This window comes from Mercenaria mercenaria, chromosome 13 (genome assembly GCF_021730395.1).
Source record: "Mercenaria mercenaria strain notata chromosome 13, MADL_Memer_1, whole genome shotgun sequence".
Taxonomy (NCBI): domain Eukaryota; kingdom Metazoa; phylum Mollusca; class Bivalvia; order Venerida; family Veneridae; genus Mercenaria; species Mercenaria mercenaria.
The window spans coordinates 31,080,716-31,203,813 of record NC_069373.1 but is presented as its reverse complement, the minus strand read 5'-3'; the positions used below and the strand labels follow the sequence as shown (position 1 = coordinate 31,203,813).

General features: G+C 35.0%; 3 protein-coding genes across 4 annotated transcripts; 1 reads left to right on the top strand and 2 right to left on the bottom strand.

Moving 5' to 3' along the window:
- Window positions 1-6,328: 6,328 nt before the first annotated feature.
- Window positions 6,329-33,199, top strand: LOC128547862 (U3 small nucleolar RNA-interacting protein 2-like). Of its 2 annotated transcripts, none has more exons than XM_053521425.1 (14): window positions 6,329-6,463; window positions 11,428-11,549; window positions 12,174-12,292; window positions 13,401-13,468; window positions 14,072-14,113; window positions 15,039-15,165; window positions 15,431-15,555; window positions 16,389-16,481; window positions 17,726-17,826; window positions 19,461-19,598; window positions 22,698-22,760; window positions 23,897-24,054; window positions 31,682-31,761; window positions 33,024-33,199. In XM_053521425.1, exons 1-14 carry the CDS (start codon window positions 6,425-6,427, stop codon window positions 33,171-33,173), a joined length of 1,425 nt encoding a protein of 474 aa, XP_053377400.1. In that variant the 5' UTR covers window positions 6,329-6,424; the 3' UTR covers window positions 33,174-33,199. The 2 variants fall into 2 exon arrangements, with proteins under 2 accessions (XP_053377400.1, XP_053377399.1); XM_053521424.1 differs by having other exon boundaries at window positions 31,679-31,761.
- Window positions 33,200-35,184: 1,985 nt separating this feature from the next.
- On the bottom strand, window positions 35,185-52,064 carry LOC128547863 (EKC/KEOPS complex subunit TPRKB-like). Its single transcript, XM_053521426.1, has 4 exons — window positions 51,877-52,064; window positions 42,041-42,163; window positions 40,563-40,736; window positions 35,185-36,835 (listed from the first exon to the last, which is right to left on the bottom strand). Exons 1-4 carry the CDS (start codon window positions 52,015-52,017, stop codon window positions 36,743-36,745), a joined length of 531 nt encoding a protein of 176 aa, XP_053377401.1. The 5' UTR covers window positions 52,018-52,064; the 3' UTR covers window positions 35,185-36,742.
- Window positions 52,065-60,136: 8,072 nt separating this feature from the next.
- LOC128547861 (protein Wnt-16-like) lies at window positions 60,137-114,599 on the bottom strand. The gene is made up of 4 exons (XM_053521423.1): window positions 113,920-114,599; window positions 99,061-99,296; window positions 80,837-81,120; window positions 60,137-63,042 (listed from the first exon to the last, which is right to left on the bottom strand). The coding sequence occupies exons 1-4, from the start codon at window positions 114,009-114,011 to the stop codon at window positions 62,578-62,580; spliced, it is 1,077 nt and encodes a 358-aa protein (XP_053377398.1). The 5' UTR covers window positions 114,012-114,599; the 3' UTR covers window positions 60,137-62,577.
- Window positions 114,600-123,098: the final 8,499 nt, after the last annotated feature.

The window sequence follows — 123,098 nt, the reverse complement described above, 5'->3', positions numbered from 1 at the left end:
GTGACTGGGTGGGGTATCATGTCATGTTTCTATGGTGTGATATTCCAGTGAGGCAGCACTATAAAGTTGGGCATTGTGCTCACTGCTACAAGTAGACACCGTCGTTTATATGACTGAAAAAAATTGTTGAAAAAGACGTTAAAACTGAACACAAAACAAAAGACTTACTTATTTAGGTTACACACTACTTAATTCATATGGTTATCGACAAGTAATTTCATAAGGTTTCAGATTACTAATCTTTTAAGGTTACACATAACTAAATTCTTACGCTTACAGACTACTAAGTTAATAAGGTACAGACTACTAATTTTGCAAGGTAACAGATTATTAGTTTATTCAGGATACAGACTACTAATTTTGTAAGGTAACATACTACTTTTTTTCTAGAGTACACACTACTGAATTCTTAAGGTTACAGACTTACTAAATTCTTAAGGTGAAACACTACTAAATTCTTTAGGTTATACACTACTAATTCTTTAAGGTTACAGACTGCTTAAATCTAAGGTAACACACTTCTATTCATACGTAACACAGAGCTAAATTCATAAGATTACAGACTACTAAATTCCTACGGTTACAAACTGCTATTTTTTAGGTTACACACTACTACTTAATTCTTAAGGTTACAGACTACTAATTTTGTAAGATTACAAACTACTATTTTTATAGTTTACACACTTCCAAATTCTAAGGTTACAAACTGCTAAATTTATATGGTTACAGACTACTAATTCATAAGGTTACATACTAATTTTGCAAGGTTACACACTACTAAATTCTTAAGGTTACACACTACAAAATTCTTAAGGTTACATACTGCTAAATGTTAAGGTTACACACTACTTATTATTCGGGTTACATTAAGGTTATTATTTGGGCTTAAATGATAATATTTATCAGGAAGGTAATATCTCTAAAAACCCTGATATCGATATCTTTTCTATTTTAAATATTAGGAAACGTAAATCCAAGTCTCATGAAATTAGACGAAATGGTAATGTTAAACGCAAATCTAAAGTCAATATAACTGTTGCTGACCTCGATTTAATTCTTTCAAACTCTGGTAGACATTCAATGCTTTCTCGTCTTACATCTTTATCTGTCAGTCTCTTAAAAAGCTAGACGAAGAAGCAGACCAGTATGTTATTCAAACAGATCCGTTTTACACTGTATCATATCTTATTCAAAGTTACACACAACATGTTCTCCATCCACATATTGACACCCAATCTGACCATGAGAGACATTTTCTTAAAATTTATTTTATGAACAAAGGTATTGACTTCATCGATGTACCTAGTATATTTCATGATAAACGTGTCATTGATTCTGTGCCTAAATATTTCAGAAACTCCGAACTTCCTATTATCTGTTATAAATATAAAACACCTGTAAGAAATGTTATTTTCAATTACAATAAAATTGTTTCCGACTTAGATGTTCAAACAAATACTCCTTCTTACTGCGAATGTAAAAACTCAGAATTTTGCTATTCAGATGTAGGTTATGTCATCACTGGTAATTTTGATATTGTAAATGACAAGCGTATTCGTAATTTATTCTTTAAAGGACCTAAATATAGAATTTCTTCAACTATTGATTTTAATGCTTGTCGTGGTCAGATTGCAGAATCCATCGAAACCTTCTGTGTTAAATGGTGTCGTCGTGAGAACGCTGATCCCAATGCATTAACGTCTTGGAAACGAAATATTTTTAACATTGTTGATTCTCGAATAAAATTTTATCAAACTAATGAACACCTACTTCCACCAAAACCCAAGTTTACTTTAAGAAAAAGGAAATCCAAGAATTTCATTCTAAGTATGTCTTAGTTCCAGCAGACAAGGCGGCCAACAATATTATCATCATTTGACGCCTACATTATATTAATGTTTTACAAAACGAACTAAATAGCACTAACACTTATACATTTAGTCCTTCTGTTGAAAATAAGTTGATTACTAATCACATCACTGAAGTTTCTAATTTAAAAGTTCGTATAGACGATCACCAAATTAAAGTACCGGCCATGTATTGGATTCCTAAATTGCATAAACAGCTATATAAAGCTCGCTTCATCACTAATTCAAGCTCTTGTACAACTACAAATATTTCAAAACTATTAACATCATGTCTAACTGCTGTGAAAGCCCACGTGGAAAGATACTGCGATAAAGTATACGAGAACTCTGGTAAACACTTATTTTGGTCGATTAAAAATTCTGGTGAAATCCTGGATAAGTTGAAAATTAATGATTACAAGGTATCTACAGTCAGTACATACGATTTTTCTACTTTGTATACCACTTTACCACATAACTTAATAAATGACAAATTAACTGCCCTAATTCAAAAGACTTTTGCCAGAGAGAATGCTACATTTATTGCTTGCAATTTTGATAAAGCTTTTTTTACTAACAATATTATTAAACATTATACAATGTGGACCTGTGACGAAGTTTGTAAAGCCATTTCCTTTTTATTGAACAACATTTACATCAGGTTTGGGAATGCAGTTTTTAGACAAGTTGTTGGTACTCCCATGGGAACAAATTGTGCACCCCTTGTCGCAGATTTGTTTTTATATTGTTATGAAAGAGACTTTATGTTGAGCCTCTCTCCAGATACGCAGGCAGATATTATAACGGCATTTAATAATACATCACGCTATCTAGATGATATTCTTAATATGGATAATCCGTTTTTTGGTCAATTGGTGGGTACTATTTATCCTAGGGAGCTTCAGTTAATTAAAACTAACAATTCGGATACTGATGCTTCATTTTTAGATTTACATCTCTCTATTTATGACAATTTTACACATACTAAAATTTATGACAAGAGGGATGATTTTAATTTTAGTATTGTAAATTTTCCCCCATTTGGATGGGGATGTACCTCAGGCTACATCTTATGGGGTATATATTTCTCAATTAATTCGGTTTGCCAGAGCGTGTAGTCATGTCAAGCATTTCAATGAACGTAATCAATTATTACAGGTAAACTTCTTCAGCAAGGCTACCGTTATTACAAATTGCGTAAATATTTTGCTAAATTTTATTATCGTAATTCTGATTTAGTTTTAAAATTCAATAGTAATTTAAAGACACTTCTGCGAGAAGGTATTTCTAAACCCGTTTTTTATGGGGATGTGGTTTACAAACTTCGTAAGATCTTGGGTCACGGTAATTTTCCAAATGTATTTGGAAAGATTATAAAACGTTTTATTAAAAGAGGTTACGACCCAACTGTTTTGAGACATACCGCATGTTTAGTGTTCAACCCGTTTACAGTTGGACACTACACTTCCCTCTTTGATTGCGTCTGACGGAAGAGGGGGAGGACTCTATGATAAGCAGTTTTTAAATCCTACCAGGACTGAACTGTTTTGATATTTGTCTTCTGGCCTGTTTCGTCGGGCCCTTAAGGGTGTTTCTCTTGTTGCTCTGTCTTCTGAAAAGGCATTGAGTACATACGTTTTTGGTTCTTAAAGTTTGTTTTTTATATATTTATACACGAGCATTTTTGTGTTTTACATGCAATGCCTTTTTGTTTCCATTACGTGTGTAAGAGATTCACCTGGAGGGGATTACTTTTATTTACACTGTCCCATGTCTTTGGAACATGGTGGGGGTAAGAGTGAGGTTAGGTGCACCATAAACCGGTTTAAGCTCCCCAGTGGTGTTTTTGCCACTGACCGTTCCAAGGCGGTGCCCCACTGTGTTCCTTTGTTTGTTTGTTTCGTCTTATGTGTTGGCTTTGTGTGCGTGTGTGTTGTTCGTTTTGTCCTTATGTGTTGGCTTTGGGTGTGTGTGTGTATGTGTGTGTGGTGCACGCGTCTGCGTGCTGGGGGTTTCGTTTTGAGGAGGCTACGTTTTTGGTGCGTGGCATTCCCTGTTTGATATTTTTCTTTGTTTTTTACACACTACTCAATCCTTCAGGTTACATAATACTAATTGTTCGATACTACTAAATTCTAAGGTTACAAACTTCTAAATTCTAAAGGTCACAGACAACTAAATTATCAAAGTTAAAGACAACTGAATTCTTAAGTTTAAAAACTACTAAATTCGTAAGGTTACTGACTACTAAATTCTAAGGTTAAAAACAACTACTAATTTTTAAGGTTACAGCATACTATTTTTAAAGTTACAGACTACTAAATTCTTAAGGTTACTAGCTACTAAATTCTTATGGTGACAGACTACTAAATTCTAAGTTAAAGACTACTAAATTGCATATTACTAAAAGTACATTGACTCATTTAACGAGTATTATCAAATAAAACTCTGTTTCCAATAAAAAAAGAATTGTTTATTCTGTATTTGGTAAAAAAAGTGTAAAACTCAGATGGAAAATGATCAATAATTATCATGGAAAATGACAGGTTTACCAAGATTGTACTTTCATAATGTGTTAGTACCTTCATGCACCATAAAAAGAATATATAGATTTAATCAAACTGTCTCTATCTATTACACTTAAACATGATAAATTCTATCGAAATATTTATCTTTGAAATACACCATATATAATTATGGTGATTTAAAATTATGTTTTGAAAGCAAACTAAATCAAAACATATAAAAAATTGCTGAACTTGTAAATACTTTTCAACAAATGGCACGAGTTTATGAAATTGAGTAACTTGCATTAATACACATCTAGACTCTGTCACCTCAGTAAAAATACCTTAATGTAGATATCTCAAACAATCTCAAACCGTCTCGATAGCCTAGTGATAGAGCGTCCGCTTCGAGAGCAGGGGGTTGTGGGTTCGATTCCCGGTTGTGTCATACCAAAAAAACTGAAAAATTGTACCAGTAGTTCCCTTGTTTTGCGCTCAGAATTAAAAGGCTTCTCTTTTCTCGTACCCTCGTTGTGATGGATTCCACCAGGAATGAGGTATCGAGTGATTAATTTAAGTTGTAGAACTTGCTTCAAAATCGACCTAAAATGAATTAGTATAGACTATCTCTTTTTCCCACATAAATAGGACAATCAAAAAGGAAAATCAAACTCTAGATATTAAGTTCCAATTCAAACCTCTGAAGACCTAGGCTTATTAGACCATTGTCTGGAATATAGCTCGGAAGTCTGGTCTCCATACACATAATCCCAGACAACATGATAGAAGTGGTCCTAAGACGGGCAGTGCGACTTCAGCCAGGCCTTCAGTGCCACTGGCATGCTATAGAGCCTAAAACAGCGCAGGATTTATCTTCTGCACGTTGACCCCCGGCTCTCTCTTATTACAAGATCTCAATTCAACTGGTTGCTATCCCCATGGATGATTATCTTATCCCTTAACATGGAATCATGCCATTGTCAACCGCTACCTTACAGGCTAATTTCTGCAACAACTGACTAGTACAAATAATCTTTTCCCCCCAGTACTATAGTCCTATGGAATAATCTCCCAACTGGCATTTCCTTCCTTCCTTCCAACCCTTGAGCTGTTCAATCATTGAACATACTTCACCATAACCTTGCTCTACACTCCTTTCTTTCTTCTTCTTCTTTTATAATAATGGCAAACGTTCAATACTGATATATTGTATGGGGTTAGATAAAGTAAAAGACTGTCAGGTTTCCAGGAGAGCTACTCAATCCACCTAGTGCTTCCTTACAGTTGTGACGAAAAGGTGCAAAAACCTAACATCCTTAACTGCGAAATATATATGCACATAAATTGTTGTGCAGAAATGAAGAAGTTAGTAGGGTTAAAAACAAGATAAAAGCAAAAAGATTTGTACCGGAATTATGGTGTAAACATCAATGTAGTCACCGGAGACTGTTTCAACACTGACTACATGAGATGGTAATGTGTTCACTGAACAACTCCTCTATGGAAGAATATTTTTTTGTAATAATCAGCTGTAGTAGATGTAATCTGAAATGACAGCTGATTGTAGAGTCTGTACTGTCTTGTGTAAGGTGTACAACATATTGCTTTGGATCAACATCGACATAATAACAATTCATTTTATGAAATAAAATTAGTCTACTATATTATCTTCTAATTTGTATTGTATTCCAATGTAAGTCTTTTATGATATTTGAGACTGTGCCCGGGGTCTTAGTACAATTATTTGTTACAAATCTTGCAGCTTATCTTTGAATGTTTTCTAGTTCCTCTATACCCTTCTGGTGGTAAGGATCCTACACACTAGAACAGTATTCCTGCTTTTATCTTTTAAATAATTAAAAAATCTTTTTCCTTTTATTTAGCCCGATTTTATTTTATTTCTACTAACATTCTTTGTGGCTTGACGCGCACGAAAATGTCTATGTGCCTGTAAATTAAAAAGGTTTCCTTATGGCTGATGCATGATCATGATGGCCCCGATTTGTTTCGTTTATTAATTAGTCTAGCACGTGTTTTTGCACACTTCCGGGTAGAAAACCTCGAAAGAAAATGTCATTTTTCATCAAAAGTAAAGGCAAACAGACTCAGGTATGTTGCGTACCTAAACAAAATTATTGTAAAGAAAATTATGCTGCCTTGGGTTAACCCAGTTCTTCTGAAATACTGAAGTTTACCGCTTTCGTATGTAGTAGTGTGTTCGGACAGTAAGTTTTAGACGGTATGATTAAATCGCAAAGGCTGCGCCCTCTTACTGAAAGTACAACAGGGCTACTCAAATCAAGTCTACAGTCAGATATAATTACCAAACTTTAATAAGTTCAAGTTACATTAGCCTTATCTACTCACTCCGCATATGGATGATTTGGAATCTGATATTTTATAGTTGCTATAGGTCTGGTTGTACAGTAAAGGTAAGGCCAAATTTTTTTTTAAAAATAGGTCCGTTTCCAGTGTCCTGTCAAAAAATTCCGTGTGTACGAATGCGTGTAAATGGATCGAAATTTATTCGTTATTGTGACACACAATGCTTGACAAAATGAACATCGTTTAAGGCATGGATTAAAGTTGTGTGTTTTCATGAGAGGCAATGCATAGCCCTGTAATTCACAGAGAGAAACAATAGATGCAACGAAGTGTGTTAAAATTTTTGGGGGTTTTGTAGAGTGAGGTGGTTGAAAGGCCCATAGAGAGCAATTTCCCTGGTCACAGTTATATATCTATTGACCAATGTTTTTGCCCCCAGTGCCTTAGGACTATTTGTTATGCCATATTAAGGTGACCCACACGTGTCGGACCCCTTTGGTCGTTACAGCCACTTTTTAACAGAAATGATAGGCATTGAACTAAAATTAGATTTTTTTTTATAGTTCTAGTGGTACGGATCCGTACCTCTAGAATTTGATTTTAGGGATCCGTACCTCTAGACAAGCCAGTTAGGGGTTTTCTAGGGGTACGGACCTCCTTTTTCTAGAGATTTACATCTTAATTCTACATCTGATTCTGAAATTTTGTTGAAAATCAAATATCAAATAAGTCTTGACAAGTGTTCACTCAGATCTAAATGGTTAACAGATACCAGCGTCCACCCGCTTGTTTAACTTTTCTTTCACAGTGTTCCAGATAAGCTGCGTATCGGCGTATTTTACGCATAAAAATCAACTAAAAACGCACATGATTTCATTTTGATGCGTACATTATACGTACATGACTTTGAACTTACGCACAACATTAAAACTTGAAGCGTACCTTATTTATATTTAAATGAAAACATGTTGAAAACAGCTGATCACTACTTCCGTATAAACAATGCGACGGGTAACAACTATTAACTTCGCTAAAACGTTCTACCTGTCTTAGAAACCGTAAACTAGTCTACTTGAACATCTGCGTCGTCTAGGCGCTCTAGAAATTTTATGTATTTACTTATCAAAATCAAGCGTTTGATCGTTGTATTAAAACGAAAGTAGACACATTATTTTTTATCATGGCTTCCGAAGCAAAACAGAGAAAAATTGATAAGTTTTTTGTGGTTAAAACACCTCTACCGACTAAGAGCTTGGTGCAACCAATAATCGAAGACATTATTTCTGCCGTTTTAAAAAATAAAAAGTCGCATGTGGCTGTCACAGAATCTACCATTGAAAGTTGGAAAAAATCGTATCCTTGGATAAAACTTACTGAAAAGGACAGTTTATGGTGTTGTTATAATGTCTGTCTTTGTCTCTATAGTAACGGTAAGTATTGTTAAAATTACCCTTTATCCGAGTTTGGAATTTTGAATTTACCCCCATCTTCTGAAAAGTGGGGGTAATTACTCATGGGGTCAAAAAATTATCTGGAACACTGCTTTCAAAACCTACAACACCGAGGAACTCCAAATGAATACACTGTTCCGTGTCGAGTACCCATTTGCAAACTAAACTGTTAATAACAGATCTATTAATGAATGAATCTAACCCTGCACACTGGCCTTCCAATCCTGAGGTCGGGGGTTCAATCCCTGGCAGCTACTCAGGAATTTTCAGAAACGCTTTTCAGTGTTTCCCACCCAACTAGAGGTGTACTGGTCAGGAACCCAGGCAATCCTTGCGTGTATCAGTGCTATATACACTGGGCACGTTAAAGAACGAGGCTGTCTATTCGCAACGAGCTAGGCTAAGTTAGCCGGACAAGCCTGTATCTAATTTCTGATCTCTCTGTCGTAGGGGCTTTGTCTCACTCTGTCCCTCTGGTCAGATGGCTCTGTGTCTGTACTAGTAGAGGATGAATTATACGCCCTGTGTGGCTGCATTTGAACTATGTAAAGCACCTTTGAACGTGAAATTTGTCATGAAAACCTTGGGCGCTATATAAATCTGGTATAATAATAAATGAATTATATTTGAAATTCAGCAGAAAAAAAATAAATTAGCCATAATAATATGCACCTATTTATTTTGTTATTTAACAAGATATAATGATAATTGGCACGGAACTGATTGTTTAATAATCAATTAACCGACATTATTGATTAAGTAAAAGAACTGGTTTGTGAAAACGTCCCTTGTATCTCTTAACGGCTACCGAATATGTGGAAAACATAAATACCCTTAGGGTTAATAATTAGAAATAGTTGTGTTTTTTTTTCACAACATAATTTAACATTATTTTGTTTAATCTTTAATGTTTTTTTTCTGCCAGTTCGAATTCTCGGGATTTATTTGATGTTCCTCGGTTATTTACGTTTCGAAAGAAAATGTAACCAATCGGGCGAATGTTGGTATCTGTAAACCATTTAGATTCAAATTTAAGGTGAATACTGATGAAGTCTTATTTGTTATTTCATTTTCATCAAATTTGATACGTAAATGCCCCTTAATCTGTAGAAAAACGGAGGTCCATACCCCTAGAAAATGCCTTACACACTTGTCTAGAGGTACGGATCCATACCCCTAGCCACTGCCTTTTTAGCTCATCTGATTTTTTGAAAAAAAAATGATGAGTTATTGTCATCATTTGAGCGGTTGTCGGCGTCGGCGTTGCCTGGTTAAGTTTTATGTTTAGGTCAGCTTTTCTCCTAAACTATCAAAGCTATTGCTTTGAAACTTGGAATACTTGTTCACCATCATAAGCTGACCCTGTATAGCAAGAAACATAACTCCTCTTGCTTTTTGCAAGATTTATGGCCCCTTTTGTACTTAGAAAATATCAGATTTCTTGGTTAAGTTTTATGTTTAGGTCAACTTTTCTCCTAAACTATCAAAGCTATTGCTTTGAAACTTGGAATACTTGTTCACCATCATAAGCAGACCCTGTACATCAAGAAACATAACTCCATCTTGCTTTTTGCAAGATTTATTGCCCCTTTTGGACTTAGAAAATCAGTTTTCTTGGTTAAGTTTTATGTTTAGGTCAGCTTTTATCCTAAACTATCAAAGCTATTGCTTTAAAACTTGCAACACTTGTTCACCATCATAAGTTGACCCTGTATAGCAAGAAACATAACTCCGTCCTGCTTTTTGCAAGATTTATGGCCCCTTTTGGACTTAGAAAATATCAGATTTCTTGGTTAAGTTTTATGTTTAGGTCAACTTTTTCTCTTAAACTATCAAAGCTATTGCTTTGAAACTTGCAACACTTGTTCACCATCATAAGCTGACCCTGTACAGCAAGCAACATAATTCCATCCTGCTTTTTGCAATAATTATTGCCCCTTTTGGACTTAGAAAATCATTTTCTTGGTTGAGTATTATGTTTAAGTCAACTTTTCTCATAAACTATCAAAGCTATTGCTTTAAAACTTGCAACAGTTTTTCACCATCATAAGTGTACACTGTACATCAAGAAACATAACTCTATCCTGCTTTTTGCAAGAATGATGGCCCTTTTTAGACTTAGAAAATCATGGGTAGGACAATATTTCTATTACACAAAAAAAATCAGATGAGCGTCAGCACCCGCAAGGCAGTGCTCTTGTTTATATTAGAAATAGAATAATATTGCATACATGTAGAATCTACATCAAATTATATAAACAGAATACTAGTCAAACTTAGTATAAAATGTCAAATACTTCTTAGTACATGTACTTGTATACCTATAATATTTTGAAATAAAGGCAGATTTATATCTCTATATGATTTTGAAAGAAGTTTGTCTCTTTGTTGTCAAATTTTCGTATATGAATGTTTGTGATATTCTGAAATAAAAAGGCTTTACAAGAACCTTAAACTTAGAATTAAAGTCTCCAGAGATGTGTGTAGCAGTTCAAATTTAATGAATCTATTATCCAGAAATGCAATAATAATTATTTGAAGCTAGTTTTCTCCCCAAACATTGATCCTGCTTCTTAAAATTTAGCCATTGAAAATGCCTGTCAGACACTGTGGCTCTGCCATTTTAATATCAAAACATGCAAAATATGATATGAAACAAATTATTTTTATACGCCCGAAGGGACGTAGTATGTTATGGTCCCGGTGTCCATCTGTTCGTCCGTTAGCAATTTCGTGTCTGCTCTGTAACTCTTGAACCCCTTGAAGGATTTCAAAGAAACTTTACACAAATGTTCACCATACCGAGACGACGTGCAGAGCACATGTTTTGGATGTCTCATTTCAAGGTCAAGGTCACACTTAGGGGTCAAAGGTCATATGAGTGTGTTTCGTGTCCGCTCTGTAACTCTGTAGGGAAAAACCGAGACCACTTTTCTGTGATGCAACATGCATGGTGCATCCAATTTTTAAATGTATTTTGACATAACTTTACCTGGTAAGAATTTTTTTGAGGACTTGGAATTTTTTTATTTTTTTTTTTGGAATTTCTTCTTTTTGTTGTTCCTGTCCTTTGGGCTTCAACAGTCAAGTTCTTTAAATTTTGCTCCAATCCTCTGATGTAATCCTTTGGGCATATATTGCCCCACTTGGCGGCGCTCTTGTTGACACTAATAACCCACTGGTCGCAAATGCACTGTGTTGGTTTTCTCATGGTGCGGCTCATTTCATTAATCTCTTCAGTTTATCAACTGTCACTAAATGGCAATCAGTCAACAAATGCTTGTATTCTACTTGTAGAACAAGAAAAAACAGGGAGGTAAGAAGAGGACAGCAGAAATACCAAGGAAGGGCACTCCAAAACAGAAGAAGTTTCATGGATTAAATGAGGAAATTGAAAGTGATTCAGACATCGAGGAAGAGTAAGTAATGGACAGGAAGATAAAAAATCAAACCTGTATAAAGTAAAAGAGACTGTTTGGCTCTAACAGCAATTGTTTTCCTTCTTTATAAAGTACCCCTAAAAAGACCTTTTCCCAATTGAAAAATGCAATCTTTTTTCCCAATTATCATCCAAAAATTCCCCAAATGACCAAATTAAGTTTGCATTTTGATGATTGCAGAAGGAAAACTTAGTTACATTGACATTCACCATGATTTAACCATTTAAACAGTTTGTTTGATGCTATTTACATGCAATTAAAGGAAGAAGCATTCTAAATGATGTTATTAATTAACTATAAAAATTCCCAATCTGAGTAAAAAAACTCGCTATTTCTCCCAATTTATCCGGTACTGGACCTTTTCCCAAAAGGACAAAAAAAATCACTGTCTAAATACCGCTTGTTGCATTTGGAAGTGTTCTTAATCTGTAAATGAAGATCATATTCACATAGGCATGATTTTATGACTAGTACAGTGACTAAGTTTTCTCTAAAACGTACACTTAATTCGCTTAGTTATATGTTTCAGTGATTCGGAAAATCTGAGTTTTAAAAAATACATTTACAGATTTCATGTATAATAAATTTTGTGCAATATTTCAGTGATCATGTGACAAAGTCACGTGACCAAGGTTACTCTTCATCAGAATCTGAGGAAGAGACAGTGCAAGAGAAAAAGCTGAGACTTGCTAAACAGTACTTGAAACATATAGAAGCTGAAGGTAAAATGATTATCAATACTTCAATATAACTTAAGAAAAGAGGAACTGTCATAATTTAGTTGCCTTTTTCTTTACTCTTTATAAGGTATGGATAACTTTTGTTATATTTTACCGTTGTTTGCTATTGCATAAATGTGTGACAACAGGGGGAGTCTAGTGGTTGTGGTGTCTGCTGCTCAACCTTGGAGTCATGAGTTTGAGCCCTACTAGAGTCATGGCCATGCCTTATATGACACCAGTAATGGATTTTCAAGGAAGCTGACTCGAGAGTGGTTAAAATAAGCTTGAAGCTTTAATCACAATCAAGCTAAAATAAATTAGCATTAAATAGAGATAGACCCTAAAATTTTCAATGATAGTATTACATTAAATAATGTCTAGAAATTAATTTCCAAGTCCTTGAAATAACCAAAAATGATTTCACAAATGTGAAGTTTATGATAGTTTTGTTAATATCAATAACTGAAGTTTTAATTTTTGATTTAAAGCTGTGATCCACAAAGAATGACAACTCTTGCCTTGGGCTAGTACTTATAAGTAGAGATCTATAAGTTTACTTCCCTTTCAATTACACAATTGAGTGGAAAATGAAAACTGTTTTAGACACAATATCATACTTTTTTGCACAACAAAATCATTAAGGATTTATTAATTTGTGTTTGATTTACCCCTCCAGACATGGTTCCTATGATTTTGTCAACTTACATATGGTAAAAAATTAACTTTTAACAAGCCAGTAATAAAATGAAGTACCAGTAGGTAAATAATAGTGCAGATAATACAGTTTTGCTTGTATCAAAATGTCACAATAGATCCACTTTTGTAATACAGAACACCTGGTAGGATTAGTAAAGGTGCAATTATATTGATCTCTATTTCCTATGCCTACATTAAACTAAGAACAAATGAATGCTTTGTAAGTGGACAGAAATGATGCGTTTCATACATTAAGTTGTCATTGTATTTTGTGGTAAGAGTTATGATCCCTGGTTGCAGACATGCTGTGAGTTTGTTAGGTACAAATAATGTTGTCAAATGAAGTAAATGAAATTTTAAGCAAATCTTGACATTATATAACTAGTGCAGCAAATACCGTTTCACATTGCAGAGAGGGACAATAACATTGACGATGAGGTTAACAGAGATGCTGTATCACATAGACTCAAACAAGACCTGGTACGTTTAGTGCTTTTATAAATAATAGAAAGTGCTGATCAATTGTATTTAATTTATTAGTGCAGAAGAAAATTTTATAAATGAGTTTTTTTTTAAAAATACAATGAAACACTGCTCGAGCATCGATGACTTGGGCACCCGAGTTCGCTCAAGAAATTCACATGGTGCTGGCTGATTTCCTATTTTCTATGTGAAATTACCATAGCTGGGTTGTGCAATGATAACTCAATCACTCGAGCATGACACCTGGTTCTTTTGTATTAATTTACTCCTTGTTTCTTTTAGCAAACTCGAGATGTCAAAATTTTTCGCACCTTCAGCGGTCAGAATGTATCGGTTGATCTAAAAATTTTGCACGAGAATTGCATTATGTTATCTAAGGAATGTGCGCCCTAACTATACGTCAGCGGTTTTTATCACTAAGCAGTGTTGTTATAATTTTGGTGCCTTTCCTTTTGCTATTCATACAAGATTAACATCGAAGTTTTCAATGGAAAAGAATGAGCAAATGTAAATATGTAGTATTACCGATTTATTTTATTAATGTATTACTTAGTCTAGTATTACTGTCAGTATAATGTGAATTATTTTGTAATGTTACAGTTGGAACAGGCTGGCAAATTGCAGAGAAAATTGGCAGAAAATGTAAGTTTTTTACGGTCTTTTCAACACATCACCCCTGAAAGAAGCTGATCATATATGTAAGAAACATCAGTGTCTCTTGTAAAGACTTCTGATACCATTTGCAAGTAAAACTGTGACTGAAGATTTAGTTTCAGTAATGTGAACAAGTGATTACCTTTAACTTTATTAAGAACTCTGCATATACAGATACAATTAAGGGTTAAATACTCCTTCAATGGAAAAAAAAATATGGGTTTAACCTTTAGCCTGCTGGCGGCAACTCGTTCTGCCTTTGCAACCAGTGCAGACCAAGATCAGCCTGCACATTCATGCAGTCTGATCATGGTCTGCACTGTTCGCTATTCAGTCAGTAATTTTCAGTGAACACCCCTTCGAATAATAAATGGTATTGCCCAAAATGAATGATGGACCAGTCCATTTTAGAAATGTAGCCGGGTAAAGGTTAAAAAGTCTTTACCCTAAAATCTTAACATGGAATTGCTGCATGATGGATCTGCTAACAAATAGATCTGTGGTATCCTTGTATGGACCTCTCTCAACTATATTCAAATGGTGCCAGTTGACCTCTTGCAGGGGCTGCTATAGCTAAAATAGAAAAAAAAGGTTTAAATGCCATTTCCCCCCCGAACTGTTTAATAGATCTACACCAAACTCTTGTGTGTAGCATTTGTATGGACATGTCTCAGCTGTGTTCAAAATTGTTCAACTTGGCCCTTATCCTCAGGAACCACTTGATTAATCTGTCTTAGTTATAAATAGGAAAACCAAAAGTAAGCTCAATAGGTTTGGTCAGGTAAGTGACTAAGGGCTTCATCAACCTTTTGTTGAAGATATGCTTTGAAACTTACTTTGTCTTGATGAATAAATGCATAAATACAGCAGTAATAGTAGTTATATTTCATATTATATAACATCTTCTTTACAGATTGTTCCCCCTTCACAAGAAGATCTTATCTTGTTCCGTGGTCATCAGTTGTCTGTTACCTGTGTAGTTATCTCCCCTGATTGTCAGTTTGTCTACAGTGGATCTAAAGATTGTTCTATTATCAAGTGTAAGTAGTCACATAAAAATCTATAACTCTTTCCTTGTGTCACAGTGCGTTATCAAGCACCTATAGAAGATGATCATTTGCTCCCTTAGACAGTGCTCTTGTTTGATAAATATGTAGATGATCCAAGTCACAACAATACTTGCTAGTTTGCATCCCAAACAAAAAAAGATAGATGAATGCAACTTTAATAGTACATTCATTTTTGTTTTGTTTTGTGACTTATGGTCTTGTAAGTAATCAGAACTTGATATAATACATTATAAAGGGTCATTGAAGGAAAGGAGAAAAGTTCATGTGATCCATGGAGGACGTAAAGGTACGGAGAAGAAACATGTAGGACATACAGGACATGTACTTGCCATGGCTTTATCATCTGATGGAAAATACCTGGTACGTCTTGAAAAATATACATGTATGAGCCACACCGTGAGAAAATCAAGTGCATTTGCGACCAGCATGGATCCAGACCAGCCTGCGCATCTGGTCAGGATCCATGCTGTTTGCTAACGGTTTCTCTGTTTGCAGTAGGCTTTGAAATCGAACAGCATGGATCCTGACTAGACTGTGCAGATGCGCAGGCTGTTCTGGATCCATGCTGGTCGCAAATGCACTATGTTGTTAAAGGCTTTTCTTGCGTTTGTTACTGTGCAGCCTGTTGCACAGCAGCTGGTCCATTCTTCTAGATTCTGTTTTTTGTTAAATAGAAAGTTGAATTATTTTCGGACTGTATGGTTGTGAACTAATTTTAGTTGATAAAAAGGGAATTGGTTGATTTCTATTTAATGGAAAAGCAAAAGAATCCGAGAAATTTCCACAAACAGAAATTAAAGAAAACATGTCAGGTCAGGTCATGTACCTAACTATAAATGGTATCAAATTTATGATTAAATTTCTTAAATACCAGTTGACTTGTTCAGCTGATACTGGCACACTGTGTCAAATGATTCGTTATTTGCGCTCCTCCAGTCCCTGGCAGAATGTCTGCACATTCTGACATCAGCTTCATACAGTAATATATGTGAAAAAGGTCAGTAAACAGCCAATGGCATACATAGTTTCACAATTGCCCACTGGTCATTAGTATACTAGAAATGCCATTATGGTATATAAACCTAATTTTATTCAAGATTTCTTACTGAAGACTCATATTTTACTATTTTTTGCTGGAAGTCATAAATGTCCTACATGTACTTGTATAATTCTAAAACCTCTCGATTTTACAGGCAACAGGAGATGCTAACAAGCTGATACACATCTGGGATGCTGGCCCCATGACACTCTTACATACATTTAAAGGTCACAGAGATGCTATATCTGTAAGTTCAAATGCAGTGACCTACACAAATCTGGAGTCAATTGAGAAATAAACATTTTTTTATCAGAACATAGGGCCCTATAATTTAAAAGTTTCTGCACAAAAGTAGAATTGTAACTGCATAGATAGATCAAATTTTATAGGAAAAATATGTCTTTTACAAGAATTTCAATGAGCAGGGTTTCAGAAATCCCATGTCCGGAGCCCGGGGGCTACCAGAAAATTGTGTCGGGCTACTAAATTTTTTCAGAGCGTGCCCGGCGGGCTACCGTGGAACTCCGTATCGAGTAGCCCTGAAATCAATAATTTCGTCTTCAAATATAATTTTGATAGTTGTCTATAATCCCCTTGTTTATCAAGAAATACACGCCCGAGGCTTTAATTATCTTAACACCTACTGTCACAATCGGCAAACAATTAACTATTTAATCGTACCCACAGGCAAATGTTTTCAAAAACATGTGCAAGATTGATTTTAGACTGATCCAATAACATCAAAGTCGTTGACAGGTTTTGTTTAAAACAATATGCAAACCAGTCTGAAAATTACGCCATTTTAGTGCCACCTGACAAAGTGTACTTTCAGTTTCGCTGACCTCAATATTTATCGAGCGATCAGAATCGAAAGACAGATATTTGATATTGAGGCAGTTTATTGCTTACACTGATTGATTATGCTTTTCAATTTAAACACTTGCCTGACCTGCAAAAAAAATCGACCATGATTTAGCAAAATATCAGAAAGTATACAGAATTATTTGTCAAATCGGGTACCAGATTAAAATTTTGGTAGCCCAATGGGCTACAAATAAATTTGCAGATTTCTGAAACCCTGCAATGAGCCTGGCAAACATTTATGAAAAAAAATTGCTGTTAATTCCACCTTGTCTCCAGACTGTTGTAGGGCTCTGTAGATACATGTTGCTTGACCAAAACATTGAATTTCTATAGATTGAACTGTAACTGAATGTGTTTTTCTTTAAGTCAGTCCAATTGGAATTTCTAGAAATAGATCACACCAGTACAAATGTACCTTCTTTTAGGAGGACAATAATTATTTTGCTTATGAAGCACTAATTGTCAAAGTGTTCCCTTTATTGTGATGTCTAATCTTAATAGATTTAGTTAGAGATAGGAATTATTTATTTTAGTATACAAGGAAAGGACTTTAAGAATCTCTGTTAGTGTACATAGGATTCCAGATTGTATATACAATGTATAACATACCATTATAATGTATTACAGGGCCTGACATTTAGAAAAGATACACATCAACTATACAGCTGTTCACATGATAGATCTGTGAAAATTTGGAATGTAGATGAGAGAGCTTATGTGGAAACATTGTAAGTGTTTTCATATATACATTTTGGAAAATTAGTTAAATATATTGTTATTCATTTACTTAAATGATACTTGCCCACTTAGCTCAATAGGGAGATCGCAGATCTACGGATCACAGTGCATTCCCTAGGCATGGCATATGTTCTCTGTGACGATTTGATAAAAGACATTGTGTCTGAAGTCATTCATCCTCCACCTCTGATTCATGTAGGGAAGTTGGCATTTACTTGCGGAGAACAGGTTTGTTTTGGTACAAAATCCAGTAACACTGGTAGGTTAACTGCCATCGTTAATAACTGAAATACTGTTGAAAAGTGATGTTAAATCCAAAACAAAAAACAAAAACAAACTTACTTATACGGTCCATTATTATGCACCCTGTATAAAATATAGGAGGACTATTTTGGAGTCCTGGTGTCCGCCTGTCAGTTGGTCCACCTGTAATATGTGTCAGCTCCATATCATGTAAACTGTTCGGAAAATTTTCACAAAGGTAGCATCAGTTGTTACCCTCACCAAGAGCATATGAGCAGCACATGGAATGAGTCATTTAGTCCAAGGTCAAGGTCTCTCTTGAAGGTCAAAGATCAGATAGTTTAAATTCTTGTCTTATTCATATCTTCTAAACCACTGGAACCATTTTCATAAAAATAGTATCATTTGGTAACCTTATCCAGACGACGTGCTGAGTGCATAACCCAGATGATTAGTTCCAAAGTCAAGATCACACTTGGGACGCCAAATATCAAATTCTCTTCCATGTCTTCTTAATTGCTGGAAGGAATTTCATAAAGAAGCATCAAGATAACATACATAGTGTACAACCTAGGTCACCAGATCCAAAGTCAAGGTCACATTTGAAAGTGAAAGGTCTTTATTACAACAGTGTTATTATCCTGTATCAAAATGGCATCTGGTATTGGTAACTCTAGCTTGTAAAGTTTTGCTGAAGTCCATAATTTTAAGGTGGACATCCACTGCAGAGTGGTAAAGGTGGCAGACTTGAATTGCTTGCTCCTTACTGCTTTGGATATGAAACATTACTTAACAGTTCACCAACAGCTCAGATGTCAAATGTTAAAATTTACCATGCACAAAATACAAATGAGTTGCCATGTGTGTTCATACCCAAGAAAAATTGTCACATGAAAAAATTTTTGTTGGTACAAAACATCTCTCAGTTATAGATTCAGTGATATAATACATCAAATGATGACTTATTCAAGTAAGTTTTACTGTTTACAGGTAGATTTATTATTTTTTCTGACTATTTTATGAACATGTATGTATTTTATGTAAATTATCAAAAGGTGAAATAATGATATAAAAACGGCCCTAATACACTGATTGAGCCATCAATACTGGAGGCAGGAGCAAATAAATACAAGAAATGAACACTTAAATCTTAAAAATGAGCAATTTAAAAATTGAAATAAGTGTATGCATGCAGGATGGATCATTTAACTCTTACATTTTGGAAGTACTTTTATGACAAATATATTTGTCCAGCATCAGTCATTGGATCAACAGAGTATGAAATATAGAATAAGATGGATAAATTTCTTGAAAAATATGACAAGAATTCTACAGTGGCTTCTTGCCCATATGGAAAAAAGGATGTTCTTTGTGTTTACAGGTTTGGTCATCAGGACAAAATTACTGGGATAGACAGTCTATCAAGAGAGCGGGCAATTACATCAGGCGGCAGGGACAGTAGTATTAGAATATGGAAGATTATAGAAGAATCACAACTTGTCTTCAATGCTCATTCTATGTATGTATAGGTTCATTCTAGCGATGCATGTTTAATTTTGTTGACATTGATGATAGAAGACATTCTTTCTTCAGGAAATTTTATAATATTATCAAAAGGTATCTAAATTTGGGTTATACATGTACTCTGAAGTCTGTACATACATGTTTATGCTTTACTTAGAACAACAAGAGGACCATGATGGTCCTGAATCGCTCACCTCTTCCCACATGATCCAGTTTTGAGTATGACGTCGTTTTTTCTATTATTTGACATAGTGACCTAGTTTTTGAGCTCATGTGACCCAGTTTTGAACTTGACCTAGATATTATCGAGATAAAAATTCTGACCAATTTTCATGAAGATCCATTGAAAAATATGGTCTCTAGAGAGGTCACAAGGTTTTTCTATTATTTGACCTATTGACCTAGTTTTTTAAGGCACGTGACCCAGTTTCAAACTTGACCTAGATATCATCAAGGTGAACATTCTGACCAATTTTCATGAAGATCCATTCAAGGGAATGGCCTCTAGAGAGGTCACAAGGTTTTTCTATTTCAAGACCTACTGACCTAGTTTTTGATCGCAGTTGACCCAGTTTCAAACTTGACCTAGATATCATCAAGATAAACATTCAGACCAACCTTCATACAGATCCCATGAAAAATATGGCCTCTAGAGAGGTCACAATGTTTTTTCATTATTGGACCTACTGACCTACTTTTTGACGGCATGTGACCCACTTTCGAACTTTACCTGGATATCACCAAGGTGAACATTCTGACCAATTTTTATGGAGATCCATTTACAAGTATGGCCTCTAGAGAGGTCACAAGGTTTTTCTATTTTTAGACCTACTGACCTAGTTTTTGACCGCACATGACCCTTTTTCGAACTTGACCTAGATATCATCAAGATGAACATTCAGACCAACTTTCATGAAGATCCATTGAAAAATATGGCCTTAAGTGAGGTCACAAGGTTTTTCTATTATTTGATCTACTGACCTAGTTTTTGAAGGCACGTGACCCACTTTCGAACTTGACCTAGATATCATCAAGATAAACATTCAGACCAACTTTCATACAGATCCCATGGAAAATATGGCCTCTAGAGAGGTCACAAGGTTTTTCTATTATTTGACCTACTGACCTAGTTTTTGACGGCACGTGACCCACTTTCGAACTTGACCTAGATATCATCAAGGTGAACATTCTGACCAATTTTCATGAAGATTTCATGAAATATATGGCCTCTAGAGAGGTCACAAGGTTTTTCTATTTTTAGACCTACTGACCTAGTTTTTGACCGAACATGACCCAGTTTCGAACTAGACCTAGATATCATCAAAATGAACATTCAGACCAATTTTCATACAGATCCCATGAAAAATATGGCCTTCAGAGAGGTCACAAGGTTTTTCTATTATTTGACCTACTGACCTAGTTTTTGAAGGCACGTGACCCAGTTTCGAACTTGACCTAGATATCATCAAGGTGAACGTTCTGACCAATTTTCATGAAGATCTTGTGTAATATGTGGCCTCTAGAAAGGTCACAAGGTTTTTCTATTTTTAGACCTACTGACCTAGTTTTTGATCGCACGTGACCCAGTTTCGAACTTGACCTAGATATCATCAAGGTGAACATTCTGACCAACTTTCATGAAGATCTTGTGAAATATATGGCCTCTAGAGAGGTCACAAGGTTTTTCTATTTTTAGACCTCCTGACCTAGTTTTTGAAGGCACATGACCCAGTTTCGAACTTGACCTAGATATCATCAAGGTGAACATTCTGACCAATTTTCATGAAGATTTCTTGAAATATATGGCCTCTAGAGAGGTCACAAGGTTTTTCTATTTTTAGACCTACTGACCTAGTTTTTGACCGCACGTGACCCGTTTCGAACTTGACCTAGATATCATCAAGGTGAACATTCTGACCAATTTCATGAGATCTTGTGAAATATATGGCCTCTAGAGAGGTCACAAGGTTTTTTCTATTTTTAGACCTACTGACCTAGTTTTTTGAAGGCACGTGACCCAGTTTCGAACTTGACCTAGATATCATCAAGATGAACATTCTGACCGACTTTCATAAAGATCCCACAAAAAATGTGACCTCTAGAGTGGTCACAAGCAAAAGTTTACGGACGGACGGACGGACGCACGGACGAACGCACGGACGACGGACGCTGCGTGATCACAAAAGCTCACCTTGTCACTATGTGACAGGTGAGCTAAAAAAAATCATTTAAAAAATTTCTTTTTTCAAATATCACATATACTAAATGGTATATGACAACCAGAAGCATTAGTCAAGGACTGCAGGTTTGAAACATCAGAAGTAATGGCATAAGGTCATATAACTATAAAACATAAAGCCTGATTAGAGATACTGAAACCTAAATCAAACCATATAAAAATAGCAGTATTTGTATAAAGTGATAAAATCGGCAAAGCTTCTATCTGTTTTAGGATTAAATATATGACCAAAACTTACACATTGAAAAAATCCAAATTTATTTATAATCAGTTTGAAATTAGCAGTCTCTTTAATCATTGACAAATATCTTGAGACAAGTGCACTGATCTATACATTTAATTATCCAAAAGAAAGAGAATATTTCTATGGACACACATCTAGTTCCTAAAGAGATCCTCTCATGGACTAACTTGGTCTGTAGTATATGTATATGGACCATGAACAGTTTTACAAACAGCACTGCTCTTGTGAACATAGGGGCCACCAGTATTATTTAAAAATTGAGAAACAAATTGTTCAAATGGTTACTTTCCATTGGACACTGGTGTTGCTAGAGCTGATTTTTACAAGGCTTTTCCTATGGTGCGCTCTGGATATTCACCAGAATTATTTGTAACGTTCTTGTAAGGACCACTTTTAGATCTTGTAGAATAATTTCTTCCCATTGTATAACTGTGTCTACTTACATAGACAAGTTACTTATGGCCAGGTGTCTCTGGAATTATAAAAGAAGCATATAGTGACATTAACTCTTAACTTGAATGTGATTTTGTCTGATACGGACACTTAAAACAGATTAACACATATATTTAGTGTGTACTGAAAGCATGTAACTAACAAGTTGTCTGTTTCAGGTGTTCTGTGGACTGTGTTGCTTTAATAAGTGAATCAAACTTTATCTCCGGAGCAGACGATAAGTAAGTTAACAACCAATCAACACTTGTAGAACAAAATAATGTGACAAAGTTGTAGTACATCTCTGTTTAGACGTAGCAGTATAAAAAGAAATGTTGTAAGATTTGTAATCAATGACATACGGTCTGAATGCTGTCAACGATTATTCAAGAACATAAGATATCCAGTAGGTGGCCTTCATGACGGAGAGGTGTTGGTTGTTCTCTTTAAATATCTTACCCTTGTGGGTTTGAAACTTCACTTTGGGTGAAGAATTCTTCATGTGAGGAAGCCATCCAGCTGACTGAAGGAAGGTTGTAGGTTTTACACAGGTGTCCACCCATGCCTGAAATAATGAGTGGTCTTCTTCTGCAGTCAAAAGCTCAGTAGTCACTACAGTACAACTTCCATTGAGAGACCACTTTAGGAACACAACTGGTCTCTTAATACGACAGAATTTGTTCTTTGACAGCAGCAAATAAAAAAGTGGTCTGTGAATGCAAAAAGTCGCTTAATAGATGTCTCTCGTACAAGTTTGACTGTATATGATGTATATGTATGAGTCATGTTGGTATGACATTAAACCAAACAAAATACTGAAAAATATCCAGTATAAATTTCATTGCTACATAGGGACTGTTTTGCTAATATTGTATTGGTTTTGAGGTGGAATCTTGTAAAATATACAGAATATTTTGAAAAATAAACCTTTACATGTAACACATGCCATCCTTGCAAAAGTGGATAAGGGCTTCTTAATTACTTTCTGCACTGTGACAAGAATGTATTGATTTACAGAACATGTTTTACATAATAAACAAGGTACCATTTGTTGAAAGATTCATCGTAACAAGTTTGTGTACTATATTAACCCTTACCCTGCTAAATTTCTACAATGAACTTGTCCGTCTTCCAAATTGGACAGTGCCATTAACTGTTAAAAGGGGTGCTTACCAAAAAGATACTGGCTGAATAGCGAACTGTGTAGATCATGATCAGACTGCACAGATGTGCAGGCTGATCATGATCTACACTGGTTACAAAGGCAAAAACAATTTTGTCCAGAGTGATAAGGGTTAAGTCACTATTTCTATGTTTAATGTCCGAGTTGTATATAAGCAGCCTACCATGCAATTTCATTACTCTGTCTCTGTTTTAGTTCTCTGTCTCTGTGGGGAACAATGAAAAAGAAGCCATTGTTTACCCTGAGAAATGCTCATGGTTGCCAGGCAACGGAGGGTTCATTGGTTCAAGGTCAGGAAGAAAACTGGATCACGTCTGTGGCTGCACTACACAACTCAGATGTTGTTGCTTCAGGTAAACAAAATGTCTCTGCAACTTGTAGGATGCTCAGTTTAAGATGAATTGATGTAGCATATCTTCATACTTCAGTATCAGTTAAATGCAAACACTCCTTTCCAACCACAATAGGCTCTCTTTGATCTGCAACAGGTTTTTTTATGCACCCGAAGGGAGGCAAATTAGTTTTCAACTGTCCATCCGTTCGTTCGTTGGTCACAACGTTAACTTTTTGCATGAATGCATTTTACTCGCGAACCACTGCACCCAGGACCTTCAAACTTCACTTGCTGATAGTACTTATTGAGTATAACACCCCTACTGACTTTGGGGTCACCAGGTTAAAGGTCAAGGTCACAGGGGCCAATGTTAACTTTTTGCATGAAGACACTTGACTCACGAACCACTGCACCCAGGACCTTCAAACTTCACTTGCTGATAGTACTTATTGAGTACACCACCCCTACTGACTTTGGGTTCACCAGGTCAAAGGTCAAGGTCACAGGGGCCAATGTTAACTTTTTGCATGAAGGCACTTTACTTGCAAACCACTGCACCCAGGACCTTCAAACTTCACATGCTGATAGTACTTATTGAGTACACCACCCCTACTGACTTTGGGGTCACCAGGTCAAAGGTCAAGGTTACAGGGGCCAACGTTAACTTTTTGCATGAAGGCTCTTTACTCGCAAACCACTGCACCCAGGAACTTCAAACTTCACATGCTGATAGTACTTATTGAGTACACCACCCCTACTGACTTCGGGGTCACCAGGTCAAAGGTCAAGGTCACAGGGGCCAAGGTTAACTTTTTGCATGAAGGCACTTTACTCGTGAACCACTGCACCCAGGACCTTCAAACTTCACTTGCTGATAGTACTTAATTGAGTACACCACTTATACTGACTTTGGGGTCACCAGGTCAAAGGTCAAGGTCACAACGTTAATTTTTTGTATGAAGGCACTTTACTCGCGAACCACTTCACCCAGGACCTTCAAACTTTACATGCTGATAGTACTTTATGAGTACACCAACCATACTGACTTTGGGGTCACCAGTTCAAAGGTCAAGGTCACAGGGGCCAACGTTAACTTTTTGCATGAAGGCACTTTACATGCGAACCACTTCACCCAGGACCTTCAAACTTCACATGCTGATAGTCGCCTCAGTCACAATCAAATGCATACTTTTTAGGTGCTCCATGTTATACACCCAAATTTAAAAGTGCATGTTTATATATTCTGTCTCCAGCACTTCAGGAGTTACATATCACTACCCAGTTGCAGGTAAAACTACTATCAGGTAGCTGATGTACATATAAAACGAACGCCATGCTGTCCAATAACAGAAAAAAGGCCAAAATTCAGCATTATATTGTTTCACCTTAAAAAATGTGCTTTTTGTCTTTTCATTTTAATTAAAACCTGAACCAGCAAGACCTTTTTGTGCTGTTTGGTTTACAGGAAAATTCGTCTTCTTTCAGCCGCAAGTTATTTCAACTGTCTATGTCACCCACAACAGAAGTTATGTACTGAAGACTGACATGACCGTTTTGTTATATATTTTGCCTTTTTGCTCTTCCTCATATCAGATATGTGATTTCATTATGAAATAATTCTTTTTTTTACTGTCTTATTTGTCTCTGTGTGAACTTCAGTCTACCTTCTTCTGAAAATAATAGCATTCTTTCAGATGGAAGTTTCTTATCTCCTCAAATTTGACTCTGAACAGACAATGATAAATGCGCCATTTTTTTGTCCTGTCCGTAGACACCTATTTTCTTTGTGAAGGGTACAATATTAGAGATTAATCACTGTTGGTATGAAAGCTGCTAGGATAGTGTCTAAGTTGATAAACATTAGATGGAATTAAACTGGGTTATATAGATATAAATAGTTGTTGAATTGCAAAATGTCTTGTCCGTAGGCACATGTCTTGTCCTTAGACACTAAAGAAATAAAAGGTTTTTTGACAAATATCATTTATAAAACCATCTGGAGCTATTTATCAAGTTTCAATGATACACCACACTTAATGTTTATACAAAATATAGAATAAATATATTTCTAATGAAACTTACTTCTTCCAAATGCAAAATGTTACCCATTTATTCTTGTGTGTACAATCTGAATCTGAGAAGTACAATGGATATAGAATATGTTTTAATCTTATACATGACTTATATAAATGTTAAAAGCTATCAAAAAAGGAATAATACATTTCTTTCTAACCCTCCCTTTGTTATGGCTAAAACAAGGCATGCAATGAGGGTGTCTACGGACAAGACATTATGCAAATACTATTCAATATATTTTCTGTTTTCAATAAAAACCAGCACTGGACCTTAGAAATATATCAAGAGTTCTTTGAAATAAATCAAGAGACTCTGAAATGCAAAAAAAAACAACAATCTTTTACAAGTTAGTAGTAAAACAGAAAGAATGAGAAGATAGAAGCAAAATCATTTGACATTTGGTCATATTCTAGTTTAGTATGGATCTATTGTTAGACATGGTGTGGGCTGTCCACTTTCAACTTAAACATTTTGCTATAATCCACTCAAGATGGCATATTTCTGTGCTCTTCAGGGCCAAGATATAATGGTGATTGGTTTTCAAGATTTCATTCTATTCATTCGCCTATCAACTTTTATTCTGTAACTGACTGAAATCACATAAAATTGAAGCAGTTTAAATCATCTTAAAAAAGAAATTACAAGCAATTTACTACGTGATTACGTAGTCTCCTTGCAGCTTTCTCCCTTTCAGAAATGAGAGCTATTTAGATTTGTTTTGTTTTTGGGGGTTTAATGCCCTTTTTCAACAGAATTTCAGTTATGTAACTTAACAATTGTTAATTGATTCTGTACTGTACAAACATGTTCTCTGCAAGTAACTGCCAACTTCCCCACATGCATCAGAGCAGAGGTCTAGAATTTGAAATCATAGTTTGATTTACGATTGGAGTTACTAACATTTGTTCCAGTATTTTTTCCAAGAAAATAATATTAATATAGGTGATAACATGAAAAAAAGAAGTAAATGTGATAAAAAGATAGTTAAAAAACTTTGTCTCGGTCATACTATCTTATATAATGGAAAAGGTCAATATTAATAAAAAATATTACTGGCTAGAAAAAGAGAATGTATCTTGGGAATTTTAAGAAAAAAGCATAATATGTAAGTCATTAGCTGACTCAAAACTAAGTGATAAAATCTTATCACAGTGAACATTTAATTATTCTGTAAACAGGTTAAAATTCACAGGAATTTTATTTTGCAGGACTACTTAAAATATTAGTGTGAGTTATGGGTCTCACAGAATAAATGTCATATGAGTATTTTACAACATACAGCTATTTAAGCAGTCAGCAAGGGAGTTTGTTTCATTAGTTTTCCATTTAAGACACAGTTGTAATCTTTTTAAGATGTTGTTCTCAGCTATAAGTTTAACAAGTTCTTCCTACTTTTTAGCTCACCTGAGCAATGCTCAGGTGAGTTTTTCTGATCGCTCGATGTCCGGCGTCCGTCGTCCGTCGTCTGTCGTCTGTCGTCTGTCGTCCGTCGTCTGTCAACATTTAGCTTGTGTATGCGATAGAGGCTGTATTTTTCAATTAATCTTCATGAATAATGGTCAGAATGATACCTTGATGAAATCTAGGCCGAGTTCGAAAATGGTCATCTCGGTCAAAAACTAGGTCACTAGGTCAAATCAAAGAAAAACCTGTGTATGCGATAGAGGCTGTATTTTTCATTTAATCTTCATGAATATTGGTCAGAATGATAACATTTGATGAAATCTAGGCCGAGTTCAAAAATGGGTCATCTCGGGTGAAAAACTAGGTCACTAGGTCAAATCAAAGAAAAACCTTGTGTATGCGATAGAGTCGGTATTTTTCAATTAATCTTCATGAATATTGGTCAGAATGATAACCTTGATGAAATCTAAGTCGAGTTCGAAAATGGGTCATCTCGGGTCAAAAACTAGGTCACTAGGTCAAATCAAAGAAAAACCTTGTGTATGCGATAGAGGCTGTATTTTTCAATTCTTCTTCATGAATATTGGTCAGAATGATAACCTTGATGAAATCTAGGCCGAGTTCGAAAATGGGTCATCTCGGATCAAAAACTAGGTCACTAGGTCAAATCAAAGAAAAACCTTGTGTATGCGATAGAGGCTGAATTTTTCAATTGATCTTCATGAATTTTGGTCAGAATGATTGCCTTGATGAAATCTAGGCCGAGTTCGAAAATGGGTCATCTGGGGTCAAAAACTAGGTCACTAGGTCAAATCAAAGAAAAACCTTGTGTATGCGATAGAGGCGGTATTTTTCAATTGATCTTCATGAATTTTGGTCAGAATGATTACCTTGATGAAATCTAGGCCGAGTTCGAAAATGGGTCATCTGGGATCAAAAACTAGGTCACTAGGTCATATCACGTAAAAACCTTGTGTATGCGATAGAGGCTGTATTTTTCAATTGATCTTCATGAATTTTGGTCAGAATGATTACCTTGATGAAATTTAGACCAGTTTCAAAAATAGGTCATCTGGGGTCAAAAACTAGGTCACTAGGTCAAATCAAAGAAAACCTTGTGTATGCAGTAGAGGCTGTATTTTTCAACTGATCTTCATGAAATTTAGCCAGAATGATTACCTTGATAAAATCTAGGCCGTGTTCGAAAATGGGTCATCTCGGGTCAAAAACTAGGTCACTAGGTCAAATCGAAGAAAAACATTGTGTATGCAATAGAGGATGTATTTTTCAATTGATCTGTATGAAATTTGGTCAGAATGATTGTCTTGATGAAATCTAGGTCGATTTTGAATATGGGTTATCTGAGGTCAAAAACTAGGTCACTAGGTCAAATTAAAGAAAAATCTTGTGTATGCGATAGAGACTGTTTTTTTCAATTGATTTTTATGAAATTTGGTCAGGTTGATTGCCTTAATGAAATCTAGGTCGAATTTGAATATGGGTCATCTGAGATCAAAAACTAGGTCACTTGGTCAATCAAAGAAAAACTTCTGTATGTGATAGAGGCTGTATTTTTCAGTTGATCTTCATGAATTTTGGTCAGAATGATTGCCTTGATAAAATCTAGGTCGAGTTTGAACATGGGACATCTAGGGTCAAAAACTAGGTCATATCTAAGAAAATGCTTGTTTTATCGCAAGAGACCAATTTTTTGGTCCAATCTTAATGAAAATTGGTCAGAATATTTGTTTCCTTGAAATCACTAGGTCAAACATGTTTTACACTGTTATGGAGTGTTTCTTAGGTGAGCGACCTAGGGCCATCTTGGCCCTCTTGTTTAATGTTTCTACTTTAATGAACATGTTTAGATGAACTCATAGAGTTCTTCATGTTAAACTTTGTGTTTATACTTTTTTACCATTTCTTGATTGATATGGTTGATAACAGCATGTAAATAACTTGCCTCAACAAAGTCTAGTCAGGTGGTTTCTTCCACCATCCAATTTCAGGAAGATTGTGGTTTATTTTGTTTCGTTGAGTTTAAAAGTTATTACAGATAAATAAACATAGTCTAAATGGTGTACATAACAGACTGCAAGGTCAGTTCTTAAGCCCATTAAATGCATGAGCATTGATCAGAAACATTATTACTCTATCTGTCTTTTAGACAGAAATTATGGTCAAATGTCTTGTCCGTAGACACCAAGCTGAAGGAGATTCTTAACAGCCTATTTCAGTGAGGATCCTTCCAAGTATCATTATTTTAGTATATAGTGAAATATGAAAACAATTAGTCCTAATTTATGTAAGCAGTAGCACAGAACTTGTCACATAATGACATTTTGATTTAGTTACAGTTGTTCAAATCCTTCAATTATTCGAAGACACATTCCGAAGACCGTCAATTATACTTCTTTTCTTAAATTTGTTTGTTATTTACTTGTTCTTGATCATTTTAAACATAAAAAGTTCAACAGAATAAAAGACTGTCTTCTAAAACCTATGTAGAAAGCACTTGGCGATGATGTCTTGTCCGTAGACTTTTTGGATAAATTTCGACTTTCATTTTAAAATTGCGATATCTCTGCCAAACATAGTCGTAATCACAAAAATGAGACCATTATTTAAAGAGAAATGACTGAATTTTTAGAAAATAACGTATTTGAGTTGAATAAATGCATTTCAAAAGGTATGCAAAAACTGAAAGCAAGTAGAAAAGAAAAATTTCTAGAATTTTGAACTTCAAAAGAAGATAATAACTACAAATCTTTGTGTAATTTATTAGTTTTTTGGGTTTTCTACATTACTTTTATGTACCTTATCATGTGGTAACAATTTTGTTGGGTCTCAAAGAGTTACTTGAATAAAACAGTCCTTTAAAAATGGTCATGTCTGTTTTATGTTTTCCCTGAAGATTCATCTTTATATCGCAAAAAAAATATTGTCGAACTATCAGACAGCGACAACTGCCATTATTTTTGTAGAACCAAGGTATATGGTAAATTAACATTTCAAAATAAAAGAGTTTTACAAACTTTTATTTTTGACCTCAAGTGAAACAAAAAAATGCATTTGATTGTGACTGAGGCGAGTATTTATTGAGTACACCACCCCTACTGACTTTGGGGTCACCAGGTCAAAGGTCAAGGTGCTGCGGGGGCATTTGTCACCATTAGTGACAGCTCTTGTTTTCTTCTTGAATTTCTGCTTAGAATAATGTCAATTTCAAGTCCAAAAATGTATTTTTACATGTCAAAAAATAAGGCCTATGGTTAAATCACTTTTTTTTGAAACATGACAATTTATTTTTGAAAATGCTGCTTACATTGGACATCCGGAAAGTTCTTTCACTATCCATCAACAAATAAAGCCAAAATTTAAATGTTAATATTTTTGGTACCCAACTTAGATGAATTTTACAATGGAAAATGCCATATTAAAATCATTTTTAATTATTAAGTTAACGCTAACAAAGGTGTTTTGAAAGTTTATTTCCTGTTACTACCCTTAATGGATCTTTGAAATTGTATATAGTATGTATTGACCTGTTATGAAGTAAAAACAAGAAAAGATTGACCAAACAGTAGACTTAACAATGATAGAAGTTTGACATCTTTGTTTTACATAATTATGCAGTTTTAAAAGAAAATAGTACTTTCTAATACACTGTTGTTCTTGCGTCTGATGCCATTTTCCTAGAACCCACTTGCTGTAATTTCCAAGCATGACACACCCACATCAACGTGTGTTCAAGCCTCACTCGGGTGGGTTCGAGTCTCACTCAGGGCATTGAATTCTTCATGTGAGGAAACTATCCAGCTGGCTTATGGAAGGTCAGTGGTTCTACCTGGATGCCCACACATGATGAAATAATTCACAGGGGGGCTCCTGGAGTCTTCCTCCACCATCAAAGCGGGAAAGTCGCCATATGACCTATCATTGTGTTGGTGCGACGTTAAACCCAACAAAAACAAAACAAGCATGACATAAACACAAAATCGATATGATGGTATAAAATGGAGATCATCGTATCAAATGTCAATCTTGACTACTTTATTATAAAGATAAGGAAAATGATCTTGTTCCCATAGTTACATGAAGTTTGTGTAAATTGTAACAAATATGATTGCCATATATAGACCTGATGTTGTACATGTATAAAGCAGGATCCAAGGATGGCTGTGTAAGGTTATGGAAGTGTTCAGCTGATCACAAGAAACTGGAACCAATCTGTACAGTATCTGTTGTAAGTTGTATCTTTGTTTATGGGTAAATATTCTAGATAAAGATTAACCATTTATTCTAAAACTATAAAAACTACATGCCAAAGGGCAACATGTTGAGCCCCCAGCTGTCAAAAGGACTGGGAGTTGCACACGAAACTCGTCTCACTGAGACAAACATTTGTGCCAAATAAAAATTGTGCCAGGTTATTTTATAATCCCACATTCAGGGACGAAGTTATTGTCTGGACAAGGTCAATTATAGCCATATTTGACCTTCAAACTGCAAGTGTGACCTTGACCTTTAAGATATTGACGCCGGTGTTGCACGTGACACACCATCTCATGGTGGTAAGCAGTTGTGCCAGGTGACTAAGTTATTGTCTGGACAAGGTCAATTACAGCCATATTTGACCTTTAAACTCCAAGTGTGACCTTGACCTTTAATCTGTTGACACGGGTTTTGCGCACAACACCGTCTCATGGTGGTGAACAATTGTGCCAAGTTATTTTAAAATCCCACAGTCAGTGACAAACTTATGGTCCGGACAAAGAAATCCGGACGGATGGACGCACTGACGCACATACTCCAAACAGCCATTTGGACAACTATGTCATCAATGCCTTACGGGCTCGACAAAAACTATGTGATTGCTTGTGAAATATTGGTATCCTGTCCCACAGGTAATGGTGTTTTTCTGATGAAGTTGTCAACAACATTGCCTCTATAGAAACATAAATCCACTTATATGTTGTATTGTAGTTTTATCTTGCAAAAGGAAAAAAAACATTGTATAATTCTTAGATTTCAGTCTTTCATGAACATGTATGTACTAAGTGTGTGAAAGGGAATATATATTTCAGCATAGGCCAGTGGTCCAACTTTAGTATAAAATCTTAAAACTTTGCCTGTTCTTAGCAGGACAAAATGTAGAAAGCATCTCCATTAAATGAGCCGTGCCAGGAGAAAACCAGCATAGTGGCTTTGCGACCAGCATGGATCCAGACCAGTCTGCGCATCTGCGCAGGCTGGTCTGAACCCATGCTGGTCACAAAGCCACTATGTTGGTTTTCTTATGGCATGGCTCAAATGGTAATTGTTAGAAGACACTAAATAATTTAAGACTCTGTGTTGGAACTCTGATGTCTGTTGTCTTTAATCAACAGTTTTTCTTTAAACTTCTAATGGACCAGTTGATGTGTCTTCAATTGTTCTGTATTATGTTATATGAAGTAAGCTTTTTATGATATAGTGCAAGAATTATCAAAAACTTTATAATTTCAGACTGGCTTTGTAAACAGTTTACAGTTTTCAAGCAATGGGCAGTACCTTATTGCAGGGGTAGGTCAGGAACACAGACTAGGACGATGGTGGTCAAACAAAAAAGCAAAGAACTCGATATGTGTGATACCACTTGGTTCTGCTGTCAAGTGATTCAAATAAAATATGTGTACATTGAATATTAGTTATTTGTTCCTTCCAGATAAATTTCTGTGTGTTAATGCAGTTCAGTGTCCATGACAAGTAATCAGAAAACCACTCGGGTATGCAGGTACAGAGAGACATGGTTTCAGCAAGATTTGTGTTAGTATTCTGCACTTAATATTTCAGATAAGATGGTGAGAGGGATGTGATTTGAGGTCTGCAGCCTTCTCAATATTTGAATCGGAATACTGTAAGGATGTTGAGATCGATGGGTTATTATGTCTCCCACCACGCAGTGGTGTGGGAGACATATTGATTTACTCCTGTCTGTGTGTCTGTCTGTCACAAAGCTTGTCCGCACTCTTAAAGTCGAACATTTCTCACCCATCTTCACCAAACTTGAACAAAATGTGTCTGACCATAAGACCTCGGCCAAGTTCAACAACTAGCCAAATCGGCCCAGGCACTACGGAATTATGGTACGTTTTGGGTCCAAGAAAGCGCATGCGAAAGACGGACTTACTATTTAGATGATTAGTCAGTTGCGGGAGACATGTGCTTTTCTCAAAAGGATCTCTAGTTTGCTTTTGATTATTATTCCCACTGACAGAGACCAACCTATCACAAATACAGTTAGATTAATCAGCTATTACTGTTTGTAGTCATAAAGACTAAACTATAATTTGGTCTGTGGGGAATTTTTTCTTTGATCATGGAAACTAGTGAAAAATTGTGTCAGTCTTACGCAGAGCAGGTGTCTAAGAGTGAACTATCTTACGTGCTTATAAACTTTACTTAAGGTTGTCTTTGGCTTACCTAAGAAGCTTAAATTTATCTTGCGGTGCAGCAGGTATAGATGATACATCCATAAGTCGGAACAAAAGTGGGGACCGGTGTCTAGTGGATAAGGTGTCTGCCGTTCAATCCAGGGGTTGTGGGTTTGAGCCCCACTAGGGTCATGACCATGACTTCTCATATGTTTATTTATTTGGGTTTTACAGCGCACCAACACAGTATAGGTTATATGGCGCCGAACAGGACTAAAATTTTTGGTTTCACATCTTATTTACATCGAATTAAAAACATGAGGTATGGAAAACTGACACCAGTACTTGTTTTTCCAGGAAGCGGACTAGAGAGTGGTTCCAATAAGCTTGAAGCTTTCGTCACAATTGAGCTAAAACAAATTAGTATATACTAACAAACGAGTGATTTACTCAAAGTCCTTCTATGTAACTATGTAACACAGGTATTTTATAATATACCATTATCTATGCAAAGTACCAAATTACACCTTTTCTAAAGGTATTAAGGGATGCATTACTGCAACAGTTCTCCAAGTTTTATCGACTTGCTACATTTTTTATGGAACTAGAATATCAGACTTGCGTTAAAATAGTTAAGTAATTTTGAAAGGTCACAAGCACTTTCAGAAATGGTGACGTCGGATAAGTTTTCTGCACAGAAAGTATCAATAAAATATTGAGTACATTGCAGTATGACTTCTTCACAAACAAAACAAGAAATGGAAAATTCTGGATGTTAGGCAAATGTTAGCAGGACACTGTCTTTACATGGCACAAATGTTTTAAGGAAGGTTGGGCAAGTGATTCACAGAGAGGGCAAAATAACACTTTAAACATTCTGGGCTGCGAACTTATCTGATACTGCCATTTCTGAAAGTACTTGCGACTATTACTTTCAAAACTGTCACTATTTTAACCTAAGTGATGTCAAAGACTTGAAACGTTACATAATTATGTGCCACATGCTGCCATTAACGATATAAATTTTAATCCTGTGAGATGTATATCGGGTAAGTTAAATGAAGGAAGCCGCTTCTTTTTGTAGGAGGAAAACTGAGCGTGCACAAACTAGCATCCATTATATAAAAGATACTCAAAATAACATGACAGATATTTAACTTTGATCTCGCAGAATTGGTAAGTGGATATAATCCGTCTTGTTAATTAACTAAAGTGGATAAATCTATATTATTTGAAAAGTACAAGTTACAATAAACAGAATCCAGAATTTTATGAACATTTCATACAACAATAGCATCTTTACAGTAATATTTACACTGTATTTAAAGTCAACACTGAAGATGCATATTGCCCCTGTACTACCACTTGAGATCAATTAAAAGTATATATAATCATTTTAACAGCTTTCATTGCTAATTTCCACAGCTGGTATTTTACAGTTCTGGTCATTTCAAATTCTGTTATTAACACTGAAGTCGATGCCATCCTGTACTTAGTACCGTAAAAATACATGCCCAATATATAGACAACAGTTTATTGGTCAGTCCATCTGTTGATTAAAATAGAATCTGTCCATGAACTTAAGAGGAACTCTATTATACATAATCCGTGAAAGGAATCTTAAAATCTGAAAATAAAACGACAAAGAATCTTTTACCATGTCCTCATAAAATGATAAATTATCCATCAAGCCATTGCTATTTATCTACTTGAGATCCTACCAACAAGACAACGGAAATTTCATTATTATTCCTGTTTACACCTGTAAATAGGGGCTGAACTTATGCACATATAGCTAACAAGTATCATTTACATCTTTACATTTAATATTATATAACAGGATCACTGTATTCAACATATTACTGGTATATAAGATCCAGTCATTCATGAAAACTTTTTGGCAAAACTGGCACAAAATGATGGTGACAAAATTCTAATTGGCCACTATAAAGGCTGCACCCACTGAAGGCTACATCACTGTGAAGGCTACAACACTGTAAAGGCTACATCACTGTAAAGGCTACATCACTTTGAAGGCTGCATCACACTGAAGGCTACATCACGGTGAAAGCTACATCACTGTAAAGGCTACCGAAATGTTAACTACAGCACAGATTATTTTGTTTAGCTTTGTTTAATGTCTAAACAGTATTCAAGTTGGGCATGGAAATGTCTTACGCCAACAGAATTCCTGTACTCAATACTGTACTAACTTATTTGAATGAGTCCCGACTTCCCAACATACAGATCGTATGGTAAGTAATAGAATACCGGTAATGTTGCGTTTTTGGTCACATTTATATTGAGAACATGTTTGGTTCAACAATTTCGTACTGCATGCTTGCAGAAGCAGCGTCTTACATGTTAAATATTCAGGCTATATGCTGTAATTATAACTATCTTACTGTGAAGTGTATACAAAACTTATGATAGATCTGTAAAAACAAACAGATATCATTTACAAATTTAAATTTTTAAACATTTGCTAGCCACTAAACTGTTATAACAGTTACGGACATTTCCCTGTATCCCTCTAAACCATAATAAAATGCTTAGTTGTGTCACACTCTGAAAGGACTTCCTTTTTACAGCTTATTCCAGGCCTGAAAATCAACTTTTTAGCACCTGAAATGTCAATTTTAAATAATTTCCGGCATATAGCAAAATTCTGGCTGTCAAAAACCTGAAATAAGGGCCAGTCCTGAAAAACCCCAGGCCTGTTTGCTTTAATATCTCGGTGACGAGGTCTCTTTCCAGTGTCAATATGTTGTTGCTAGTCTGTCTTTATAATTCAATCACAGCACTGGAGCTTCAGATTGTCACAAATTCTTTACTGGCAATTTTGGATACTAAAGCATCAGTAAGGGAACATGAACTCAATTCTGTGTCCGTTACTTTGTACAACTGAAACAGAATAAACAAGATTATAAATGACTCACAAAACATGCAAGGATATTCAAGATTTCTTGTAAACGAGGAACATTTCCTTAAACTGGCACTGTAAAAGCGCCAACAACAATAAAGTAATAAAACAAGAGGACCATGATGGTCCTGAATCGCTCACCTTCTCCACATGACTTAATTTTCATGAAGATCCATTGAAAAATATGGCTTCTAGGGAGGTCACAAGGTTTTTCTATTATCTGACCTAATGACCTAGTTTTTGAAGGCACATGACCCAGTTTTGAACTTGACCTAGATATTATTAAGGTGAACATTCTCACCAATTTTCATGAAGATCTCATGAAGAGTATGGCCTCTAGAGAGGTCACAAGGTTTTTCTATTTTTATACCTACTGACCTAGTTTTGACCACACGTGACCAAGTTTCAAATTTTATCTACATATCATCAAGGTGAATATTCATACAAATTTTCATGAAGATCCATTGAAAAATATGGCCTCCAAAGTGGTCAAAATGTTTTCTATTTTTAGACCTACTGACCTAGTTTTTGACCACAGTTGACCCAGTTTTGAATCTGACCTAGATATCATCAAGATGAATATTCAGACCAACTTTCATACAGATCCCATGAAAAATATGGCCTCTAGAGAGGTCACAAAGTTTTTGTATTATTTGACCTACTGACCTAGTATTTGATTACATATGACCCAGTTTCGAACTTGATCTAGATATCATCAAGATGAACATTCTGACCAATTTTCATGAAGATCCATTGAAAAATATGGCCTCTAGAGAGGTCACAAGGTTTTTCTATTTTTAGACCTACTGAACTAGCTTTTGATGCAGCTGACCCAGTTTCGAATATGACCTAGCGGTCATCAAGATGAACATTCAGACCAACTTTCATACAGATCCCATGAAAAATATGGCCTCTAGAGAGGTCACAAGGTTTTTCTATTATTTGACCTACTGACCTAGTTTTTGAGGGCACGTGACCCAGTTTCGAACCTGACCTAGATATCATCAAGGTGAACATTCTGACCAATTTTTATGAAGATCCATTGAAAAGTACGGCCTCTAGAGAGGTCACAAGGTTTTTCTATTTTTAGATCTACTGACCTAGTTTTTGACTGCAGTTGACCCAGTTTCGTACTCGACCTAAATATCATCAAGATGAACATTCAAACCAACTTTCATACAGATCCCATGAAAACTTTGGCCTCTAGAGAGGTCACAAGATTTTTCTATTATTTGACCTACTGACCTAGATTTTGAAGGCACGTGACCGTGTTTCAAACTTGATCTAGATATCACCAAGATGAACATTCTGACCAATTTTCATTAACATTCATTGAAAAGTATAGCCTTTAGAGAGGTCACAAGGTTTTTTCTATTTTTAGACCTACTGACCTAGTTTTTGACCGCAGTTGACCCAGTTTCAAACTTGACTTAGATATCATCAAGATGAACATTCAGACCAACTTTCATACAGATCCCATGAAAAATATGGCCTCTAGAGAGGTCACAAGGTCTATTATTTGACCTACTGACCTAGTTTTTGATGGCACTTGACCCAGTTTCGAACCTGACCTAGATATCATCAAGTTGAACATTCTGACCAACTTTCATGAAGATCCATTGAAAAGTACGGCCTCTAGAGAGGTCAGAAGGTTTTTCTATTTTTAGACCTACTGACCTAGTTTTTGACGGCACGTGACCCACTTTCGAACCTGACCTAGATATCATCAAGGTGAACGTTCTGACCAATTTTCATGAAGATCTTTTGAAATATATGGCCTCTAGAGAGGTCACAAGCTTTTTCTATTTTTAGACCTACTGACCTAGTTTTTGACAGCACGTGACCCAGTTTCGAACTTGACCTAGATATCATCAAGATAAACATTCTGACCAATTTTCATGAAGATCTTGTGAAGTATATGGCCTCTAGAGAGGTCACAAGGTTTTTCTATTTTTAGACCTTCTGACCTAGTTTTTGAAGGCCTATGACCCAGTTTCGAACTTGACCTAGATATCATCAAGGTAAACATTCTGACCAACTTTCATAAAGATCCCATGAAAAATGTGACCTCTAGAGTGGTCACAAGCAAAAGTTTACGGACGGACGATGGACGCCGCGCGATCACAAAAGCTCACCTTGTCACTTTGTGACAAGTGAGCTAAAAAGTACTGACCAAGAATTAATTCAGATATGTTTTACACTTTTTGTCTGTTTTGATTGTATACATGTATTTATTTAAATTTACATAACAATAACAACTAATACTAATTTTAACTTGTCAGATGAATCCTAAACATGAAGTGTGTTTATAATGTTAGCAATAAACAAGGAATCGGTAAAACCGAATGATGCTCCCCGATGCATGTGCTTGTCCCAATATGGGGAATAATGTATTAGAAGCAAAAAAAAACTAGAAATGTGTCACAGACACGGATGCCCTCGCAACATGAGAAAGGTCACAGGCATGGCACTGCTCACAAACTAAAAGAAGGACCCTTGGCCCTATTTATTTACAAAAAAAAAATACTGTAGGAAAACCAGAAAATTTAGTAATCTGTATATGTAGTGAAAATTGGCTTAGTTCAACAAAGGACTGTGACCTTGACCTTTAAGCTAGTGAAATGATTGTGCGCATGACACATCGTCTATCCATGCTTATCATTTGTGTGAAATTATTATGAAATCGGACCATGCATGTCAAAGTTATGGCCCAGACACAAACACCACCCTTTCCTGAACACACATGGACAGGGGTAACACTATATGTCGCGCTCCCCCTCCCCCCCACCCCCTCCCACCATTTATGGCGAGAGCATAAAAATTGAGATAATAAAAAGAAGAAAACTGAATATAGGGATATTTTTTTGTTTCTTTGTTTTGGGTTTAACGCCGTTTTTCAACAGCATTTCAGTGTTCCTGGATTCTGTACCAGTACAAACCTGTTCTCCACAAGTAACTGCCAACTTCCCCCACATAAGAATAATCAAAAACTAGGTAAGGTAGAGTTATGGTTCTTTGACACTGCACTTCCTGTCAATAGCCTCTATCATTTTGTGAAGTTTCAATGAAATGCCATTTTACAAGTAATGTTCCCGACAAGCCTTATTTTGTATAATAAAGGGAGATAATTATCAAACTAGGTAAAGTAGAGTTATGGTTCTCTGACACTGCACTTTGTCTGAATGGCCTCTATGATTATGTGAAGTTTCAATCAAATGCCATTAATACTTTTCAAGTTATACTCTGGACTAAAGTGTAAGGATGGACGGATTGAAGGGCGGACTAAGCGGCAACCATATACTTGCCCTTCGGGGAGCATAAAAATCCAGTATTTTCAGTGTTTTTGTTGGGATAATGAATGTTCTAACAGATGCAGTATTGAGGAGTTCCATTAGAACGAAGGAACCAATGTATCTGCAGTTGCTTTTATAGGAAAAAACTGCATTTATTAATCTAGTATGAATGAAACCTCTAAAAAAAGTATGTTAATTAGCATTCATTTCATTTTAAAATTGTTCTAAATGTGTTTCAGGGCCATTGTATTTTCGGTTTCGTCATGAAATGCCCATGTATAAAAAGGTATGTTAAGGCCTGTGATCTTCTTGTTACAATTTAACCTGGCAGTGTGTTTAATTTGCTGTTAAACACTCCTTGAAACCAATATTCGAGTCAATTCAAGTCAAGTAATTCCATTTATCCTAATCATACCTTCTTTACAAGCTTTTCATCTGTAAACTGTTTCACGTCAGTAAGTGGTATCTGAGTTCCTTGTATTTTTGACTGAATGAGATTCATTGTTGCATCATCTTTGTCGTTCAACACCACAACAAAAACTGACGTATCACCATCACCAAGTCCAAACTTGCGAAATGAATCTGAAATCTGAACAAATGTACACACTACATAAAGATTTGAAATAAGAAAAACAAAAAAGGTAGTAAACAGAAATGAGCGGTTCTTTAACAGTTAAATTTCCCAAATAAAGCTTTTTCAAACCAAATGTTCAGGAACAGTTATGGCTGAAAAAGGTCATTAATTAAATTACTGCATACAAGATGTTGTTTTACTTAAGAAATCAAATATTTTTTTCGGCGTTCATGCAAAACAAACGACAGAATAGAATGGGCAAATCCATGAATCATGCTAGCGATTCATGTTCAATTTACCGATCCTATTCTGTCGTTCATGTCGCATGAAACAAAAAAAGTTCCATTTCTTATATTTACATTATATTTCATTTCCATTTGTAAACAAGATTATATTATAAATTGCATATATTTTGTTGCATTTAACATTAAAATCAGCTTCCTGGCCATTCTGTTCACCAGATGGAACAACCGACATCATCTAAGGAACGTTCTCCCTGACTATATATACGCGGATGTCGTCAAAACAGCGGCCTGTTAGTATCACTAAGAAGTGTTGACATAACTTTTGGAGATTGCCTTTTGCTGTTCATACAAAATGAAGGTCATAATTTTTCAATGGAAAAGAATAGGGCTAATGGAAGTATTATTTAATGACTAGTTTGTCATATCTTCAATTCATTTTGTAATATCCATAACTCATTTTATTAATGTCCGCCTATGGTGCAGGATAACAATTTTAAAATTTTAGATATATTAATAAATTATTATGAGAATATCATTAAATCACAAACATTTGTAGATGAATTAGAATATACATATATGTTTAAATCAAATAGTGCTGCTGATGCACATGTAAAAAATGTAAAAATAACCATACTCAGATATCCAATATTGTATTCTATGATATCTTTAATTCATTTTATGATATCAGAAATATATTATTTAAATGGTAAATTGTATTTAGAGATATCATTAAATACACTTCATAGTTCATATATCTCTAAATACATTTAACAACATCAAAAAATATCACAAAATGAATTAAAAATTATGAATGAATTAAAACTGTGAATAAATTGTAACTATCGACACATTATAAAGCAACAAGATTATCTGATCAAAAGGCTGCTCACAGCCTATAGGCTATATCATATTATTTGAATTCTGAAATTGTAAACATTCAGTCACTTTGATCACCACTAAACTAAGAAGCTAAATAGATTTTACTGCATAGAATGCATTTTATAGAAATTAAACTGATTTAAACTCCATCAAATATTAAATAGAGCAGTTCAAAGATACTTATTGTGCACATACATTTTTTGTGGATGACAAACAGAAGAGGATCTCTGAATGAACGTTTTTTGTTGTCATTTTCTCTATTTTGTGTAGATGTACAGCTCGGTTTGCAGCAACAAGAACTTGGAATGGGTCAGCTACCTAAAATAAACTTGAGAGGATAAAACTGTTTCAGAATAATTTGAGCCGTGCCATGAGAAAACCAACATAGTGGGTTTGCGACCAGCATGGATCAAGACCAGCCTGCAGATGCGCAGGCTGGTCTGGATCCATGCTGGTCGCAAACCCATTATGTTGGTTTTCTCATGGCACGGCTCATTTATAAAACGACACTGATAATTTGATGCATGAATATAACCTTAATAAAATTAGATGAAATCTTACTTTTTTCCCCATTTTCATCTGATATTTCTAAACAATCATTCATAACTATCTATTACTGGGAGGTGCTAAGGCAAACTAGCGTCACTCTGACTGGAGCATGTAAGTGTGACAGACAGATTCAAATATAAGGGATCTTGGTTCAAAACCCTGACTCTATGCAAATAGACCCTTTGGTCCTTTCATAGGCTCAGTGTAAAGCATCAGCGAAGCCCCCTTTTCTGGAAAGATCCAGTACTAGTCTCTTAATTGGGTTAGAAACACTCAAGACCATCTCATAAATTGACAGTCAAGTGTGTTAACACTAGACTGCTGGGCTTTCTTCTATATATATATTTTATTAATTTTATTGTTTTAAAAAAATATATGTAAAACCATACATTTTTGGATCGCTAAACTGATAAAACAAATTATATTCCAATGACAACAAGAGTGCCAGAATGTCACAATATACGCCCGTCACAGCAAATTTCTTTACACTAGCACCTGTATTTGCAAATGGAATTTTAATTTTGTGGTCGTGTAGTAATTATTGTAAGTCGTTTGTTTTTCTAAGTCCACAAACTCCTTACCAGGTAGAGATACCTTAAAATACACCTTAAAATTTGAAAGTAACATCTACTAAAGTATGTTGTACCACAGAAAAGTGGTTTTGGTTTTTCCCTACGGTCAATTATAAACAAGAGGGCCATGATGGCCCTGTATCGCTCACCCAAGTACCATTGCTTAAATGATATGATCAAGTTTTGACATAGAGCACTTAGGCATACACATTAAATATCATCAGGATTAACATTTTCTTGTAACAGTCCCTTTTGACCTAGTCAGGGCCAATTTTCACACCAAGTTTGAGGGTCCTAGGCTCAAATGCTGCATATTTGTACTAAGTTGACATGACTATTCCTTACCCTGGAAGACTTAAATAACATTTAAAACCAATCTCATTAGACGCTGCTGAGATATATTCGTTTACATAAAATAAAGGGATGTAATTTGTCATAAATTCAGTCAAAAGTTATCTACCCTGATTGTACGAGTCCATCTGAGGGCACAAATGACATTTCAAATCAGTATCTTCATTGGTTACTGAGATACACCCATTTTAATTTGAAACAAAGGGAGGTAGTTTGACATAAAATCAGTCCATAGCTATCTACCCTGATTGCCTCAGTCCAACTAAAGACAATAATGAATTTTCAAATGAGTTCTATAAATATTTACTGAGATAAATCCATCTTTTTTAAATCAGGGGAGGTAATCATGCATTGGTAGGTATATGCATGTAGAAGATACAGAGTAAAAGCCTATTCAACAATATATTAGTAAAGTATTCATATTGATAAATGTTCAATCAAGAGTTATCTAATATGACTATTTCTTACCATGGAAGACATAAATAACGTTTCAAACCAATCTCATTAGAAGGTGCTAAGGTGTATTCATTTAGATAAAAAATAAAGGGAGGTAATTTGTCATAAATTCAGTCAATATGTATCTTCACTGATTGTCCAAGTCCATCTGTTGACATAAATGAAATTTCAGATCAGTATCTTCATTAGTTATGGAGATATACCCATTTTAATTTGAAATAGAGGGAGATAATTTGACATAAAATCAGTCCATAGTTATCTACCCTGATTGTTTTAGTCCAACTAATGACAATAATGAAATTTCAAATAAGTCCTAATAAGTACTTACTGATATAAATCCATTTTGATTACAATCAGGGGAGGTAATCAGATATAAAATAACTCTGGAACCTACGATTGGATCTGACAGATTCGTCATGGAATCCAAGATTTATTGTTGTTGAAGATATTTTGGAAGTTTGTATCAAATCAAACCATAAATAAAGTCTCTATGCGGCTGCAAAAGCGAAAATAGCAAATTTTGGACCTTTAAGGGGCCATAACTCTGGAACCCATGATGGAATCCGGCCAGTTCAATGAAGGAACCAAGATCATGTGGTGATACAAGTTGTGTGCAAGTTTGGTTAAAATCAAATCATAAATGAAGCTGCTATTGTGCAGACAAGGTCAAAATAACTAATTTTGGCCATTTCAGGGGCCATAACTCTGGGACCCATAATGGGATCTGACCAGTTCAAGGAAGGAACCGAGATCTTATGGTGATACAAGTTGTGTGCAAGTTTGATTAAAATAAAATCATAAATGAAACCTCTATCGTGCAGACAAGAAATTGTTGACAGACGCACGGACGAAGGGTGATCACAAAAGCTCACCTTGTCACTATGTGACAGGTGAATTAAAAAGTTACAATATAAGTTATTTATAGTAACAACTAAGGGAAGCTAATCTAAAAATAAAAAAAATAAAAAATCCAAAAATAATAGTTCTAAGTCCACACAAAAATCTATACTAGACAGAGATAGGTCAAAATACACCTCAAAATTGGATGTAACATGCATGTTGTACTACAGAAAAGTTGTCTCGATTTTTCCCTATAACTAGTAATGAAAAAGTTACAATATAAGCTATTTATAGTAACAACAAAGGGAAGTAATTCTAAAGAAGGGACCTGCGCATGACACTCCGTCTCATGACGGTGCACAATTGTACCAAGTTACATCAAAATCCCTCCATGCATGAAGAAGAAATGCTCTGGACAAAGTCATTCTTGTATCTGACCTTTGGCCTCTAAGTGTGACCTTGGGACCTGGTTTTTGCGCAAGACACTCTGTCTCATGGTGGTTAAAATTGTGCCAAGTTATATCAAAATCCCTCCATGCATGATGAACAAATGCTTCGGACAAAGTTTTCATTCTTGTATCCTTTGACCTCTAAGTGTGACCTTGGGCCTGGTTCTTGGGCATGACACTCCGTCTCATGATGGTGTACAATTGTGCCCAGTTACATCAAAATCCCTCCATGCATGAAGAAAAAATTCTCCGGACAAAGTCATTCTTGTACCTGACCTTTGGCCTCTGTGACCTTTACCTTAGACCTAGGGACCTGGTTCTTGTGCAAGACACTCCGTCTCATGGTGGTGAACATTTGTGCCAAGTTATATCAAAATCCCTCCATGCATGAAGAAGAAATGCTCCAAACAAAGTTTTCGTTTTGGTATCCTTTGACCTCCAAGTGTGACCTTGACCTTAGACCTAGGGACCTGGTTCTTGCGCATGACACTCCATCTCATGATGGTGAACAATTGTGCCAAGTTACTTCAAAATCCCTCCATGCATGAAGAAGATAATGCTCCGGACAAAGTCATTCTTGAATTTGACCTTTGACCTCTAAGTGTGTCCTTGACCTTAGACCAAGGGACCTGGTTCTTGCACAAGACACTCTGTCTCATGATGGTGAACATTGTGCCAAGTTTCATCAAAATCCCTCCATGCATCAAGAAGATATGCTCCGAACAAAGTCTGTGGACGCCGCCCGCCCGCCCATCCGCCCGCCAGGGGCGTTCCCATAATACGTCCCGTTTTTCAAACGGGCGTATAATAAAAAAGATACATAACTAGTTAATCACTGATGATTTTAGGTGTTAAGATTTCAGAGATCATCTGTAATTACCTTACAATGTGAAGCAAAATGGTAATGTTTATAAAAGGAACTGCGCTTTCAAAAGGCAAAATTATGCCCCCAGGTGTATGTCTAAAGATGTTGTTTTTTGAAATTTTAAGTTTAAAGGTGAAAATCATTTAAAGGTCAGGGTCATCTAAATATATATAGGTCAGTTTGTAGGTCTTGTCACAAGGTTTGCCGAGTGTGAATATGAACTAAATTGGGTCATTCATCTGTGCTGTAGGATCAAAAATGTTGTTTATCAAGGTTAATGTTATATGAAGGTCAAGGTCTTTTATATAAAGGTCAGTTTGTAGGTCTTGCCACAAGGATTATTGAATGTGAGTATGAAATAAATCAGGTCATTAAAGTGGGCTGTTGGCTGTTTAACCAAAATATTGTCTTTTGAGGTTTTAAGTTTGAAGGTGATGGTCATATAAAGGTCAAGGTAATCTATATTTAGGTTAGTTTGTAACTCTTGCCACAAGGTTTAATGAGACTGAGTATTGACTAAATTGGGTCATTTAAGTGGGCTGTAAGGCCATAAAATGCCTATTTTTAAGGTTTTAAGTTGGAAGGTGAAGGTCATCATGAGAGTCAAGGTCATCTAAATATAAGTTAGTTTGTAGGTCTTGCCTTGTGTGAATATGAACTAAATATTGTCATTTATCTGGGCTGTAGTACAAAAAATGTTTTTATTCAGATTTTATATTTATTTTGTTGGGTTTAACGTTGCACTTTGGTCTCAAGGCTGCATCATTTTGATGCAGCGAGACGCTATTCTTTGACAAAATCATCTCGTACACGATGTGACCTAACCCGTATATTTCTCGGGCCAATAGACAAGTCAATGGCAGCCACCTATTCCCTTCGTTATTTCCAAGCACAATCGTGGCCAGCCTTTAGAAACATAAATAATTAGTCGCTTACCTATAATTACTTCGTCCAGTTTGATGATTTTGTCAAAGAATAGCGTCTCGCTGCATCAAAATGATGCAGCCTTGAGACCAAAGTGCATGCTTACCATTAAGATTTATGCTTTATGCGTTGATTAAGACCAGATTTTCAAAAATCGACCGAAAATTGTGTACGCAGTGACATTGTTACTGAGGCCATTCCATTTTTTCCTTAATGTTTGGCCGTAAAGTACCATACCTTTATTTTTTTTATATATAGCATTTTTTTTTTGGAAATGTGTTTTTCTGTTATTATGTTTGGGATATGGGTTGTAGAGAACAGGGTGGGGGGTCCATCATTCATAAGGGGTCAAAGTCACATGCCGATTGCCTGTGGGTAAGCGGCGGCACGAAATACCCAAATCTACCCAAATCTTACCCAAATCTACCCAAATCTTTCCCAAATCTACCCAAATCTTGATAGGAATGATCAAATCTTCGTACATTATGAATATTTATAATATATTTCAACATAAATATATCATTTTGATGTATTATAACGATAATTAACTAGAAAAATCTACCACAGACGCAAGATATTTTAGTGAGATAGCTTTAAAATTAAATCAAGTTATTGTCTAAACAGACAGTACATGATACCTTGTTTGAAAGAACAAATCAGTACCTAAATAAAAAAGGCCAGGGGAGTTCGAACAAGAATCAAAACGCAACTTTCTTTAAAAAGTCGTGATTTCGTTGTTGTTGTTTTTTTTTGGCACGTAGCTAAAAAGCCCTTTTTTATTCAGGCCACTGGGTTTAGTGTATTTCTATTAAGAGTATAAATGAAAGAATTGACATTATCAGCCAACCGCTGTTTAAACATTAACATCCTTTCTTTTTGGAAGCTGATCACATCATTTATATACTTAGAACTTGAATGAAATATATTATAACCTCAACCATTTTAGAGACGGTCACTGGTCTACAGAAATGAAATAATTTCAAGCTCTGAAGCATGTATTTTCATTTGGTTGTAAAACATTTTGCTTACAATTCCATGAAAATTTAACATAGCTACTGACACGAAAATAAAATGCATGTAAAACGCGGTCAGTAGCAAAGGAGCATCATTGAAGGCATGTGCAATTTTCCCGCCAAAATAATTGAAGAAACGTAGAAGATGGCCTGATATTACGAAATATAACACAAAAACAATGTACTAAATTTGCTGTTAACAGTGTCGCGTTTTTGTTAAGGCTGGCTCTTTACAACTTACTCCCACGTGCAACCAAATATTCGGACAATTCTGCCCGTCAGTGTAGGAAAATGTATAGAAGATCTATGTCGAGCTAGCATATTTTCTACGGAAATACGGTTTTGGAAAAAAAAATCATATTAAGCCAAGGGCATTTTTATTCTAAAACTTGCACGTATCATGTCCCGACGCCGACAAGGCTTTCAATTGCTATCTAACTTTACTGTTGGTGATTTAAATGAGTGGAGTGATCCTGCTCCGTTGCATTTTTCATTGTATTGTACATTCACAGATGTTTGATATAAACGGGACAGTACACAAAGAGAGAATTTTGTTCACGGATTATTTCAAAACTTCCTATTTTTGATAACATCGTTGAAAATATTGACTGGAAAAAATTCAAGGGATCAGAGCGAAACTAGTCTAAGTGTATATAGAAATAGAAGCAAACAGACTAGTTTCGCTCTAAGCCCTCGAAACAGAATGTCAGCAAACTTTGGCCAATATTTATAGCCGTTACTCAAACTCACACTTGACTCAAACTCGGGTAAGTATCATACACGTAGACCTCAAATAGAATGGAGTTCGAAAGTCATATTCATAAATTCCACTCAATTTAAACTTTCGGAAGGACAGCTCGAGAATTTGCTGTTGAAAATCGAAAAGCGTTTGTCACGCTTTTACTCAAGGTAAACTGTTTCGATTATAAATATCTATATTTTGAAGTCATTATTCACTACTTCAGCTATAGCACTATTGGTTACGACGATGGGAAAATGTCTTTATTGCCGCGGCAGTCCCGAGTTTGATTCCCGACGCGGTCGTCTTTTTTCTTGATTTGGAATTTTTAAAATATTTTAGAAACAAAGATTCATATTCTAATGTTCATGATATGACCAAAACTTCAATTTGAAAGAAAAAATATTTTTTTTAGCCAAATCTGGAGGCATGCTGCCTCCATTATAAACGCCACGTGCATGGCGGGAAAATGAAAAAATCAGTTTTATAGACATCTACTCAAGTGCGAAATACAGAAAAATCGGTGGCACGATGACATCTTGATTGACATAATTCTTTCGGTGACCATCAACGCTCTCAATGAAATTTAAAGCATGATCAAGACAGCAATTCCCTTATTTTACATCTGAGGATACTTACGATAAATTTGAAATGAGATTGATTGTGCACCTTGTGAAAACAATTACGTTGTGGACACGTTATTAGCATTTTGGCGGGAAAGAATCACGTGCATTCTATGACGGATATTGTGTCTGCGGAAGGGCTACTCCAGCCTCTTTTTGGGTCCAAAAATAAATCAAAAGCGGGAACTAATATTTCCTGTCCATTTCTGATCCTGAGAATAATAGTGTTATTCATTCAAAAACATCTCTCCCAATTAAATTCGTAGGCGCTGCCACCGAAAACGATATGGATGCCGCCATTATTCGATGTCACCGCACAAAATTCATCAATATATCGTATGTTGATATGAAAAATAGCCCAGAATCTCACGTTTCACGACATGAATTGCAGAAAATTAAAATCCTGAAAATGAATGTTATCTCTCGTCGCGCTTATCATCCCAAACAGTGCTAACTGTAAAGCGTTAATATAATTCATCAATAATGATAAAGATTTTCTTTTCATTTTTTTTTCCGTAGTTTTGAAGTAAATGAAATTAAGAAAATAGATCTCCAAATGGGGAAATTTGTAAATATCACAGTCGATTATTCTTACGTACAGCACCTATGTACAGGGCCCTCGTTTGCCAATTTTTGGGGCCGAAATTCGGCCCCATTCCCCCCTCGAAATAGTATGTTTTTTTCCCCACTAGTACAGAAAAATTCCCCCTCGAAAGAAAAAAAAAATCAAGAAAAAAATCGATACCCCATAGTCTTAGGAGCCCGGGTCCGGGAGATTTTCAAAAGACGCTCAAAGGACCCGGCATGATAATTGCCATTTTCCTTTGATAATCCTTCCTCTTATCAGTCATTTCTTAAAGTAAAACTATGTCCACGATAAACACGTGTATTCAAAATAAACACTCACGGTCATGCTCTCCTGCCTTTGATCTTCGCTAAATTCCCGCCCTTTATCCTGTGGACATGCCACGCTGATTTTTCTTTATCAGCAAGTTACGTCACGGCAAGTGCACATAGGTAATGAGAATCAATGAAGTGTTAACATTAATTGATAATGCGTTACCTGTATTGAGCCTGCATACTGTCAAAAAAGGCGCCAATTATTAAATTATCGTAATTAAGCGACCAGCTGAATACCGAGCATGTGAAAAGTGTCCTGCAAGATTTCTTCATGCAAACTTTAAATTAGATCATTGTTTAATGATTGTACCTTAACTTCAACGAGAAAATCCACAAATTTAAATGATTTTGGAAAGTAAAAATAAGTTTAGAATGTCCATTCACGATTCTAATTACACCCGATGACATATGCAATTTTTCCAAAATTCACTAAAAAAACTTGACTTTCAATGCAATTTTTAATGAAAAGTAGCATCATTATTTGAGGAACTATCTCTGGTTTACCTTAGTGGACCAAGTAACTGGCAAAAAACAACATTTCAGACGACATTCCAAAAGTGTACCAGTATCCGGATAGTACGTTTTTGGATACATTTTTACATAGTGTTTTAGCACTTTTCTGCTAACAAACAAAAATATTGAAGAAAAACCTCATCAAATTAAAATGAATTTTGATAAAAATTTATTTACAATATGAGATTATATGACCTGAAACAGAAATTGTTATTATGCTGTAACATGTTCTTGGTTGTAGTAGCTATTAATTACGTAGTATTACTTTATAAGAAAATATAGTCAATTGTATCGATGTGTTGGGGCAGGACTCTTGTATTTTGAAAAAGGACCCTTCAAAATTTGGACCCAAGGGTCCCGGGACTCCTGGGTTTTCAGGTCTAGTGGAACCCCTGATTTTACTGATCCGTAAAATACGCTCGTTTTTCAGTTCCCCGGATGCGTGTATACAAAGTTACTTCCCTTTGAAAAAAAATGTTGCATAATCCACACCATACAGTAAAATGATCACGGATGCAACTTGGGCAAAATGCGCAAAAACAGATTTGCTTTTTAAGCAGCATGCTCTCAAAAAACAAACTACTGTCACGGACACCGCTGTTTCATCAGGGCCAGACATGCACAATCAGGTAGATACGATGAAGGGAAGCCCTGCTCCGGCTGCTGCTGAGACAATGTCCGTGGATACTGCTTGTGCTTCCGTTAATGACGACATGTGAACCTCGATTGGATGTCACCTAACTGATTTAATAAAAGAAAATAAAAGTTGCCTGTTTTCAATAGATTATGTTCTGTACAATACTTCTTATATATTCACATTAGTTTGATATCTGTAATACTCAATTGACCTTAATTTAAGGGGTTATGATCAGATGTCATATCTCCAGAATGAATTCCCCCATCCCTTGAAAATGACGCGAAATTCCCCCCTCCAAGGGCCCCGGCCCCAATCCCCCAAAATGTAGAGAGGGCCCTGATGTAAGAATACTTGACCGTGATATTTACAAATATTGAGCGATTTCAATTCAACGCCGATTTTTCTAGTTAATTATCGTTATAATACATCAAAATGATATATTTATGTTGAAATATATTATAAATATTCATAATCTACGAAGATTTGATCATTCCTATCAAGATTTGGGTAGATTTGGGTAAGATTTGGGTAGATTTGGGTAGATTTGGGTTTTTCGTGCTGCCCGTGGGTAAGTGCATATCCGAATATCATGACATTTACCATCGATGTTTTTAATAAGGTAGCTTCAAACTCTCCATTCATTACACTCTGTCTTAGTTCTTTAGCATTAGTTACATCTTTGTACAATGCAAATGTTATGCTGCAATCAGAATATAAGTGATGACAAACTGTTTCTTTCATTTTTCAAGATTTAATGATAGTTTTTTTAGTTCGTAAGCGTGCTCTCCCTTGGCAAATGATACAGTCTAATATATCGAGTATCAAGATCGTTATAATCATAGCGCCTATTTATGTCGCATGCTACAAAGCCCTTGCCTTATGCGACAAGCAAACAGAAACGTACCTGAGCTAGTTGTACCTTTTTTGGTCAAGTAACGGAGCAATCAGTACCATTTCTTTCACATCTTTGGTATGAAGCGGTCAGGGACCTACTACGTAACCCACAGATATTAGTCCAAATCACAGGCACCTGGTTGCACTGATGGTAGTTTTACGTAAATTTGGGCAAGTACCGAACGTTTGCTGTTTTTAACCTCTGAAGTAAAGCGCTCTGAGTATAAAAAAATCTACAATATGTCCAGAATTCGCTTTTAAAGAATCTTAAAAATTAGGCCTGAGCTAGGATAGATATATACAAATATTTGAATAATATACCAAATCCTAAAATTTTAACATTATTTATAAAAGGGATTCTTTTACAGTAAATCAACTTTTTGAACACAGGGAGTACTGGTGCACGTATTAAAACCAACAAACAGAGGTACAGGCCAATATAGGAAAAATGCTATCAGTGCAACCGAGTGCCTGTGGTCCAAATAATATAGGCCTAGTCATCCGCGGTATTCTCGCGTCATTGGTAATTTCGCGTTACTTCCGTTTAGCATTGCAGCGCCATCAGGACATTGTTTACAAACAACCTACTTTCATTTTCAGTTAAAATTTTAATCAATTTATCCAGAATGCATATAATTTTGGTGAATATAGGGGAACAGGCTAGGACGTTTCAGGACAGCGTGATAACTTTTGACTGTCGCTGTCCTGTTAGAGGGATGACAACTAAAAATATCAGATCATAAAATAAGTCATTCCGATAAGCCAAATGAGTAAGGCTACACAGATACTTACGCGTCGGAATGTAACTTAGCAGGCAGGATATAGCGAATTACTAGCTAGGACGCTTTTTCCAAACGATAATACCTATTTACGTTTTAATAAGCCTATGCTTAAACTTTCGTTTATCTTTCTTTTTAGCCGCTGTATTTTTGTTAATTTCTGTCGGGAAATAGCTCATGAGCTAATGTTTTTTTTTGTTATTCTATATCCGACATAAAATAAACATTCTTGTATCTCTTGTATCTTGTACCTATATGTGGAATAAACGATAATCAGATGCAACTGGAAGTGGGGGTATACGTGTGCTTTGTTGGTCTGATAAGGTAGGAGACTAGTCACTATATCAGGTGCTAGGTTTTGTAAAATAAGATAAGTAATTCCGAAGAACATTCCCCTAGCCGATAGTCGACAGTTGTCAGATTTTCAATATAGAAATATGGCCATGTACTCATTTTACTTAGTAACAAAAATACTAAAATTAAGAATCCTTAAGTGCAAAATATTATCAATGTTTAACATTTGATTCTCCACATGCTACATTTAAAATAATTGAGTGCTATCTATTTTATTTTTGTAGAATAAGAGTTTAATGAACCTAAATACGGTTTATTTTCACTTATTTTGAAGAATTATTAACTTAAAAGTTGTTATTGTAGCATCATATGCAGACGATATATAATGCCGCGTGAAAATGCGGTATCATGATTATATATTAAACGTAATGATTTAATAAGTTTTCTTAATTTGCATTTGAAAGCTTAATGAGTCTAATTTTGATGTAATTTTACTTATTAAACAGTTCTGTTCGTATTAATTACACGTCGACCTTTACTAAATGATAATTTGTTCAAGTAGGCCTAAATATACAATCAATGCTCAGAGAAAGAGATGCGCCTTTTTCTCTTCGTGACTCTCTTTTTTATCTATGGACAAATTATACAGTGCGATGACAGACTAGTTAGCCTTTCAGTGAGAGAAAAAGAAACAATCTGGGGACAAAACTGCGTCATTGTAAACTTCTTCCAGTGTCAGAAGTTAAACGTGGTGCCTTTCCCATCCCCCGGATTCCTGTATCCTACTTTTAATGTCTACATTCTAACTCACGTTAAAGACAAAACAAGAGCTGCTTGTAAAACACAAATGCCTCCACCCATGATGGCCTGTCGGGGGCAAGTGGGTTCAAAGTTACGGTTAAAATTGATATCAACATTATGGGGACAGCTCAAAGCAGTTCAAAATAGAAAAAAAAAGAACACATAGGCGTAGGAGCCCCCCCCCCCCACCCTCCCAAAAGCTAGGATAGAGGGGGCGAACTATAGTTTGGCCCCGCCAATATTTTGGAAAAGAGATATACAGTTAAACTTCGATGGCTCGAACTCGGATCTTTCGAACACCCGGGATCGCTCGAACTCTTCGCCCGGTCCCGAATTTATTCCTTCTTTATTCTATATAGTTCTACCTCGGATCGCTCGAACTTCGAAAATTCGAACTCTCGAACACATTTGGTGGTCCCCTTGGCTTAATTACAGTGATAATTACACCTATTCTGTCGAACAGACAATTTGTCGCCGGAATGGCTTGTATTTACAAAGTTTTTCACACCTCTGCCTGACATTCGCCAAGCTTCCCCTTTAACCGGCGCGTGCGTAATTTTCACACGCTTATGTAATTAGCGTCGGTATACGACAAACAAATTAAACAAAGTGACTTTCGTTCATTGCAATGCTTTAATGGGCTTTGATTTATACGAATAAAATTATCTAAAATATTTGAGCAATGTCTGTCTTTACTTTTTTTTTGCATAAAATCTGGAGATCTGATGTCAACTTTCATACTGCTTTAGCATGGCTGAACAACTTAGTAAAGAACCCGGAAACGGGTGGATAGCTAAGTCGGCTACTGGAAAGCAATATATTTGATAATACTTGTACTGAACTATGATTCATAAATGTTTGCTATTCATGTCTTTCTATTTGATGCTGTCTTCACCAAAATTCTTATAATTATATTAGTGTTTTATCTGTGTTTTATTTTCGTATCTATGTCATGTTTGAAAATAAATAATAAAGCATATTGCAGCGTTCGTTTTTTATTCATCATCATATAATACACACATTTAGGTACAATATGACAATATATTACGATGGAAGGTTTGTAACACACCATGCCCTCGAATTCCCGAATTCAAAATGGCCGCCATTTGGATGGCTCGAACAACGGAAAACTCGAACTAATTTCCACTGGACCCTCGAGTTCGAGCCATCGAAGTTCGACTGTAAATGCAGTCTAATATAACATTTATTTAGTATCATTAATTCTTTTCAACCTGATTTCTGATTTGCATTTGGTCTTTCCTTGCATTCTGACTTGTCTCTTTCCGTTAGGTGAGTATTGAAACCTATTGTTTGATTATATTTTATAAAAAGAATATACTTAATATCGAGCGCATCACTACAGTTCCGGTTTGAGCGTCTGCAAAAACGATGTAATTATTTAGTCTGTTTACGCATGTAAACGTGACGTATTTACGTTTTTCGTTGTCTGTTCAAGGGAAATAATATTTCCACAACTTTATATCACAATTAGACAAATGCAGCGCTATTTGATTGTATATCCAGGGCTTCAGCCGAAGACTGTAAAAAAAAAAAAAAAATGGCACGCCTGATTAGAACAATACTCATTTTGACCGATTAAGTTACACTGCAGACAGTTCAGCGCGTAGTCGTATGCCTATCATCAGAATAGCTCAATGATTGCTAAAAAACAGAGGCTTGAGGGGGCCTACGGCCCATTTGGCCCCTGGTCAAGGCTTTGCCATGAATGCACTGGGGATTCCTTGCCAGACCCCGGCCCCCCCTGTTGAAAAGGTTTGCACCCCCACCCCAAAGTTAAACTCACTCCTATTCCTATGGAACCGGTGCTTTTTCCCATTTAATGGGTCCATATTTTAAAAAGCAACTTTCAAATGATAAGCTGATTAAACGAAACGTTACGCGACATTTGCGGAAACCTTTGTTGGACTTTCTCTCATATTGTCCCCATTCATTGCAAGGACATATTGTTTTCTTGCCTACCTAACGGGGAAGGTATACACGCGCCAGGGATAGATATTCCTGTCTTTCCCCATGGAAAAGCCTTGTCTAAAATAGCGTGCACTCCGGTGACGTCACATAGTACTGGCACTATTATGACGCCATAAACTATAAAAATAATGCCAGGAAATACCCAAATCTATTCGTTTTCACGATCTATTTTGAACGTGATCATGGTGATATGCAAGAAAAATAAAATTATCTAACATGTCTGTCTGTGTAAGACAGCTTTTTCCCCAACCCTCGGGACAGCTTGGATAAAAAAACCTCGCTAACGCTCGGTTTTTCATTCCACACTGCCCCTTGGGTAGGGAAAAGCCTGTGTTACACAGGCAGGCAAGTAAGATCCTTATAGTCTCATTACATTGGAGAGAACAGGTCCTAGTATTTCTGGGGACAAGAGAAAGATCCAAGGTCAGCTTTAACGAGAATTTTCAAGAATTCTCTCCCTTAATTATTGACTGTGTAAAAGCAAATCCCATCAAATTGGATTGTCTCCATTACATTAGCTAAAGTCGTGTCATTCGTGACCCAAGCCAATAATTCTTTGTCATGGATTTTGCATTGATCTTAATATTTTGCTTTGGGCAATACACGGAAATTAAGTTTGTATATTACTCCATAGAAAGCAACGCAAAAAAAAAATCTTTTTTTTTTCTTTTGAAACTTTGAATCCCGCCAGAAAATGACGGCTAAACATTGAAATCCGAGGATTATTTTTTAAACGAGCTTTCCCACAAACACATGTATAATAGTTTTCCTCGAGAAAAACGAAACTTGTGTGAAAATGAATGTATTGTGGTTCTGGGACGATCTGTGTATGAAAAGAATTGGAACCACTGCCTTACCCTTGCATGATCGTAAAAGGCGACTAATAGGGTCTTAACACTTGGTTTTGCAGTAACTCTGATTCCAGCAGGTATGCAAATTTTGATTCCATACCTCATGTTTTTATTTCGATGTAAATGAGATGTGGAACCAAAATTTGTAGTCCTGTTTGGCGCCTTATAACCTATACTGTGTTGGTGCGCCATAAAATCCAAATAAATAAATAAGAATGTATTCCCATTTTGTTTGAATGTTTTTGTCCATATAACAGTACTTCCGTTTAACTTTCATGCCTAGAGGTTTGCTCTTTAAAACATGATAAAACTAGAGCTGCTTTTGAGAAAAGCGCATGTCTCCCACAACTGCCTAATCATTTAGTGATTCAAAGTGGTTTGGGTGGTACTCAAGGGCCATAATTCAAAAGTGCCTGGGCCGATTTGGCTAGTCATCGGACTTGGCCGAGGACTTATGGTCAAACACATTTTGTTCAAGTTTGGTGAAGATCGGATGAGAAATGTTCGACTTAGAGTGCGGACAAGATTTGTGACAGACAGACAGACAGACAGACAGGAGTAAGTCAATATGCCTGCCACACCACTGTGTGGTGGGAGACATAATAAAGTAATAAACTAAGTAATACTGTATTTGACAGGCAATGGCAAAAAACAACAACAACACACACACACACACACACACACACACACACACACACAAACAGCAATTTAACAAACTTAAAAATCATACATGTTAGTAAAATACGCACACACATTTGGTGGCCTTGATCCTTACTGTAAACTGCAATGTTTTCCATAGAAATCAAGGAAAGAAAGAATCTTTTTAATTATGAATCAAATTTCTGATTTTTCTTATCAGCATTGGTATATGTGTATCATTGATGTCCGAACTCATTTTTTTGTTTTAAAATTAGCTCTGATTCACCCTGTCTACTTATTGTGTCTCTCCTCCAATGAGTGGTGGGGGCATATAGATTTGGTCTTGTCCGTGCGTGCGTCCGTCCTTCCGTCCGTTCGTCCGAAGTTCGTGACGCGCCTAGCTCAAAAAGTATTTGATATAAATTGATGAAACCTTGCACGAGTCTTTATCATGATATGAACTTGCGCATTTCTTACTTTTTGTTTGGCTCCACTCCCTATTTTCAGAGTTATGGCCCCTGAAATAATCAAAAATGCACATTTTCAGCTTGTGACGCGCCTAGCTCAAAAAGTATTTCATATAAATGGATGAAAACTTGCATGAGTCTTTATCATGATATGAACTTGCGCACCTTTTATTTTTTGTCTGACTCCGCCCCTATTTTTAGAGTAATGGCCCCTGAAATAGTAAAAAAAAATGCACATTTTCACCTTGTGACGAGTCTAGCTCAAAAAGTATTTGATGTAAATATATGAAACCTTGCACGAGTCTTTACCATGATATGAACTTGCGCACCTCCTATTTTTCATCTGGCTCCACCCTTTATTTTTAAAGTTATGGCCCCTGAGATTGTCAAAAATGCACATTTTCACCTAATGACGTGCCTATCTCAAAAAGTATTTGATGTAAATTCATGAAACCTTGCACGAGTCTTGATCATGATGTGACCTTGCACACTTGGCATTCTTCTTGAGAATCTTAGCGCTTATTACAGAGTTATGGCCCTTGAAATAGGCAAAATAGTGGATTTTTTGTTTGTAATGCTCATAGCTCAAAAAGTATATAGCCTATAATAATGAATCCTTTATATAAAATGTTTATTGAGGCTGCAAACATTTAAATTATTGTCCCTTATTTGTCACAAAACAAATGTGCCAGTGGGGGCACACCCTGTGTCCTACAGTCACATTCTAGTTTATTATAAATATTTACCGTAAAGAGTCAAACAAGGACCATTTGTGTGAAATTATCATGATTAAAATCAGACCAGCAGTTTCTGAGTAGACTTTTAAAAGTTTCCACCATATACATATAGGAAAAAGTGACCACGCCCTCTGGCAAGCTTGCTGGACAATCTACGTAAAGGGCCACAAAGGAAACATTTGTGTAAAATTACTTTAAAATTGGGCCTGCTGTTTCAGACAAGAAGATTTTGAAAGTTTCAAATACAGACATATAGGATCCGACAGGAACATGAAGACAATGTGTGCATCTACTCTTGATAGTGAAGCTTCCCCTTCGGGGAGCACAAAAATAGACAACAACACTCTGATATATGTGCTTTCATAACGTTTATTGGTAACATGTTTTCATAATATTTATGGTAAAATGTACGAAAAACATGAAATATAATCTATGACATCATAGCTTTTTAACGTTGAAATGGTAGGTCGTTTGTTACCCAATTTATACCCAAGATATGTCGTTACTAGCCAGCTTGTAAAAAAGCGGTTAGAAAACACACAGTGTGGTTTGGAGGGTTTCAATTAGAGCAGTCGGATGACATTCGGTATCTAATGTTTATTCAATTAGGCGAAGGTCCCCTTTATAAAAAAAATAGATATTTCGTCTTTAAAATTTCATTCTCTAATTGTAAAGGTTTAAGAGTTGAATAAAAAAAATCTAGGTTTTATAAGTGTTCATACTTTTCTTATCTTAGAAATTGTTCAGTATGTGAAACTATATACATGTTGTTCCAGTCTAATAATCTAAGGTTAGAAAGTTTTATATCTTTATACTGTATATTGTAACACATAAGCAAGACATGTACAAAAATTAAACAGAGGCCAACATATAGTACATTTCATAATATATATTGTACATTTATATCAAGTATATACATACAAAATAATGCACACTGTATTTAAGGGAGTGAGTCGTTTGACAAATACCGCGACGTTACTCGCAGCTGTCCGTTCAAATTAGAAGGAAGCTGCTCGTGTACTGAATTTTTGAATTTTATTAAGTTTTATATATTAGGCATGCACCTGTTCGTGCGTTGTCTGAAATCGTAAACGCTTCTGTTGTTTTCAATTTGTAAATTCGTGTATAATACGTACGAACTTCGGCATCCGTCACGTTTGTGCATAATTTTCAGGTTCGTGGATTTTTAACACAAATGTTAAAAGTACCACAAACTTGAACTGCGCTTTAAACTTACAAATGCTGTGATTTTAATGTCAGCTTTGGAAAATGGACATTATTTACTGCAATAATCTCTCTACAATATGTACATCTTTTACACAGAGAGACCGAGAATTTCGCATATGGTGAACACTTAATAAATCTAATTAACCAGTCTAACATGTAAATAAATGAAAACCAACATAGTGCGTTTGCGACCAGCATGGATCCAGACCAGCCTGCGCATCCGCACAGTCTGGTCAGGATCCATGATGTTCGCATTCAAAGCCTCTTGCAGTTGGAGAAACCGTTAGCGAACAGCATGGATCCTGGCCAGACTGCGCGGATGCGCAGGCTGGTCTGGATGCGCAGGCTGGTCTGGATCCATGCTGGTCGCAAATGCATTATGTTGGTTTTCTCATGGTGCGGCTCATAAGTGAGTAGACCGTATATTTATCAAATGACTGTCCCTTACTATATGTACAACCAGAACAAGAGGTACGTCGTTGAAACAGCAGATAACATTCGCATATTTACAACACATAAACAGAAGTCAAATAACAACACATGTCTAAAACTGTAAAGTGAATAATTTACAATAATAATAATAACAAGCAAATTCGGTGAATTTATATCCCCCTGGGCGCCAAATAAGTTGTTTTGTGAATGAGGGCACTATATTTTTCTCTGATTAATGAAGTGATCCTGACGAAACTGCACGTGCACCACATCTATATTTTTGTAAAGTTTTATGAAGATCCGTCAACAGGTTATTTAGATACAGTCAAAAATTCCCATTTTTCTACCAAATTAAGGGCAAATACTCTGTCTTTACTGGGTCAAGGAGAATAATACTAGATGTGAGCAAAGGGTCATGTGTTAATTAATCATTATAAGATGTTTGGTAATTCTAATTGAAAGACTGAATAATAAGCTTTTTTTACCAAATAAAGGGGAGAAACTGGGTTCTTTTTCTGGATCAAGGGGGATAATACAATGTGTAAGTAAAGGTCATGTGCAACTTTATAATCATGTAAAGTTTGGTGATTCTGGCCGAAATACTATTGAACTATACTTTCAAAGACACCAAGGGTGGATACTCTGCTTGTACTGCCTCAAGGGGGTGGGGATAATACCATATGCGAGCAAAGGTCATGTGTTGATTAATTATCATGTGGGGTTTGATGATTCTAGTTGACATTCATTTCGAATTATACGCATTTGTAATTTCGGACGACGGACGGACGATCTACCGGACGGACTACACCAATACTATATCCCTCCATCTGCAGCGGGGGCGAAAAAGTAACTTACCATTGTGTGGTTGTTCTCTTAAAACGTATACGAGACGATTTAAGGATTGTAGGAATCGGACATAACCTAAGTTTACGACGTATTCCAGTAACTTAAACTATAACTATTGAAAAACATGCTTTTGCCTTATCAAAAAAACAAGATATGCTTACATGTTGTCACTTGCGGAACCTGACATGACTGACGATGACTTGAACACCATGGTCAGTAATATCTTCAACTGATTAATTCAGAGACCTTTTACTTACGCCTGAATGTTAAGTACTAAATATATAATTATTGTTATCATATATACATACTTATGAACATTTTAAAAGCAGATTATACTTAGCTATTGTCTTACAGAATGTTTTTTTATGAAATAAATGTCAATTAATATGAAACAAATTTAGAAAAGAGCCATCAGTAAATTGATGTATACTTCTCGAATAAAAAACTACTGGACGAAGGAGGTGTGACAATTGCAGATCGAACAAAAATGAATAACCAAACAGCAGAAGGGGATGAAGTTCAGTAACTGTTACAGATACACCACTTTTTAAGTATAATAAGTTTCTATAATTTCCAGCTTTGAACAAAATTATGAAAGCACAATGCTAAATAATTTATACGGGCAAGTATGTCATTATTTTGCATTTATAAAACTCTAAAGAGCCAAGCATGAAACAATTATGCCATGTTCACTTATAGAAATATATATTTATCTGGAGAAAAGCTAGGAAGACATATCCAGATTTCTGGACGGCCGGCCAAGGCAGTGTGTATATGCCACCCTCCCCCCACCCCCCGCCACCCCCGCCCCGCTTAAAGGCTTAAGGTATTTCAATGCGAGCACAAACATACTTTCAGTCAGTATTACGGTTTCTATAAAGAACATGCATTTGTAAACATGACAGATATACCTTGTGTGCCCATATATGCATATATTTGTGAATATATATGATATATACACACACAATCTATTCGGGAACATTTTTTTGCAATATGATAAGCTTACATTTATCATATATCTCAGCATGTATATTATATTTAATTCAATAACAACCCAACGTCCATGTGCATAGTCTTTTCAGTCACACCGAACTGTTTACTCCCTGTTCCAGAAAACGAAATCTTCTTTTGATGCCGATTATGTCAACGTTATTCAGCCTGACGTATGATTAAATTTAATGATTGCACTGATATATACAAATTAACACTATCTCATCAATGCGTATCATGACAGGGCGTCCACTTTACACGTGCAGTGAAGTTTGAAATATCATATCCTTTTTACCGCCGATATATTACTGACCACAAAACTATTCCGCCACATTGTCTACAGCAGCAGTGCCTGTCATTTACATGTATGTTTCTCTATCATAGTTTCACAAGTTTTACACTGAACATGACAACACCAGATGAATTTACAGTGACAACGTGACACATATGTGACGACTTGTGTATTATACCCTCGTCCGCAACACAACAAATCGCAACTGTCACTTCCTGTTGATGTTTTGTTGCATAAACGCCCAGTTGTGCCCAATATACCCTTTTTGATATTCGGGCGACAATAATTTGGAGATTTATGCACATAAATTAAGTCATCAGTTTTGATTGGTTGACGGCGTTTTGTCTTTCCTTTACGCCTTGGTCTGCGTTTGGACCGGCGGGCTATTGGAACAGACCTTTCGTATTTCAATTTTAAAGAGTCCCCTATTTCACGAAATGATGGAAGACTGCGCCAGCACGTCTTCACTGCGCATGACCCTGAAACTCCATGGCAACGGCACTTCAGAGACATCGCATCTTCAGCAATCTGAAATAGAAATACATGAATTTTTGAGTCGGCTAAAGGCTGAAAGCCTTTTGATGAGTCCTTGCTATCCAACGATTCTCTAAATGGACCAATTAAATAACACAGTGAAGGGATGTAGTTCCATTAGATTTCTCAAACTTCAAACAGTTCACTGCATGAATGAAGTTAAGTTGTGTCAATTCCCTTTGCTATGACCAATATACGATGTAAGTTTAAGTTTAAGTTTATTCATATAAATTCCAGAAGGTCTTAGACCCAAGAGGACATGTGATACATTATATGGCGGTATATATACCATAGTTTTACAATGAAATTTGACAAGTATACACTACACACACACATATATATATATATATATATATACATATTCATATACGCTAATTGTAATAAATTTATATGTAAATAGAACTTTGTCAATGACTACGACTGAAAATAGCTGCAGACAATGACTACTGACAATGATCATATGGCGGTATATGTAACATAATTTTACAAATAAAATTTGACAAATATGAACTACTCTATATCATATCATATTACGCCATTAACTAACATCTGTAATCTGTCATATTTATGACTTGTAATTGTGCAATACTCGAATGTAACTCATTAAGCATAAATGTGCATTTTAAGAATTGCGCAGGCTTACAAAGCTTGGGTAACATCCAGCGAAAGACAAAAAATAGTTCCACAGGGCTCCAGATAAGATGCGTATTAGCGTAAATTACGTATAGAAATAATGCAAATACGCATGTCTAATAATTTCTAAGTGTATAAAAACGTATATTAAATTACAGAAACGCACACAATGCTTTTTTAAAAACAAAATCTGAATCGTCTGGATGCGTTAGGTAACATAGCCGATTAGCCTTAATTCTCCCACATTGAACGTAAACACGCGTCGTATGATTTCTATAAACTTTGCGTGGGTTGAATTTTGCAGTCAGTAAACGGATAAATTATCGGAAGAAGAAGCTCTTACTGGTTTGTTTAGTTACTACTGATATTAAAAATGATTTTAATTCTTATTTTTCGAGAAATAAACAAATCGGCGAAACATTAAATTGTATTTTCTTGTAGTTTTTGAAATCGAAAGTAGATCGTCTATGTTTGGCTGCTTTCACGAAACGAAACAACTTTTTTATGAAAAGATTTAAATAAGAGGTAATTTAACCGTAAACTTCAATGTCAGATACTGCCAATTGCTGCTAAATGTCTTCGTATCATCACAATTTGTAAAATATATTGTTCAAACTGGAGAAAAGTGTAATCGTATCCGGATATAATATTTTGGGTAAATATCGAGCTGTGTTATGAAATTTTAAGAAAAAAACTAAAAACAAACTGAAACTGGTAGACTATGCTTTCAGTACATCAATCATTAGCCGACTCAGGCCATTCAGGCCTTTGATTGTTAGATTCCTTGTAACCTAAGTTTTCAGTGTTGTACTAGTGAAGCAAATGATTGTCAGCATAATCTATGCTTATTTACGTTTTTGAACTACAGTGTTCTGCAGATTCTTCCTCGTACTCTGAATTACCTATCATGTGCGTTCACAACTTTTCTCTGACCCAGCCCTTTCATTCCTTTCGTGTCAAGGCATGAGCGACGTATCTCAAATCGAAGCCAATGTAAAGAAAAAACAAAATACTTATTTCCTTCGTTTTCAAAGCCTTTTAAAGTGTCAAATCTGGAGAATATAAGCAAGAGGCATTATTTGAATGACATTCTAAGTCGTCCGTCGCGTTATTCCGACAATCTTGTACCCGCATTAATTTGCTCAACATTATTGTCAAACGCAGAAAATATGTCTTAAATTATCTGATTTCCAAAGCAGACAGGTCTACAAACAGCTTTCAAGCAAATCATGCGTATAAACGAGATATATTATAGTTATATATTAGTAAATTAGAAATATCCCGTCCTTATCATTTTATTTCATATTTTACGGGACCTTTGGAATTTTCAATCAAGGCTTTGGCAATATTTTATGTTATATTTCTTTTCATACCGTTCACTTTATGACTATCCGAGTTAATGCGGCGTTATTTTTCTGTCAAAATCGAGACCCATAAGTCATAACGTATTATATTTCTATCAAAGTTGCGGTCGATTTTATTCCTTCATGTCTTATTTAATATGAAAATTACATTTCTTCGCACCATAAACCGTGTTTTCCTATTGATTATTACTTTTATGAATATTGGAAATTATTGGTTGTAGTAATTTATTTCATTCATATTTATATGAGATTTCGCCGCTTGATGTCCCTCTGTCTGCTTCACACAAACATGCATTAGACGGTGACTCGAGAATTTTTTAAGCATTGAACTTGGTTGCTGTAGAAATTTATTGTTAGGTTTCAGTTGTGTTTGAAGTTGTTTATCATGCATATGTAACCATCGCTAACTTTCTTACACTGGTCAGATATGTCCGTTTGAGTCCTTTCCAGTCATTTTTCTTTCCACTAAATAATAAATTTAAACTCTCTTGTAATATTTTTAGACAAAGAATTCGGCTCTGCTGGCTATCCTTGACATTTTATAACTTTAGCTGATACATTTAATCATTCTGCGTTTTGCTTTTTGCATTTATGTTTTGCCTCTTGCGTTTTGCTATTTGTATTTTGCTAGTTTGCTTTTTTTAAATATACATGTATGCCTATAGCTATAAATAATAAAATCTGTAAAAAGATCCCTTGGAAGAAAAGAATGCAATCAAGAATAACAATAGCAGACTCGGTTTGATTGAGTCTGTTCATGAGATAAAATGATATGTGCAACACCTCTCACGCCCCCTAGCACCGGCTTAAGCGGAACACTATTACACATATGTTGAATGGACTCCGTGATCCCAAAGAACCAAAAAGTATAACAACACAAGACATCAACGTAAAGCATTTTTAAAAATATATAACTGGTAGTATTTTGAATTTCTATAGCAGTGAGATCAGCTGCATTTTACGAAAACCCTGTACAATATGTTTTATTCTTTTAGGGTTTTGATTTTTGGTATTTTTGCGTCTTGAGTCTTGCTTTTTGCTGTTTGTGTTTTGTGTTTTGCTTCATGGTTTTTGCTTTTTGCGTGTTGTTTTTTGCGTTTTATGTGTAGTATTTTCTAACATGTACATAACTGCATAATATGGAATCCCGGTGCAAAAGGCAAAACGCAAATAGCAAAACGCAAAAAGCATGAAGCATATGTCGCACCGGGATTCCATATTGAAACACATCGTTATGACGTACTCGACTAGTCTTATTTCCACACTGCCGTAACTTGCTTTATATAGTCTTTTGGGAAACGACGTTTATGGAATTACGGCATTGTGGAAATAAGGCGACGATTAATTAATGTCACACTGAACTGTAATTTGACTAATAACTAGATATGTTTTCTTAAAAAGACGTTGTTTGGAAAGACGAACTGCGATCTCCAGAGATTTGTCGTGCACATGTACAAAGATGCAATTTTATAATAATAAACGAAGTGAATGAAAATACATTCTCTATATCGCCACCTGTCCACGTACGTTTTATGTTTAAATTAAAAGATCTTTATATACATATAATTTCAATATTTTAAGAAGATTGACTGCATTTTTTAAATGAATTTATTAGCGTGAGAAATAATAATCTGTATTATTTTTATGGTTGATAATGATTGGTTATTTATATAACTGCATTGTTCGTTTAGGGAATGTTTACTATACATTTAAATTGTCTTCTGCATGATTGCATGTTTTGCAATACTTTTATCATGTTACTAAGAAGTATTATATTGTACTGATTCCTGTACATATTTCACTCTCTATGTTTGTACAATGTATATCTATAATTGTTTATTACTTCATTCTGCTTGTGGTTATGGTGACGAGGGATTGCTTATGTCCAAGACATTTAGTTATTGTCCTGTTCTGTTCTGTTCTGTTCTGTTCTGCTACTGCTCCTTCATGAAATATCAAAGGTTTTGTTACCATAAAAATCACACTTTTGGTGAATTTCGTAACAGTTTGTAAAATAAGTATGTCCCTGTCATTCGTGGTGTAAAGCAGTAGGAAAAATATTGCAAAGAAAAATAATTTGCTATATTTGAAAATAATATGAACTGTGAAAACTGACGTATTTAACGAGTTAAAGAACAAAAAGTTGAACTGAACGCCTGAACATTTTTTATCAACAGGCTTCAGTAACTTTTATAATGGCACTAAATAAACGGATGTCTTTTACATCTACAAACAAGAGATAAATAGTGATACAAACAAATGTCCTGAAAATGACTGAAGTACACGTAACTATTTAAAATGTATGCAACTTTTAGCCAGACAGGCTATTGTGTTTTAATTCCTAATATATTGACAGCGTTTGCCGTTATATATCTGTTAATATACATGCACAAGCAATATCTAGGCATACATTCATTTAATCAGCGGTTTCTTTGGATATTTTACAAACTTTTTAACATTAGACATATCCCTAAACTCGTACTGGAACTTGTTTGTAGACTTTCGGTAAAATTTAAATGTTTTGTTTTTGTTTCGGGAGAGGAAAATACAAACATTGCCTTGCATTCAAATCTGAATGCGACTGGTTTGCAAACATCGGGATATCAAACACTAACTTTAAGTTGTAATAATATTTTGAAATAAATTTTAAGCACAGTTAAAAAAACAGTCTCTCAAAATTATGAACGGACCAATGCGACTTCTTCCGTAGGATTACAAAACGGATACGGAAGTCGTGACGTTTTCATGAATTTTCATTACTTCCGAATAAAGACATTTTAACGGAAGTAACATCTGTACATATCTTACTGTTAAGTGGCTTCATAGGAAATCCATAAAGTTACACAGTGTTTGATAAAACAAGGTAACAAACAATAAAATTATTATCTCAGATTTAAAACCATATGATAGAACATAATATTTCACAGTTTCGTTATCTGCAAGATAATCATGTGTAAAACAGTTGTTATTTTCAGTATTTTGTTATAAACATATGTTCGTGTGATGTATCAAACATCTGCAGGGAAACAGTTTAATAATGTAAATATACGTTTGGTTACTAGTACTAACTGTCCAGCTGATGCTATTTGCGCAACATAAACGGAAATATTTGTAGCCTGAACAATGAAATGACGGTACTGAGCTCAGAACTGCTTGTTTAATAAGACACTGAATTACGAAGACATGAATATCATGAAACATTTTCGCAGAAATTGGGTGTCCTTTCCAAAGTATATATGAAAGTTACAGACGGCAAACGGACCTCCAAGTCCACCAGAAATGTAATGAAAACTCTAACTGATTACGGCCTGATAAGTAAGGTCACGCTCATACTTCTCAAACAATAAATGTATAATCTTGGGTTTAAAACCAAAAGATAGAACATAAAATTTCACAAATTTTGTTATCTGCAAGATAATCATCTGTAAGCTGTTTATATTAATCATCTGTAAGCTGTTTATTTCCTTAATTTTGTATGCATTTATTGGTGTGGTGTATTTATAGGTTATTAACTTTGTATCGGGAAATATGCACGAGTTCTTCAGCGGAAATATTGCGCGACTTTAGGGGCGCAATATTCTTCCGCTGAAGAACGATTGCATATTTCCCGATGCAAAGATAATAACCTTTTTATTACATTCGCATCTACAATAACACGTATAAATATTATGTAAAAATCATATACATGTTCAATAGCCTGAATAGGATTGACAATACTGAACTAAATAGAAAGATATAGTGCAACAACACACACTGAATTACGTCACGCACCCGATATGAAATTCAGGCGTCAGTGTATGGAAAAATATTGACGTTTCCGGTACCAGTGTAACTTAACGGGGAATAGAAACGAGTAGGTAATAAGAAAACATGTAGAGGAACAGTGTAATTATATTTATATACCCGTTTGGTTACTGGTAGACGGTTTGTTATATCCGCAATTTATATCATATAGTTTAGTTTATCAAAGTTTATTGTCTATTCCACCACATGCTTACATATAATACATGAAATCAATTCAATAAAATACATGTATGGCCAATTTTACAAGATTTGTAATAGACATCAAATCAAACATTAAAACAGTTTAACAAATCAATGGCACCTTACTTAATATATAGTTACAAAGAACTACAAGAGACTGCATAATCTCAATCATATTATACATTACAACACTATGATTGAGTATTAATATCTACATGATAAAATGTAGATATATGTGTAAATACTAAATAAACACCAGAGTTAACGTTCAGTAGAAAATGAAGTCATTCATTCGCAACTTGACACATGCACCAACAACGTTCACTGTGAAATCTTTATATTCGTAGGGTAACTATTTTCATCGATGCATCAATTCAAGAAATTAAATCAAATGAACCAGTAATCCATTAAAAGCGGAAACCCACGAATCCATATCCAAACGAAATAGCCGACGGAATTTTATAGCAACGAAACAGTACCTTTCTTTTTTTTTAATCATGAACCAGTCGGTCACTATTGTGTAATGTTTATAACCTGTAGACTCTTCCTTTTTAGTAAATAGCCATGTTGTGCAGTTTATTATATTCCATACAGCTAGCCTAGGTAATTCTTATGTAGATGTCCTGTATATAAACTGATAATTATGCGACGACACAAACAAAGTGAATAATTAATAGAGTAATTATTACAGTAACTTGACCTGCAATGTTGTATTTTGCTCCACTGGATTCTACCAAGCCTGGATTCCACGTGGCGCTTGCGTCGAGTGTGACCTGGCCAGGCAAAATACACGACAGCCGAATGCATCATTGCAGATCAAGGTATAGTTTTAATGACCCTTTTATCATATAGCTATATATAATATAAGACTCTGATTTGACTATAATTCAAGATAAAGTCTGAAAACTCGCTTGAAAGGGGGAACTTTTTGACGACACCATCATTACGTCATTTCCGACTGAATATTTTTCGTATCCGATGGCAGTTGAATACAGTGTTTTGTATTCCTTAGTGAAATACATGCTGTACTTGAGACAGGAAATCCGGAGGTTTAAAATAAATGTAAAAATCTGTTTATTATTTCTCTGATACATAATAACACAACAGTTTATAGCATTATGCATTAAGTTTTTATCTAGCGCCTTGGAATATTTCAATACACATTAATTTTTTTCGGCTATATAAATTTAGCTCTATTTTTTGTAGGTGTATTAAAATGTACGATTGTCGTGATCCTTTGAATTGGATATACATTGTATTTGACAACAGATAATCTCTAAAACCTTACTAACAGATTCGGACCAGAATTCTGGATCGGGTGTCATATGTCTTTAACAAAGTCGTATAGCAGCAATAAATGTGTTTCTAAACCATTACAGAACATTTGTGCTAAGTTTTCATTTAAGTTATATTCATACTGCTTTGTTCATTATAAGACTGTTTTCCTCCGGGTGTTCCACCTTCTCTTCAGGCATTCTTGATTGGTCCGGCACTTCAGAAAGTTGCACTACTTTTTCAGGCATACTGGATTTGTCAGGCACTTCCTCATAGTTGGCCTGACATCTAAAAAATCGTCTGTTTAATGCCAGCATAAGATATGACGGAACAGGCGTCTTCCTTTCCAACTTTGTTAATCTACTTATCGGGATTCCTATTGCCAGGGTAACAATAGTCACCATGAGGGAAAAATACAAGTATGATATTGAATACAGGTAGTCTAATCCGTGTATTTCTTCATCTTCTTGTTTAACTTCTTGCACGACTTGAGTAGAAACGTTGTTGTGTATATTCTCAGAAATTATGGTATCATTTAGTATTAGTGCAGAATTGTTTAAAAATGACGCCTTTATGAATGTTGCATTGTAACATTTGTCCGTAGGTCCAAGTGGTAACCAGGGTGTCTGTTTACGTCCCTTGGAGAAGTTATATCCTAGAGACAACCACAAAGCAAACATAATACCGACAGCAATACTGACAAGTATACCTCGTCTTGTTGTAAATTTTATGAAAATAGACATGAAGAATAGCGCCGTTATTGGACCATCAATTGCACCGAGTATACTCCCAGATATCTGTGGCATTGGACCTTTCACCTGACTTATAAGTATTCCAACGCCAACACAAACAATACCGCATAATACCACAATCACTTTAGAAGCCTTAGTCAATGAAACTTCTGACATAGTTTTCCATTTCGATCTTATGACGTCCTCAGACACGACTGCTGAAACACTGCTTAGAAGAGAAGATACAGTACTTAACGATGCACTGCACAGAGCGGCAAGGAACAAACCCGTTATTCCGGGAGTATTGTCAAACATGTCCATTACCGCGAACGAAATTATCTGATTTGGGTTTGATATTTGTCCAGATGCTAGAGGATCGCAACCTTTCTTTACAAAATATGCATATGCGACAAGTCCTTCAAACATGACCAAAATCTGAAGTATAACGAATCCGGGAATAGATATTGCAGCAACCTTTCTTGCCTCATTCATAGACTTGGTTGAATTAAGGCGCTGTACCACAGCTTGTCTACACGAAAACCCGACGGCTCTACTGAATGTGCCAACAATTAACGTCCAGAATGTATGTCTCGTAAACGGACTAGGATCGAAGTCGATCATCTTCATTCGACCACTTTGTTTGTTTAAGTCTATCACAGTCTGGACCCCGCCTACATGCATTGTTCCATATATCAGTACAACAAATATGACGGCTATCATTATAATGCCTTGTACAACATCAGTTACTACCACGGCTTTTATTCCCCCAAGGGACGTATAAACGATGGCAATGGCCGACATTGAAACAATATATATCCAAACCGATACTCCAGTAACAGACTGCAAGGCTATAGCAGCACCGAACAGCACAATACCTGCATACAAAGTCATAAATATGGCACCTAGTGCCATTGCAATCTGGCGGATAAGTATCGAGTCGTGACGCATCTGTAAGTATTCGTAAACACTGGTCACTTGGAGCGGATAGAACAAAGGTATAGTAATCCAAAACATTGAAGAAAACCCAAGCGCCATTCCAATATTTACAAGCCAGTAAATGAAGCCATGCACGTACACCTCCGCTGGATAACCTAGGAAGAAAATGGAGGATTCAAATGTGACAAGCATCGACATTGCAACGGGAAGTGCTTTAAGCTTCCCGCCTCCTCTGTGAAAATGGTAAGACGACACATGTTTTCTTTCCTTGTATGCGAAGATGATTCCAGCTGCTAACGATGCGAAAATTCCAAGAGAAAATACGATATAGTCAGCTAATTGGAGACCCTTGCCCAAAGTCATTTTGATGCCTTTTCAAAATACCACTCTGTTACAATATCACATCTCAGTCATAAGTAAACTCTCCCAAGAATAATGATAACATGACCAGGGACATGATGAATAATAAACGAAATATATTAATTTGTTGTATTACAATTCTTGTCACATCCTTAAAGACTATCGGTTCAAAAGTTATATATTAGGATAGGATAACCAGAGGTCGCAGCTACATATAGTCAAGAGATATGAAGTGTGTGCTGCTCATCCCAGGGAACAACTCTGATCATTTGTACTTTGTTGAATATTATAGTTATAAACGATCACGTTTATCCAGTCTTTCACAGTTGTCGCCTGGGGTTTAATCTACTTCAACGTAACAGAAATAGTGCGTACGTAGTAAAGGCCTTTTCTACGTACGCCGTCAGCATCGCGTAATAAGCGTTTATAACTAAAACGAAGGATGATGCCACGTAAAATATTTTGGAAAAAAAAACAACATATGATTGTTTGCGCTTATTCTTTGAGTGATTATTTGCTAGATAATAGTGATAAACCGAACATTTTTTACTGCCCATCTGTTCAATTTTTTTATGAATTGTCTAGCCGGAAATAAGGCTGATGATTGCACAGAAAAGAATGTGATACAATGCACAAAACCCGGCATCACTGAGATATATTATTTCTCATCTCAAAAAAAGATACACTTTGGCTTATGTTTTCACATGATCACACTTTCTGTTCTGTGACGAACAGACTGGCGGACGGACCATAAGTCCCCTCCGGTGAACCACCGTTAAAAGAATAAGAAGATCGGTTGATCTGGCTTCTTGCGGTCTCAGAATCATCGATTTACCGATCAAGCTTATTATATGCGGAAACAAAACGAATACATATTCCATAAGATATCGAAAATAAACATTTCAGTCTGAACGGCTGTTATTTCATTACTGTCTTCTAGAAATGAGAACGACATTGCATCTTCACGCATTGTAGTCATAGCATCATAAGAAGAATCAAACACCGATGTGATTTGAAATTACACTAACTCTTCTGAAACAATAATAATAAATTTATTATCTTGGATATAAAACCATGGAATGGGAACCTGGGTATTTTACCAGTTTTAGTATCAGCAAAATATTCGCGTTACAGTTGTTCTTTTCCTTAATTTGTTACATGTATTTTTTTTTTATCAAAATCCTTGCAAATATTAGTTGTCTATCTCATGCTGTCGGGAAGGTATGTTCATCACCTGCATATAACTTTACACGTTTGGAGTACAGGGATAAGCTCAAACCAATCACTATCATTTAGAATTAGAACTAGGAAAATCAGGAGCTGATATCTCAGATACTGTATCGCCCCAGGTCGCTTATTTTAAATGTTAAGGACGTTTCAACGTTTCATCATGTGAAATACGTTTCTTAAGTCTAAAAGAATTTCAGCAGAATTGATATTCGTTTATCTATTTCGATACATCCACTATGAAATTGTTTTCCTCTGGATGTTTCACTTCCTTTTAAATCTGATTGTACATGTCCGGTACTCTCTTTTCAGGTATACTGTATTGGTCAAGTACTCCAGATAGTTATTTTCTTGTATACTGGATGGGTCTGGCGCTTTCCTGTAATTTGCCTGACATCTGAAAAATTGTTTGTATAATTCCTGTATTAGACAGGGCGGGACGTGCGTTCTTGTCTTGTTATTTTACGTGTTGGAACTCCTACTGCCAGAGTAAGAAAAGACACCACGAGGGAAAAGACATGTATGATACTGAATAGAGGTATCAGTAACCTAATCCGGGAATTTGCGTGTCTCCGATGCACTTTTTCTGCGACTTTGTTGGAACCATGTACTTAATGTGTGTTTCTTTGTATATCATGGTACTATTTGGTATAAGTGGAGAATTTTTGAATGCTGATACCTCCAGGAATGTTTGTCAGTAGGCGCAAGCGGTCATCAGCATATCTTTCTATCCCATAGAGGAATTGTAGTATTGAGATAAGCACAGAGCAAACACAATACAGACAGCAGTACCGATAAGTAAACCGCCGGCATCGTGTTGGAAGTAACAACGCCGACTGACGTCCTCGAACACCATTGCTGAACCACTGCTTAAAAGAGAAGATATCGCACTAAATGATGAAATGCAGACAGCGCCAAGAAACACACATGTTATTCCGGGAGTACTGTCAAACATGTACATTACCGTACACAGAAATGTAAAAACATCACATACAACAAACAGATACAAACATACATGAAGAAAGGACGCAAGAGGACCTCGTCTTGGAATGGTTAGTAACAAAACCACCACTTCTCTAATGTAACAATCACATTGATAAAACACTGATATATATGTGTGCAGAGGTATGGATCAAAATAACGTATGTTCTAAATGAATACAGATGCCATAGCACCAAGCGACGAGGAAGGACAGGGCACAACCGTTCCCTGGAGTATTTAAAAAGTGATTGTCACGAAGTCCCCCACCTGTACCGTCATCGCACAATCTTCAACTGTACAAAGGCTTAGCCTTAAACATGAAGTGTGCCTCATGACATAAGGGTCATACCCTCCTTAAGATTTTTTCATGCAGTTCAATGCTACTAAGGACAGGAAAAATCAGGTACAAACGACAGATAGAAAAAAACAATCAAATATTTTATAGGACCAGTTTTAAGTCCACTTTGTCCTCGGTGACTTGTGAAGTCGTTTGAACTCGTGTATGATTAACGAAATGAAACTAATTTGTTTACTTATTTCTACAGAAACACCTCGCTGAAAAACGAAACCCAACGAACTGACAGGGTAAACGTCTTATCCGCCGAGAGAGTAAGCGATAAGACGAAAACCGATAGCTTAATTAAGGGTTATTTGCCAGTCGGGTAGAAAAGGGGTTGGAGAGGGGAGTTTTAAATGGGCACGTGTTGAGATTTATGAAGACAACTTGCGGGTAGCCAGTGAAACGAAACTGCAGGCAATAGAATATGCTGTATAAACGTAGAGTGATTTATTTATTGAATTAGTCAGGTTTTGTGCTGAATGACTCGATTTTCGATTTTAATAACTGTTATTAAAAAGTTTTAACACTTCTGCAAGGGCGGTTGTTATTTATGAGGTATGTGTGTGATCATGATATAACTGGTTGTTAATTGACAATATATTAAAGTAGATCAGAATATAACGATCTTGTTGTCCTTAATTGCTGTCTGGATGACTGCTCTGACTAATTTTTGTCTTCAGTTGAACTAGGTAGTTATTGATGAAGATGCATTTCTTCGATCGGTGAAACACCTGCATTAAAAATTCAAATCGAAGTTTCACACAGTCATTAATTATATCTCTGTCAACAAGAGCTGTATCTTTAGTCATGATAGATATTTCAGATAGAAAAAATTGCGCATATACCAGTTACAATGAGTGCGTTTGGGCTCATATTTTCAGGGATTTCATTAATTATTGAAGTAGTAGATGACAGCTGCAAAGAAGAAGGGGTCCGAGTGTCGTTCCATTTAGAACTTTATTTGCTACAGGAAAAGTAACCTTGGCTTCAGACAGCTATTGCCGGGGCATATCACCAACCCCAGTCCTGAAAGAAACCCATGTATGTATGTATGTCCATTTCATTGTGTTACTGATATACCAGAGGCTGAAACGATTTAGGGTCTTTCAGTAGTTCTACCCATCCTTTCATATGTAATATCAACTTCTATACATGTGTTTATGAGGAATCTTCATACATGTCCTGGTCAAGATGCATCTCCGCAGCCTATGTCGACACGTGTGCAAAATTAACAAAGGGGGAAAACTAATGACTCCAAATTTCTGATGTACTTTTAAGCTACTAAAACAAACAAGGGTTTATATGTTTTCTATGAAATGCATATCCTGCTTCTATTTACAAAGGATGTTAAGACGTTGCAGATAGAACATCCGATGCTCATCCCATTGAGAGTAGGCTTGAACATCACAGTGATTATGACAAAAGATAATAAAACCTCATCAAGTTTAATTCTTTCGTTATTACTAAGCTAATGTAAAATTTAGTATTGACTTACTAACACAAACGAAACCTCAAGAAACTAGGTCGTGATTTGATGATTTATTACCACTTTACAATTTGGGTTTATAACTAATCGTACAAATATATCTTGACTGAACATTTTGACGACAAAATAGTAATTTGAATCAATAAGAGTAGGATTTCAAAGTAATTAGGAATAGTAAATCGCAACACGGGTGAAATAACTCTCACATGAAACTTTCTGAAGTGGTAGACGATTAAAAAGATAGCCGGTTGTGTAAATGGATTAATGCACTTTCAATCAGATAGAGTGAAACAACTTACTTATTCTTCTATTTGTTTTTGCTGCACGGGCTTGAACATGCTGGTGTAATCTTATTTAAGTGCAAGGAATTTAGAGCATTAAGGCTTGATATATAATAAGTTCTATGCTCATCACTGTTACAGTTACTTATATTATACATTGTCGTGATTTTGCATTGAGTGGGAGATAACTATATATGATAAGCAAAATAATTACCTGTACTTCTTGTGCATCTTACTTTTTTCTTACTTCAGAGTTTATTAAATTACTGTCGAAAGTAGCTTTTAGCAGACTAGAAAAGTTTCATCATTGTAGTGAGTTCTCTCCAAGAAAGCATGTACCAAATGTTTTTTTTTTTGTTTTTTTTTTTTTTTTTGTTTCGAGACGTCTACAACATTTTTCTCGAAACTGTTGCACTTCGATGTGTATCCTATATTGGCGCGAAAAGTAACAATACATTATTATTAGTCAGAAAAAGATCACACGGAAGTAATTTTTGGGTTAACTGTTCATTGTTTTCCGTTGCTTTTATTGTCCAGGTATAAACTTCAGGAGAATTCGAAAATTTCAATTTTCCTAAAAAACTTAAGAGGGTCTGCATTTTGTAAACTATGCTTACTTTGGTGAAAAAATCAGTTTATTTTGACTAAATGAATTGTCTTCTCTTCGTTAACAACTACTCAGCACTGCAGCTAAAGATTTGGACATTTTTGTCCCCTATTTTCGGGTATATATGAAAGTCGCTAGACATTCAAAAAAGGGCAAAATAAGATGTTGTAGGATTTTGTGATTTTTTAATCAACTTCCAGTTAAAACATTTTTAAATGTATATTTTATTGTTATTTATTACATTATTTCCTTCAATAATTGCCTTCATCACTACTTACAAACTTCTAAAATCGAAATAGATCAGTAGTTTTCTTTTCAAATAGTATAATGTCTATTGTTTCATTCCATTTTTTTGTCTATGAAAACTCAAGTACGTGTATTCGTATCTTTCTAAACTACAAGAAGCCTTCGTTTAGAGTCAATGTCAACCTTGAGTGGGCTATCTTCTCAAACATACAAACAATTCCAAAAATAAAAGCTTTTTTTTCATACTTATGTAGCATTTAGTTATTATCTGATTCTGGTGAAATCTGTTCTAAATATGACTTGAACATCAATCTTTACAACTGTGTTGCAATCCTTTATCTAACTTAAAGATATTCAAATGCTAAGATATGTTGCATGTCTTTTTCAGTCACTTCTATTATTTATTTATTTATTCCAGTCTCATCCGTACACACTATAAACAAATAAACTCTTTAACAATTATAAGAGACTTGTTTATACAGCACATAAAACAGCGTACTACGTTTGTACAAATATGAAAATTATAGGAGCATCCCTGGAAACACTTGTATGGCTTGATTTTGGACAAAACAATCTTTTATGAACATGTTTTTATTTAAAGATTTCATTTTTTGTTTGTTTCAGTTCTTTTGACTATTGTTATTTTAGAGCAGGGTAAGATAGGTTAATAACGTTTTGGAATGGTATTGTTTTGGAATAGTATAAACATAATGCGAATGTTTAGAGAGCAGTCGTAGGTTGTCAAATATATCTGAGGCGAACATTTTGACAGCAGCTAGGCTCTCTACTGATTATGTTGAGTGTTTAGCTAAGAAGCAAATGGTTCCGAATTGACTATCAGTGCATTGTCGCTAACCTATCGGAGATAGCCTTCAAGTCGGATCCATATGTTTGCTATATTTGGGACAGCTGAAAAAAAAACTTTTTTTTTCAAATAATAGCAGATCTATATTAGCTCGACATGTTGATATCAAAACAGCAACCCTAAGAAACCACAAGGCTGATATGGTAAATGTCAGGCTGTTTCTAAAGATGCCTATATATCATGTATGTCAAATAGATATTCTTTGCACTTGTAACGGTTTATCGCCAACTGAAAGAATATCCTAAGAAACTAACATTCAATTCTTTCTTACTTTGCCTAGCTGTAGTTTATTGACAATTTCCTTACGGGAATATCATTACCTATTACATTTTATTGTGGCTTTAATTCGTTTTAATGGTAAAACGTGCAAAACTGATTAAAATCTTAGACAACTATAAAAAGTTCTATCCCTTTTAAATACCGAACCACCTGGTACGATGTTTAAGGAGGTAGGAATACACTAATGTTTTCATTGTTGGTAATAACACTAAGTAACTAACTTGAAATACCTTCGTCACGTTCGGAGTGGTGGTCTTTTATTTGTCTTGAACCTATAACTGTATATTCGATAGCTGTAGATAAATAGGCAATGTAACTAAAAATGCAAACACTATTTTGAGATATATTAGTAGTTAACTGCATAAAGTGCAGTTTGAAAACAAATAGGTTAAGTATCATTTGAGCCGTAAACTATTTTCAAAAAGGGACAACTTTGCCAAAACATAACTGTAGACTTAGGTGACTGGGTACCTGGAATCTCCTCTAAAAACTCTCCTTTTTTACCTCAAGGCATGAAAGATGCATGCATAATTATTACACTGGTCAGTGATTTCATTGGAAAATATGTAAAGGTTAAGTCAAGAAATGCTCTGGGAAAAGTGTAACATTTTTTATACTGAATTGTGTCAACAAGCAGACAAGTGTTTTTAAAAAGAAAGTAAATACAAATGTACCCAAATAATTTCACAAGCTAAAATATGTTTAAAAAATACTGATAGAAAGAGAACAATCTCGGTTACCTCTTCATATATGCGTCAAAGTATGGGGCAAATATCTACAAATATCAGAAAAGCAAATAAAACAATTTCAGGACCTGTGTTATCCCGTATAGCAAATGACACAGATATTGTTTGTTGATCCACTGTGAATTGAGTGAAGTTATCAAAAGTCCTCGGGTCTTCATCACCATTGGCTGATTAGAAGGTGCCCTGTCATGCTAAGTTAACTGATATCTCCACTTTCCATTTGGCCATTTATTTTTTTCTTTGACTTTATATTTTAATAATGTTTATATTCGATATTTTTCAACCAATTAGTATGTGTAACATCCGTAGCCTTTTTTTAATATATATGTTTATATATTTATGATAAGTTGATGTTTGGTTAATTTGTAGTTAATGTGATTTATCTTTTGAGATGTAAAGATTATGTCAATAATTTAAATATATATGATGTATGTCAATTTTCTTGATAGTCGAAACATTTTAAACACCCGAGGTAAAACACCTGTAGAATAATTCAAACCTTGTTTATGTTTTTTTTCCAGTTCGTTTAAAATTCCTAGAAAAATGAACAAAGACTCAGAAATTCTAGAGGTCACACATAATTTCTGAAATACCTTATGTAAGTCATTATGAATTGTTTTTTGTTTTTTTCGTCATTTAGGAATAAATTTACTTGTAATTGATGATGTAATGTGCAGATTTTTTTACTGGAAATCTGTTAAACATACATCAAGCGTATGCTTATGCACACCTGCGTTTTAACGATACATACAGGTATGATAATGTGAACCAATTTTCATCTGACGGCTGCATGATCGAATGTTGTATTATATAGTTAGTGACATTGCCCTCTTAAATGATAGTGCTTTCTTGAAATTTCAAGTAAGTGGTAGTGCCCGTTTAAAATCCCATGTCAGTGAAAGAGCCCTCTTGAAATCTCTGTAGTGATAGTGCCCTCTTAGAATCTCAGGTTAATGATAGTGCCCTCTTTAAATCTCAGGTTAGTGATAGTGCCCTCTTTAAATCTCAGGCTAGTGACAGTGCCCTCTTTAAATCTCAGGTTAATGATAGTGCCCTCTTTAAATCTCAGGCTAGTGATAGTGCCCTGTTTGGATATCGGGTTAGTGATAGTGCCCTGTTTGAATATCGGGTTAGTGATAGTGGCCTCTTAAAACTGGATGTTAGTGATAGTTCTTTTCTGAAATCCCATGTTATTTATAGTGCAAATTTGAAATCTCATGTTAGTGACAGTACCCTCTTTAAATTACATGCTAGTGATAGTGCCCTACTGAAATCCCATGTTAGTGATGGTTCACCCTTTCACAGGAAACAATTATCATATTTAAATACTTTCTGGTTTATACTGAACACGGACTACAATTTTTATTATAACTGCAGGTTCTGGACACGTTCTCGTGCAGGTACTGACATATACATTGGATGGGTTAGAGCCTATGTCTTTACTTACTTTTCTGCCGGCTTCATTATTATGTAGATTCATTGTATTTCTTATGTTTCTTCCACTTTCGTGAGTCATCACTTCTGGAGCATCAACAAACGTTCTACTGAACCACAAACCATATTGTATATTGTCACTACATCCTCCCCATTTCCAGCCATCAACATCATGTTCTCCATAATGAGCCATGTCACATGAACACTCAGTTAAATTCCCAGCACTACAAGATTTGGTTGTGGCAAACACCACTCCAGCACTCAATATCGCGTAAATAAACGCTGTTTCGCGTGTACCTGAAACGAAAAAAAAATATGTAATTTCCGTTCTTGTAAAAGATATTTCAAGATAAGAAAAATAATCGTTTAAATGTATAATGTTAAGTAAGTGTTCTGGGTAACAGGCATTTTATTAATTCATTTCATTTTAGAATGATTTCAGAACAGAATTGAATAAGTTGCCATAGATATTATATCATTTCATTTTAGAACGATTTCAGAACAGAATTGAAAAAGTTGCCATAGGTTTTATATCATTTCATTGCATTTTAGAATGATTTCAGAACATTAAATGAAGTGAGGTTGACTTCTAGTTTAGGACCAGCTTACGTGGTCTTAAGTAGCTATTTGTCTCTTATTGTGGTGGGAAAAAATGTTGTTCTCTCGTTTGTCAATAATATCAATTCTTTTCTGTAGCTGATATTTACTCTGTTCACCATCACGTTCATTTGCACTTTCACCTTTCCTCTTAGTTTAAAGTTAAAGAAATACAGAGTAGATGAACAAGACCGTTTAGTTTTACGGTCACAAACTTATTCTAGCATATTAGTGCCGTTGTTTTAGATTTTGGAACTTCTGGCCCGAATTTCACGAAAAAACTTAAGTATTTGCTTAGCTAAGTCTGGTATTTTAATTGCTTGTTTTTGCCCTTGCGTCTTCAATGTTGACTTTTTTTTAATCTATATCTGAACCGAATAGGACTATTTCATAGATCAAAATACAACAATTCTGTATTTAGTATGGACATAAAAATACACATAAGCAATTAATTAAGTAAGTGGTATCGTGCTTAAAAAGAATCTGCCTCTTTACTTGGATCCTTTTCGTTCTGACAATATAAACATAAGAGAGATGTTTGTCATTTAAAAGAATTTTTTGAAAATATTACAATAAAATACTTCGTTCAGTTATTAAATTTTGAGATGAATAAATAATTGTCCAGAAGATAACACTCGGTGCTAAATGCTTTTAGTGGGAATAATTCGCGTGTGAAATGTTGCATTTGTTCTGTGCATTATACGAGTATGCAAATTCTGCTGAATAACGTTTGTTCAATTTTTAAAACGTCACATCTTTTAAGTTAAAAAGAACCAATTCGATTCAATAACTGATATGAAAGGCAACAGCTTTTAAGTTTCAATTTTATTTCTATAATTAGTTGGGAGAAAACGCAAGTTATTTCTCAAATTACATTTATGATATTACGGGTAATTGTGCGTAAAAATGCATATATTTCTGTATCCTATAGAAATTGAAAAACTTATTTGATAAAATGATACGACCATTTATGAATGAAATGTTGTCAAAATTTCTCGGGCGTATATTTGTGACTATTGTCGGAATGCGTATATCGAAATGAAGTTATCAACTTGGAAAATAAGAGAACATTTATTTTATAATGTTTATGTATACATTATCAACAGACACTATTATTGCAAATTTGAAAGTGGATTTCTCTATATTTCACATTTTTTCAGTATGATTTACGTTTCATTTAATTTTTCTGCTTTTAGAATTATTATTATCAGCTTGCATAGTCGTCCCTTTAAAGTTAAGGCTCGTGGTGCTCCTGACTTTAGACAAGTTGTTGAGTACATTGGTGTACCGCTACCTCCGTGTGACTATCTCTATGTTATACTTTATACAATTGTCTAACTTGTTGAAAATCGGGTAAATGCGAGTTTGGTATGCCCCAAATGCATTTGAACCCCCAGTTTCCTTTAAACAAGTTACGAAACTATCCATAGTGGTGCCTCTAATTTTGTCCGTATCGTATTATAGTTATGTTATGCATATTGTCTGCTAAGTAAGTGGTGTTACTCCCCCTTAACCGTATTGCCCACTTTTACGTACTACGAGTGAGGGTAAGTGCCTTCCATATACCAGTCTGAGCTCCCGGCTAGGGTTTTTGCAACTGGCGGTTCCTGGGAGGTCTCCCACTCTGTCCCTTTTGTTTGTTCGTTTTGTTCTCATTGTCAGTTTTGCTCTCAGCCTGTGCGTGTTTGCGTGCTTGTACTGCTATGGTTTCGGGAGGCTTTGTATTTGGAACGTGGCCTTCCCTAATGAATATTCATCCTCCCTCCCCCCTTCGCCACCCCCTCCCCCACCCTTTCTTCGCCTTTCCCAAGTTCACATTTTTCATATAATTACAATGTACTGGTATTTGTTGATGTATATTATTTTTTTTTGTATATTTGAAGCAATCCTGGCTGATATATCTTTCCATTACAGTTTGTATTTTTGGTTGTACTTTTGATGTGTGGTTTTAGCTGTGTTTGCTATGCTCTGTAGTTCTAGGAAAACGTGATAGTAAAGGGAGAGCAATTACATCATACTTCCAGCTAGATTAATACGATAGGTAGCGACACTTATCTGCTCGACGTTATTATTTGCCTGTATAAAAATGCTTTATTGATTCAACCTAGTTTTCACTGATTTACCCCTTAGAAGGAACCAACTTCCTCCGCCCATGACTCCATATTAAGGGAAATATTCCGTGATTCAGATGCAATTGCTTTTTGATTACATCGAAACTTTTTTTTTATATAATTGTCCCAATTAAAGTCAAATAATTTTCCGAAAAGACTGATCATTAAGTTAGATAAAAATTCATAAATAATGCAGTAACGTCAAGAAATAAGTTTATGTCACTTTAAATTATTTCGATTTGTATGTTTTAATCATTTCATAAACCACAATAATAGCTATATCAATAAAATACAGATTTTTAACACCGGATTGAATCGTAAGAAAATCCTTAAAAAATCTTGGGTTTATTAACAAAGAGTGTACATTTATAGCTCTGACCGAGCTATATTTAACAAAATCTTTGTGGAAAAGCATCATACTGCTAATAAGACTGTAAGTGACCGCAGTTTAGAAGTAATAAACCCGAGTTGATTATCGTCAAATTAATAAAGTAACCACTAAAGTTGAGAATCAATTTTCACACAGGCGTAAAATATCTTTGAACGGCGTCTTTATCCATTCATAGAACGTCTAAGAATTTTAGTGAAACCATTTTACAGCTTAACATTCGAGTGAAAAGCCGCGTGAATTGGGAAATGAGACCAGAGGACAAAAAACTAAAGAAAAGATCAAAGAGTTATCGGGTTACACGCATTTCACAGTCTATGAAACGCACAAAGATTATTTCTTTAATACTTCTGTGGGGTAGTCATATTTATAGAGAACATACAGAATATCTCTACTTGAAGCCCGTTTGAAAGGTATTTAGCGTTCAAAATAAAGAACAGACATTGTAATTTATTTGTGTGCATTAAGTGAATTTAAAAGTGAACGATTTTATACCATTTTTTTTCATAGATTTATTGAAATATTATAGTGAAATATATCTGGTTATTTCACACTAAACAAATATCGATGCATTGTTCCGCTTGTACGGACCTAAAATTGGCTGTCAATGAAAAGACATGAAATAAAAAAATGTTTTGCATCAAAATAATCTTTCACTCGTAAACACCAGCGCGTACATGTTTATCTCTTGGTAATACCACTCATGAAAATACTGCATCTGCTGGTCACTTAGTAAAATATATTTTTTCTTACAATGAAACAAATAAATAAGCTCGATTGTTTTCATTTTTCAGCGAAATATGACAGCGGGTTATATCAGAAAATTTTACTCTTCTATACAGTTAGATTATCATATATATTTTTCATTGGTACGGACGAACACGCGACAGAATACCGATAATAAATAATCGGAAATTATTACAAATAAATAGATGCTACATATACCGACAAGAACATAAAAAATGGAGGCCAAATATAAATATGTTAATCCCCTAGGAATAATGATAAATTTGTGCAGCTATGAAAATGTGTGTGACATTAGGCACTGCACTGACGTTACACGGGTAAAATGGGTAAGCCCGGATAATACCAAGGAAAAGACATAAATTAAAATGCTTCTGCACGTTTTATTAACCAAAAGTGACGGCATTAAAAAAACAACATCATTTATATGGAAAACATAGAATAATGCCTGATTATAGGGAGTACCTGGAGATTCCTCCATGTATTAATTGTTAAAATTGTTAAACAGTCTTTCCTACTGTCTTTTTTAAAATTAATTTTGACAAAAAGTTAGGTTTTAATTAAAAAATAATAACATTGAGTAAGCAATCAATGTAAAAGACTCCAATTGATCTTTGCCGAATAACAAAAACAAAAAACAAAAACAACAACAAAAAAACAACAAAAAACATGGACCTATACATTTTATTGGTCATATGTTTTAAGATAGATAAAACACTGAAAACACTGACAATCTTGCTTTGGATTTATTTGAAAGACCCTTGGACTCTTTATAGCACTTACTATATAGTGTGCATAGAATACACGTGCTCCTGATGAAAGTCTAAAGGGAATGGGTGAATAAACTAAATAGTTTCTGTATAGTAAGTGAAATGTCTTCAGCTTTGACTAGTTATTAACTAAGATCAAAGACATAATTATAGAATAATAAACGTATTATGTTAATCAATTAAATTGCACTAATATATAATTGTTCAGAATTTGCTCATGCGCCTTTGAAGACCATGCGTCTTGCAGCTAACTGGCTGCATTAATTCTTTGATTATACGTAGTTTCCATTATTTCTCCACATGATCGCGCGCACGTGCAGGAAGTAAACAATTTGGATGCAATCAACATTACTGTCTTTTCTCAAATATCTTCAAAGAAATGATTTTAACTACAGTCATTGCTGACTGATTTTTTGGTACAATAATACTATATATCATAAACATCAACAAATTTAAACAGCTGAGAAAGTGTTGGTAATGAACTAACTGAATATTCAGCATGATCTACCGTAACACGTGCATGAAGTACATAATTTCACTATACTTAAAAATATTCATACCAGAATAAAGGTATTTATCAGTTGGAGAAGGTAGCGTTGAAAACTCAATCCGGAAACAATAGTCTTAAATGCATTTTTTGTGCAAGTCCGATGCTCTTTAAACGCATTAAAATGCATGCGCACGTGCTTGGTTGTAAACACAGTAGCATGCCTATATGAAAACGCTTCATCGTAAATACAACACAATTAAAATGTTTTCAATGTTCCACAAAATAATTAAATACTGATATACGACAATAAAGGTAGAAGTATTTAAGATAAAATGGAGAATTCTATCATAATAATGAACAGATAACTGCCACGTTGCCATAGAAATTCGTTTTTCCTATTTTATGCTCTGATCTATGCACTTGACTCCCTCCATTCAAGAATTTCTGAACAAATTCAATTATATTTCAACTTACAGTATAGAGCTGCGCTTTGATACCGCATACATTCCTTGACATGATTCTGAATTTTGTGAATGTAATTTGAAAAGGATAATTGTACCGTTCATAAAAGCCGCGTAATAAGATGTTTTACTGAACAGGTCTTTGAAATAGGAATTTAAAACCTAGATTAGTTAACTGCAGTCCAACAGAAGTGACAATATACATTTAATGAGTGTTTATTAATATAATATATGAAATACGTATGGAAATTGACAAGTCTCAAATTAGGATTGCGTCTTGACTTTTTATATATTAACTGTAAGAAATATCTTGTACGTTCCTAAGTTTAAATAGGTTTGTTTTTAGATAAAAAAGAGATAGTACGCTTAAGGTTTTTAAGTATACACCAAACAAATGTCCTGGTGTCAAGATTTATGTGCTAGTTTGTCCTGGGCTCCCGGTTACAGTGAAGTACTGTCTGGGTGATAACTAAAGTTGAACCATGTTCCCGAAATCAACTAATGTTATACTCGAGCAGTAACTTGTGATAAATTGGATAAACTTCTAATGTTATACAATTTGCATTTTGAAGTTTTTAATCCTTATCATGCTGGACACGATTGATTCTGCCTTTGCGACCAGTGTAGATCATGATAAACTTGCACATCCGTGCAGTCTGATCAAGATCTACACTGTTCGCAATTCAGTCAGTATAATTTCGGTAAGCACCCCTTTTAACAGTTAATGGTACCGTCCGAAATGAAAGATGGAAAAGTTCATTATAGACATTTGGCAGGGTATGGGTTAAAGAAAATACTGTACATGTTTCTGTTGTTTCTGTCATTTTTTTTCTTCTGTTCTCTCAAGTTTCTACGGGGTTAAATCGTTGTGTAACAATATTTAAAATGTCAGGATATTTTCGTAGGCAAAAACACTCGAGATCCATAGCGATATCGAAATACAAAGCGGAATGGCACGCGCGCATGAAAATTCCTGTTGGGTTTCGGCAGCCATCCGCACGTGATAATGTAAAAGTCAATTTCGTCTTGAGTAATAAAAGACGCGCAACGCTGAAAACGAACTTTGATCAGTAATTTCTGAACGCAATACCTGTCTTTTCGTCTGTCATGTAGGCCATTAAAATCTAACTACCGTTGCAGTAATGTTTTTCGCAGATTCTGAGGCGGGTATAATAATACCATGTTGCAATTCCCGTTGTTTGTGTACCGTTATTTATGTGCAAAAGATGGGGAAATCTGGCTGGCAATGTGAGTATGACAGCATCCAGCTACTGATTTAGTCTCTATTGCTATCAATATTAGAAACAGGTCGTTGCTTTTCATGTCCTTGAAGCTATGTAGGAGTATTAATTAACGAGATTGTGGGTAATAATTTTGATTAGCGTTAAATTTCTTCTGGTAAATCATTTCATCAGATCACTGGTTGTTATCATTTGGGAAAACCATTATCATTATAATATTTGTAATTAAGTCAGTCATTGTAGGACCTGCAACTGGGACATATTGAAAGTACTTGTTTATCAAATTAACAATTTTACTGCATGACCACTTTTCATTAACATTTACCCTGTTATATTTCTAAAATGGACTGGTCTATCACTCCATTTTAGTAGTACACTTGTTATTCAAAGGGACGTTCACTTAAAATTTACTGACTGAATAGCGAACAGTGCAGACCATGATCAGCCTGCACGGATCAGTCTGCATTCTTGGTCTGCACTGGTACATCTCATTGGCCATGCTAGCAGTGTGTGGCATTGCATTGTATTGATCCTTGGTACAATTGCCCCGATCAATGGGACTTGTCAAATAATGAGTTTTCAGGTAAATATGACCATGCATTTCTCTGACATTTTGAAGTATTATCATGTATATATACATGTATCTATATATATATAATAGGCTCATTTTTAAAGTACATTGATATGCTGTTGTATTTGGCTGGAGTCGATTTTGACAGGCCTGGATCCCTTAAAGACGCTTGCGCCGAGTGTGGTCCGGTCTGACAAGGAGTGGATTTTGACAGGCCTGGATCCCTTAAAGGCGCTTGCGCCGGGTGTGGTCCGGTCTGGCAAATTCATGAGAGACGAATGAATCATTGCAGAAACGGAAATGGTTGAATGATCCTTTTATTACACACATATGTACCTATCTCTAGTTTTCATACAAAGAAGGCTGACAACTCGTGTTTTTAGCGCATGGAACATCGCAACTAAAACAAGATGTCCCACTATTAATCATTGCTTTCGCATTTAATGCGAGATGAATACAGGATTTTGTATTCATTAGGGAATACAGGCTACATATTCAGACCGAAAATTCGTACATATATGAGCCGTGCCATGGGAAAACCAACATAGTGGGTGTGCGACCAGCATGGATCCAGACCAGCCTGCGCATCCGCGCAGTCTGGTCAGGATCCATGCTGTTCGCTAACAGTTTCTCCAATTCCAATAGGCTTTAAAAGCGAACAGCATGGAGCCTGACCAGACTGCGCGGATGCGCAGGCTGGTCTGGATCCATGCTGGTCGCACACCCACTATGTTGGTTTTCCCATGGCACGGCTCATATGACAAATTTCCTCCATGAATTTGAATTTCTGTCAGTAACAGAATGGAGACTTCACTGGTTGGGACAGTCCCGGCTAAAATGTTACACATCAAATCAACAAGCTTCAGCAACTCTTCACATACAAGCGTCTTTCAGGACGATACTTTCTTCTTTAATCAGTTCTTAAAATGTCGTAGACAGAATTGGAATTAGAATTGCTAACGACGCAAGCTTGCTTGCTGAGACTGGACTGGCAGCACAACGGCCGTTTATATACTTATTACTATGAGTCTGGACCATCTACCAGGCACCAAGTATTCTGATTCAATACATTAAGCTTTCTGTCTCATCACAAGTTCGTGGACTCTGGCAAATAACTGCACGGAAAAAATGAAACGAACAAAAATGTATGATGAATGGAATATTTCAAATTATACTGGTAGGAGCTTGCTACTACCGAAGGATAGCAGAAATTAGACACAATTTTATTATAATTTACGAAGTCATTCAGGCAACATTTCCTCTGTATGCTTGGCAACAGAACAAGAATGACGACAAAAATCGTCCAATGACCAATTAGCAAGACCCGGAAATCTAAGAAACAAGGGCCTTCAAGAAAGATGATGTATACTTTACACAAACTACTTTTAAGAATTTAGCTTCAAGAGAATCTGGTTTAGCCGTTTTTCTTGTGTATTCGCCAACATTTGAAGCTCATCATTCAGCAACAGATGAATACTTGAATACTAGAAAATGGTCGTTACAGTAATAGACGTTTTGTAAGGAAAAAAAACCAAGTTTGATATAAACAACAATATTACTGCCGAAGGCTGTGATCTTTTCAGGTTCATAGCCAACTGTGGCAACGTTAAATGTCGCAACGCCGCTAAATGTCGCAACCACCGTTAAATGTCGCAAGTTTGACATTAAATGTCGCAACCACCGCTAAATGTCGCAAAATCGTCTGCCGCTAAATGTCGCACCTTTAACGTTAAATGTCGCAAAAATTTGCCCACCGTTATATGTCGCAACACCAACGCTAAATGTCGCACTTCCTGTTTGACACTATGACTATCAATTTCTTGTGTATATTTACTTTTTTGAGGGAAGAAAAATTAACAGGTTTATGTAATACAAATAATTATCTTAATGATAAGTTATGTTACGTATAGCAACAAGAGGGCCTTGTTGTCCCTAGATCGCTCACCTGAGTTCCACACCTTGCGAGGTTTCTTCTAACTAAATACGACTTGGTAATAGTGTTGTATGTTTGAGGGGGTTGGGTATGGGTGACGAACGGGGTGAATAACGACACAGAAATCTACGAGACGAAAACACAGCACCAAGACAATTAATAGAAAATATGAATATTTACATTTTGAAAGGTGTGGGCGGGGGGGGGGGGGGGGGGGGGGGGAGGGGGGGGTTATGTGTGGGTAGGCGGAAAAGTAGGATAATGAGGGGAATGAGACTAAACCAAACAATTTTAAGAGACTAAAAGTAAAATAATATCGAAATTCCCGCTTTACCTGAAAGAATGTACAGAGGGCAACATAGGATCTCTCCCCGCCACTGAATCTTGATAGTTACCTTATGACTTTAAATGTAAACCTCCAAACAAAGAAATAGAACCCATGGCTGATTAATAGAAAATCTTCGTTTTCTACAGCTGGTACAAAACACAGTCTCCGTGTCGCGTAGTTGAACATCTGTTGTGTAACAGGCCTGGATTGTTGCCCGAGCCGATCCCCACCACCCCAAACCCCACCCTTGTTGGCTTACTAGTGACTTATACTCATCAAAGTTGCACCCAACTATTTTGGAAATAATATATTCCCAAAATGTAGACCCGAAACGCCCCAGAGGCGAACATTTTATACTTATATTTTAAAATTCACCAGGGGGAAGAACCCTTGACCCCTTAAAATGGAGGAGGGGGGGGGGGGGGTGAGTACCCCTCCAGTACCTTAAAATTAAGAAAAAATGCACCAGAGGCAACCATTTTATACCTGTTTTTCAAACTTTCCCGGATAGAGACCCTGAGCCCTGGAAAATGACAGGGATAACCCCTCCCATACGCCGAAATTTTGAACAAAAACTGCAATAAAAGTCCAGCATTCCATATTTGTATTTCAAAATTGTCAATGGGAAAAGACCTTAACCACCTAAAATAAGGGGAGTGACCCTCTAGTACGTACCTAAAAATAGACAAACATGCACCACAGGCCAACATTTTTTACCTGTATATAAAAAACTTCCCCACAAATACGGACAGAGGAACCCCGTACCTCCCGCATGTCGCCGGTGACGCTTTTGTTTTAAACTGGTGGCCCCGCCTCCATCTTCCATCAACAATTTCAGGCCCCCGGCCTGTTTTGTAACGAAATTCAGGTCGACTATAGACATGCGATACAACGCGCGACAATACAGAGCTCGAGCTTAATGTCTCATGAGCTAAACAGGACTCCATAGAATTACATAGTTCAGACCTGAAATAAATCTAGTACTGTGGCGAGTACCATGTTACTGAAATATATAACGCATGTATGGTGCGGAACCACTGAAAAGCAAACGTTCAGATTAGAGTGAAAGGTCAAGTCAGCCCTTCCCATATCAAGCATGCATTACCCAGTCTTATCTCTAAGTTGTAAAGACTGTTTAACTTACCTTATTTTGCTGTGCGACATTTAGCGTTGATGTTGCGACATATAACGGTGGGCAAATTTTTGCGACATTTAACGTTAAAGGTGCGACATTTAGCGGCAGACGATTTTGCGACATTTAGTGGTGGTTGCGACATTTAACGTCAACCTTGCGACATTTAACGGTGGTTGCGACATTTAGGGGCGTTGCGACATTTAACGTTGCCACACCGACCAAGGTACTCAGTTAAAATGCATAAAAAGTTGAAACATTTTCTATCATCGAACTACGGGCGCCAGAAATGTATGTTTACGTTAACATTTAATGCATAATTTGCTTCAAAAATACATTAAAAGTATATCCAGCCTTTTTTCTGATAAAACTATTTCTCCTATGCGTAATTTACCTAACATCTTGCAACTCGTGCTGTATGGAGACAGAATATTAATTAAGATTTTATTTTGATCATTTTTACGGCAGTCAATGACCCACACATCATTTCTTTCAAAACACATTTCACCTTAAATATAAGTAATCATTATTAATTTTATAAATTACATTTATTAATATTTCGATACATTGCTATGTAAATCAAAATCTTATCGCCCCATCTGAATATAACTTGACGTTTGTCCCAGCAAACGTTTATAAATTATGATTACTTAGATTTATTAGTTGTAATTTTGTGAATCATTGAAATAATTTTTCAGTGAAATATCAACGCAAATCGAATTGAAAATTTTGAATTTGAAGTCAAAGCCCTACCATAAGAACATATATGTACTGTTTCACATCTAAGCATACCTTTAAATTATATCATTTTTATCGATAAATTTTGTGCAGTCCGAATAGACGTACATGTATAACTTGGCGTTAAATTAAATGGCCATGTCATTTTCACTGATCTCCGGTTAAAAATGTATATTTCAAGACATTTTTGTCAAAAAATACCGTTTTCAGAAGACTGGAACGGTAGTCAGAGGAGTCTGCTAACGTGCAATTATGTTTTCGGAACAGACATTATTTATGAAAAAATACACAATTATGTGTCATTGTATGTATATTCAAAACTGCTTCTCTACTCGCAGTAGATACGATTCTTTGAAATATATTTGTTTTGTTAACAGATAACTAAAGCTCCATATGAAAACTAAATGTAGCACCACTATTAAAAGTGCTGAAGAAAAATCATATTTAAATTATGTCTTTTATTTCTTAATCCATTTTGTCTATACCAAGCCAAACTAGAAAAAGAAGGGAACTATTTGAAAAGAGGGGTCTTCTGTACCATTTTCACAAACATCAATTGTTTAGTGCGAAGTGTGCGATTATATTTTATATTGGATGCCACCAGTACTTCATAAACCTAACACAGCATCTTCAAGATAAAAAAAGCTATGGTTGTATTTTACATCAGTTCTGACCAAACACTGTTGCACTAAAATATCAAACATTCAAGTGAAAACTGACTTTAGAAGTAATTTTCTACAGAGAAATATAATTCAGATTCTGATCCATGATAAAACAATATTATAAACAACCAAATGATGTCGCCACATAAATTTATAATTGTCTGAAGATAACTATAATCAATTTTGAACCATGATTTTTTGTTTGAAATTTAAAATAAATTAATATACTGCAATAGCGCGTCACTCTTTAAAAAACAAAAACAAAAAAGACTGATAGTTGCATTGACTGAACGTAGTTTTGATAGAAATCGAGACTTTATGTCATTCTGCTTGCCACGATGCACAAACGGAATGTGTATTTTAGAGGATAATTATGACGTATCTTTACTGATTACAGAAAGCCTAAAGTACCATATCAACAAAGTAATCAGAATGTATTTTATAATCACGACAAAATGTTTCTAATTTTTTGACGACGACAACGACAACCCTTGACTGGTATTCGGCTATTTCGTCTATAGGTATTCATGTCACTTGACAAATTTTGAGGTGACAGTCTGTCACCACGTGCCATCCCTCTGTCAATAAAATATGCATTTGAATCTGCATGAAATATGTATTTTATTCCATTCGGTTATTAATCAATTGAGACACTTTAAGAAGGTGGTAAAGGGTTTAAACAAGGATCATACTCCCCGAAATGATTGAAGACCTCAAAGTTTTTAGTTTCAGTACAGGGAAATATAGACCTATAGATAATATAAGGATGTTATACCTATGCAGATAACATTTTACTAGGAGTTCAAGAATTTTCTTTTGATATGAACGAAAAACGAAGCTAAAAAGAAAACTAGAGACTTAGACTCTGTCAAAGTTCATACTGATCCATATGCGTTAGGACTTAATAGTTATAAGCACATGTATATTAAAAAGATATATTTCCGTAAAGATATTGTAACTAACATTCGGTACCAGTACCCTTGACACTGTTCTCCAAAAAACATAAAGGTAGGTAACGAATTCCTATAGAAATACTCTCCTGTCAAACCGGTAGCGAAAACATTCGCCTCACACAGGGATCGGACGCATGACTTGGAGCTTGTGAGTCGTGTGTTCCTCCATTGATGTAAACCAGTTAGCAAAACATTAAACATACATATAAGCGTTTAGATAGAAATGTGTGTACTGCAATGTTAAGTATTACTATATATTTGTTCAAATAGAAAAGTTGAAGAATCTTTTTATCTCTATGAAAGTGTATTTTATCGGTTCACACTGAGCTGTTGAAATTTTGATCTCTTTCATCTTTCCACGAGTGAAAAGAAAACTTTGTATACATCAAGTAAATTGTGTAACTGGTACTATTTGTGTATAACTTACATAAATAGGGTAGATTCACGTGTGACTGATACCCGCTGAGGATAGCCTATATAAGTTTGGGAAGTTCACATTTAACCGGAACTCGAAGTAGATGGCCGACATCAGCAGGGGGAGTTCGCGTGTAACTGGTTTGTCTAGGATGGTCTACATCAGTAGGATAATTTCAAGTGTAACTGTTACCCGCTATGGACAACCAACATACCGGTAAGCAGGTCACGTAAAGTTCGCTTGTAATCTCTTACCAATGTGGATAGCCTACATCAATATGGGAAATCAACATATGTGGATAGCCTACATCAGCAGGGGTAGTTCATGTTACCCGCTGTGGACAGTCTACATCAGCAGGGGAAGTTCAAATTAAACTGTTACCCTCTGTGGACAGTCTATATCAGCAGGGGGACTTTAACTGTCACCCGATGTGGACAGTCTACATCAGCAGGGGAAGTTTAAATTAACCTGTTACCCGCTGTGGACAGTCTACATCAGCAGGGGAAGTTCAAATTCAAAACTGGTACCCTCTGTGGACAGTCTACATCAGCAGGGGAAGTTCACGTTGAACTGTTACCCTCAGTGGACAGTCTACACCAGCAGGGAAAGTTCACGTTGAACTGTTACCCGCTGTGGACAGTCTACACCAGCAGGGGAAGTTCAAGTTAAACTGTTACCCGCTGTGGACAGTCTACACCAGCAGGAGGGGAAGTTCACATTAAACTGTTACCTTCTGTGTACAGTCTACATCAGCAAGGGAAGTTCAAGTTAAAATGTTACCCGCTACATCAGTAGGGGAAGACCGAGAAGTTCACGTTAAAATGTAAAACGCTATGAACAGTCTAAATCAGCAGGGATTCGGTGTGGGTGATGGATGTCTCGTTAAATTGGGGGGGTGGGGGGGGGGGGTTTGTTAACTGTTATCCGCTTCGGACAGTCTAAGTGCACATGTAGCTGGTACCCGTTGTCTACAAAAGTAGGGGAAACTTAACTTCCAGTAGTCATCCCATTTCCCGAAAAAATAAACTACAGCTTTACTCTTGTAATAAGAACATTTTCGACAGTAATGTCATGATTGCAAAATAACATTTGTATATACAATGCACAGTAACCATAGCTTCTATTGCATACGTAAATAAATGACAACCAATTCATAGTTGTGTACATTAATTTTCCCCCATGTCTAATTTATATTCTAAACATTTCAAATATGTATATTGATTCATGCTAGCTCTGAAATAGTTTCGATACCTACGCATTGTTTTATGTTTGAATATTTAATCAAGTTTTTTTGTCAATTAATTAATGCTGAAGCATGTTTCGTTTATTTAAGTGAAAGCTAGACCATATGTGTTGTGTTTGTTAAATGAAGTAAGCAATTTTTACTCAATAAAACAAAGTATTGCAAAATAGTAACTTACACTTGCCAATAACCCTTCTACATTAAATTAAATGATCTCGTTCATTTTATTTTCTAGGTCTAATTCACTTTTGAGGGCAAGATAATGGATACCTTTTTCACACGTTTATATTCAGTCCATCTAATTAGCATTACGATATAAAAATGAAAATAATGCATGCTAAGTGTATCTTTCTTGAGTGTTTTAACCCTTACCCTGCTAAGTTTCTTTAATGAACTTGACTATCTTTCAATATGGACAGTACCATTAACTGTTAAAAGGGGTGATTCTCAAAAATATGCTGACTGAATGGCGAACAGTGCAGATCATGACCAGACTGCAAGATTGTGCAGGTTGATCATGATCTACACGGGTCGCAAAGGCAGAATCTGTCGTGTCCTGCATGATACGTGTAAATATTACTGAAAAGAGATAAGGGACTGGTAAAATAAATTGCAAATTATTGTTGGTTTCAGAGTTCAAAATGTCACAGCAGATGTCATATTTTCACGCGTTGTGTAAATGAGTGAAAATTATGGTATGGTGTTCAGGGCAGGGGTGATCTCAAATGTAACACAATCATTTTACGTTTTTCAACGCTTTCAACCACATTAAACCTATATATATATTGTACCAGACATAATTAGTGTCCTGTTATAATTCAATAATTCTCTAAGATGATTTATTCCAAAAAGGCATTTTAAAAACTGATATTTCACATGTACACAATGTACTATGGTTTCTTATCTTTGACACCAACTTTGTGCGTTATGTAAATGTTTTTTATTCGTTTTTCTTATTTTTGTATTGTCTAAACCATTTGGTTTGATTAAAAAATGTAAATGGCAAACCTGTCGAACTTTATCAACCATAATAGGAATTGCTCACTTTTTGAATATTATTTTTGAACATGCTAGAACAGGTTTTGATATTAACACGAAAATACCTAGGCGGTAACAAGCAGAACACCCTAACTGTCTCCGTATTCTATTGTGTCTGTACTAGAAATGTGATCAAGTTATATTAGGACTGTATTCCAACAAAATATCTCGTGGAAAAAACTAAAATCTCGGCTTTTAAAGGCTCATTTTCGAAATAATCAGCGGGTAGAGATCCTATTTTGACTTTTACTGCCTGTGATAAACGTTTAAATTGGATAAAGAGATATTATTCTGTCAGATCCCATAAGCTTTTAGTGCGTCTTCTCCCTGTTTACAACCTTAATCCACGAACACCAGCAATACTACACGGACGTAACCAATTGGGCTTTTTTGGTCTGATATTTGTTTCGTTCGATTAAAGACAAAAACACCTTCAAAATTCAATTTCGTGCTAGTGTTTAGATAGTTATTAGAAAGGAATATTATGAATTTCTACAGTTTTTTTTCGCTTTTTCGCTTAAATATTTTTAATTAGACTATTTATATTTTTTATGTATGATTTTTTCCCCAAATATTTACCATACTACATTTTACCACTTTTTATTTTAATTTTAACATTTTGATTTTTATATCAAAACATATCATGCACCCCTTTTACAGTTAATGGTACTGTGGACAAGTTCATTATAGAAATTTAGCCAGGTAAGGGTTAAATGCACTTAAAAAGATCCGCTGTCATTTCATATTTCACTGGCACTGAATTTACACATGCATTCCAGTGACATAGGAAGGACCGCATTCATTTCGAGTACGCCCCTGCACGCCAGTACAAATTAAAATATTTCATAACACCCTTTGCACACAGGGTGAATACCAGCGTCTTTTTACTTCTCCGGAAAATAAATAAACGTAGATTGGTATAATTTGTCTACTTGCCATTAATGTCAAGTCATGAATATCGTGTCATTATAAACATGAAATGCAAAAATATAATTATTAAATGACATTTATACGGCCTATTCATTTAAAATAGAAATTTTTAAATATTTAGGCTTTAGAAAAAAATGATATACAATGTATGTAAAAAAACGTTTGATAGTCAGATGTGTGGCATAGTTTAGTTATGACTAGATTTGGATTTATACACAGGAGTGGATCAAGAAAAAGAAAATGTAAAATTTACCTAATCACTGCACCACAGACAAACATTAAACATTTATATAAATTAATTGAGCTTTCTCTTAGATCATAGGCTCTTGTGGTTTAAATTATTCTTGATATGTCACGATTCGAATAACGGTAATGAAAATTTGTACACATTATGAATAACCATAAAATATAAGCTTTAATAACTTTAGAATTATATTACCTATTAAAAAGATACAGAAATTCCTTTCTTCCGCCCACACCATATACGACTGTTCTACAGTTTTATTACCTAGGTTATGTGTATATTACTGATCATACTAATAAACTCTGATAATGTGGCAGTTGACCTCAATACAGCCGACACTGTTTATTTTCCAATACAGGTAAATCCAATATCTACTTTACAATAGATCTATGACGGATTATCTCTGAACACCCCTGGACTTATTGGACTCAACTGCTACATTATCAAAGTTTATTAGTATCTGTATTACCGAAGTTTTATCAATATTATCTCTGTAATTTCCAATTTACCAAGGTAATGTTTCTGTTATGATCTAGACATGTTACTTTATTGGCCTATCAACATCTATACTAGGGTTTAAGACTAAAATATAGGCATACGGACAACCCCAAGCCCAGGGCAAATTCCCACCTGCTCAGTTTGGCCAAGGCGGACAAAACCCCCTTCCCGTCCCTTATATTTTTTTGATAGTATCCTAATGTTCACTTCATTTCGTTTAGAAATTATATTCATCATATCAATTTTATTTTAAAAAACATAAAGTTCCTTTAATCTTCTTTTAATCTTACAGTTTTCATTCAAGGCAAAGGTGGGATTTTGTCACCAATGTCAAAACGAGCAGGGTGTGTGTGTTGGGGGGGGGGGGGGGGGGAAGTTACTGTTCGAGGGGGTGGGGGTTTCCCTACATTTTTAAATATATCAAGAGCCACCGAATGGCGGGGCCACAGAGGGATTCAAATATCTGATCATGAAATGTTCTTTTTTTCAGATTTACATAATTATTTAAGTATGTTATAATAATTTCATAATAACATATGCATTTTTTTCCAGCAAGACACAAGACTTTTCTTGTTGTTGTTGATACTTTTTGACGCTAAACTGATAAAAATCTACACCTACAAATCCTTGATGTTTTCAATATATTAACCACTTTAAACTATTCATGGCTCAATTTTTAACGTTTAGTCCATATCTTGATAAATATGGGGAGCTATACTGCCAACGGTTATAAAATGACACACGACCTACCTTTTCTTAGAACATCTCCAAACACCGTGTAGTTTGTATTCGTTGTGCAGTTCCAACGTTCATTTCTGAACTGAAATTTGCATTCTGAGATGCCGAGCCGGGCACCATCGCTAATACATAACAGAGATTCTGGGTTGTTTTTGCACACTTCTATTTGTGGGGATACCAAGCCGGGAACCTCTGCACACGTATCGTCTTGTATAACGCTTGTGCTCACTGCAGAGATACCCAAGTACCTGAAAATATAAGACTGTGTTGTACCACGTGACGTATGTACAAGACTATCAAGAGAAAAAAATATGTTTTGTTCTGTTCAATGTTGTTTTTCTTAGGTGTCTCATGTCATGTAAGAACCTCTGCAGAAATTTGCATCTTTTTGTCCTAAACGTTACAATTCGGCTAAAACCACTCTATTCAGACAACACACAGACATTGGGAAAAAGAACTCTTCCGATATAAGTACTTATCTCGTTGTAAAATGGAATGAAAAGAATGATGTTGTAAAAAAAATGAAATTAAAGATGATTCGCATCATGATTGCATGACACCACAGGAAAAACATCCGCAAAACATGAAACATAATGGCTGGATCAACATTTGGCAAGGTATAATGATACTTATATCTTTATTGACAGTTTTATAAATTGTTTGCCATAACTTAATGGTCCATTTATTAATTAATTAATCTAATTTTATGTGCAACTAAATTAGTCTGTCATTCATTTATTTGATTTATACAAGTCAATCCTACAATGTTTTTGCTTCATCCCTCCATTTTAAAGAAGTGAACGATCTGTCTTATAGACATAATGCCACGGCTGACACTTGATTGAAATCTATTTTTTGGTTAACGTTAGTCCCAAATGCTTTTTATCATCTCCTAGCTTATCATTTACACGTCAGCATTAAACAACATGTTATGCGTGATATTGCAAAAACATTCTAGCTGTTTTCTTGGATTTAGTCACTCTGGCGCGACTGATGTCATTATATACTAGAATTGTGTCCATAAGGACACGTGTGGTTCTTTATACTGCGCCATCATTTATGGTCATATTCAGATAAGGTTGTGCATCTGAGCAGCTTTAAATCTATACCTTCAAAAAGTGTATGAGGAGTTGAACACACCAATGTTCTCCACAATGGCCTATATTGTGAAATTAAGAAAGGGCCATTATTCTAGAAATAGCCACAGAATAAAGTTCATTATTTATGGTCTTCACGTGAAGGTCATTCATCTGTGAAATTTTCAAGCATATCCTTTCAATAGTGTTTGAGGAGTTGGACACACGGTATTTTTCTCTATATTATATAAAGCAAAACTATCAAAGGACCATAACTGCGGTAAAAATAGTCACAGCAAAAGTTCCGCTGCACATCAAGCTTGTTCGTCTATGAACGTTTAAAACAAGTCAGATTAATACTGCGGGAGATGTTGGACACGCAAGATTTCAGGTAATTCGTACGAATGTATGTACGGACGGCAGCAACGCTTAATGCCCCCAGATAAATTTGGAGGCATACAAATCTGACTCTGGCTCGAACCCACAGTGGCAAATTATTAAGGTAACTGTATTTTACCATAATAAACTTGTAAAATCGTTAACATCTATAGACCATTTTGCCAGCAGATAGCTTTAGTGCAACCGCATCAACCAATCGGCATCTTATATTAATTACCAAGTCAGCAGAGTAATTTGGTTTCTTAGCGAGATGTCTCTAGGTGGCCCTCTCTGAAAATGCACGATTTCAGATCAAAATATATTTTATTTTTATTTTGGCAACCTTTTTATTCCATACACTATGACTATCACCATTCTCTCTATAGCGTTATCAGTCTAATGTGTATTTACTACTAGCCCTGTGATCTTTAATTTGTTTGTATTTGTCGGCTACCGACGAATTGCGCCTATCCTAAAATATATAATAAATTCCAGGGTGAATTGTAAAATTTGATTAAAATGCACAAAAAACACAGCTGTATAAATTTTGGAAAAAAATAATGATTGAGTGCGTACAAAATGATTAACTCGTTCATTGTCGATTTGAATTATTTACCTAACAGACCATGTGTGACCTTTCTGCGATACATCAGAATAACGATGCATTAAAATGTATCAAAACAATTGTCTATAACTCGTGTCAACGACAAATATTGGGGACGATCCGTCAATTTCAACCATCATTGGCAAGCAACCTTCAACATACCTGTCCTTAACTTCGGTCGTCTGCTGTGTACTGGAGGAAATGGAGTGCATGAAAATTAAAATCATTTTGTGCATGAGGTATACACAATTTTGTGCGGCCTTTATTTCAAATAAAATAGAAAATATCTTCCTTCCTACCATGTCATCAACGACATTTAAGAAAAAAATGGCGTGTGTTGATTATTCATTGTTGACGCAGCATAACTTTATTCTTATTTACGGATGCTTGAGTGATCTTTTTGACCTTCCGTATGACAGTTAGGGCTTTATCACTTGCAAATTATCAAAATGTCACTGAAAGTGCACTTCGAACAATATTAACATGTATTTGAAATTGTCGTCTGCATTTTATACGATTCATGTATATGAATTTAAAACAGATGTAAAAAGTGCAATAGTTATCAAATCCATTAAAACCCGATCTAAATTGTTCCTTACTGGGCATTCCTGAATAGTGAAAATACCTGAAAAGGTTATCAAAGAAAAGCTTGTGACCATTGTTTACCTGGTTTTCCATGTTTATGTTTTAACATTCCTCATTTCGGCGCACTAAGCCTCGATATATCGCCGGTGGTTGTCAAATTGCCTCATAAAACGAGAAAGATGATTACATGATATCAGTGTATCATCCGTCCATACAGACTCAAGTGGCAAATAAGACAGGTTTAGTGTTGATTGTTCACATGAAATGTTATCATTTTATTGTAAGAAATTGATATTAATTGTCGTCTGATTGACGTTTATAATATTTTCTTGCATTGAACTGTCTGTGCTTCCGTCCATTTTGCACTATCTAATACTACATATGCAGTATGAAATTTGAGCAGTGTAATCTAAGTCCTCAGTCTTCAAATATATGTAGCTGAAGTATGAAACGATTACAAACACTTCAACCATTTTGTTGCATGTATGGCTCTAAATATTTAAGTCCTCTCTAACCGTCCAAGTCAAACTTTCTCGTATGATTTTTAGCTTCTGAAGGTACAATAAAAAGTTATATGACCAAGAAATTTTCAAAATCATGTGAGCCGCACCATGAGAAAACCAACATAATGGCTTTGCGACCAGCATGGATCCAGACCAGCCTGCGCATCCGCGCAGTCTGGTCAGGATCTATGCTGTTCGCTAACGGTTTCTCTAATTGCAATAGGCTTTGAAAGCGAACAGCATGGAGCCTGACCAGACTGCGCGGATGCGCAGGCTGGTCTGGATCCATGCTGGTCGCAAAGCCATTATGTTGGTTTTCACATGGCGCGGCTCATGTTAATAAAGTTATTCTTTGAAAGCTGTTGCTCAAGTTTCTTTTCAAACTACTGCTTACTACTTTAATGTTATTATATAATTATTATTATACCAAACAGTGTTTAATTCTTATTTTCATTTAGCAGTCAATGTAATATTTTATAATTTTTCAGTTGTTTGAGGAACACAGTCGTGTCAGACTAGTTTACAGCCAAAGTATGATCTTCTTTACTACATTATTGTTATTATTATGGTGATTATTATTTAATATTGATATAGCACAGACAAACGGTCATGCTTCACAGTTTGCAACCTTCTCTGACATTAAACCATTACCTTTCAGAAAATTATCATTTCATATTGAAAATAGTATTTATTTTTTATCATTAAAGAGATATGAAAACTGATGTTAATTCTATTACATCCAGTCAAAAACCAGAGCAACACAGAATCCTAAAATCTTTAGCTTGTTCGTATTCTGCTGCTGATAGAAACATTACCAAACACTGTTTACAATAATTTTAAATCAGGTGACAATTTGAGTCTTATTGGACAGCATGTGACGTTACATTTGTATTAAACTTGTTTTTGTCTGTTGTTTTACGTAATTACATTAACCTTTGATTGATCACATGCCATATTTATCAAAATTGAAATGTTTGGTATATCTGCAGACGAAATATCATTTATCATTGCATTCTTTATAATTAATAGTTTAAGTTTTTGAAATTAAATAGTTATAGCAAAATAAACTTATAAATCATAACCGCTCTCAAAAAATGTTTGTTTGTCTCTATTTTTCAGTCTCAGCAAATGTATATTCCATGGCGTCAAAGCTGCCCGTGAACTTTCTGTTCCTCACACAAAACGTTATTGTTTTCAATTTTTAACCCTGATACTTTAGTTATTTTACTGATATTACGGGCAAGCTACTTGTAAAATTGCATGATATATTCCCTTCAAGCATTTTGTTAATATCACTACACACATGTTTAACTTTGTTCTTTGTTTTCAATGCAGATTCGATCATGGGTAAGAAATTGGGCGAGTACAAATGCTGTTTTGCGAGAAGACCGAGGTAACTGCGCTAGTACCAAAAGAGAAGATACATATTATAGTCGCAACAACAGGACAGGAGGTCAAATCTATTTTGCATTTTTACAGACTGATTCTTGATTAAAGCATAGGTGTTGTAATAGAAGACGCGGAAAATTTAAGGTGAAATACTTCCATAGTTTCAAAACCTCATTAAATGTCGACATTACGAGACCAAAGCATCATCAACAAATAAAAACAGTTGTCCCGAAAGTTTAACTAAAGACTGGCATCATGGGGGATCCTTTTGTTCTCTAAAAGTGTGCTAATCATCATACAAAGTTCAAATAAAAAAACTTTAAAACTTCTATAAACGTTAAGAATTTTGACGGGAAAGCCATTAATGAAAATACCTAAGACGTTTTAGGAAAAATTGTTTTGAAATGTGTATTATGATTTAATTTCTACCTTATCGCTGTTATATAACTGCGTTCAATCTGGTAATCTAGTTTTCCCGGATTCCGTGCACTTTCCTAGTAGTTTACAACATTGTAATATGAAACACAAAATGTGTGCAAAAACATACAATATTCAAGAGGCCTCCGTGGGCGAGTGGGTCGGTGAATAAAGTTTATGACTTCAAATCACTTGCCCCTCAACGTTGTTGGCTAGAAACTTCTATTGGCGCGTAGAATTCTATTATCCAGCTGGCTTACGGAAAGTCGGTATTTCTATCCAGGTGCCGGTTCATGCCTGAAAGAATGCATTTACTGGCACTTGTGATCTTTCTCTACCAAGGGAAGCTGGAAAGTCGCCATATTGCCTTTAAAAAATTGTATCGACGTGACGTTTAACCCAACAAACGTTCGAAATAGTAAACCAGCCTCTATAGCCTTGTTCTGCACAGACTATATTATTACGTTGAAATAATTCAACCCATGTGTTATGTATATAATAGTTCTACCTACACACATTTAGAGCTATATCTACTCGTCTCGTACGATGATAAAATGTTGGTACACTACTCTAACGAATGTCAAACAGATTGTAATGCTGACCTGGTGATACCGTTGCACGTAAGGTGACCACAAGGTCATTAATATATAATGAGAGGTGTCGGTGTATATTTTATTTCTTTTCATGACGGTGCATATCTTCATGTCCTCGGATGAACGACAGACGTATAACCAAACAACACCATTGCAACCAACATCTCGTCCACTGGGGTAAAACATAATACAAACTTGCAGTAATTTAGTTTGACTCTGAAACGTTCACTTAAATGATTTTTGATTATGTGATTAAAAATCATGGCAATATTGGAAATGCGTTTCTATATATCTGCTGTCTCATAATGAATTCAGGACATTGACAAATACTGACAAATATGTTCACAATGTACTTACTATACCTTGAATCTGAAACATACGGAAAATATGCTCAACAATCACTTATGTTAAAACATATGCATAACTCTAGTGGATCAAGACAATATTTATATGACAGATTGTTCCTGTTGCTGTTTCAAAGCCAATGACTATGATAAGATACGTATTGTCAAGAGTATATTACCGACTGCACTTGCGAAACATCATTGTGATTTTATACCTGCATAAGCAGTTCAGTCATTCGAACAGACAGCAATATACAGAGGGTGCAGTTTTTGGATATTAATCTGTCAAAAATAAAGGTATTCAGGCTGAACCGTTCTGAAGAATTATATTAGATGTCACATTTCCAAATAGATTGTAATCTGTCATTCATTTTGACAATTAAATGTACCTACAATATCGTTATATACAGCTAGGATGCTTATTCATAGGTGTCTTTAAAATGTTATGACGCAAATGTTATGTTTCGATCGTTTCACTGTCAGTTTGAATATCTCACCGTTGTATTCCAAGCATACAATGCTGAATTAAAAGCCAACCTTTTTTTTTATAAAAAAAGAAAAGCTGACAAAATAGTGGGACTGATATTCACAGGTAAATATGAATATAAATAAAAGTTCTTAAGAAAATTTGTAAAATTGGCTAAAATGAGTCATGTACTGTGGTGAATTACGATATGCCAACACTTCTGATGCAAAAAGTCCATCATTGACAAGCGAGATGGATCATAATAGAAATGAGCCGCACCATGAGAAAACCAACACAGTGGCTTTGCGAACAGCATGGATCCAGACCAGCCTGCGCAGTCTGGTCAGGATCCATGTTGTTCGCTTTCAAAGCCTATTGCAATTAGAGAAATCGTTAGCGAACAACATGGATCCTGACTGGTCTGGATCAATGCTGGTCGCAAAGCCACTATGTTGGTTTTCTCATGGCGCGGCTCAAATGATATTGATATTAAGCTTAACAATTCTGTTAGATTCGATGACTAGGAGCTTTTTCAAACAAACATAATTACTACAGACTGACTTGAGCATAGACTTGAACTGACCAATAGTTAATGATTTGAAAATAAAAATATATAAAGATGAAATCAAGAAATGGGTAAGTTTCCAAAAGGTGTGATTTGGTTTTACATTTCATGTGATTTTTCCTATGTAAATACACGAACTACAAAAGAAAGTTCTAATATCTTCATGGGCGTATTATGTTCTCAATAAACATTACAAGATGAATCCATCTATATGCTTTTGAACAATCACAACTGTTTTATTAGCATTAACTTCATTTATATTGATACAACTAATTCTCTTCATGTTTTGATTTTGTGGGCATGCTCACTTACTGTGGATGATGGGAATATCAAATAATATAAATGATTTTTAAACAAATTATAATTAGATTGTGTATTTTTTAGTTTTACGATCGAGTTTTTTTTTAAGAAATAAAAGAACCGTGTATTGTTCGAAATTATAACCTTTGAACAAAAGTGGTGGTTTGATGATGGTCAGTTTTAAAACATATTATCATTATTTGGTTTGTTTGTCTGTCTTTCTGCTTATCTGTCTGTGAAACTGGTAAATAATAGCAAACAGTACAGAGTACATAATAAAAAGACATATAAAGGGACTGCAATAAACAAGTACACTGTGTTATAATTAATAAATGTAAAAGTATATTTTTGAAGAAAATAAATGTGTACTTGAAGAAAAGGTTGAATAATGATTTACATGTAAAAGAATCAATTTGGTAAGGCGACTGATAAAAACCTCATCTGAATCATATTTATATTCCCAAGTCTTTTTTACTTTTTTTTCTTTTAAAGTTAATTCAGTCGTAATTACATGACCACTACATCATCATTCATTACATCCATGTGAAAACACACACAGTGATCAGCAACAAAATCTAACTACTTTTTTATATTCACTTGTTCCAAAACTCGTGCACGACGACTTAATAAAACATGTTTTAATCACAGACCCGCAATAAAACAGAGTCTGGTGCAACAAATTTACATGTTTATTTTAATTTAAAGCTATAAACAAGAAATATATGCCGACAGCTTCGTTAACAAAAGATCAATTCAAGTCGAGGTCTGAAAACAATTGAAATTTATTTGATTTAAATGTGAAGTAAAGAGGCACTTTACATATTTTGATGGTAAAACAATATAACTATTTCCTCGTTTGAATTTTGAATTTACAAGAACATTCGTAATTGGTAAAAACAAGAAAATGGTTAGCATGAAGCTTTTTAAAGAGATTACTGAAAGCCAGAAACGGTTTAAAGGGATGTTTTTGCATGACATAGAACAAAGATATACACTCAGTTCCAAAAGAAAGTGTGCATTTAGTTTTCTGTTATTTTTTCTCGGTTATTTTCATGAAAACTTATAATGTTTGGTACCAAAATTTAAATCAGTTCGTAAACAAATTGGTGTGCATTTTAGATTTTGAGTTATACCTGAGAGTTAGTGTATGAAAAAATAAAACAAAAACGTCGGGGAATTTTCTGAAATATTTAAACTTAAAAAGTGCACACTTTCTTTTGGAACTGAGTATAGATGCAAAATTTCACTCAGTAAAATCAGTTAGCCATTATCATAAGTGGCATGATAAAAATTTGTTTATATATAAAAAAGTTTGACCACTGAAGACAAATACTGCTTTGTTAAGCCGTGATTAGGAAAAAGAAATGAAACAGAAATCTTGAACAATTAATTCCATCGCTGTTCTTGTGATGCCTGAAGTTGATCAAATTTCCAGGTAACATGTTCGTTTGAGGCTAGTACATATTCAGAAAATACAATGGGGTTATTATAATTGTAGCTCGATCTGGGATGCTGTATTCAGCACGAGTAGATTTTTGCCAGATCGAATCTCTTTTTTTTTTTCGGCCTGTTCATATTTATTTGTGAAATACAAGCCGGTATTTTACAGAATTTATATAGATATATAATAAATACTGTTATCAGAATCTCCTTTGAACTGATCTACTGATAGATAAAGTTAACTCATAATTTGACGATCCGTTGAGAAGTGCTCCCACTATTTATAAATTTCAAATTACTTTTTTCAGCAAGAAAACCTGTATTTTAGACCAACTACATAAAGGATTAGAACATAATTTTGAGGTATATTCAAAGAATAATTGCCCTCTTCAAACTTGACTACGGCAACATCTTGACGAAAGCTTCAAATAATTGCAAGAACTCTAACCTAACAGTAACTGTCGAAGTTTACCACTTTCTTATTATTTATGACCCTTAAAATTGATAAGTATACCCATAACAATATTAGCCTCGCCATGAGAAAACCAACATAGTGGCTTTGCGACCAGCATGGATCCAGTCAGGATCCATGCTGTTCGCTAACAGTTTCTCTAATTGCAATAGGCTTTGAAAGCGAACAGGCTGGTCTGGATCCATGCTGGTCGCAAAGCCACTATGTTGGTTTTCTCATGGCACTGCTCATATAAATTCGGTAATTTATATGTTAATAATATAACCTTTATATACAGAAACTAATAACATAACCAAATAAATTTGTCCACAATTACATGTACGCAAACAGGCTTTTTGTTAGTATATAAATAACGTAAATAAAACATGTAAGTAAATAAAACTAATAAATAAATCGACGACTGAAATTCCACATGTCAGAGGCAGTCAGCGGATACTATGTGGAAAAAATACTGTTAACGTCCATGATATACGGCTGCATCATGATACGTATGATAGAGACATTTTTACAAGGCATCGAAAATAAGAGTACACTAGTCTAATATACACAAAGTCTCATCAAATGGCTTGCCGATCAATAGTCAAAACTATTGCCCGAGGTCCGAACCTGCAAGCCACCTGTAAATGTTTTAGTGCATGACACCAAAAATAAATGTTCGCAGTTCTATTTCTAAAATTTTGACATAATGCACAAAGTATGGACCTTCGATTTATATAAGGACTCCCGCAATATTCATTATTTCATTTCATTGGCAAATCGGCAAAGTACATTATCTTTGGCTATTTACAAAATTACACAGACAAATATTGCAAGGACAATCAACATAAAACCTGATTATTACATAAGTTTCAACTCTTATCTTATCTTATCTTATCTTATCCCAGACAATTCAATGCTTAAGAATAATATCACAAATAATACAGAAATAATGTACACATAAACATAAGTCTTTTGTTACTTGTTGACAATATAATTACAAACGTTTGTAAAGTAGGTCATGGGCTACATCCTAAATATTTGGTTCTTATGTCAATATATTTTGAACAAAAAAAAGTAAAAAGTGGTACTCTGATTCAACAGCTTAACATGTACATAATTTGCATTTGCCAGATCATTTCGTTTGAAGTTCCAAACTCTATTTCTAAGTTATCAGAACATAGTATTAAACATGTGAGTTCTTTTCTTAACGAATAATTTGATACAATGTATATCTAGGTACTTTTCATAATAAAAGTGTGCATCGAATTTCCTGAAATAATCCAGCTTGGGAATATTCTGAATAGAAGTATCACTGTTAATAGTATAAACACAAACGAAACAGTTCCTAGTTCTTGCGGCTATACCCAACTTATGTTGTTTATGTAATTTAAAAGACAATCCCAGAACATATCAGTTTTATGAGAGAATGATATAATGTTCATCACTTTACAATTTTCAAAGGAGAACATCTACTTTTAAGTTCTTCAGCGAAACCCAGTTAATGAAATTTTAATGGAATATTTTGGTGCAAAACTGCGAAGGAATCTTGGCAAAACTATAAAGATAAAATGATAAAAATTTATTATAAATTTACTTGATGAGTTTTGCACATTACAAACTTTATTATTCGATGCACTGATATATATTATAGACTTTGACAGATTTTGACAGACACGTGTTATAACTGACATTAACTGAGTTCAATTAATTTAATATCGATCTGGCTCAAGTGTTAGGATTAAAAAATGTATTTGATAGATAGGTACGCAGACAAAAATAAAACGGGATGTAATATATGAGTGCGAAGATATAATTTACTGTTTTATGGTATACGAATGACAATCGGTAAGTGCCACAAGACTGTAGTCAAGTCGGATAGTAATCGTATTACGTGACAAAATGCTTCTACATAAACTAAAGCCGATAGGAAGATCCTTGGAAAAATAAAATCATAACAGACTTGGTTTTAACAGACTCTGTTAATGAGAGGTAATGTTAAAGGTAACCCACTCAAGCTCCTTAGCACAGGGATTCTATTGATTGGACGGCATAGTTCCAAGGATCAGAAAATATAACAAACCTTATCTAGAGACGGGGCGACCCTGTTTTTTTTTAGAGACTGGAGACTAACGTTGCTGTAGTTAAATCATTTGAGCCGCACCATGAGAAAACCAACATAGTGGGTTTGCGACCAGCATGGATCCAGATCAGTCTGGTCAGGATCCATGCTGTTCGCTAACAGTTTCTCTAATTGCAATAGGCTTTGAAAGCGAATAGCATGGATCCTGACCAGACTGCGCGGATGCGCAGGCTGGTCTGGATCCATGCTGGTCGCAAAACCACCATGTTGGGTTTCTCGTGGTGCGGCTCATTAATCATTTGGAAGCATAGAACGCTATCAAGCAGATTCGGTTTGATAAATAAATGCAAGGCTAAAGTGCATTATGAAATTGACCATAGGAGGTCATTTAACAGTTTAGAACTTACTTGTATTTTGCAAGTAATTAAAACAATAATCATCGTCGGATGCAGAGAACGGTGTAGATATGTGGAAAAAGTAGTTGTGAATATGGTTATGACGATAGTTGCATCGATCACACATAATAATTCTTTACTTTCCATATGAAATAACATTTAAAATTTCTGTATCAGACAGAGCTCATATCGAAATAAAATACTTCATAGTCAGCGAAGGTTCACCTTCCTGTAGAAATCATGAAAAAGTATTAAAATCAACGATCAGTGTATGATCAAAATAACCAATAACCCCAAACTTAAATGCTATTATACAAGCTAGAGGTCTCTAAAATAGACTGCTCCTGAACACCAACCGCCTTTCTTAGTGGTCAACCTTATGTCTAATTAAGAAAGAACAGAAAAAATTCTATACTTGCTGTATTACGCAGGATTTTATTTATTTATATATTTCACCCCCCCCCACCCCGTCTTACCCTAATACCGATATTTTAGCATTAAAAAAAATATATAATTGGCAACAAGATGACAAAGGATAAAGTACACTTTGATCCGCAATACAACCCCATTGAGACAATGGTATGGTAATATATATACTTGGTTCAGGTGAATCTCTTATTATTCATATATTGTATAATATTTTAAAAAAAGGCGACTAAGGACTAAGAAATGATGAATCAACGGGTCTATCATGGAAAGGAAATACATTTTGACAAATAGAAAAATATACTTATACGATGTCTACACTTTGCAATTTCAGTAAGAGTCATAGAGAATAATGTCCAAACACTGAACCCCAACACCTATACAATGAAAGAAATCTTATTAGCGGATAGTCCACTTTTTCCTTTGACATAACTTATGAACATCTACAAGCGAAGTGCGTCAGTCAAATGTAAGATGGAAACCCTACACTATACTTTTCATACAAACATGAAATAACTAGCACCGGACGTAACACATTTACATTTTCCATCTGAACCATCTTATCAACTGACCAGCAAAATGCCATTTCATTGACCGCAGTTCAATAGATACATATTTTGACAAAATTTGAGAGAACCTACTTCCACAGCAAAGGGGATGTTGAAATAAGAAACTTGTGGTACTAAGCAATGTGTCAACCAGTAAAAAAAAATAGAATATAATTCAAGATAAGGAAATTACAGTATTCATTAATTTGTTGTGTTTACATGTGTATTACATATTTACTTTATTATTTATTACATTATAGTACACTGATGTATGTTTAAGGTCTAGAATAAAAAAATGCCCCACTACCCACCTACATAATTCCCCTTCCCAAAATGATCTATAACAAAATATGAAAACAGTATTTAAATAGATTGGTTTGTCGAATTTATTTTCCTTTCACTTCAGCTTATTATACATTCAAATACACTAATGATACAGATTTTAGATGTTTTACATAGCTTTATATGAAAACTAAGCTATAAAACCATTGTTTGTTATAAATATACTGGAGGCGAAATTAATTTATAAATACTTAAAGTTACGTCACATTTTATTTCATATGCTTACGTTCACTGAAAATGTTTTAACAATTTAAAACTGTGCAAAATAAGATTGTTTGCCGTACCCTCTCACCTGCCTAGCCTTAAATGAGATTGGTTGCTGAATATCTTTAACTTCCGGGACTTCAAGTGCTGCAATTAGTACAAGCTTGCGCAAATCATCAGCACCTCTTTGACTTCCTTTCCGGGCCTGTTTATATACCTTTTTTATCAATTCTATCAGCGGTCTCGCCTATCATCCAGAAACGGTAGCTTTGCAAGACGAAGGGAAAAATATTTTTCAAAAACCCAGCAAATAATTCAGAAAGTGACCTCCAGATAGGTAGGTTACAGACAAACTGCCTTATATAAGACATGGTGGTGTGGTACGGGAGGATTGTTTAGGCAATTCAGTGACGATGTACCAATATACTAATATACTAATATTAAGTAGAGTAAAACATAAACCCTACGTGAAAATGGAACACAGTTACAGTAAAAATCTTCAAAAGAATCTCGGCACTAACAGGAAATATCAACTTGTCTTTTATTGATTTGTTATATTTTTTGTTTAATTATTTCATCGTTGCTATTCTAATCAAGATATCAGTTAATTTCTTTTTTTTTGTTTTTGTTTTGTGTGTTTGCTTATAGAGTTTCATTCCCGAACTATCAAACTTGTATCACTTTCACAAAGTCAAAGATTAATGAATAAATAACTGTGTCCAAATAACTTTATAGGGAAATTGTATATTCGAATGAAATTTAATTGTTCTCTCTGTGTAACAAAGGAAACTCGAATAAAACGGATCAGGATTTTTGTTCAGTGTATAACGGGTTGACCCTGAAATATCTTCCGAAATTTTGTTTACTTTCAATGTACAAGTTTTACATAGGACGTTATTAAATACATAATAACCCGTAGATATGTTCAATTGCACGTGAAAATAAATAAATATTACTTGCTGACAGCAGCAAAAGAAGATTGGTGACATTTATTTATTCATTTGTTTATTTATTTTGTTATTTTTTTTCGTAGTTTGGTTTAATCCATGTTGTGAATGTTTACTTTAAGAAAAAAAGGTGGACAAAGACCAGACATCGGGCTAGAGCGGACACACGGATAGAACAGTCTGTCTCTCGTTAGCCAACCAAAAGAATTCCGAAGACACCATATAAGTCTAGCATTAATGTGCAGTCAGAATTCTATATTTGTGTTATTTAAAAAGGTTCTTTATCACAAATGAAAAAAAACAAAACAACCTAGTAATCTCTTTCTTAAATAAGTTAATGATTTTTTACACGATAATAATTTCGTAACTAGAACATACAGCCGGTGACAAAATCTTGCTACTGACTCATCATGTCACAAGAATCCAAAAATACGTGGTGTCAGGCTGATAACCATTTTGTGCAAGCGGTACTTTATTCTGTTATTACATTTTTTTCTTTTCGTTTCTTTTTTCTCTTTATTTTTTTTTAAAGAAATTACTTATTTTTGTAATGTTTTCACGGGATACTTATACGTCATTATTGTAAGAATTATTTTTCCTAATTAAAGATTATGTGTCTTCCTTATATCAATTTCAAAAGAATTTTTACATTCACTTTTGTTCCTTCAAATAAATTAAAATACCCCGTGAGAGTACGTGCTTATTTTAATTTAGTTCACCGGATAAATATCTAAATGAAGAAACTGTTTATATTCAGGGGTGTATATCCGACTTCCTTAATTATTTTTGTGTTTAAACAAACTAAATTTCGAACTTACATCCAATTAGCATCAACGACTGTAGATAAAGTTAATCCACAAATTATGGAAACAGAAAGCCACGGACTTAATCCTCGAAATACTCCATCCATACTGAATGAAATACATTCCACTGAAACACTAGATAACGAACTTGAAACTTTAACGCGAATTCTCTGTCAATGTTTAAATATTATTTTTATTATTTTTTAAAACAAATAACAGTTTAGTTTAAAATGTTTGTCATCGATCGACTATTATTGTAACACTTTCAATGAATGAGAGACGTACTGAAACCATCTTTGAACATGAGTCGGCGTTATCATCAGTCAGAATGTAGCCGAGCAGAAAACGAGGACTCTCTTACATCCACTTATCACTTGACGATACAGATCATCGGTGAAAATGTTTTATACATAGCCTTAAGATTTTGTTTCAGAGTCATTGATTGGTTTATGAAGTGCAATCGTGCTAATTAACTCCGGATTTTGAGAGGGTTTAAACTATTAATTTTAAATTGCTATTTCCAAAATTTAACGACACTTATATTCAAATATAATGTTCCCAATATATAACCTGCATTTTCCCATTTTTTCATTTTTTCGACAAACTATTAAGCGTAATAATTTCAGTTAAATCTTTTTTTAAAGTGCGATTTATTTTTTTCTTCTCATTGAAAATGCTGTTTCATATTATCAATGCAAGAGGCTTAATCAAATTCATTTTTGCCGGTTAATATAACCGATAAAATACATGCTATCATGAAGTTTTACGCCTCTAGATACCCCGCGGCTTAATGAGTTAGCTTTCAATGAGTATAGTAAATTATATCGTTTAAATTAGGGTTGATTTCAATTGAGACATCTTCATTTAGGACAGAAATTGAGAAGACACTCGTACACTTAAGGAAAAGTTTGCTGCTATTTGATAAAATACTTATTTTTTCTCGTATTTTTTTCGTCCGCAAAGGAATTGATTTTAAACTGGCTACATGTATATTAACTATATTGCGCATTTACTTCTTGGGTGCTGGGTTCGATTGAATGTTAAATGTCTATCATAAGTGATCCGAGGAAAATAAAAGAAACCAAAATGGACAGCTGAATAATTGATGAAGAGATATTTGTCAAAGAATCATTATAAGTTGTTCAAATAAGACCACACACCGCATTGTGCGGTGTTTGAAAGACATTAAACGGAATTCAGAGTATTAACCAGCATTTATTGACGAAAAAAACGCATGTTCATAAAAGGGCATGTTGTATTTTCTATTTACATAAACGCACATTATAGCGGTAGAACTCTTCTTACATTTATATTAAACAGACGCAGATCAATCAAATTTAAAAGTAGGTCTCGAAAAATAAAGATGTACAGTTCAAGGCTTAAAATCAATGGTTAAGTTTACGTACTTGTTCATTTTTTTGTTATGAAAACAATGCAAGACACTTTCTGATTCTAAATTCATAAAGATATTCTTCCAAAAGTTTTGTTTTTTCATAATTATATCTACTTAGTAAAAATGTTACCGTGGGTGGGTTGGCGGGTGGGAGGGTTGGAGGAAATAATTAGTATTAAAAAGATGCAAGGAAGAAGAGTAATTTATTTCTGTTGAAAAAAATATTTCTATGTTTAAACTTTTCAGAATTCGTGGATTAACGAGCTATTTTCAGTTACTTAGAGGACTGTAAAGTATCTCAATCGTTTGTCCTTTTTTTATTTTTCTATTCTGTGTCTCTCTTCCTTTTTTCAGTCCCTTTTCTCTCTTTTTTTCTTTTTTTCATTTACACACTTATAACTTGGCAATGTTTTTTTCCTTTCTTTTTTTCTTACTACTCTCTCTTTACATTTTTTTACCTTTTTAATTTTTTTCAATTAATTTAGTACCTTTTAACATATACTTTTGCGCAAATGTATACTTCACATTTATAACATTTTTATCATTTCATTCTAATCTAAAGAAATTTAGATAGATTCAATATGTAAAACTATTCAGCGATTTGAATAATTCTAAGAACAATTAACAAAGGTAAAATGTCTTTATTCAAATACTTCATTCTAGAAAAAGAATGTTAGTGTCACATCTACTTGAAAATGCTAATCTTCCGTAATCTTTCTAAATGCGGAACAATTTTTTCTGTCCTTTAACCTTTAATGCATAATATCAATAAACAAAATGAAGTGCAATGCTAACAGTTGCCATATATAGAAAAAAAGACTCATTGATTATTTGATTGAGGTATAAGATATAAATATTCAAAAGGACAAGGTACGCACTTAAACTAAGTCCATGACTTGACGGCTGGCGCACATATTTTTATGTTAATGAACGTTGTATAATGCATACCAGTTCCAGAAAATCTGTTATTATTGTTTTTTTAATGTTCAGAAATTCTAGAAGTTCTTTAATAAATGTTTTATCAGTATAGAAAACATGAAGTGCTTTTTGCGTAATATAGAAACTGAACATAATTGTGCGGTCCTTGAGGTAATGTATACATGTTGTACACCATGCTCCCAGATCAAGTGTTCATGTTCGCGCTACCGATACACCATTCTCATGTTTCACCATCCGTCAACAATCCACCCTTAATTCTTTCTTAATTACAGTTGTGGATAGACCGCACTAGGTTCGCCATTACATATAGTATCCTATTAGGACCCTAATTGTCCGTTTATTGAAACCTTCTGAAACCCAAAACGTGGTACCGTATATAATAGCTACCGATCCGAGTGTTAAACTTGAAGAGGTTAGAACGCGACTCAAGTAGAAAAGGTTAACATAAGGACCGAGATCATAAGAAATAAAATAAGCACGATTTGAAAAAAGACTGACAAAAGGTTAAATAAGCAACCGAAAACAAATAAACGTTGAGAGATCATCATGAAATGTGTTATCTTTGCAGTACAAAAAGATCTTTTTCGCACGAAAATGACAAATGTTTTAAATATTTCTTTGAAGTGATTTTCAAGTGGGAAAAATCAATTTTATTAGTCTTCGTGTTTATAATTGACATATTTATGAGTATTTAAGCACAATTAAGGCTTCATTATTGGGCTTAAATGTCGAAAATGGAAAAGTTGTCAATCGTAATTACAGGACGATTTACCTTTATCAAAGACAACTTTGTCCCGTACAATTATACCAAGATGTTTGATATATGTGGGCTTTTAGAGAGAACGTATCCCTTCCATTCTGAAAACTTTATATACATGATACAGTGCTGATAGAGTAAAAACCCAGAAAGAATCATACATAGTGTTTAGTAATGTACTTTGATTTTCATGAAACTTGAAATGAAGAACAATGTCATTAGTTAAACTCCTACAAGTTGATCTCCCTTGCCGCTTCGCTCCAGGATGAGCAGGGCAGAGTATCCAAGGAGACACAAGCGAAGTGGACCATGCGAATTTTTATTATATCTATCTATTAAAGAATTAACCACCTTGAAGCGTGAAGGACTGTTTTGGAATGATATGAATATTTTCATGATGAGTTGGCTTTAACAATTTTGAGAAGGAATCGTTCGATCTGGCACGTTGCCAATTAATGGATGGCACTTTTTCTATACTGCTTGAAAATGGCATTTTGCACACATCTTGATTGAGGTATCTAGTTAATCAAGTCCAAACATCAATAATAGCACTTGTTGAAAATAGTAAACAAGTAAATTGACAGGTTTCAGTCGCAGGACTGCAAGTAAAAATTATAGTCTAGTAACAGATACAATGCAATGGGCTTATCATTTCCTAACATTTAAGCCATTGGCTTAGATTATGGGCAATTTGGGTTGAATGTCAATTATTACTTTGCTCCCGGTGGTTGTGATCCTACAAACTCATCGAAGTCTTTCATGAAACATGATTTATTCGGTCACAATAAAATCTTTAACCGTGATCTTTTTATGTTGCAAAGTCTTCTCTCGTTAAAAGTCCAAGGTTTGACTTGAGTCGCACATCGCTTTGCGAGTTTCCCAAGTTAGCACAAAACGCATCTGCTAAACCTCATTGACTGATAAAAAGCAGTGTAACGGGAGTCATTGGAAGAGATTTGAAATCAATTGGCAAGTACGTGCCTGCGAGAATTTATGTTTATTACATCATAAATTAACTTTGAACCAAAAAACATCTAGACAGTGTTGTGAAAGAAACTTATACGATGATAGAACATTTTACACTGACAGTGTTGCCTTCTGTATTTTGAGACCAAAAAAGTAGTCTTTGCACTTGCCCAAATTTAAAGGGATGGGTTATTTCATCGTTGTGAAAAACTGATCGGTTTTTGCACAAATCTAGACTGTTTTTGTACCTAGTTAAGTAACCAACATCATATAATAGCCTCGCTAGAGTATGGGAGATAATAGCTCCATAAAATTGTCCAATCGCGAGTCTATGGCAAATGAACAGCAAGGTCATATGATTTCCCCGATTACAAGTGCACAATTTTCCATTCCTTTATTTTTGCAAAGCTAAACAAGTATGCCAATTGGATTATGAATGTCAAGTTATGTACTTATTCCATTTTTGTTCTTTTACACACATACATTAACCGTTATAACACTATTAATTTCTTCAGTAAAGCAGAAAAAAATGGAGCGGAAAAATCTTATTTAGAAAAGATATTTCAACGCATTGTATCAATGTTTTTTTTCTCGTTAAAGCTGTCGCTGTTTTGAAAGAATTTCGCAAAGCATGGCTTCGATGTTACATAATATTAGCCATTTGGTAAATTGCCATGCAACTGCAGTCCTGAGACTTTGTAATAAATAGATAAGAAAGATATCTTTTATTATAGTGACTGTGATTAACGTACAATATGAATCAGCATTATTACAAATTAGGAACCACCGCACACGGCTATAAGTACCTTAATTAACAATGTGACATTTAAACGCAATTATACACAAATGGACAAATTAATGCTCATTCTATATAGAAACTCAATAATCAATATCATTTAACGTTTTTAAATGAAAATGATAAATAACAAACGTAGTTTCAGACCTGTAAACATATATACACATACACACACATATGCTCTTGTATGTTATTACCATTTTCATAAATATATTCTGATAATTACAAAATGCAAAATAAAGAAAGTGGAATATGTCTTCTAAAGAGAAAATGATTAAGAAAATTTTATAAAACATGCACAAATTTACATATACAAGACGACAGTTGAATATCACTGGGTATACAGCATACTTCTTCTAATATAATAAGCCTGAACAATAAATTTTGCACATTTTCTTGGGTGGCCTCGGACTAAGAAGACTAGTTTATCTTTGTTTGTATCCAAACTAAGTTTTGTAACCTTGGCTTAAAGTCTTTGATAACATTTAGGTACATTATTGAATTGCAAATAACGTGGCCCATGCGAAAAGTTATAGTTCTTACATCATAAAAGATACATTTTAGTACCAAAAAAAAAGGTTCTAACTAGATAAGTCTGACTGTAAATGAACAAAAACTTTACGATGTAGTAAATTTTTTACAGGGAGTTTTGTTTACCACTTCCTGGGATTACGTATGTAACTACAAAAAGAAGAGTAGCAGTAAATTGACAAAAATAAAGCAAGAAATAAACAGACAGAGACTGGGGTTATAAATATCATCGTGCTGGAACTGATGGCAGTCTGTTATTACAATTTAGTCTAGCACGAGTTTTATTGTGCTGTAAATAACCAACTAGGTATTTATTGCCTCGCTAAGAAGTATGGAGGATGGAATATACCACTAAAATTGTCCAATCGTGGAGTCTTGGCAAACTGAACAGCAAGGTCATAGATATTCCGCGGGCGAACTTACAGTTCCAATTTCAACATTCCTTTATTTTTCAAAAGCCTCAAAAAGTATGCCAATGATTATGAATCAATATGTACTCATTATTCATTTTTGCTTCTTTTACACAGCATACATAACGCGTTTATAACACATTATTTTTAATTTTCTTCTAGTAAGCGAGAAAAAAAATGGTGAAAACGGTTCATTTGTATAAAGTTATTTCACGGGCAAGTGAATACCTACATATATGTTTTTTTTTCTTTACAATGACGGCGTTCTTTGAACCAAGATAATTTACCAAACTTGGTCAGAATGTTTATGGGCATAATATCTCGGCCATGTGCGTTAATCCCAGCCAATAGTCCTAGAAGCTTTTCTTAAATTCGAAAGTTTTTTATTTACATATCACATGTACGTGAATTGAAGTAGAATTGTATCACATTATTTTCATTGCGTACACGACAATTGATTATTCTGAAAACCTTAAAAATTGTGAAAAGGAAATAAGGCGTAAACAATGGTTTGTTTCCAGTATCCCAACCTTCCCTAGATTTTTGGCCCGGCTCTAAATGTTTTTATGGCCTTGGAGAATATTTTTTTCAACTTTTTAACAAAATGTTGCAAAACTGCACCTTTTATGCTTTAAACATGGTTAGTGAAGTTAGAAATCAACTTACTGATGCTCTAAAGGCATAACGCCCTTATTTGTATGCATTTGTGACACAAAAATAATTTCCGAAAAATCTCACTTAAAGGTCCATTACTAAAGGAAAGTGAGTTGGCAATTTTTTTCATAGCCAGTGCATAGACTTCCGCAAGACACTAAATAATGAAGATTGGCAGGTCAAAATTTACAGAAGGTCTTTGGAACTCAAAGAAATGTATGTGTATTATGTTGAAATTTCAATGAATCGACAGAATGACCCCCCAGGCCTTTTTAACTTTCTTCATACTTCATAGAAAAATAATTGTAGGCCTACATATACTGCGATTTATTTCGAATTTCTACATACCAACTTTCATTTTCCAATAAAATGAAATAGTTTCTGTGCTTTTTAGAAGAAATTAAAATGTTCACTTTCCTTAGTATTGGACCTTTAATAATAAATATCTAAAAAAAAAAAATCCGACCTACCTACCCTAATTTTTTTGAGCATGTAAACAAAGATTTTTTTAGGCCTAACTACAATGTTTGTACGTACCAAGCTAAAGCTAAAGTCAAACAGTAGCTAGTCTTTTGTCGATGTGTTGGCTATCAAGAAATACATGATTGTAGCTAAAGTATACAACTGTTACTGGGGCATGTCAGAAAGAATGTTTGTTAATTATGAAAAATCATGTATTAATTAATATTACTAACGTAAATTTAGTAGACTTTGAGGATGATATAACCTTCCATTTTTACTGCATGGCTGTGTGAGGTTTTTTCATAAACAACTGCTCCTGAAAGTCAGTGTAAATTCAAGTTCGAAAAACTGAAATAAATTGGGCATAACACATGATAGAGAATATAACTCGGGCATTAACTCTTTAAGCTTTTCTTGATGTCGCCACCGGAATTATGTCCCTTACAAAGAGAATAGAGAAATCAATGGTTTAACTTTGGGAATAAAACTAAAATGTAATTTAAATATTCTGTCGAGGTAAGACCACAGTCCCTCCTTACATTATTTTAGGAACAGGCGGGCATCTTGGTTGAACAACCGATCATTTGTAATCCCGTAACATAAATCAGTTCGTGTCCAGCTCAAACCGGTTAATTTACTGCCGGTGGTGAAAACAACACATGCCTATAGATGAAACAAAATAATTACATTTTTCCCGTTACCTTATATTTGTGCCTTTATGATCAACTCATGCCACCATTATAAGCTCGACTATTGTTTTGTTTGCAGATAGTAGAACTGTTACTGTCAGCCTTATAAGATGATTTCTTTGGACAAGTTACATAACTCTAGCTTCTATTTTGTCAGAATTATATCCCTTTTCAGAGTTTTAGATGAAAGTTTTGCAAGGAAGCAGGTTTCTCAAAAGATGCCTCAAAAGTTCACACATGTCATCGGCATCGTATATTGACCTCTCGGGGCTAGTTTCATAACTTTAGCTTTTCTTTTGTCAAAATAATGCCACTTTTTAACATAGAAATTTTGGTAAAATTTTTGCCAGCAAGCTTGTTTCTCCCAAATACATGGCCAAACACTTTCAAACTTCACACATAACTTCGATATCATGTGGCAAGTTACGATTCTAGCTTTTATTTTGTCAAAAAATATTCCCCTTTTTTAACAAAAAGTTTGTGACAGTACCAGCTTTAGCGGAATTCTGTTGTAGTAAAAGTAAATGCATTCCATGATTCCAAAGGGCCAGACAATATAACAACACCGAGTCAAAGTACTTGGAGACATTTTACATTCGACACGCAGCAATTAAAGACTGTTTAATATTTGTGAAAAGATCCTATAGAAGCATAGAACTGAACAATAAGAAGAGCTGTCCGTAAGACAACGCACTCCACTATTCGGCGATCTTACAGTAAAATGAATATATGTCTCAATAAGAGACCTCTACTTTAAAATGAAGATACACCAAGGGGCATAATTCTGTCAAGAATACAAATTAGAGTTATTGGGATTGTTACCACACATGCAGATGATGATGGTAAAGATATATTTTGAGTTTCAAATCATTATCTTATATAATACCAAAGTTATGTCCAGAAAACGAAGTTTGATACAAAATTTAAGTATGAAAGGCGCATAACTTGGTCAAAAATACAAATCAGAGTTATGGGGATTGTTACCACACATGCAGATGATGAAGATAAAGATACATTTTAAGTTTCAAGTCTTTAACTTCTATTGCATTAAAGTTATATCCAGAAAGCGAAGATTGCAAAAAGAAAAAAACATTTCAAGTACAAAAGGGGCATAACTCTATCAAAAATACAATTAGAGTTATGGTATTTGTAACCACACATGCAGATGATGATTAGAAAGAAACATTTTTAATTTCAAGTCATTATCTTTTAAAGTACCAAATATATGTCTATACACGAAGCTTTAAAAAAAAGAAACAAGAAAAAACATGAAAATAATTTTAAATATAACAACTTTGCCGAAAAACTTTAACCCTAAAAATAACCTAGGTATAACACCTTGGTGACCTTGACCTTGGGTATAATGGGCTCAGCCCCTACTCGTACTTTGTTTGTATTCTGGACAATGTTTATGTGAACTTACAGTAAGATATAAGCAATAGTAACAAATATATGATAGAAAAACAAAGGTTGCTGAAAAGCTTTAACCAAGAAAGGTCACGTCGATGCCTACGCCGACACCGACGCCGACGCCGGGGCGAATAGAATAGCCCCCCTATTCTCCGAATAGTGGAGCTAAAAACGAAATAAAAGAGAC

Bases quoted from the DNA above. Each gene is read 5' to 3' on its own strand.
- LOC128547862 (XM_053521424.1), top strand. From the start codon at position 6,425: ATGTCATTTTTCATCAAAAGTAAAGGCAAACAGACTCAG. The intron at 11,550-12,173 runs GTAAGTAATGGA...GCAATATTTCAG, and splicing joins GATTCAGACATCGAGGAAGA to TGATCATGTGACAAAGTCAC. The intron at 15,166-15,430 runs GTAAGTAGTCAC...TACATTATAAAG, and splicing joins AGATTGTTCTATTATCAAGT to GGTCATTGAAGGAAAGGAGA.
- LOC128547863 (XM_053521426.1), bottom strand. From the start codon at position 52,017: ATGAAAGAAACAGTTTGTCATCACTTATATTCTGATTGCAGCATAACA. The intron at 42,164-51,876 runs GTAAATGTCATG...AGTTTATTTTAG, and splicing joins CCTTATTAAAAACATCGATG to GTAGCTGACCCATTCCAAGT. The intron at 36,836-40,562 runs GTATGATTAGGA...ATTCTGTTTCAG, and splicing joins ATGAAAAGCTTGTAAAGAAG to TTGTACAAAGTAACGGACAC.
- LOC128547861 (XM_053521423.1), bottom strand. From the start codon at position 114,011: ATGGATGGAGTATTTCGAGGATTAAGTCCGTGGCTTTCTGTTTCCATA. The intron at 99,297-113,919 runs GTAAGTTCGAAA...TTATATTTTCAG, and splicing joins GTCGTTGATGCTAATTGGAT to GTACTTGGGTATCTCTGCAG. The intron at 81,121-99,060 runs GTAGGTCGTGTG...TTTTCGTTTCAG, and splicing joins TGGAGATGTTCTAAGAAAAG to GTACACGCGAAACAGCGTTT.